The sequence below is a fragment of the Cololabis saira genome, chromosome 21 (assembly GCF_033807715.1).
Source record: "Cololabis saira isolate AMF1-May2022 chromosome 21, fColSai1.1, whole genome shotgun sequence".
In the NCBI taxonomy this organism is placed as follows: Eukaryota; Metazoa; Chordata; class Actinopteri; order Beloniformes; family Belonidae; genus Cololabis; species Cololabis saira.
This window is the reverse complement of record NC_084607.1, coordinates 19,709,122-19,853,300: the sequence shown is the minus strand read 5'-3', so window position 1 is coordinate 19,853,300 and position 144,179 is coordinate 19,709,122. Positions and strand designations below refer to the sequence as shown.

General features: G+C 40.6%; 5 protein-coding genes and 1 pseudogene across 13 annotated transcripts; 3 read left to right on the top strand and 3 right to left on the bottom strand.

Annotated features, from left to right (window-relative positions):
• Window positions 1–16,667: 16,667 nt before the first annotated feature.
• On the bottom strand, window positions 16,668–28,736 carry gpr139 (G protein-coupled receptor 139). Its single transcript, XM_061711083.1, has 2 exons — window positions 28,331–28,736; window positions 16,668–18,162 (listed from the first exon to the last, which is right to left on the bottom strand). The coding sequence occupies exons 1-2, from the start codon at window positions 28,467–28,469 to the stop codon at window positions 17,168–17,170; spliced, it is 1,134 nt and encodes a 377-aa protein (XP_061567067.1). The 5' UTR covers window positions 28,470–28,736; the 3' UTR covers window positions 16,668–17,167.
• A 39-nt stretch (window positions 28,737–28,775) lies between these two features.
• Window positions 28,776–36,380, top strand: LOC133421544 (putative methyltransferase C9orf114; annotated as a pseudogene).
• Window positions 36,381–52,904: 16,524 nt separating this feature from the next.
• proza (protein Z, vitamin K-dependent plasma glycoprotein a) lies at window positions 52,905–60,874 on the top strand. 2 transcript variants are annotated; one of them, XM_061712268.1, is made up of 9 exons: window positions 52,905–53,034; window positions 53,919–54,049; window positions 56,309–56,451; window positions 56,562–56,586; window positions 56,673–56,786; window positions 56,878–57,012; window positions 57,993–58,108; window positions 58,192–58,309; window positions 59,966–60,874. In XM_061712268.1, the coding sequence occupies exons 2-9, from the start codon at window positions 53,971–53,973 to the stop codon at window positions 60,496–60,498; spliced, it is 1,263 nt and encodes a 420-aa protein (XP_061568252.1). In that variant the 5' UTR covers window positions 52,905–53,034; window positions 53,919–53,970; the 3' UTR covers window positions 60,499–60,874. The 2 variants fall into 2 exon arrangements, with proteins under 2 accessions (XP_061568252.1, XP_061568253.1); XM_061712269.1 differs by having other exon boundaries at window positions 52,934–53,059.
• An 11,714-nt stretch (window positions 60,875–72,588) lies between these two features.
• gprc5ba (G protein-coupled receptor, class C, group 5, member Ba) lies at window positions 72,589–89,626 on the top strand. 2 transcript variants are annotated; one of them, XM_061711469.1, is made up of 5 exons: window positions 72,589–72,796; window positions 72,887–73,133; window positions 82,013–83,041; window positions 83,250–83,395; window positions 88,356–89,626. In XM_061711469.1, exons 3-5 carry the CDS (start codon window positions 82,015–82,017, stop codon window positions 88,398–88,400), a joined length of 1,218 nt encoding a protein of 405 aa, XP_061567453.1. In that variant the 5' UTR covers window positions 72,589–72,796; window positions 72,887–73,133; window positions 82,013–82,014; the 3' UTR covers window positions 88,401–89,626. The 2 variants fall into 2 exon arrangements, with proteins under 2 accessions (XP_061567453.1, XP_061567454.1); XM_061711470.1 differs by having other exon boundaries at window positions 72,595–73,133; window positions 83,250–83,371; window positions 88,356–89,621.
• Window positions 89,627–95,246: 5,620 nt separating this feature from the next.
• On the bottom strand, window positions 95,247–105,787 carry iqck (IQ motif containing K). The gene is made up of 7 exons (XM_061711199.1): window positions 105,586–105,787; window positions 105,376–105,473; window positions 104,684–104,736; window positions 104,475–104,552; window positions 104,061–104,145; window positions 98,609–98,720; window positions 95,247–95,446 (listed from the first exon to the last, which is right to left on the bottom strand). Exons 1-7 carry the CDS (start codon window positions 105,785–105,787, stop codon window positions 95,247–95,249), a joined length of 828 nt encoding a protein of 275 aa, XP_061567183.1.
• A 2,055-nt stretch (window positions 105,788–107,842) lies between these two features.
• On the bottom strand, window positions 107,843–141,034 carry sun1b (Sad1 and UNC84 domain containing 1b). 7 transcript variants are annotated; one of them, XM_061712739.1, is made up of 23 exons: window positions 135,522–135,789; window positions 131,939–132,036; window positions 123,089–123,277; window positions 120,797–121,050; window positions 119,549–119,794; window positions 119,286–119,420; window positions 118,741–118,869; window positions 117,780–117,863; window positions 116,930–117,040; window positions 116,689–116,808; window positions 116,500–116,593; window positions 115,779–115,837; window positions 115,177–115,361; window positions 114,746–115,021; window positions 113,404–113,496; window positions 112,869–112,960; window positions 112,612–112,756; window positions 112,169–112,483; window positions 111,984–112,068; window positions 111,172–111,287; window positions 109,815–109,982; window positions 109,630–109,722; window positions 107,843–109,538 (listed from the first exon to the last, which is right to left on the bottom strand). In XM_061712739.1, exons 2-23 carry the CDS (start codon window positions 132,019–132,021, stop codon window positions 109,425–109,427), a joined length of 3,186 nt encoding a protein of 1,061 aa, XP_061568723.1. In that variant the 5' UTR covers window positions 132,022–132,036; window positions 135,522–135,789; the 3' UTR covers window positions 107,843–109,424. The 7 variants fall into 7 exon arrangements, with proteins under 7 accessions (XP_061568723.1, XP_061568722.1, XP_061568726.1 ...); XM_061712738.1 differs by lacking the exon at window positions 135,522–135,789 and adding an exon at window positions 132,452–132,847; XM_061712742.1 differs by lacking the exons at window positions 131,939–132,036; window positions 135,522–135,789 and adding an exon at window positions 140,916–141,034.
• Window positions 141,035–144,179: the final 3,145 nt, after the last annotated feature.

Here is a 144,179-nt window from a genome sequence, read left to right as displayed (position 1 = left end):
CATTAATAAATTGTCATATTTTAAATTATGTCTCTTATCTTTATATTTAATTCAGCTGGGATGATTTTGGAATTGTCTTGTTTCGGAATTTTACCACATGAGACATTTGGAAAAACATAATGAATTTACATCTATCTTTCTCTCTTTTTTACTTTGTAATAAATATTGATCCAGTGTGACCTTAGGCTTGAACTACATTTTTAATTTCAGTAGATTGATTTAGTTACTATTGACCGAGCGTGTTTGTATACTTCCCTCTGGTGACCGTACTCAAGAACTACAAGTCCAACATCCATCCATCCATCCATCCATCCATCCATCCATCCATCCATCCATCCATCCATCCATCCATCCATCCATCCATCCATCCATCCATCACAGGGCCACGTATATGGAAGAACAGGCACATATGACACGTGCTCACACTCACTGTAATGAGTGCTGCATTCATGTTTTTGGATCATGGGAGGAAACGTAAGGCTGATGTCACCATGGAGACTCCTCAGCATTTGTCTAATTGTGCGATTAAGTATCATGTTTAAAAAAAAAAAAAAACATTTTATAGGTTGGGTGATAAATTCAGAAATTATTTCTTTATGTGGCTCACAATACTTACCGGTACTCTGTCTTTTGTTAAATCTAATTCTACTGATAAAGAAAAGAGAAAAGCTCCATTTCATTTTATTTTATTTTATTCTGGAAAAAAAAGCAGGTCCTGCACACATGGCTGAAATACAGTTGCTGCCGGTGGCATGGGAGGCACTTCTAACCATGCTGGCTAATAAATGATACCTGGGATACCCTTTAGAGCATTCGCAGTTTAATATTGATTGCAAAACATTTTCTGTGGTGGGCTTTCCGTCAGGGAAATCACAACGTTCCCCATAGATTGAGTTGAGGAGCTCCTACTTTGCCTCACAGCAGTCGGCTTGAAATGGCTCTGAAGAAGTGATGACCACAATTTCTAACTTTCTTCTTTATAGCTACATTTAGACGATAAAGGCAACATTTCTCTGTGGAGATGGAGAAGGATTTTAATATTGAAGGGCTGCGCTTTGCTAGCACGACTGATAACTCTTTCAGTCACAGACAGGACTTGCTGGTATTGCCACTCACAAAGGAGTTATAGCCCCCTGAGTTTCAGATAACATTAAATACTGTATATGTACGCTCATAAGTGCAACGTCTAACCGAGTGAACTTGCAGTATGATTGTTTTTTGTATTACACCAGGGAAAAACACCATTGGGGCCTGTGATGACAACTTATTTGGATCCTATATTGCTCTTGGCCACTCTAATTAATCACACTCTTTTGTATTGAGTACTGGAGAAGGATTTGGTGAGAGAGAAAGTCTGCATCCACCCCTCTAGACTGCTAAACACTATGAACTCAATGAACCGATCTGCAGGAGTTACAGAGGAGTTGCAGAAGAGTGAGTTGTAAAACTGTGTGGCTTTCCCAGAAATTATTGTACATTGTACAATCTTTTGGTGTTCCAGGTGTTGTTGTTTATTGTTAGCACCCAGCCACTCATGCCTGACCGCCTTCTTGCTGCACACTGGAGGTCGGAGCAGCCTTGGCACTGCACTGCTTAACCACATCCTGTAAAGAATGAATACTTATCTATTTATCTATTTTTTTGGAAATTATTAAAGCTTTTCATCCCACTGTTGGGTTCATTTCCCCCTTCAAAACAAAGCACCCATGATCATTGGCATTTCCATCATTTTTAATCTAATCTAATTAAATAATAGTTAGACTATGTTTTCCTCAGCCAAATACAAATTTTGAGTCTTATTTTGTGTTTCCATATAGAAATATCTTATGCTAATGTGATGTGCAGATATATTTGGATGCCTGAAAGCAAATTGGGAGTATGATATGTCTACTTCCACGTGACGGACTGCTGAACAGATTGCAGCCAAAATGTGATGGATGGGCTGTCAGCAAAGTCCAATTTGCATCGAGTGATTGTAAAAAATAATCAGTATGAAAGGAGGGTTGATGAACAGTCGGAAACCTCTTGTGTATTCCTGTCAACTGTTGCATGTCCACCTCTTGTGTGGTTTTCACAAACATATCACGTGTGATGAAACTGACATCTGTCCCTCACTGACACTCTGCAGCCAACACCTCCTGTGCTTTATGAGAAAATGAGAGTGACCCGGTGCCCTTTTTCTCCTTTTCGCTTGTCACACTCAATACCCACACCCCTCTGTCACACTCTCTGCCCCTACCCATCCACCTGCCCGTCAGTCCTCACTTCGTTCACCTCTCTTTGAGGTTGCACAGGAGAACTCGGCCAACAGCTGGCCACAAGAGAACAAAATCTCATGTGGTGTCTGCCCTGTGTCAAATAGGACAGCCTTCACTGCCAGTGGTTGTTATTTAGCCAGATGAAGGAGGCATTTTGTGTCTCTGTTCTCCGACTGTGGAGAGGGAGAGGCTCAAAGGGAGCTCCCTGGAGGTAAGTAAAGGGCGTTGCGGAGGATGGAGCCAAAGCCCTCACCAGCCTCTCAAAGCTGGCCAACATCAACAGCTGCATCGCTTCATTCAGTGCATACAGGAGATGGTTTAGTGCAGTTTAATATGATACACAAGTTGCAGTGTATTAAAAAAAGATACTCTTGAAAAGAGATCAATCATATACGGTACATGATTCCTCTCACTGAAGGTGAGGAGAGGAAGAAAGTTGGCTCAACAAATCCACTTACAGGCATCTTCAATGCTTAGCCAGTACAAGTCTGAATCTGATTTGTGGCATATATGCCAAAACTCATTTTATTTCCTATGTATAATACACAAGGAATTAAATTAACATGAGCTCTCGGAGTGTATTTGGGTGTCTTCTTTATTTCACACAGACAGAAAAGTCCTTGTTTAGGTCTGAGTTGAGTCTGCAGTTAATCCTAACAGTAAGAAAATCAACTTGGAACAATGACAGCTAGATGATCAGAAAAAAGGATTTCATTCCCAGTGGAAATTATGTCGTGACATACCTGTGTTATCAATCTCTTCATAGTCCCTTCCAGCTAAACGCGCTCCTGTACTAATGTGCCAAGAATCATGGTTGCCTTTTACGCTCTAACAGCACACCATGCATTTCTTTTTCATAAATCTCGACATCAGGCTTTCTGTTTATCATCTACTTAATCATAGATGGTGACTGAATTTGAATTTAATCAATGTCTTCCCACACATTCAATTATAACGAGTCAATGCTGTTGCTGCAGTCAATCACAAGGCGAACCATCAACAGGTAGTGTGTTATTGAAATGCAAAGCAGTGTGGAAACATTCAAAAGTTGGGTCATTGGGTTCACACTGCTAAAAAGCAAGAAAAAAAGAAGCTGATCAGCAAAATGTTGTTGTGCAGATTGCATCAACACATCGAGTTTCTCGCCGAGCTCCTGTGTTTTGATGGATCGCTGCTGTGGCCATATGTTCTTGCATTTTGATTCAGTGCTTGAATTATGATTAAAGAGGGAGTCGGTTGAAAGCTTCTGCAGGATTAGCGACCACTCTTGAGAAAGGAGAGAAAAAATAATGAAGAGGTGGGGTTGGAAAGGTCAATGTTTAAGTAAGGGAATGGTTGGGTTATACGCCCTCATTCGTTATGTGCTGCACTGATGTGCCAGACTGACCTGGGCGAATGGTCTATTGAATACATAGGAAGGTGGAGAAGGGGTACAGTGAAGAGACGGGATGAATGGGGTGACAACATGGGGCCACAGGAAAAGCTTCTCCCTCTCATTAAACTTGTAGTCATCCTTTTGTACTTCCCAAGGCTTCACAATGCGTCCCTCGGGAGGGCAGCGATGCTCCTCCGGCCATGAATCAGAGGTTTAATGTCAGCTGCTCGACTCACTCATTAAATCTTCCTTGATTGTTTTTCAACCAATAATAGTGGTTGATGAGTGCTAAAATGTTGTTTTTGAGCAGAAATAAACAGATTTTATTGTCATATTTCATATGGTTTCAGCAGTGGTGGACAGTAACGGAGTAAATTTACTTGAGTACTGTACTTAAGTACATATCCAGAGGATTTGTACTTTACTTGAGTATTAGATTTCTTTGGTACTTATTACTCTTACTTGAATACATTTCCAAGACAAATATTTTTACTTTTACTTGAGTAAATTTCTAGGAAGGCTGAAAAGTACTCGTTACTTTCAGGTCTGCTCTTTTCTCTTCTTCTTCCCTAAAATCCTATTGGACACAAGCTGTTTTTGTCAAAGGAGGAGACCTATCACAGTGCACGCTCTCCACTGGGATGTACGTAAAGCAGAAATACGTCAAGCCTCCTCAAAACGATACCGCCAAAGTAGCCTGCGTTTGTCAAGACAGAGCCGCAACAAGTCAAGACAGAGCTGCAACAATGGCTACGCCTGCGTCAGGAGAAGAAAGACAATCCACTGAGTCGTCTGAGTCTGATAATGAGCCGGACTCGGAGCAGGGACTTTCACAAAAGCAGTGGTCTTTGAGGGGGATCCAGACTTAGTTGGATGGTGCAGGTTCATTAGGTTTCAGTTCATGATTGTTAATAAACTCTGCATCATCTGATCCTCTTATGATCCCATTCATTTGATTTGTTTTTGGTGTTTCTGCAGGTTTTATATAACATTGTGGTTCTAAAAGCAGCACATCAGTGCAGCTGGTTTCAAAGAGTTAATTCTCAGAAACAAGAGTTAAAAGATCCTTAAATTAATTTAGAAAAAAATATTATAATTTACTGATGTGGAAAATAAGAAATTTACTCTTACTCTTACTTTTACTTAAAGTAAATTTAAAAGCATTTACTTTTGGATACTTAAGTACCTTTAAAAGCAAGTACTTTTCTACTCTTACTCGAGTAATAGTTTGACTGAGCTACTTTTACTTGTAACGGAGTAAATTTAACCAGTAGTATTTGTACTCTTACTCAAGTACTGGGGTCGAGTACTCTGTCCACCTCTGGGTTTCAGAGGGTCATCTCAGCGCACATGACAGAAAATCATCTGTGGGAACTGCTGTGATCTGTGGTCTGTCAGTGTTTAAACAGATCTTTTATGATGCAAACAGGCTTGTCAGATGCGCAATATTACACAGGGTCGCACATGCTGCACGTATGCTGTGCATGTCATCCTCACAAGTGATTTTATTGTTTTTGCGTTTGATGCACTAACCACTCTGAAATGAAGCATCCTACAACATCAAGGTGGTGTGGTGGGCTAGATGAAAGGAGAGCGGGCTCTGTGACTGTAATGCATTAAACAGACAGGTAGTCATGGCCAAGAGGGAGGCAGCTGGGGAGATGAGCTGGGTGGGATAAAGAGGGGGATTAACATGGATTCATCATTCTCTATCACAGAAAAAGCATGAATCTTGCATGTGATTGAGAGAGGGCTCAGCAGGTTTGTTGGTTAACATAATACACAAGTAGCCTATAAGTGGCTTTTGGCTGCTTTTAGATTTGATGAGCGGCATATTAAGCTTCAGGGGAAAAACTCATGTCATAAATATATTTTTATTCGTAGAAACTTCCAAGTTTTTAACACTATGCAATGAATTCAAGTGAAGCACAAACTCCCAACATCTACTTTGCTTACTATTGAGTACATGACGTTGATGGAGTTATGTTAAAATGTAATGACATTAACAGCAGCTGTTGTATCTTTTGGAAAGTAAAGCTTCCTCAAAAACACACATCTGTGAATGCTTAATGTACTCAGTTATTATGGATCAGTGCTTGTCAGCGAGTTCCTGGCACGTCTGTATCGTTCACAAACATCATGGAACTTCTGCACGAGTAGTTTATGATGCTACATGAACCCCGTGACTCTGACGACTCTCAGGTGCACACTTTGAGATACACTACAGGTCATGATTCTCCCATCTTCTGCTTTAGGCTTTGCTTTGCATTTGCTCTCTGTAATTTCATCAAAAATAAAATCCAGGCTGCTCAAAGAGGAAATTAATCATTAGATGGAGTTTTCATCTGTGACAAAATGGACTTTCATTCTAAAAATTATCTCTTCAAAATACAAATGTGAGTTTGTTTGTATTCCTTGGACATCTTCAAGAAAAACACCAAGAGCTGTTTTTTCTGACTTGATTTTCTTGAAGAAACTCTAAAAGGTGACCTACCTACAAAACAATCCTGTGATACAGTCAGTGGGAGAATGAAAATACAGCTTTGAGCCAAAACAGACATGCAGCATATCCTTAACACAAATTTATTTGAAAAAATAAAACTCGAAATGAGGTAGAATAATAGATGGATTGAGTTTTTCTTCTAGAAATCAGGCCATATTTTACTTTTTTTAACCACAAGGACTCTTACATTTTCAGCCCACTGCAGGTTTTACGGCCCTTTAGTCTGTAAAAATGACCTCATTTACCAGTCTTTGACATCATCACTGATTAGTTTAAGACACTACCTGAGACTAAGCAGCCAGTTAGAATGAGTCACTTTTTGTCCCTGAACACAGTATAAGCCTCAAGTGAGGAAAAAAAAAAAAATCTTCATCACAGAGTGTCATTTTGTCACCAACGAGGCGTAATTTCCCACCCGCTGCAGTTCCAGTCAGAGAGAAGCACAGGTGTGAGAGAACTGCCACAGTAATTTTGCAGATAACTGATGTCAGCGATGTGTGCAGACCTGCCTGGAAATCAATTGTAAAATTTCTGTTCTTTTTTGTGCACAGAACTTGAATCCCATTAGTTGAGTCATAACCCAGAGCGCTGCCATCTCCTCTGTTTTTGCATTTTATTTAATTTGTTGTTTTGTACATTTCAAACACTCAGCTTCCAAATGCTTGAAAAAAAGTAAAGAGACTATTAAAAGGTAATGCAACAGTACAACAGCTCTACAACACCTGCAGCATTTGAGATTGAAATACCAAAATCACATGAAAACTCTGGCACAACAAGTTGTTCATATCACCAGCTCCTCAATATTATGTCTGTCCAGTTATAGTATCTGCAGAATCACTGTGATATTTTCCTACTGTTATCCACCACTTTGTAAATACTCTTAATATTACAGCAGCATGTTGTGATTCAGATGCTAAAATCTGCTTGAAATGCTTGTTTTCAAGGTTAATGGGCAGGTTTATGCAATTAATAAACACTGCAAGTGCACAAGGTGTTTTATCTCCAGATAATGGTTCTGATGATCCAGTACAGGGCTGCAAGAGAAAATTGCTTGGCTTGGCAAGTAAATATTAATCATATCAATTTTATTTTAGGCAATACATTATGTTAGAAATCTCCACCATGAGACCCTGATTTCTGTAAAAGTTCATTGTTAAAAGCGTCATTAAGCACATTTCTCTGCGTAACGTGGGGAGGTTACAAATGTTGCAATACCTTTTTGGGCCTTTGCTTCTCCAACTACATCATATTCTCGGCATTAACCATTATCCAAATTACCTTTCCTGTCAGGACACCTGAGGGGTATAAAAGCGGGATTAATAGCTTACTGAGGTGTACTGAACCTAAAGTTTTCAATATCACAAAAGTTAATTCTCATTCAACCTTCCTGGGTCACCATGGTGACCGTACTTACCTAACCTGTTTGAGAGCAGTTTATGTCAGACTTCTGGGAGAAAGAGCCATAATTTAATAGATTATTTTTCTGACAATATTCCAGACATAAAGATTGACACAAGACTGACACAACATATAAATGTCATGAGGAAGACAAAACAACTCAACACTGATGTCTGACACTGGAACCAAACAGAAAACACTTCCTATGAGGGGCATTTAATAATCGTAAAATTGTCTAATAACTGAGAGAAAATCAATAATAATTCAGCTGTCGGTCTGGGCTATCACATTTGAACTTTGATCAAATTTTGGCATTTTGAATGTCAAATTTAATCACATTTCAAAGCTGATCTAGTTTTCGCAATATCATATCATCATTTAATTTATGAAAAGGTCGAACAGCAAGGATTTTAACCTCAAATAAAAATCCACCCTTTTGATCAGAACTAAGTGTTGGATGAACACTTCGCATGATTCTTAGCTGATGGGATAAGTTGCATTGAAACCTGTTGACTTATACAATATTCCACCAAGGAAGCTTCCCACCCTCTAATCAAACAACTGACTCTTCTTATGAATTGAGATTCAGTGTATTTTGTGCAAAAGAAGCATAAAATGATGCATTATGCATGCGTGGGTGTACAAAGCCCTGGTTAACAGAAAAAGATTATAACTTGTGTTACACTAGCATGTCTCAGTCAAGCTGGACATCTTCATGTCCGGAGATGTGGGAGCTCGGTTGTATTTCATGTCCTTAAAATAAGAATCAGTTGTTTTATTCTTGTCAGAAGTACAGTAAGAACTGACCGGGGTCCTTGGACTTTGTGAATCACAAGCTTATCCACAGGGCTAAAGGAAATCGTGGAGTAAAGCAAGAAGTAAGTAAAGTACTACAACACCTGTCTGAACACCAAAGAATACATAAAAAAAAATATATTCCATCTGGCTTTCAGTCAAACTCTTGCAGCTGCTGCATCAGAACTGCTCTATTCACTATTTCACAAACAATATAAAATAGCAAAAGCAGAGTGCTCCTTGTACAGTCAAAGTAAAGTTACATTAATGGATCCAGACTATTATTCACACTGTTATATTTGTGAAACATGAGACAAGCCCCATGGCACAGCCGTTACATTAACAATGGCTGAATCCAGGTGTCCCGGTGGGCTTTGATGGTGTGACAAGACCAACATGGACAACACAGGAGGCTGAAACTGAAGCAGCTAAATAGAAGTCCATCATTTATCATTTAAAGCCAGTCAAGGAAGGATTGCAGCTTTAGCCAAGTTATATCTAGTCATTTGTCATTGTTAACAGTATTAATGGGAATATAAACACACACAAATCCTAACAGGTTGTGATTGTTCAATGATTTTTCTCAATTTGTCTTTACTGAGATTGGACACATTTTATCAGTATGTGATGCTTGTATCTGACATGATCTCAGGAGCCGCTCTCGTGTAAAAATCTACCCTCCCTCCCATTCACTTGGAGATTTATTGTGCCTACTTTGGATACTGACAAGCTAGTAAAATAAAGAGTTTCTGCTTACATTTAAAATTTGTCTTTTACACCATTCTGAGGAGCAAATAAATGAATGAATAAAAATAATATCTGCACATGGATAGATGCACGTGTGTTCTCACACTCCCCATCATCAGCAAGCCCATCACATCAGCATCAGGCAGCACCCCCCATCCGTCTTTATTACTGCAGCAACACACTGCCAAGTCGGGGCAATAAACACCCCCACAAATGTGAAGACATGCACGTTTTAATCCCCGTCCTTCCTTCTCCCTCTTTCCCTTCTCCTCCATAGCACTCTCTTCCTCCCAGAGAAGCATTAGCTTCACATTGGTTCAGGGCTGACAGGACATTTATCAGATGAACCCATTTTATATTACTGTGAGATGAAACTTACAGTGACCTCAGCTCATATAATCTAGAGTGATGTGGGTTTATTGAAAAAGGCCAGGGGCAGGTTGTCTTGCTTAAACTTTCTGCATCTGCTGGTGTCTTGAGCGTCATGGGAAATAGGATAAAGTTGGATTTTGCAGAAGTTTGTTTTCCAGTTAGGGAAGTGTTAACAGGCGTGAGGTCTGTGCATTGAGGTTTGGTAGACCGTGAATCTAAGTGTGACGGAGACTGGCTGGGTGTGCTGGTGAACGTTACCAAGGAGAGCTTGAAAGACGCTCTTTTAGCCTCAACCAGAGGCGATTATTCCAGAGCAGAGGCGCCTGTGTGTTTTTGTCTCATGAACATTGCGATGTCTCTTTCTCACTTATTCTGACAAAGACAGAGTGGTGGTTGAGTCAGCCGCACTGTCAAAAGACTTAAATTTAGAGCAGACACTCACACCAAGAGTTGTGTTTGCATTACTTCAGAGAACATTATGTTGACTTACATTCATTTCCTTCTATCTGACCTCACCATGACCTTAAACCAAGTCTGAACTCGATCGTCCAGTGATTTACATCTGGAGGACTTTTTTGACCCTGAGCAAGTACAACACACACACACACACACATACACACACGCACACACACAAACGCACACAGAAACAGTCATGGCTGGATCTGTCCTCTCTAGTGATTATCACCTGGACTGTCACGCTTGACCAGGTGTTGTGGAACATCATTGCCCTGTGTGCCGGCTCTGTAGTGTGTCCTTTATTATAACAAGCTGCCACCAGTCTAACATCCATCAAGCATCATCGTAAGTTCTTCAAGGGCAGGTCACACTGAAATTGCTGATCTATCTGCATTCATCTTTTGATACAGCGTGTGTGTGTGTGTGAGTGCGTGCGTGCGTGCGTGCGTGCGTGCGTGCGTGCGTGCGTGCGTGCGTGCGTGCGTGCGTGCGTGCGTGCGTGCGTGCGTGCGTGCGTGCGTGCGTGCGTGCGTGCGTGCGTGCGTGCGTGTGTGTGTGTGTTAAAAATGTGCAACTTTAATACTGTACCAACAGCTGGACTTGAATCAATACACTTAAAAGCCTTAATGAGCATAATATGTCCAGCATGGCTACAATTTAAGTTAATACCCCCTCTTTTTTTCTTTTGCTTTCTATTCAAAATATTTTAATTATAATCATCTGATAATAGAAGGTATTAGCCTTAGGAAATTATTGTCTCACATAAACAATAATATTTAGTTTTTTTCCATCCATCGATCCATCGATCCATCGATCCATCCATCCATCCATCCATCCGTCCATCCACCCATCCATCCATCCATCCATTTTCTATACTTGTTTATTTCAATCCACGGTGACGGGGTGTGCTATTATTACTTTAACAGAAAGAAAAAGAAGGTAACATTAAAAAGAAAAAAACACATGTGGTTAATATGAAATACCCTCATTAGTCAATAGCCTGTAGATCCATATTTAGCAGCCATAAGCGGAGGTATTTATCTCCTGCATGACTTTATTGGGCCCCACATGATTAAGGAGGAATTTTGGCCAATTATTCTTTAAAACAGCTTCATTACATTGAGGTGTTTGATATTTAGTATACACAGCTCTATACTATGGAACCTGGCAAGTGCCAGCAGGTAAAAAAAATAAAAATAAAGCAGATAAAATTTGTGTGCAAGGTTTACTAAATTGTGCTCTCAGTTTTTGCAATCCGTGTGCTTTCGTTTGATCTCTCCATAGGAGATTGTTGTCAAAATCTTGTGATTTGTTCAGAAGAAGTGTTGCAAACCTCAGTCTTGCTCCCTGTTCTCTTAAGACAGAAGAGGCAACTTTTCTAAACAAAATACACCTGTTCAGTATTCTTTTAGCATTTAGCAAAAGCAGCACTTTTCAGCATTGCACAGTCTGACCTTTGGGTAAATTTGTTGGGAAGATTGGCAACAATCTTAAATACTTTCCGCATTCAGTTCAAGTTTGAACTTCAAGTGTTAAGCAGCACCTGGTGGCAACTTACCATCTTAAATCCTATGGAAGCGGATACTTAGTATTGTCCAAATTATTTTAGTTCTCTTTATGGCTTTATTGTTCTTTTCTTAAAAGTATAAACAGTTATATGTGGTTTACACGTGGTTGTGTTTACCTGCTGATACTAAGATCCACTATGATCAGATGATTGTTTTATGTTTTACACACAGAAAAACATGGGATTAATACAGACTTTGTGCATGATGGCGTACACAGTTCAGAAGTTGGCTTTTCCGTGAGAGCTATAGATACATGGGCAGTGGCCATTAATACAGATATTTTTGAAAAAAGTATTTTTAATGAGTGACTGAACATTTAATGTTTTCATAACATTTTTTTTTTTAATTAAAAGTAATATTTAATTATTAACTTTTTTTCCCCCTGTACAAGGTGTAACCTGCTCCTTGACAGGTTGGATGGTCGGGATAGGGTCTAGTCCCCCATGACACTGAACAGGATGAAGCAGATATAAAAACCAATGCATGAACTGTACGTTTATTTGAAGCAGTGAAACGCAGTAACTGTGCAGAAACACATACTGTGTGAAATATGAATGGGTTTCCTTGAATCTAAGTTTTAAGGAAAAGAAAATGAAACCAATTTGAACATTATGAGATCTTGTTTTTGTGTAAAAAACAAAAAGATTTATGTAAAAAATTTTAAAGAAAAGAAAAGAAGAAACTCTGTCTTGATATATATAATATAATATACATAATTTGTTTTACAACTCTAAGTCTATGGAGTAATATATTTAGTGTTGATAACAGAAGTGTGGAAAAATGTGATGATTTTATGTGGAGATAAGGAAAGAAGACTCAAGAAAGCAGCAACTCTGTATTTCAACCTTTAAACAATCTGCTTTTTTATTTCTTTAATCAAAAATATTAGCCAATACTTTTCTTAATACTTTCTCACAGCACAGTAAAGCATTTCATTTACAGTCAATACATTCATTAGGACATAAAATGTATTACGCAAGCCTGTAATTACCTGTGTGCAATAAAAAAAACAGTTTTTAAGCTTTGCCGTGAAGAGATAAAAGACTGCAGAAAAAAAGTCATTTTGTACAAAATCACAATCAGATAAAATACCAACCAAATGCTAGAAGCTTAACTTGTACATTCATAGATATATCATTACAATACTGTGCTGTATGTAATATATTCACCATGACTGGTTATAAATTAATATTTGACTTTATACATTACAGGTTCTATGGCACAAAACACTGTTTAAAGCTGTTGTCTAAGACCAACTTTATTTGCACAATCCCGCTTGTGCACAAACATACACACTTGCAAACACACACTCACGCACACACACGCAAACATACACAGTAGAGCTGAGTCGAGAGAGACGGAGAGGGAACAGGATCTGTATGGGAGAAAATATAGTTTTTCTCTCTGATTGATTTATGTATGTTTATCTTTTAATATCAGGCTGAAGGAAGCGATGGATCCCCGTTTGCTTCTGCATAATAGGAAAGATTTCTTGGCAAAGACTCTCCTCACACACTCGCTTCCATGCTCTCCTGATGTCCTGGGGGAAGAAGGGACGGTCACATGTGACACTTTTCACCACTTTGGTTTATCTCTGGTGGCAATGAGGCGCTGGTTCCCACAGAAATGTCACATTAACATGTGCAAAACACTGGGTGGGTTAATAAGTGAAGTGAATGTCAGGGCAGCAATGATCTGGCACAATCTCCTCAGGCCAAAGTAGAGACTATTTTTTTGCAATTGTACTCTGCTAATGATCACAACCTCATGGTCATTATGAAATATTGATTGGAATTAAAGCACATATTTTATCTGCCATAGAAATGGAGCAGCAGAGCATGACTTTGATGGAACGAGAGGTGAGAAGCTCACTGAGTGATTATTGGTTGTCAACCCTTTGGCTATTTATCTCCATTAAATAATGCACCACGTCCACCAGCTTCCCCTCGAAGTCCTCAATTGCATTTATCCATTTTATGATGCAATATTTTCAGTGTGGACTTTGCATAAAACACTGCGAGGTAATTAGTTTAAAAGTAAAGCGAAGCATTGGGAAATTAACTTTGATCAAGTGCTTTTGACCTAATGTACGGGCAAGGAGGACAAGCTAGAGGAGGTAAGGAACAGATGGCAACCGCATCTCCCTCATTCTCTTTGCAATTCTGGAGAATAAAGTACAATGAACTGAGAAGCAAAAGGTGGGAAGTTGGAGTATTAGGTTATTCATGCTAAAGAGATCTTTGAAGGTAAAATAAATGATCACGCCCACTCCCACAAGGGAACAGTTGGAATGTGTGGAATCGGAAAAAATGTTCCATGTCAGTTTTTAATCCGTGTGCAGCAGGGCCCAAAGTTCACCTTTCACCTGTTTCTACTTGCTTTAATGCAATTGAAGTTTTTTCCTATGGGAATTAGCATAATTTCTAACGTTGCTAAGAAAACCATGCTTATGAATTTTGGAGCATCAATTGCTTTGTTTAACTGGAATAGTGTATTTTGGAGAGAACATACACATTGTACTAGCACCAGTGTTACCTTGTGCCGTGCAAACAACTAGAAGACTTTTGTTTATTAAACCTGTTTCAGTTGTTGCTGTGTGGGCTGTTTTTAAGAATCGTTTCTCTCCTGTTGCACCAAATAAGCATTAGTGACTTTAGCAGCATTAGCATTAAACCAACACATTCATAAACAACTATACTTCCTGACACTGAACACTCGGGGTATCTACTACATTTTATGGGGATTGTCAGACGGCAATTGGAAATGCGGCGTAACTGTAACTGATGTGCATGCTTGACAGATAGACACTGCTGTCGTCTGTTTGAAAACTTTCATCATGTATATTTAAGACAATTGAATATATATTTACCTGCACAGTTAAAACTATCTATGGTTTGGTTTGACTAGAGGACTTAATTGTGATACTGTCCTTCCCAGTACAGAAGATCAGGACAGAGACTGATTTGTACACAAAGTATATATAACTATATCTAACTCCTCAACATTAATAAGGGATTTGCTTCCTTTTGGCTTGGCAACATTAGGCTCTTCCCAGATTACCTATTGCATCACAGACCAGAATCATTTCTAATCAATTTAGCTGGTAAAAAAACCAGTGTTGAAGATTTTAGCGCTGAGTAAGTTCAGTACATGTTCCTGTTTTCACGAACGAGACGGATCGCTCTCTGTTGTTACCAGATTCTTATCCTGTTAACCAACTTTTCTGCTACATTTGCAGCAAGCACATAGTATCTCATTTATTTTAAGTCCAGTCGAATGTATAGGAGTAATTTTGACTCCCAAACATGCTCAACTCAAACTTTGAGACACTGGACTACTTTGTTTAAGTACATTTTGAGTTGGGATAAAAGTCGGATGTAAAAGTCCAGTTAATTGTGTTGCTACTGTATAATTGAAACATCCTGGCTATATTCTACATTTTGTGGGCACACTTAAACATAAACTACTACATACACTGTACGCTTAACATGTGCAATGTGCAAATGAGTGCCATCCCGATGAAGATGATCATTGTGCTCAGTGGCAATCAATGTTCTTCTTTTGCTGCTTTTTCCAAGTTACTAAGAGTCACATTTTGTCCAGAAATATGGACCCAATTTGTCTTGTTATGTGTACAGTTTCTCCCCTTTGTTATGAGAGTCATTGGTGTAGATAATGGACCGCCATTTTTAACCAAAAAACATGCAGTTGACTTTTCTCACCATTTCCGCTACATCAACATAACGGTGGCTCCCTTGAGCTTGTGAAGTGTGCTCCGGTCTGCACATCTCTATGTCATACTTTTGCAGTGTACTTCAGCATGACAGAACTGTTAACGTGAACACATTTATGCACTCAAAGTAGTAAGTGTAAGTGTGCAAGTACATGATTTGAAACCTAGTCCCTGAAAGTAGCACCATGTTTATTAGATATTTTTCACCACAGGGGAGAGTCTTCTTTTAGCTAGTTTGATTTCCAACAACCACTGCATATTCATAAATACATTCATAAATTCACAAACCTAATGGGATGTTTTTTGAAAGTCAAAACAAATCTTTTTTGCTTTAAATTACAAAATGTTTTTGATTACTGCAGTAATTTACAAGCTGATTGGCCAGTAGGTGCTTCTCCCTAAAGGGCTCAGTTTAGTTTCATTTTCATAATTTTCAGCTGTTTTCCTTTTTTTTCTAATCAGTGCTATGCTTCAAGAAAGAAGTCAACACCCTTTAAGGTCTTTTGGGCGTTTAATTATCAAAAAAAGTATTTGGAAGCAGTGACCTTGTCAGCTATGACAGCCATTCCTCACATGCATAAAATTCAAAGTCTCACATTGATCCCTTCGGGCAAGTTTTAGCAAAAATATGCTCTCTGGCAGAGCTCCATTCTCATTGGATGGATAAAGCACACTAATGTCCCATGGTCTCCACAGAAGGAATGTGTGTTTATCACAATGTGCTCTATTTGTGGTTCATATAGCACAAGGTACTTGTGTGTTTCTGCGTGTGTTCTCATTTATGGTTTGTTACCGGGAGGCACTGACTCAGAACTGATGTATGTGAATGCATTTTGGTGAAAAATGTTACCGAAGGCCAGTAGCAGCATTTGCAAAGCCTAAATGTGTTGCTGTGGCCCTGAAACCAAATTCATTGCTGCATAATGACACAGAAAACTTTGTATGGGAGGAAAAAAACTGAGGCAGGAGGAGAAGGCAGATTATTCTGTTCTCTCTAACTCTCTCTGTTTCTCAGTCTCTTAGAAAGCTACATTACATTACATTCATAATATTCATCTGGATAATGGCTAACAGTAAGTCATCATGGACCATTAATAGTTAATAGAGGACTATCTACCAGTAGCAGAAATTTCCTCATTCTAATAATGGAAATGTGATCCTAGATTAATGACACTTTGGAGCTATATCCTCTCCATGTCATACTTCTTTTTTATCTTGGATTTTTTGCAAAGCTACAATAACAGTCAAGTCTACGATGGATAAATACTTCACCAACATTAAGCAGAGGACTTGTCCGAGTCCTGTGACAGTCTGTGATGTTGGACATGGTCTTCCTTTGTGAACGCCAACTTGTGGGTGTTCGTACAAAATGAAAATGAAAACGACAGAGCTGTTTTGTATTTCTTCAGAGACAGTCATGACTGTGGGCAGTGGAAACACTATCAGATGCTCTGCCTGAGAGAGGTGAGACGTCCAGTGGCCAGAGTGGATCCCTGCTTCCTGGACACGTCTCCCACCAGTACAAAGACACAACGTTCCTCATCTCTGGCTACGCGGTGAAACTGGAAGCTGAACCAAGGAGTCATTCTACTTTTGCTAGTTCCTGTGTGATCAGTGATACGTGGTGATCTTGCTTCATTTGTCTGTACGTTGCAGTAACAGAGTGAAAATGATTTATTTTTTGCAAGAAGAAAACAATCAGCATCTATTTGATGCTCTTGGCTACTTTGTGAATACGATGTTGAACACGAGAGGCTTTCCCTTTTCCTATCATAAATCAACTTTCTCATTGACCAGTGCATTATCGATCAAAGCAACCTCAACTATCACTTTGTGTTCTCTTGGCATGTTGACATCTTTTTAGCCTTAAAGAGACTTCCCATCTGGGGGAAGCTATCTGCCACAGGAACAAATATGCTCCCCAACAGTTGAGGGCTGGGGAGGCTGCTGGTGGCTGTGGACTCAGGAGGAGATACAGATGGGCTTCCCGTTTTTGTCGTACTGGTACACCAACATCTTTATGCAGTGGGAGTTGGCTGGCGAGATCCACGGACTGCTTGTGATGGAGAAATTGTGGCTGGCATAGAATGTCGGCGCCTGCTTCCGGCAGTGGACCAGGGCTCGCAGCACGTTAGCCGCCATGCCCCGAAAGCGCTTGCTGATGAAGCAGTATAGGAAGAAGTTGACACCAGTGTTGAGCAAGGCCAGCATGTTTGCCATATCAGTGAGCATGTGGAGCAGACGGCTGGCACTATCCGAGGCTGGCGGAGGCGAGTAGAAGTGGTAGAGGATCATGAAGGTGCGTGGTGCCCATAAAACAGCAAAAATAGAGGTAATGGCAAGGAGAATGGCGGTGGTCTTGCCGGTGGAATATCCACGCAGTCTGAAGCAGCTGCGGCGTCTCCGCAGCTTGCGCACAATGACAGCGTTAAGGGTGAAGAAGACAGAGCAGGGAAGGAGGTAGACGGTGGCACAGTGCGCCCACACCAGGACATGCTGGACCACTGTTCTTCTGCTACTCTCTCCTCCTCCTCCTCCTTCATCATCGCCACTGCCAACCTCAGGCAGGCTGTGCCACAGCTCAGGCCACCAATAATAAGGAGCTGCTGAGAGTAAGCATCCAAGGTAGACGGCGAATATCACCCTGCGTGTGCGAGCTGGGTAGGAGACCGTGTGGTAACGGAGCGGGTGGCAAACGGCAATGTAGCGGTCAATGGTGAGAGGCACGGTGATCCAGATGGAGGTGTGGATGGAGGAGAACTCCAGAACCTGCACTGCGCTGTTTAATGATGGTGGCAGTGGTGTAGCCAATATGAAATCCTCCAATATGAAATCAACAAAAACAATGAGGAGCAGAACTAGGATGTCTGCAGCTGCCAGAGCCAGAAGATAGTTGTAGGACGACTTCTGACGACGCAGCACCAGCTGGGACAGGATAACCACTGTTAGGAGGTTCGCTAGAAGAAAGAAGGATGAAGGGAGGTGATTGAAAGTACGTGGAAAGAGGGAATGGGAAAATGATGGGGGAGGAAAAAATATGGTGTAGTAGGAAAATAAATGTGCACAGGTGTGTGCAGGGAGGACAAACAAAGAAATGTGATTGTTAGTGGGCTGGTAACTGAAATAGACAGTTGGCAGGTACAGAGATGCTGCTCACAAGACACGAGGTGCAAGTGCTGACACGAGCTCAACACAATAAAAGCACACACACATTATGACAAGTTCCACTAAGAGCATGCAATGTGAACAAAAGGGATGCCTTTTCTTTTTATTGATTACTTCTCGATACGTCTTCATCGACACCTGCTACCTAATTCCAGCTGCACCTGCCTCTCAATATGAGCAAATTGTTCTCTCTAATAAAGATTGAAACAGGAGGACAACATGCAGCATCACAGTCTTGCCAATCTGCTGAGTTCACTACTGTCTGCCATCCTGCCGCAAGCAATTTAGCTTCTGGAATAAAGCACAAGGACAGCCCATCGCTCCCTGTCTGCCGCACTTTGTCAGTCTTTACTCCAGTGTTTACCACAATGCCTCGTTATTTATGTTGCCATGTTTCTGTCTCCATTTATTTATTCCGGCTTTCTTTCACAGGACAGATGTATATATGCCTGGACGGGACCTCATTTCTTTCTCTAAAAAAAAAAACAAAAAAAAAGAGGTTGACACAAAGGCTTGAATATAATTCATTACACTGCTGCTTCTACCAAAACATAACCTCTGCAACAGGGGATTATAGATTTCTGGCTCACACGTGGAACTGCATGGCTTGTCTTCCACACCTTCGATAAATTGTCTATTATCTCTAAATTATCATCTCATTTTTTTTAGACAATTCACTCAAGTCTCTTCTAACCCGTGGGAGACGTAGGGCAAGATAAGACATGTCTCTTCTTTTTTTTGGTGACATTGTAATGCTAGTAGGAGATGAAAGAAGAACACAGTTTTCAAAATATGACCTTCAATTATACCCATGCCCCCCCAGTATTTCTCAGGCTTTCTGAAAATACCTTCACATGAAATGTCCCACTAATGTTTCCCATTTGCTTCGTATTACATTTAACATTGTCTTTACAACATGAGTACTAAATGGAGGATGCTTGTTCTCATCTTGCTGTAAGGTATTAGCTTGCAGTGGTCTAGACTCTACGTGAACACAAGCCCCGAAAAGCAGGAAAGTGAAAATGCAACTAATACAATTCGGATTTCAACATCTTCTGCTTTGAGATGCCAGGGCCTTGTTTGCCAAAGTGAATGAAATGAACCACACTCGCCAGACAAACAGAAATGAGTTCCTTTTTAACTGAGCCAATCTGCTTAGATGCAAATCATGGTGCACCATATTGACACAAAAACTTTGCAGTTCCTCAGGGCACACTGCCTTGTGTGTTTTAGACGTTTCCCTGCTCAAACACTCCGGATTGGATCTCTGTCAGCTTGTCATCAAGTTCTACACAAGTCTGTCCATGCCCCACTGATTTGCATGGGCCCTGGAAACACTGAACTAGGCAAACAAGGCAACTTACTGATCTGTATTCATGAAATCTTCATAAATCTGTGATCACATTTGCACACAAATCACTTCCTTACTGAAAACCTACTGCTCACTGACAAATGTGTAAAACTTGGATTTGACTGTAAGAACATGCCTACGTTCATGCCAGCCAATTGCAGATTGTCTCTCGCTGCTCACTGATCAGATCTGTTAAAACAGTGTCCTGACAGGGACGGGCAAAGTGCAGGCCCTGGGAATAGGAGGCTGATGCAGGTCATGCCTTGTCTTCTGTCAAAGAAGTATTCAACAGATAAATCAGTTTGATGTGAAGTTGCATGTGATCATCAACAAAGCATTAGTGCACCTGTATGGAAAATAGCTCTGAACACCTGTCACACTTCCAGTGCGATTAAATTTGTTGAAAAATCCTTACATCCAAGGGAAACATGTGTGTGCAGGTAAAGCAGCTCAGTTAGCTCAAGTCTCTCTCTTTTTAGATACACATTGCTTTCCATTAACCTGCTGGCAGGTGAGTGCATCACTGCCATATCTGAATGGTTTAATTTAGTTTCCAATAAGAAACCAGTATGTCATGTTAAACCCTTTTTTTTATTTAGTCAAATACACAAACTTATGGTGGTTTGCTGTGGGTAACCTGAAGTTTAAACCAGGATCAGTGTGTTTCTGCAGACATGAACTCTGATTACACAACCTGTTGGAGATGGGACTTGAGCACCGTTCATGAATTACCAAAGAGAAAAGCTACATCTTCGTAAAGTGCTGCATGAAAAGAGCCGAAGACGCGTTCAGCATTGCAATGCAGCTTCACAGACATTAATGCACTTAGCAATCATCCTTTTACATGTAGCATGCATGATCATGTCCCTTTCTACAGTAATAGTTCTGGGATTTGATTAAATATGGCTGCTTGGAGACTGGGACATCACACTTAACAGCCTCAGCCGCTATCAAGTGATTACACATGACAAAGTGGCTCCAGATAATGACTTAAGGTCTGCTTGCAAGGCATGAGGAATGTGAACACACACACTCATGCACACGCACACAAGGATACATGCTTAACTCCGAACATGTACACAGAAACGATCATTAGGGATGCGCTAATTCAATGATGTTCCATCTATCAATAAGCATAAATGAGATTCCATTCCAGTTTAGAAGATTTAACAAGCCAATACATGTAGGGCTGCTGGGCTGCACTTTTCCCAAATGACTATTACAATAATATTCCCTTGTACATGACACTAACCTCTAACACAAATGATCGGATAACTCGGATTATTTACAATTTTGCATGATTGTGGTGTTGCTTTCAGTTACTTTAGCTATAAATTGCTTCTTCTTCTGATTTTCAGTTTATTAGAATCATCAAATATACGGATTAATGTTATACTCCAAAATGTTAAAGGAACAAAAGAATCACATTTTGAGGGTGACTTCAGACGGTTCAATAGTGGACATCACAGCAGAGGAGACTGTAGCCCCCTTTACATTGGTGGTTACCCTTTGCTTAACACCTGAATCGTGCGATTCTTTTGTCCATTTTATATTAACTGACACAGAGTCGCATGTCAAACTTGCCTCCGAGGGTACACTTAATCAAGGTTCAGGACTGATGAACTGACGTGGGGTGGCGGATCGAAGGTGGGATTTGTTGATGACAAGACAATGGTGTCCACAAGTTCCTCATCCTCAGAGCCGTGGACGGCAAATTACAGAACCATTAAGGGCCTTAAGAAACTCAAGAAAATAATGACGGCAGATAAAATGAGAGAGTAACCAAGCAAAATCTTGAACGAGAAAGCAACTTAGCCTCCACACCACATAGGGACTTTTATAAATAAAGATCACTAATGTTCTTTTGTTCCATTTTAAGGGTGCTTTCCATTACCGCAGAAGTTTTTTAAGACTCAAATCGACGTTACATGGTTAACTTAACATGGTTAAGTTAACCATGTTTTTGTTTTTGATTTTGATTTGTTTATTTGCACAACATAAAAACGGTACAAAAGTTGAAATGAACATAAAAGCATGAAAATATGTGCAGGTGAGAAAGGAAGCCCTAAATGGGCTTATTCAAAGTTCTCACCAAGAAAATACATTATACTGTAATAATAGCAAGAACAAAAGACAAAAAAAACATGTTCCACTTGGAAAGTTGGAAAACTGCCCTTCCCAGAAGTTGAAGTTGACATTGCTGTTGCTACGAGTGTTTAGCAGTGCTGGTTCGTGACATCTTCGTAGGACATGCAACTCTTCCTCTGATAAAAATGATCAAACTCACAGCCACATTGGATTCTGAGGTCAGTGTAGGTGAGTTTTCTTTGACTTTCCCAATAAGAATTAAGACTTCACGGAGCATTCAAATTGAAATTCTGATTTTAAAAGGAACACAGTGTTGAATTATAAAGTTAATTTTGACCTTGCTAATCTTATTATTTGTTTCTTTTAAATAATGATTTGGATTTAATTGATAATGATTTAACTAAGTTGAACTGAAAATACATTGCACTTTATTTTCTCTATGAAGTGTCACAAGATTACTTTATGTTATGTTATGAACTGATCATATGTGATAGCAATGTGGATATTTTTGAGGTTTTGGTCATTCATCTACATAAAAATAATTAAATAAGATAGCATATTGAGCGCAGGACTCTGCGTCTCTTTGCTTATTGCTGATCAAACAACTCAGCACGTGTCATTTTCCCAGAAATCCACATCACATCTGCCAGTGTGTCACAGCAGCATCTCGCCTGGTTAATCCCACATGAGTGGTTTTATCAGTGCCTGTCTCTATGGGGGAAAGTTTTCTGCTAATTACATTGCATTACAAATCCCCCACAATGGGCACCACCTGTAATCCGCTTTTCCTCATTGTACCTCTGCCCATCAGCGCTCCCGCTGCGGTGCATAAACTGCTGAACACAGAAGGGTGAAATCAAATGGAAACAGTGAGATGTTTGCCATCACTGGCTGGGTATTATTCTGTTTGGGCAGAAGCAGGGCCTTTGCTGCAGATGAACAAAAGGGATCTGTTGCAGGCTTGACATTTCCATTTAGCTGCAGCCACCCTGCTACGGGTTGCCTCGTCAGTTCAATTGATTCCTGCTCTTTTCATTGTCTTTGCAGCGGGATAGACCCCCTTCGCTTTCAGCAGGTATGAGGTGACAAGGATCCTTTTAGCAGGGGATAGGGAGAGCCGAGCTGAAATATAAGGCCCACATAGAGAGAACACACACAGCTGCACACACATATGTGAAGCAAAGTTTAGCAGCTTTTTTATTTTTGCAAGAGAAGAAAAACAGCCCCAGCTGAGAGTGTTAGAATAACAAAAGAAAAAAAATCAGTACTCCCCGTCTGTCTATATTCCCGTGCAACTGTGTGTGTGTGTCTGCTTGGGTGACCCATTTGTCTATTTGTGTTGGAGTGCTTTTGTGTCTCCTCTACCCCTGCTGCTCCTCTAATATAAGAGGGGACAGAGCCATTGACGTTGTTTAGCGGGAAAAGAGAAGGCACAGTGTGCTCCCTGAGGTGTGTAACGAGGCTGACTCATCCCACCATTAAAGACACGTGTTCAGACGGGCTGTCGACAAAAGACATCGCACAGTTTAACCCCTCAAAAGCAGAGGTAAAACATGAGAGCCCACCACTTGCTTGTGCAGCGCTCATCATGCTTCCGTGGTGGGTCCTACATTAAATAGTGGCGAAATAAAGCTTGGTTTTATTCTTTTTTTAAGGGAATGAAAGCAAGCAGTATAGTTATTTGAAGGAATTTGAGGAAGAACAAGGGGTATGAGGAGGATGAAGCAAAGTGTGGTCTGAGGAAGGTCTGAGGAAGGTCAGAGAGAGTTAAAAAGAGAGCAGGTGTTGGGAAAGGGAGGGAAGGGAAGGATTAGAGCGAAAGACTGACCGAGGCAGACAGGGAGGTGCAGAGGGGAGGCAGCAGGAGGAAGGGAACAGAAGCGAGAAACAGAGGAGGTGAATATCAAAGCTTGCTTCAAAGGTCACAGGTACTTCGTCCCTGATTACAACCATCTCCCTTTCGTCTTTTCTTAAGTGTCAGACGGGACATAAAGCAGGGGGATCCCTTAAGTCCCCAGAGCAAAAAAAACCCCAACAAATCCACAAAAAGATGTATTACTATTTATTAGGATTCATTTTATTCAGTGTGACATGCAAATGCACCATTATCAGTAAAGCAGATTTTATTGTTAGTAAAATGGATATGTGGGCTGAGGTAACGGGAAATTGTAATAAAAAAAAAAAAAAAAAAAGCTGAAAAGAGAGAAAAAAATACATATATCGATGTGACTGCGGCGCTCTGCTGCCTGCTCACCCCAACAGCCATTCGTTTTACGGACAGGCCAGAGTGAGTGAAGGTTTGGAGATGGCGGTCGTCGCAATGTGCACGACAACCCCAGCTTACCCTGTTTAACAGTTTCTAAAACAACCCCAATAATTATAATACACCCTTGGATTTTCTTCCATAACAGTGAACAAATGTTCAGATTTGAAAGGGAAATTAGAAGAGAAAGAAAGTTAGAGCAGTGATGTGAAGTGAAATAGATCTGAGAAGGAAAGAACTGTAAATAGATGGAAGATGAAGAAAAAGAAGCCTTTAAATAATGGCCAAGTTTACAGCTTTATAATTATTCCCATATTGAAGCTATTGGCTAACAAATACAGGGATTTAGTTTGTTGTGTTTTCAGATGCAGTGACATCGTTTTGTTGTCAGCTGATCAAACAAAGTGAGCTCTGTCACAGCGCATCTCTTATTTATCGCTTCAAACAACACACCCCTCCTCCTTTTGCTTCCTCTCTGACTCACCAGGCTGACATGCTCTTGCCTATTCTGCTTTTGTTTTTTTTTTAGATTGTGGACTAGGGACGAACAAGCACTCGCAGTTTTAACCTTCATCACTACGATTTACAGCGTGTATTGACAAACCCTTCCCCTCGGTTTATACTCTCCCTTTTGTCCAGTCTACTCCGCCTAATCTCAAAGTCAGTTTTGAGAGTGATAGCATCTATTAACAAGCCACCATCCTACCACATATGTCGTGTCGCGGGCGCAGATTGAGAGATCGATAGTTCAAACTGAAAATCAATAGAGCCCATCTCTTCATTAAGTACCAGCTGACACTTGGTCTACACAGCGTCGTTGAAGAGGGGATTGTAAATGCCGAGCATTCCCAACCTTCTCCCCTTGAACAGGTGGATAAGTGGACATGGGAGGAGATGTTCTCCAACTTAAGGACATACTGCTTTAATCACCGGCTGTGACAAACCTCAAGGAAAAGGTGTTGTGTATCAATTACACAGGTCGCCTTTTACAGTCTTTATTGCGATATCAGTGTAATTTATGCTGTGGACAAATAACAATTTCACAACCTGACACTGACCCCTGCCCTTACTCTGTTACTACCTCAAGATGGACCAGAGGCTAAACATCACTGGAATTACTTGTGTTTCAACATTCTGCCTTTCGTGTGTTTCACACAACATGCCGTTGCAGAATAAACGACCGAGCTGTGTTTTTATTGACTTCATAAGAGTGTGTTCACTGCAAAAACTCCAGAAATAAGCCTAATATTCCTAAATTTAAATTCTAAGAAAGAAAAATAAGAAACATTTTCTTGAGTAGAAGTCATAAAACTAGCAAAATAATGTAAAATAGTCTGCTAATTTTCTTGAAACAAGATTTTTTTACTTTCTTAAAAATTGGTTTTTGCAGTGTAGTTTTGACCCACTGGGTGAACTGTTATAAATGCTTCATTGTAAAGTAATACAACCATAATACTTTAGTCATCAAGGTGAGGGGCATAATGTAATCTGTTTCTCATAGACCTTTATTATTGTTACACTCTTTTGTATTTTTTCATTAAAAGAAATCAATCATAATTCGCTTAACTGCTTTGTGCTTGGCGATGGTGTAGACTTCTGTCATCAAGGTCATATTAACTATTCAACTCAACGTCCTTTTCTTTTGTTCTTGAAGACGTGTCACCTTCCATCCAGACAATATCCTCAGTTTGAATAGATGGTGTGGAGTTTTGATCTTATTAACTGTTGAATTCATATGCAAATCCACCATTCTCCCTTCACTTCTGTGGGTCGTCAGACTGAAATCTGACTCAGACTTATTTAACATCGACAATGCAGCTTTGAATCTTCTACCCGGGGCGGTTTCACAACCATTCGCTCTCTGGTTCTTGTGACCGAAACCAGGTAAACATCGAACAGCGAACACAAGCCTTTGAGAGTTAGCTTTGTGCACTGCTCTTAATTCAGAGATGATTTAAATGCAGATATCTGTGGACAAATCTTAATCACGACAGCCGTCTGGCTTCTGTGTGAAGTGTGTGAACAGGCTGGAAATGTTTGCTCTGCATCAGACATCCAGCACACCGTCACAATCAGTGTCGCTGCTCGTCTGAAAGGCTTCCCACTGTTTAGTGTGTCCTTAAGTGTTGAGCTCCTTGGGAAATGTCGTGATATACAAGGAGCAGGCTTCCCCTCTGTAATCCCATGTTGCTAAAGACTGAGCCAGGGAAGGACTTCTTCATCACCCTGCTTGCTGAGCCTGTGCACGTCTCTACTGGTGTGGTGAGTAGAAACAGAAACAGTGAGAGCGAGTTAGCAATTAATTAAAAATGTGGCAATTCGTTTCAGCTCTGTCGTCTGTAACACACCCACTTGGGGCCTGGAGGTGCTGCTTCACTGGCTCTGCTGTTATTAATCGCTCCCTCCCTATTAGTGCTCTGATCTTCCTCTCCTAATGCTACTTTTCTTCTTCTTCTAGGTGCCCTTGTTCTCTTTTATTATAGTCTGATCATCTGCTTTTTGAGCAGTCCCAGTCCATCACGTCCTCCGGTAGTAATGTAATCTTTTTTCCCCACTGCTTCACTTCACTGTAATCCCGTCTCTTCATCATCTTCCCTCGCCTCACTGGTTCTCTCCGTGACCCCTCTCTGACCGCAGCACGCAGGTCAAAAGAGTCGTGTCAACTGGTGAATCATAGACTAAAAATCAAAATAGCAGCTACCTATCCATCCTGAGTGTGTAAAACGCTTGGGTCCGCAGGTCACACTCTTATTTTCACACATGCTGCATACATTAAACATTCATGATTCAGCATCCGAGTGGAACGAGCTGTGTCACAATGACTGAACAAGTCACGCCTGCAAGATTCAGTTCACTGCACTCAAGTGTGCCATCAGTTCAGGCGACGATTGTAAGATTGACTTGCACTCTCAGGGTGTTCTTACTCAGTGATTAAACAAACCTCAATCCCATTTGTAAAGACGACTCAGCAGCAGAACTGAAGAAACAACAGCAGGGCGAATTGCTCGTCAAAGACTTGCTCTGGCATCCGTATGCAAATCTCCGGAGTCGATGCAGTCTTGGCACACAAAAGCTTTTCACTTTGCATTGCAGATTTGCTTTGAACCAGAAGAGCTTGGGTTGTCGATAACACCTCACTTTCAATCTTTATTGAGGGAAAGAGATCAGATCTTAAGGAGATTTGTTCATTTTATAGATAAGAGCAGATAAGACATTAAGGGTTAGAAGGTGTAAACAGTAAAGGCATAAATTATAGCTCTCTCAGTAGATCACATATTGAAAATCGGTGGCTTCTCCTTAGTGTTTTTGTGATGGATTAAAGAGCGCTGGATGTGTATGAGATTGTCCCACGTGCTTCAGCATCTGAACCTCAATTTCTGATTAGACATTAGCACATTCACTCTTTCGTTTGACCTCCAAGTTTTCTGTCTATGTCTCCCCCTGTCTTTGTCACACACACACACACACACACACACACACACACACACACACACACACACACACACACACACACACACACACACACACACACACACACACACACACACACACACACACACACACACACACACACACACACACACACCATTTTGCTTCCCGGTGTGAGACTAGGTCAGCACTCATAGATCACCCAGTGGGACATTGGCAGCAAACGGGTCCGACAATAACAGTGAATGGACTGATCATTCAATGGTAAAGACAAGGTTTAAATCAAGTCAGAGAAAGAAGCTACGCAACACACACCCATCCAAGAGGTCAAGACATGATCATTACTCGCTCAGTTTCTCATGCAGCTGTACCTGACCTATACCAAATCCAGATTCATAAAAAAATTAGGCTATTCCTTAGAACGAGGCCAAAGCTCTGCACAAGAAGGGATCCTAATTTAATGATGTTCTGCACATTCAACTGCCATATTTCTTCTTTATTGGAAACAAAAGCATGAGAAACTCTGGAGTGTATAACCATAGACAAATAAAAAGTATGTGTCCTTAAACAGGTGACAGCCACAAGGTCAAACCAACAACAGTATGTGTGCATGATGCTCAGCAGCAGCAGCAGCAGCGGCAGCAGCAGCAGCAGCAGCAGCAGCACACAACACACTCAGTCCTGCAAACAAGTGCACAACAAATCAAGATGCAAAGCGTAACTCTTGCAAGCCACCAAAGCGGCAGTTAATACAAAACGGCACCAAACCAAAAACAGAATGACACATGCTTGCGTACACAAAATACACACACTCATGCACCTGTCCTACCTGGCAGCCCGAGGCACAGCAGGATACTGTAGTAGATGACAGGCAGAGGTCCAAGAGGGCATCCCTTGGTGGGATTCTGCCCCGTGCTCCAGGTGCTCCCATTCTGGGAAAGAACTGGGAAGATGTGGCTGTACTCCATTGCTTGTTCCTTATCCTCTTCCTCAGCTGTGCTCTGTGTCAAGAAGTCTGGTCACGCAATAAAACTACCCGGCTGCCAGTTTGGAAAAGAGGATGCTCTGTCCTCGCGTGCCAATCAACATTGGTATCTGCACATGGGTATTTGTGAAAGGAGGCAAGGCTGAGTGAGTGAAGAGTGAGAAATAGATGGAGGAGGGACAGACAACACACAAGGAGAAGCGAGGAATGATGTGTGTTAGTAGGTGATGGAGAGGAAGGCGGTTAGGAGGAGGTGAGTTTGAAGGTAGTGGTGAGGAGAGGATGCTGCATGAGTGTGAGAGCAGGGGGGAATGGGAGCGAGTCGAGAGTGCAGCGGGGGGAGGAGGAAAGAGGAGGAGAGATAGAGAGCAAGGACACCGTGGAGAAAAGACAGAGGGAGGGATGGAAGCTGAGAGTAAAGTCTGCAGGTGAGAGGCTGTCAGTGGAGGAGGAAGAGGTGTTTGAGGACATAAAGACATAAAGGGATAAATATAAATGATGGAGACAGATGTGGCAGATGAGAGAGGATAAAAGGAGGGTTACGGTTGCTGTCAGAGAGGACAGGGTTCATGTAGTTTGATTTTGATACTAACTTGTATCTTTCTACAGCTGATTGACTTATTGTTTATATGTCTAGTTGCATATCATGAACATATAGTTTAAGTGCATGTGACTGGACTCGTGTGCAGCTGGAAATGGGGGTTGGGTTTGGTTGCCGAGTCTAATTTGCCATGTGGTGTGAACGGACTGGATCTGCAGCTAGAATGTGCTAATGAACTCTGCTGACACTCGAAAACACAATCTGAAGACGCATTCAGATCTCTGGTGTTGTTGCTGGCTTGGGTGAGAGGCATCATTTATTTGTTCAGTGTGTGAATAGTTCAGATATGTTTATTTCATTTTAACTAAAATACTTTTCTTCCACAACTATTATGAATGTTAGGGAGCAGGAAACACATTGCATATACAGATAAAATATCGGAGAGGAGGATAGGAACTGTTTCTCATTTGTTCTGGATTGTCAGGAAATGAAAAAAAATGTTTTATTTGAACTGAGCAGAGACCAAAGCAATGTCTATTTCTTTTCATCATAAACAGAATTGGACAATTTCTACAAATTTGAAAGCATCTCTTTCCTTTGATATTAATTGAATTGAAGGGAATTGAATTCAATTGTATGCCAAGTTGGCCTTATTTCTGTTATCTTTTTTTACACATCTCATATGATACAGGCGGTTTGATGCCTTTGTCACGAAAACAAAACATTAAAAAACCCTGTCCATACTACAGAATATATCAAAAGTACTGGACAAACCTCCATGACATCACCCACATATTTTCTGAAGAGTGCTTCGGAAGCTTCTTTTTCAACCCCCTGCAACGCACCGTGTTAGCATGAAGTGACTCCATCTGAACCTGGTTGATCCAATAATGAGTAAATCAGCTAAATAAACAGGTCTGGAAGTTGGAACACGCCTACCTTAGTCCAGTTACTAGATTTTAGCTATTTCCGCTTGGCCTTCGCTCATGCTAAATTGTGATACTAAGTATCTGATATTCATTCTGTCTTTCCATCCTCATTTTCATGGTTGACTACTGGTCGCTAACATCAGTGCACAAGGACAACTACATGTGATTTGATTACAATTAAAACAGATGTGCAGAAAAAGGAATGATCATTAACAAAATCTGAAAATTGTATTAATTTTCCCCTAGACTGCAGACTATCTCGTGCAGGATATGCACACCAAACTTTATACAGTCACTTCAAATCAGTAGAGATCAAGTTAAGATCACATAAAATCGAAAGCAACTTAAATACCTCATTTAGTTCGTATACTTTCACTGAAAATAGGACGATTAAGAGATAAAAGAAAAGAAATCAGAATATTACACAAGAACAGAAATGTGACAATGTGATTGAATTCTCGGCAGCATCGACAGTACTGTCGAGTCATCCCAAATAATTAAACTTTATATTATTCCATCAAATCACAACACATTTTCCCAGAACTGTAGATTTGATTCTAAACGTTTTAATACATAACTAATGAATTCAATAACCTTTTCTGAAAGCAGTTGCTCATGTGTTATCAATTTAAGCTAAGATTAGATCAGGTTTTATGGTAAATTATGGAAAACCAGTTCATTTACATACTTCTTCTTGCCACTATAAGTGCCAGTGAAAAATTCTGAATTTGTGTTTCATGCATTGCTTCATCAGAAGCTGAGAAATGATGGGTTCAGAGGACAGCGAAGACCCTAATGGTTTAGGTGCTTTTCAATAAAACAAAATAAAAAAGAACAAAAGAAAGAAAGGCAACTTGAGTGTTAGACAGCTGATTTATAGCTGCAGCTCACACTCTGCAAAGGTGTCCCCCCCCCCCCCCTTTTTTTCACAAGGCTCAATTCCTTCCCCCATTAGTAATTTATGTGCCATATAACTAATTTATTATTGTGGATGTAAAACACTCATTATTTATTATAACGGGATTTACAGTACAGACTGCTTTAGGCTTTTGGGAGCTTCTACATTTGCAGAAAGGAGACATTTCACCTTCCTTGGCATGGGCACAAACAGCATCATGCCCATTTAGAGACCTGTCAACTGTGTTTCTGTTATCTTGTGCCTCTTCAGCACAATCAGGGCACAGCCACCTCTCCAGAGGTCTGCAGAAACAGAGCCACACTTCGATTCTCTCTACTGGCTAAGCGAGGTACAGAATATCATTTAAAAGGTAGCGCATACGGCTGCAATAGGGACCTGAGGGAAGATGGGATCAGAGAGATTTGCACAAAGAAAGAGGGGGAAAATTATGTTTTTGTGAAAAAAATGAATGATTTTGCCCATGGAGGGTAGCCCAAAACAGGAAAAGCTTCATCTTTATACCTGCTTGAAGCCTAATCTATGCTCTTTTGAATCTCTTCTACTGAGATGCCGGGTACTGTATGAAATGAAGAATTGATCAGAGAAACTGTGCAATAAAGGCTGACCTGTTTCTGCCACTTGAATCAGATGTGTGGAAGAGTGAGGGGAGGAAGGAAAGCGTGGAAAGGAGCAATCATCTGCTCTTAATTCTTTTCTCCCACATGTGAACAAATGATTTGCAGGGGGATGCAGGGAGGGGGCTATACAATTATGTGTTAAATAAAATATGGCCAAGTGATGTGAATTGGTCACAGAGAAATGTGGGATAGAGGGAGCTGATTCTTCACTAGCAGCTGGTTCAGCTTTAAAAGACTCCAGGGGGGATGGTGCTTGTGCAGTTTTCAATTGCATGTCAGGTTTAAGAAAATATCAAAATAACTACGCATAACTGTTACAATAACTTTAGTATCCCAAAAATTGTTTACAGTCCAAACTGGTTGAGATACTGTGTTAAAGTCCCATATGATGCAGGTTCTGTGTTAACCTTCAGTCTTTTTTGTCGTCCATCTTTTAAAGATTTAAATCCAGACGTAGAGGGTTGATGTTTCAACACAACTATTGTCCTTATACACTGTAAGCTTTTATTTGAGTGAAAACATAAGGAAATAATAAATATCATGTTAACGTACACATATGTGCACTGATCATCATCTTTAGTGAAACATAAAAAAAAAGATAACACTTTCATCTTCACAAACTGAAATCAAATGATTTGGCATTTGTAATGTACAGTTGTAAAGTTATGCAGAGTCGAAACAACTCTGCATAACTTAAACACCTTCAATAATTCTACTCTGTCCATTTTTGTTTAATTTATGCTGCAATATTTTTCTGAGTTAGAAGTGTTGGAGAGTCTAGGGAATATTAAAGAGGGCAGTAATTCTTTTAGCAAGGAATAAATGACCTCTATAACTGCCTTAATCTGATATTTCTACAGCACAATGCTGAGGCGAAGCCTCTGTACATTTACATAAATGAGTAAAAAATATAGCCATAAATGGTCATCATTAGCAACTGAGAACATTATCCGGCAAGACCAACCCATGCTTGAATGACTCAAAATTTACTAGTATGTCGTATTGAGATTTCCATGTGTCTTCCTAAACTTCAACATCAGAAAATAATGACCAAAAACCTTTAGAGGCCAGTCCTTTAATAGTATTTGGCCCACAACCTTGGAAAAGTTAAACAAGAAACAAAACCTTTGACTTTTATTTTAATAACTGAAGAAAGACCTTGAAGGAGTTTGTTTCCTGACTATTTTCTAGAGATTTGCAACTGTAAAAAAAAAGGGAACTCACATTGTGAATATAACATTATTTGATTTAATGTAAATTGGTGGCATACTCAGTCACACACACTAAAAATGGGCCCTCATAATCATTATTTCTTTCTGTCATTGTGGTGAGTGCACGCATCACAATAAAACAACAATTGAACATTTACTGTACAACATCACCTACAGTCATATATATTCCAAGAAAACAGTCACAGTTTAGGAAAGTCAGGTTTTTTGTATTCATACTCATCCTTTTTATTGTTTACTGAAGTATACTAACTGCTGTCTCTCTCCTCCACAGTCACTGAGTGAACCAGAGCTGCACAGGTGTGCTGATAGTGGGGCATACCATGTGTGGCTGGGCTATTATTCTATTAAGTAGTGTTGTGGTATAATTTGAGGATTTATTTGATAGGAGGTAGTGGTATTGTTTGTGGCGCCATTGTAGAGAGCCTCTAATGTTTTTGATGTTTGCCGGTTGCCTTTGGTTAGTTACTTTTACTCGATTTCCAATTAATTATGGTTTGGTCCAGAGGAAGGGGCTTGGCAGTTAAAGGCTTCTGGCCACAAAGGTTGTTTTTTTTTGGTTGTTCAACTTGTCGCGTGTTGTGGTTTGTAGAAATGTCGGCCGACGATTCAGTACAAGACTCAAACTCTGCCAGTCCTCAGGCGGAGGAAAAGGTTGACTGGAGGAAAAGGAAAGAAGAATTAAAGGAGAACAAGAAGCAATGGAAAAAGGCCAAAATCATCAAGAAGTTGGAAAAGCAGAAGCAGAAAGAGGCTTCAGAAAGTGCAAAACCTGAAGAAAGCCAGACCGAAAGAGGTCGTGCTTACACAGTAAGTGTAGCGCTTCCCGGCTCCCGACAACGCTCAGTCGCCTGAACTCCGTACTTAATTAGCCAGACCGGTCGCTCGAGCTTGTGTAGTTTTTTCTGTTGATGAGATCGTTGTGTTCGATGAGCAAGGCGAGGACGCCAAGAGCATTGAAGGAGAATTCACAGGCGTCGGGACGAAGGGCCGAGCATGTATTCAGCTTGCCAAAGTACTACAGTACATGGAATGTCCACAGTACCGCAAGTGGTTTTTCCCAATGCACAAGGACCTACAGTACGCAGGTTTGCTCAACCCTCTCGACAGCCCTCACCACATGAGGATAGACGAAGAGTCTGAGTATCGGGAGGGAATCATCCTCAACAAACCTCCGAAACAAGAAAAAGGCTCACTGGTCACTGGATGAGGAAGGAAGTGAGAATTGATAAACAACTTGAACTTACACATGTTCTTATATTACGAATAAACGTAATACAATCAACTATCTGACTCATACATTATTAGTGTTACCCAGTTTTAATTCAGACTTTTTCTAAATTGATCCATGAATTGTACATACAGTATTTAAACAGATGCACATACTTGTGCCAACTTTCTGTCTTCTTTAACCACATAAATAGTTTGTTGGGTTTTTTTTCTTTTATTAAATTGTACTGAATGTTTAATGAAAAGCAGTTAGTATACTTCAGTAAAAAATAAAAAGGATGAGTATGAATAAAAAAACCCTGACTTGACTAAACTGTGACGGTTTCTTGGAATATATATATGACTGTAGGTGATGTTGTCAATTGTTGTTTTATTGTGATGCGTGCACTCACCACAATGACAAATAAACAATGAATATGAGGGACCATTTTTAATGTGTGTTACTGGGTATGCCATGTGCTGCCTGTCCTCAGTGACGGGCCTTCGTCACATTGAGACTCAGAGGAAATTCGTTTTTCCATCATCTTTAACAACCAAGACATTAGTAAAAACCTACATACCGTTACTACAGCGCTCTCTACTGGCCAACTGTTATTACATTAGGCACTTTTTTGCTTACAGAGAAAAGTGACATCTATTAATTAAACTATATATATATATATATATATATATATATATATATATATATATATATATATATATATATATTCCTCCATTTAATAATTGAAATGGAGGAAATATTAAAAAAAATAGTGTGGAATTAATGACATACTATATTGAACAATATGTACATAGTTTAGTTTATTTGCAGGCTTTTGTCTACCAATGCGATGTTCTCCTTCTCTCCTACAGCAAAGAAAACCTCTCTGTATATATTGTTTCCCTTGCAGTTTTCTCTCTGATTTGATGATTGTAAGGGGATGCTAAAGAGGTATTTCATTGTTTTTGTCATAAAAAATGAGTGACCTCCACAACAACCTGAAACAAGCTTTTCTACAACACAATTAGGTTTTACTCAACCGACACAAATAAATAGAAAATGCATCTAAACATGGTATCATTGGAATCCAAGAATAATACCTACTTAAACGACTTCAACAACATGGCCATCAATGACATTTGACCAGTTTTGACAAATATCAAAAGTGTGACAATTTGGTTGATTGAGATAGGTTTCCTGAACTTTCACATGTTCTTATGTGAGATGAGACATAATACTTCCGATGACTTCATTTCATGACAGCTTGACCTTGAAGTGCTTTTTCTCTATCCCTTTAATAATTATAACTTAATTATGAATGTTTAAAAAAGAAAATAAGAAAAAAGAAAGAAATCATATGGTTTAAAATACGTGGATCCAGAGCTTTAACTTCTGCATTAGGTCCCCACCCCATGCCTCCATATATTAATGGTTAATCGCAAGTTTGGTAAAACCCAAAGCCACATATATATGCATTAATATGGTCATCTTAGCACATTAACACATTATTCTCAAATCTGTATAACTGTGTTTCATGATTTCTTATGGGTTAATCTTCTGTGTTTCTCCATTTCTATTTCTGCTAAGCTCCTTGAATTTCGACATTTATTAAAAAGTGTCCAGCTGGCAATGTTTACATGTGATTGTACACGTGAGGCTTTTTATTGTTTGTATCAGTTTTGTTGTCAACCAGAATGTTTTCAAATCAATCTGAAAGATCACCACTTGTCAAAACCTAAACTTGGGAATCACGCTGAACCCTATGTTGCCTCCGAACAGATTCATCAGCGTTTGAGTGTAGGAACAAAAGTATCACATAAAGTATAAAGAGTTTGTATATACAACAAGAGGCCAGTGTGGAGGTTTGTGAGTTACAAACATTGTAAAGTGCTTTGTGAAGCCTTGTCAAAGACAAAGAAAGAAAGAAAGAAAGAAAGAAAGAAAGAAAGAAAGAAAGAAAGAAAGAAAGAAAGAAAGAAAGAAAGAAAGAAAGAAAGAAAGAAAGAAAGAAAGAAAGAAAGAAAGAAAGAAAGAAAGAAAGAAAGACCTCACCCCTCATTGCAAAACATAAATGACCAATTCTAACTCTAATAATTATGTCTGGCATTATCATGATATATTGTTATGAAATCTCTTGGGATGTTAAACTATAGTATTATATTGTAATATATAATAGTATGGTGATATAATTTGGTTATATGTTATAATATTTTATACAAATTATGTTATATTATCAATATTCTCAATTTATGTACCTATTTACATCACCTTATTTACACTCAAACACGGCACGCACACACACACACACACACACACACACACACACACACACACACACACACACACACACACACACATACTGATGCTGTCTTTTGTCATCGTTTGCACTGTTTGTTAATAAATACATTTTGATGTATAACACACCTGGGTGCACGTTACGGTTCGGGTGAAGAAACGGCCAAAGAAATGGCATAAATTGCGTCAAAATTACACAATTAATTCAAAATGGCCGACTTCCTGTTCTGTTTCGGCCATGGCGCCAAGAAACTTTTCTTTAAGTTGCAACATGATACAGTTGTGTACCGATTTTCGTGCATGTACGTCAAACCATATTGTGGGGCTTGAGGCACGAAGTTTTCTAGGGGGTGCTGTTGAGCAATTAGGCCACGCCCATTAATGCAAACCATGAAATATCACATTTATCGCCAGGCCTGGCTTGCGTGCAAAAGATGACTTTTGGGGAACTATCAAATATGAACCAATCAGATGAATGGGGGGCGCGCTTTTTGGCGTCTATCGTCGCCATGGTAAAGCTTTTGATTGAGAAAAGTAATGCGCATCGTCGCAGGATCGAGATGCACATTTTGATGTATAACACACCTGGGTGCATGTTACGGTTCGGGCCAGGCCTGGCTTGCGTGCAAAATTTGGTACTTTTGGGGCACGTTTAGGGGGGCAAAAGGCCCTCATTTCGTCGGAAGAAGGAGGGAAAAAAAACGTGGAAAAAAAATAAAAAATAAATTCCTACAGATAAAAAAGGGCCTTCGCAATGTAAGTGCTCGGACCCTAATAATACATTTAATTTGTTTGGCCCCTTTTATGGCACTCAAGGTCGCCGTACAACAATCAAAATACAAAAACACAATTTAAGTAGTCTCTGAAATGCTCAGTAACAGCCCACTTTAATGCTAAGAATTCAAGTTTCCCTGAAAAGTTGATAGTTATTTTCTGCTTTAGTCAAAGTGCGTGATGCATAGGCTATGACATGTAGCTTGCTGTCTTGTTCTTGGTATAACACAGCACCCAAACCTTGGTGTGTCGTGTCTGTGTGTAAGATGAATGATTTGTTGAAGTCTGGGAATCCAAGGATTGGCTCAACCAGGCAATCAATCAGTCTCTCCAGTATCAGTTGATGTTGATCAGTCCATGTGATCGGCTTGTGTGAAGGTGTCCCTTTAAACTTTCCTTTTACTTTTCTTGTCCTTGTGTCTCTGTCTTATTTGGGGTCTAATTCTGTCAGAGCATAAAGAGGGCCGGCGATGCGGGAGAAGTCTCTCATGTACTGCCGGTAGTAGCTCAGGAGTCCCATGACTGCTCTCAGTTCTCCCACAGTCTGTGGCCTCTTCTCCTTTAAAGCTCTCATTGCTGCAGTGTCGGTCGGGTCCATTTTACTGTCCTCCACAGACACGATGCGCCCCATGTAGCAGACCTCACGTCTGAACACTTCACATTTCCGCAGTTTTAACTTTATACCATGTTGAAGTAGCCGCTGTAGCACTGTCCTCACATGTTCGACGTGATCCTCAAAGCTTCTGCTGAATACCAAGTTATCATCTAAATAAGGGATACAAATGTCATCTCTCAGCCCTTCCAAACAATCCTCCATGCAGCGTTGAAAGGCAGCTGGAGCATTCATAAGACCAAAAGGAATCCTAATCCACTCATAGAGACCCCATGGTGTCACAAACGCGGCCAGTGGTCTGCTCTCTCTTGCCATAAATCCCTGATGGCACGGAAAGTTGTAATTTGTCTATGCTGCCAATATCATCATCTGTTCTTGAAAAGGAGGCAGACTCCTCTCTTAACATCTGGCGAACTACTTCCTGCTCTGGCTCGCTGAGGTGACTCGGATTTACAGGTGCGTCCAAAACATTACTCTTAATTTGATCCTCTTCAGCCATGAGGTGATTTGTTGTGGCTTATGGCCCTCTGTCCCTCCGTCCAGCGTGGATTCACATCAGGCTCAAAGATTAGTGTTGCATCCTCCTGTGGGGAGTCCCTGTGGACGCAACACTCAACTTGAACTGACTGGTGTTTGGGGATGTTGACTCGCTCCCCTTTTGTTTGGACCACATACTCATTTGCTTGTCTAACACAGACTTGCTCAACAACAGCAGTTACTTGTTTTACGAAAGTGTCTGTGTGGCCTGGGAATGCTGCTCTCACTGTTTTGTTTAGCTGTTCCCTGTGAGGAGAGCCTGATTGTTTCATTTCACTGTCAATAATGATTTTAATTACATTCGAGCCAATGATTGGTTGAGCAAGTTTACCACCCTTCATTACAAGGGTGGGAACAATGACTTCTGTCTTAGCTGCAGCCCCGGAAGCTAACCTAAAACTTATCTCAACCCAACCTGTATATGGCATGCTCTCCCCATTTTCTGCTTTTATGTCTAGGGCCAGCGTCACATCCAAAATGTCACTTCTTTTCATAAATCGTCAATTATTGTCAATTGGGAACCTGACTCCCACAAAGCTTGAACCCTTTCACCCTGAATGAAGCAGTCAACCATGTGTTTCTATCCAACTAATGGGGCTCTGTTAGCTCGTTTTTCTCTTTTTGAGGTCACGTTAGCAGTCATACATGAGAAAGGTTTACAGTGTTTTTTGTGTGCAGCCCAATTATCAACTTGACATGTTCTAGAACAATAAAATACATTTTTACAGGTCGTGCACTGTTTCAGAATTACCCCTTCTCCATTCTGTCCAGAGTGTACGCACTGCTGGGACCTCGCTGCGTGATTGGTCAGTCCCTGTCCCGTACGAATGACCTCCCTCCCTTTAAAGGCTCACCCCCAAATTGTCTCTGTCCTCTTGCTCGACATCCAGCAAGGAAATGGTCGCTGCTGCTGCCACACCTGTAACAGTGTGTGCAATAATCCTCAGCTCGACTCTGTTGACAGCCGAAACATGTCCTCATCCGTCCGCAATTTGATGGAGGGAAGCTGCGTTGTAGGGCAAATCTTTGCTGGTACTGGACAGTTCCACCTCGATGCCTCAGGTCTGCATTGAATAGAGATGCACCGATTGATTGGCCGCTGATCGGTATCGGGCCGATAATGGCCTATCGGTTTTGATCAGAGATCGGAAAATAATAGTTCAGACAAGGCCGATCTGATGACGTTTACAACAACAAACGCCTCCCGTGCAGCTGGTAGTGCAGCCGTCTCACAGCAAGAAGGTCCTGGGTTCGATTCCCGCCGGGGACACTGTGGGCGCTGAAGTGCGTGTTAGTTCCCCCATGACTTCAGCGCCCACACCCTGGGTGGGGTTGGCGAAAGGGCCTTTCTGTGTTTAGTTTGCATGTTCCCTTGGTAGCTAATGTTAGCTACCCTCACAAAAACATGCAACAGTCCTGGGCATGCATACATGCCCCCTCTGGCCAGCCGGGGCGCCAGATGGGGTGGGGAGGATCTGGCCGGAATAACATGATCCTTCCACGCGCTACGTCCGGCCAGAGAAGCCCCACCCTGTCTGGTGAAAAGAAGCCTGCTCACTACTCAAGTAAGGAGGAGACCTGAGCTCAGTGCAGCTACAGTCCTGGGGCCTCATTTATAAAGCTTGCTTGCGCACAAAACAGGGCTGAAAGATGCGCAAGCCACCTTCTACGCAAAGGTTGGGATTTAAAAAGCCGATCCGTTGTGCGAAGCCGTTCTCGCATCGCCTTCGCACAGTGTCTTGATGATTTGTAATTACAGGCTGAGCCTACCGCTAGTTTTTAAACTGTAAAAAGTGGGGGGGACAAAAACATGATTTTGAAAAGACGGGGGGACATGTCCCCCCTGTTGTGCCAGGGCACTCATGGCGTTTAGCGCAGCAACGCCGTGCTGCCACTCACTCGCTTTATTTTATACTATTTATATACTTTTTCTACTTTTACTGTGACCACCAAATAATGTCATTTTCCTGTCCTCCACCTCATCAACATCTCGTTCTCAGTCTCCGTGAAATTTAGTGGCACGGTGGCTCGACACGTTCATTCATCCTGACGCACAAACAGGCTGCAGGAAGCCGCTGCGCATGCTCAGCTGGCTCATTTATATGCAAATACTACTTTGCGTTGCCCATATATATGGTAAAAAGTGGGCGTGTAGAGGGCGGGGTATGAGGCGAATTCAGCTGCGCAACCTTCCAGCTGGACTGTGATTTATAAAGCGAACATTGCGTGCAAGTGTGCGTGCACGCGGTTTTATAAATCCGGATTTTTTTTTTGCGCCCGCCATTTTCGGCTTTTGGCTTTACGTGCACTTTTAGTGTGGATCCTACGCACTCTTTTATAAATGAGGCCCCTGGGCATTGCTCAGGGGAGCTCAGGGGAACAATGCCCAGGATTGTTAGGTAGAGCACAGGACTGTTAGGACTGTTACAGTAGGTAGAGAACTGGGTGATGAAAAATGGGAAAAAAATCGGGGATAAAAATATTTAAAAAAAATAAATTAAAAAAAAGAGTAATTTGACAAAAAAACATGTACAAAGTGTTTTTATTTGGAATGTATAATGCATAATTTTATACAAATTAGACATTCAACACAACCACCTGACAAAAAATGCGCGACCGGGCCGCGGAGCCCCAACAATATGTCTTATATGTCTTCTAAGTTTACAGTTTGTAGCACGGCAGGTCAAAATGTTCTCACCATTATAAATTCAGTATTACTGGTACAAGTTCTCATGGATCCTTTTAATTGTGATTGTCAGGTTGAGCACTTATTCCCCAAATTTAAATAAAAAAAAGTAAAACAAAGCAGAAAACTCACAGCCCTCCTTTACATATGTCATTTCAAAGTCATACAGAGCACCAATCTTCTTGCAAATTTGGATCATCAACATCACTGTGTTAGGGTTTGGCACACCCTTCCTCCTCCAGAGGGCGCAAAAGCCTGGTGTGGCTTGGCCGGAGCACCCGCAGCTGATCCTGAACACTCTCTACACACCTGACAACCATTCAGCCTCATCACCCAGCCTGCTCTTAAGCCTGCTGTGATGTAAGTTATGTGTAATTATATGCCAGGACAGTAGGGGGCTGTCTAACCGGGGATTCCCTATACTGTATGTTGCAAGGCATAGTGGGAAAGGCAGTGTTTTATGTGCATGAGTAAAGTGAAGCAATGAAAACCCGGTCTTGTTGTCTATTGATGTTTTATAAAGAACCCAACATGACATGGTGTCAGAAGTGGCTCGTCAGTGAAGGGTATGAAAGGAGTGTGTTTGTACGAGAAAAAGAAGAAAGTTTAGTCAGTCAGAAAGCATGTCGCAAGAGGAGCAGGAACCAGTGGCAGCGCACGTGCAGCAGGCCATTCCACAGGCTCAAGCACGTGCTACGGCTTCAGCTACTTTCTCGATAAACCCTCCCGAATCCTTCGACTTTTCGAAGCCACAGGACTGGGAAAAGTGGATTAGGCACTTTGAACGCTTCCGAGTGGCCAGCGACTTGCACAAGACTTCCCAAGCAAATCAGGTGAATACGCTGATATATTGCATGAGAGATGAGGCAGACGACGTGTTGAGAGGGCTACGCTTAAGGGATGAACAAATACTGGAATATAACTCCGTGAAGGAAGGCTTTATAAACTTTTTCGTGCCTAAAAAGAATGTGATATATCAGCGAGCCAAATTCAACATGCGAGCGCAAGGACCGACAGAATCTGCAGACTCGTTCATCACCGCTCTGTATGCACTCGCTGAAGACTGCGGATATGGTGCACTTCGCGAGGAACTGCTGCGTGACTGGATTGTGGTGGGCATTAGAGACAGTGCACTCTCGCAGAGAATGCAGATGGAGAATAGACTGGACTTAGCGAAAGCCATCAACATGGTCAGGCAAGCAGAGGGCATTAAAAGGCAACAAACAGACATTCGAGGAGAAAAGATGCACGCAAGCAAAGCAACAAAGAGAAAAAAATGCCAGCCTGGAAAAGCAAACAGCCGGCTAAGCAGGCCAAGGACAGGCGCCACACACAGGCGGCAGGACAGTCATGCCAGAGATGTGGTAACACACCAGTTCATGCGAGTTTCAACTGCCCCGCAAAGAATGCAGATTGTCATAAATGCGGGAAATGCGGACATTACAGTAAAGTGTGTAGGTCTAATAAGTGTGTGAGTGCAGTGTCAGAAGACACAGAGGAGAACATTTTCCTTGGCATAGTAGACGCAGGCAAACAGGCATGGACAGCAGACGTGACGATCAGAGACACTAAAGTGCATTTCAAAATAGACACTGGGGCTGACGTCACTGTCATACCCGAGCGGGTATACAGACAGATATGTGGGGGTGCATCTAGCAGCCTAGCACCGGGCAACAAAGCACTGTTTGGGCCCGGGCATAAGCCATTGTCTGTACTTGGGGTGGCCAGAGAAGTGCTGCACTGCGGAGACAAGCACACCACAGAGGACATGTACGTAATTAGAAACCTGACCACAGCTCTGCTGAGCCGTCCTGCATCAGTCAACCTCAGGCTGGTAGCAAGGATAGACAGTATTGACATGGACTCAGTAAAGCAGACTTACCCGGAGCTGTGTGATGGGCTAGGACTAGTAAAACAGCCATACACCATTAAGCTCAAACCTGACGCCAAGCCTGTGTCTCTGAAAGTGCCACGATGTGTCCCACTGCCTCTGATGGGAAAAGTAAAGCAGGAGCTCCAACGCATGGAGCAGCTCGGAGTCACCAGCCGGATAAAGGAACCAACCGTGTGGTGCTCCGGCATGGTGGTGGCACTGGCACCAAAGAAGGCTAAAGATGAGGTCAGGATCTGCGTCGACCTCTCTCCACTGAATGAAGCTGTATGCTGGGAAAAGTTCATCCTCCCGTCAGTGGATCAGACTCTAGGCATGCTCTCAGGGGCAAAGTTCTTAATTTATCTTCCCCATTCGGATGCTACTTCTACAACCGCCTACCATTTGGCATCTCGTCAGTGCCGGAACACTTCCAGAACCGGATGGTGAAGGTGACAGAGGGGCTAGAAGGAGTCGTCTGCCACATGGACGATGTACTCATATGGGGGTCCACGCAGACTGAGCATGATGCCCGCATGCATGCAGTTCTGAAAAAGGCACAGGAGGCAGGCATCACTCTGAACACGGCCAAGTGTGTATTCAACCAGACAACGGTGAAACATCATATCGCCAGAGGGAGTCCAGCCGGACCTGGAAAAGACATGCGCTGTGCGAGAGATGGATCTGCCACAGAACATCAGCGAGCTTAGGAGCTTCCTGGGCATGGTGAACCAGCTAGGCAAATTCTTGCCAAACCTAGCTGAAAAAGACAAAGCTCTAAGGGACTTGCTATCAAAAAAGAACCAGTGGTACTGGGGCTCAGAGCAAAGAAAAGCATTCAACGGTCTCAAAAAAGAGCTGTCGTCCACCCCGGTGCCGCAGCTGTACGACCCGAACAAAAACTTGAAAATCTCAGCCGACGCCTCATCATACGGTCTAGGTGGGGTTCTTCTTCAGGAGTATCAGGGCACCTGGGCGGTGGCATTCACATCCAGAGCATTCATGAGCACAGAGCAGAGGTACGCTCAGGTGGAGAAGGAAGCGCTGGCCCTGACCTGGGCATGTGAAAGGTTTGGCGACTTCATCATTGGCATTCACTTTCAGCTGGAGACTGACCACAAACCCCTCGTGAGCCTGCTAAGTGGACAGGCACTGGACACACTCTCTCCTAGAATACAGAGATTCAGGATGAGACTCATGCGATACAGTTACACCGTCACACACGTTCCAGGGAAGAGCCTCACGACTGCAGGCACACTCTTACGTGCTCCGCTGAAATCAGATGGAGTCACAGACAGCGATGGCCTGATGGAAGAGACAAACATTTATAGGGACTACATGCTGTCAAACTTGCCAGCAAGCAAGGCCTACCTGTCAGAGCTGCGCAAACAGCAGAGCGCAGACAGCATCTGTTCCGAGGTGATGAGACAGTGCGCGGAGGGCTGGCCAGATCGCAGCAGACTGGACACTCTGGTGAGGCCCTACTGGGCTGAAAGAGCCGTACTCAGCACACACAATGGACTGTTATTGCGGGGGACTAGACTAGTTAGCCCCTCAGTGATGAGGAATAATGTGCTAGAGAAGTTACACAAGGGGCACTAGGGGATAGTCAAGTGTCGTGGGTGGGCCAAACAATCAGTGTGGTGGCCAGGCCTCAGTAGCCAGATCGGAGAGCTGGTGCTGAAATGTGCTGCGTGTGTCAAGGAACGAAGCAACGTGGCCGAGCCTCTCATGCCTACCAGGCTGCCGGACAGGCCATGGCAGAAGGTAGGGGCCGACCTGTTTACACTAAATAACACTAATTACTTACTGGTTGTGGACTACTTCTCTAGGTACATAGAGATTGCACAGCTGAGCCCGACTAGTTGTGCTTATGTCATCGTGCACCTCAAGTCCATGTTTGCCAGGCATGGCATACCAGAGACTTTCATCACAGACAATGGGCCACAGTTTTCAGGTGCCCAGATGTCAGCATTTGCAGCAGAGTACGAGTTTGAGCATGTGACGAGCAGCCCGAGATAACCTCAAGGCAACGGTGAGGCCGAGCGCACCGTCCAAAGCATCAAAAACCTGCTGAAGAAAGCATGCACTGCTAGCCTACAGAAGCACTCCCCTGAGTAACGGCTTCAGTCCAGCCCAGCTGCTTATGGGCCGGAGGCTGCGCACCATGGTACCTTCGTTTCCTGCAGTGCTCGAGCCAGCCATCCCAGACCTCCGAGCAGTACAGAGGAGGGAGAGGGAGAGGAGGCTGATGGACGTGAACAATTACAATCACAGACACAGGGCTAGAAATCTCCCTCACCTGTCCCCGGGAGATCGCGTGTGGGATTCCCTATACTGTATGTTGCAAGGCATCATGGGAAAGGCAGTGTCTTATGTGCATGAGTAAAGTGAAGAAACAAAAACCCGGTCTTGCCTATTGATGTTTTATAAAGAACCCAACAAGACACTTGCCTCCCACAAGCTGCGGTGTCAGATTATTCTCCTGCTCAGAGCCCCGCACTCTGCCCGTTTTCCTGGACTTGCCTTGCTGTTACCTAGCTTCCCGTTTGTGGACCTTGCCTTCCTGGGTCCTTTTGGATTTCACCCCGCTCTGTCGGGACAGCTTTGGGATTACTTTTTCCAGCCGTGAGTTTCCCTCCGGTCTGCGCCTTTTGTTGAACTTTCCAGCCATGGGTTTTCCGGATTGCGCCCTGGTTTCTTGTAGTTTTCTCCAGCCACGTTTTTTCGGTCTGTGATTTTGTGTTGGTCTTCCTTCCCTCCTGTGGAGCGCATTTTGTTAATAAACTTGTTAATTCTGAACCTTGCTCGTGTCGTCCTGCATTTGGGTCCACCCTCCTTCCCCCGAGCCTAACACACTGATTCTCATGAGATAAGAGCTGTTACGTATCGGTTTGGTGTTTGGAACCCCAGAATGCAGAAACAGAGACAACGTCAGTTTTAACGTGTTTATTGGTAAACACAGCGTTTCCAAAAGCGAGAGAACTAGGCAGGTGAACGAAGACAGGGCTGAGCACGGGTAGACGCTGAAGCACACGCAGAGTGATCAGGTACGAGCAGAGAGACACCCCGGTATCTGTACAAAATCCCAGGAATGATTAAGAGTGAAGACTGTACACAAAAGTCACTAGTAACTGAAGCTACTACCTTACCAGTTGCAACAGAATAATCTGGCACAGGTGTGGTGTCTTCGCCAGGCTTTATAGATTGTCTGGGATGAGAACCAGGTGTGCCTCGTTGAGCATGCCAGCCTGACCACGCCCTCCGCTGCACATGCTGCCAAAGAGAGAGAAAGGGGTGGAGGGAAAAAGGAAAACAGAGCCTTCCAAAAACAAACCAAACACCAACAAAATGTAGCCATGACAGAGAGCTTTTATTTCAGAAATTTTTATTAGATTTTTCAGAAGCAACACAGACATTAACAAAGCATAAACTTTAGAAAAAAATTCAAAATATACATTCTGATCTTTTAAACTTTAGACTCATAAAATACATCAAGCTACTTCTGATCCTGATTCTGATCATTGTTGTACATTTTCAAAACTGTACAATACATTTAGTGAGTGTTACATACTTTTTTGAAATAGCCAAATTTCTAAACTAAAACAAAGTGACACATCAAATGAGGCGGGATCGATATCATTGGAAAATCCTGCTCTTCAAGAAAATTTATCAAAATCTTATTTTTTTGCTTTCATGGCATCAAATTTTAAACCTAAAAATTTTAAATGGAGCTGAACAAAAAGCGAGTGATACAAAAGATGGAGTAACCTACAAGAGGCCTTTGTAGGTTACCGTTCAGCTTGCTGTTCCTTAAGGACACAGATTAGATTCTTCGTTTCCATCATTTTCTTTTCAGTGTCATGTATTCTTAAACCCAAATCTTTGCCGCTTTGGTCAACATAAGCCTGGGTTTTCTGCAACAAAGCATTATTCACTTTTTAACACAGTGTCTAATTTGTAAGTACTTCCAAAAGTGGCCTCTACCCCCTAGATTAAATTTTTCTTTAAATCTAAGGCCACGTTTACACATAGCCGGGTATTTACAAAAACTGATATTTCCCCCTCTACGTTTTCAAAAACATCCTCGTTTACACGAACCCGCATGAAAACGCTGTTAAGGTGCTATGAGCAGCCAAACCTGCAGGGGGCAGTGTAACGAGAAGCATAAAGTCAATGCTAGCCAATCGGAATCCTGGAAAAAAACATCAACAAATGACCAGTGTTGTGCTAGTTACTGAAAAATAGTAAATAGTTACCGTTACTAGTTACTTCATTAAAAAAGTAACTCAGTTAGTAACTCAGTTACTTAGACCAAAAAGTAATGCGTTACTATGAAAAGTAACTATTGAGTTACTTTAAATAAAAACATTTTTTAAATGCTCCCATTAATGCCCCTCTAGCCTTCATTTCAGCAGGTACTGTATGGATTTGCATTGTGCCTTGTGTTCTGCATTCTGATTGGCTAAAGACAGTCTCCCCGCTTCTTCACTTCCTGTGTCTATAACGTTGGTTGCTTAGCAACAAGCTAAGAACGGCCAATGAGCTTCAGCGGCAGCTCAGGAACGGGACTCTTCGATGAATCAGTCATTACAGTCTCAAATATAACCAGTGGTGGCATGTCGGTTTATAAGAATCTTTTTGCCTAGAAGAAAAAAAAGCGACAAAACAACCTATAACTACTTTCTTCTCTCGAAAAAACACAGCTGCTCCGCAGGCTTTAGGAGAAAAAGATGCTACAGGGTCGGGATGCAGCGGCACAGTCAGAAGAGCAGTGGAATACGTGCGAGGCGGTGCTGATCTCCGCAATTTGAAGCCTTTTTAATTGTAAAAAGAGTTTCACTTACCACAGGTTCTTTTTGGAACGTAACCGCTGCGAAAAACGAGGGATTACTGTAATGACAATATCTCCACGTTGTTTACTCCAAGAAGTAAACAACGCCCGCACAATAATTAGAACCACCGCAGTTTTCAAGGCATTCATGCTTCTGTAGTTCTGCAGTAAACAAAGGTCGCACGTGTGACGTCAGAGCAGATTTGTTGTTGTTTTGGCGCATAATGTGACGTTTGAAAACGCGAAACTCCGGTTGTCTCTGTCTACACGCATCTACATAAACGGAGTTTTCAAAAATCTTCACTTTGCCCGGAGTTTTTTTAAACCTTCGTTTATTTGCGTTTTCGTGTAGATGACAGGTCCAAACGTAGGAAAATATCTTCGGTTTTGCAGATACTTCTCATGAACTAGTTCAAATTCAGTTAATGTTTTAAATGTTTCCCTGCTTTAGCACCCTGATAAAAATGACTGTCATTAACAGACTGATGACGACCATTAATTAGAATCAGGTGTGATGATGCTAGGAAACATCTAAAACATGCAGGACAGGGGTCCCGAGGACCAGGGTCAGAGACCTCTGCTGTATCCAATCATGTATTGTCCTAGTGGCTTTTCAACTTTACTTAGAGGCTGTAAATCTCCAACAATGTAGTCCATTATCAGTTTGTCTCCCTGTTGCAGGTAAATCAAACCCCTGAAGGTGCAGCAGTGGGACTGGGGTCATTTGCGGCTGTTGGAGGTCTTCTTCGCCTTTCCTGAGCTGAACGTTTTTTGTTTCTCAAGGACTCGCAGATATTTTCTCACACTTTATGACGTTTCAAATTTGAAGTTGGCGAGGCAGATGCTCGGACTTGTTTTCTCAGTGCAGGTGGAGATAATTTACACAGAAAGGTTCGATTTTTACCGTCTGACTCTTTGGGAGACGATTTGTAAAATGAATGATAAGCAGAGGCATCATCAGCTGACGCTGCATCCGCGGCGTCTCTCTCTCCACCTTTCATTCGTAAAGACTGCAGCGGGCTCGGGCCACCGTTGTCATAGAGATGGTGCCCGTTGTTATGCTGGTGTGTGCACTGCATTGTGGGTAATGTAGTGTGAAGTCGTCTTCTCGTCGAGTATTTTAAATGTTGCTGGTAAAATGAGAAGGATTATTCCGTAATAATTGGACTTAAACAGTGAAGCCAAAACTCACATAATCTGAACAGTTCAAATTCCAGTTTGTGATCTGCAAAATGAACAAGTTCACGTTCAACGTGTTCAATGCATGCACAACACTGCTATGATGAATGCATGGACTCAATTTTGCAGGTCCTGCTGAGATGTGAGCTGTATAGATTGATGCTGTTTGTGGTTACTTGTACCGTATTTGTTTTGTGTTACCTAACGGGAGCTCTATTAGTAATACATTTTTTTTCTGTTTATGGTTTCAGATCTTCCAAGCACCTGAAGTTGTTTATGTACGACACCTTCAGAAGATGCACGGTCTTTCCTTGAGCCAGCAATAGTGCATAAATGTTTTTGTTTTTTTTTTTTAACAATAAAGTTTCCATTTGTGATTGTTGTGATTTGTTTACAGTTAACATGATTCATTTGTCTTGTAACATAACAAATGAAATGATGAGGAATCGGAGTAAAGAACGGTGGTGTACCTGCTTAGAATTCAATTAAATCTTCCTGTGTGAATTAGTGTGAAGACGAGGTGACCCGGATCCCTCTTCAGGTAACTAAAGGCTGATTTATGGTTCTGCGTTTCACCAACACAGAGCCTACGGCGTAGGGTACGCGTCGATTTAACGCAGAACCGTAATTCAGGCATTAAGATCCCTGGGAGTTGTTTACAACGTGTCATAACTGCATGCGAGCGTCCGACTAACGCGTCGAGATACGTGACATCGGACGCTCTCTGTCCACACTGAAACCGTTAAACTCACGGCCAGTTAGGACAGTCTAATAGAAAATAGAGAAATGGAATTGATTTTGTCGCTGACACTCGCTCGCATGGGAAACGCTTTAATAGTGTACGCAGCCGGCTGCTCTTAACCCAGAGCGAGGCTTTGTGCCTCCCCTGCTACACGTCATTCAGGCAGCCAATCAGCACAGTGCCTCATTATCATAGCCTCCCCTCCCCTCAGAATCATGCATACAGAATGAGGTTAGAAGCGGCAAAAATAAAGACATGGCCCAGAGGCTGAATTTCTAATTTATGTAGAAAAAACAAGCTTTTGATTGTTTTAAAGACATTCAAGGCCTGTTTAAAATATACATTAAATGCCATAATAGGTACCCTTTAATTTAACTTTGTTTTGAAACCAAAAGAAGACCAAACTGAACAGCTGGATGCAGATGTGTACTAACATGCAAACATGGATGTAATGTGCTCGTATTACATCGAGGTTTAATATTCATATTTATGAGGAAAAGAAGATTTCTTAACACTATGAATATCTTAGGAATATGGTTGAGATACTATACTCCTGATCAGAGGTGGGTGACATGAACATGAAGTTTGAATGAGCTGAAAGTAGCTGAAGTAAAGAAACATTTGATGAAAATTTAAGCTTGAAAGATGCTGAGAGATAATTTGGAGGCTCCAAACATCTAGAGTCTCAGTGATTTCATCCTCTTCCTCATAATTTCATTGAAAAGTTGTCATGCATCGGCTGACATTAATTATGGATGCTTTCTGTGATGCCTGAGGTGTCGGTTTTGTGTGCCTGCAAAATTGGAACTCTTGGAAAATTTGAAGACGAGCGGGTCAGCGGGGTCGCACGTGAGCGCCGAGCCACTCTTTGTTTTCCTGTACGCCCCAATTTAGAACTGGCAGTTAAAGAATAATGAGAGGACTGGGAGGAAACAGGAGCAAGAATGAAACAGTGAGAGACAATATGAGAGGGGGTGTTGAATAAAAGATATCAGAGGGAAAAAGACGAATGGATGATCGGGTGTGAGCCGGCACATACAATAACATGTTCATGTGGGTGTATTATGCATGGCTCGGACCAGAATCACCAGGGAAATTATCATAATCTTTATCATTTACACATCTAGCCGGAGCTTTTCATGCCCGGGCAGGCTCTCTGTCCACTCACATCCGTCCTAGCTGGGTCTCCCTGGGCTTGGCACTCCAGCTCCTGTCCTTGTCCAGCACAAGGGACCAGCTGGTCTGAGCAAGCTCTTGTAATACCCCTGTTATTAGACTTGGGAAATGGAGACATTTAGCATGGCTGCAGCTGAGACTGAAGCCCCCACGGCCCTGTGTGTAAATTACATTGCTCTTGCAAGCAATTCTATTAAAATATGACCACTGAGAAGAGACTTTGGTTCTGTGAAATGCAGCTTTAATGTCGTAGACCTACGTGTATATGTTTACTCAATGATACCAAGAACTGCCAATCAAAGTGTTATATCAAATATGCTCTAACTCAAAAAAGTGCCACAAAACTCCCAATTCTGCTGTGATTTCCCATCATCTGGTTTCGCTGATTTTTGAAAAGAGTCTCAGTCTGATGTTTGGATGTTTGTTCCTGTCTTGTGTGTTTGTCTTTAGTGAGGTTTTTCTTATCGATCACAGCAGATTGCATCCAGTTTTGTTTGATCAAGTCTGTACACATTTGGAAGAGATTGTCATTCTGGTCACGCTGCTTGAGAGGAATAACAGCAAAGCTTTCAAGTCTTCAATGTTTTTGTTTGTGTATTCTGTGACACTCCCTGTCCTCTAGCTTGTTTCAGAAACTGAGGGTCAGAAAGCCAGATCCCAAGCCTTTGGCTGCCACCAAGGGATGGACCCACGGTAGATGCTTATTTTAATTTGAAAAAAACAAAACAAAACTTGAAGTAGTCTCCCTGCACACTGAACAGAGCCCATTGAGGTGGTTTAAGCATCCGGTTGTTATGCCTCCTAAACACCTGAGGAGTTTGTGGCTTGTCTAATTGGGAGGAGACCCAGGAAACTGGAGACGTACCTCTCAACAGGCTTGGGAGCGCCAGAGGAGTCCACTGGGAGAGGAGATGCCGAGGAGGCCTTTCTGCTTAAGATGCTGCCCCCGTGAGGAAACGCAAATGTGTAGTTGATGCCTTCCGACCCCCCTCATAAGAGAGTTTCTCACCAATCTTGCATGTTACAATAAGCAGTAGAGTAAATCTTACTATTTTAGTATATTTAGAGGTGTAGGAAATGTCAAAGTAAATAATCCAATCAATTCAAAAACATAATTTACTTCATTCTTTAGCTATGAAATGTACTCTATATTTTTGTGTACATAAATAGTTTTGCAGCAAATAAAATAAAGAAAGCTAAACAGTTTAATTTTAGTTCAGACTGGTGTTCTGCCAATTTCTGCTACCTGCCGAGAAATGCTACTTTGTGGTTCTGCGCATGCACACAGTCGATTTTCAAAGTTTGATTGCCACGCTAAATGGATAATATGGGATGTTGAGTATTTGATCCTTTAAAATACACGACCCATGACATGAATTGCATTACACTTTGTGAACATTATACGATAAAGAGAGAAAAAAAACAATTCTATCGCTTTATTTGATATTCATTCAGTCATTCGCCTTTATTTAACCAGGCAGGTCATTAAGAACACATTCTTATTTACAATGACGGCCTGGCAAGCGACAAGGACCACTTGAGGGAAACGGAAGTGGGCTAGGGAGTAAAACACAGTAAAATTGTAGCTCTACAAAGGTAGAAAACCATTAGTTGCATTTTTTGGCAAAGCAGCAGAAATTGGCAGAACACTGGTGTCTGCCAATCCTTGCTACCTGCCGAGAAAAGCTACTTTGAAGTTCTGCGCATGCGCACAGTGGATTTTCAAAGTTTGATTGGCACGTCCATCATTTCTTGCATGATGTAACATGGATAATATGAGATGTTGAGTATTTGATCCTTCAAAATACACTAGCCATGACATGAATTGCATTACACTTTGTGAACATAAAACAATTATATCACTTTATTTGATATTCATTCAGTCATTCGCCTTTATTTAACCAGGCAGGTCATTAAGAACACATTCTTATTTACAATGACGGCCTGGCAAGCGACAAGGACCACTTAGGGGCAAAGGAAGTGGTTCAGGGAGTAAAACACAGTAAGATTATAGCTCTACAATGGTTATGATTAGGTATCAATTTTTGGCAAAGCAGCAGAAATTGGCAGAACACCGGTCCTACAGCGACACTGTGGTTTCAGCGCCCTCTGCTGGCTGGGTTTTGTCATTACAACATAAACATAAAAGCTGATTTATGGTTCCGCGTTACACCAACGCAGAGCCTACAGCGTAGGGTGTGCGGCGACGCGCAGGTACGCCGTACCTACGGCGTAAGGTCTGCGTCGATTTAACGCGGAACCATAATTTAGGCTTTATAACGGATGTGAACAACATCCGTCATTGTGGATCCACAGGCCGGACCGTGCAGGAGAGGACAGATCTAGGACCAGCGGGGATCGGCAGCACCTCGGACCGTCTCAGAGCTGTTTCCTGCGGTGGGTGTCGGGCATCAGCGCCGACGTGGTTGTTGTTGTTTCTCTGCTGCTGCAGAGACGCGCCCCGCTGACAGATGCGTAAATATTTCAGTGTTTGTGCAAAGGCCCAGGAGATGTTGCAAATCTGACCTGGTTTTGTGGGTCTAAGAGCGAAAGCTGCGATGCTACAAAACCGTTCGGACAAGAAATAGCCTATCTTGGAGGTGCAAGAAATAGAGCTGATTTTTTTTTTTTATTGTGTCTGAAAAATAACCCCCCACTCTGACACTGGAAGATATTTATCCATTTGAACTGGTGCAGTAATAATCATATCTTTAATCTCTACAAGTTGCGTTAGAATTTGATATCAAATGCAAGTGTCGGGCCTTTTTGCAGCTGATATTGTGGGATGTCACGACAGTGAAGGAGGAGCCAGTCAGTGTGTTTATGTTTACAAACCTGCTCTCATTTCATTTTAAATTTGATGATAAACGAAGTTAGGATGAACTTAATGGAACCACCACCCTGTATACTGTATAAAGATGAACTCTTACAAAGTTACAAGCAGCATCTGCTTCATTAATGTATAAAAGGGATACTTAAATTGATCTGAGAATAAGATAACATTTTATACAAATTGTTATGCTTGAGAGAGCTCAGATTTATAGATATTTCTGCCATAATGTTGAGATCCCAGCTCGGCTTTAGCAGCATGGTCGTATTGATTTGTTCTCTCTTCAGTCATTTTCTTAATTGAAGCATTGATCTCACACACAAGTGCTCCAGACTAAAAGGCGTGGTTCTTCATAACAAGTAGCAGGGTTTGTCCTTCTCTGTTCACAACACATCCTTTACCTCCTCATTTTCTCCCCATCATCCCTTCAATTTGCCTGTTTTATTTCTAGGAGAACAGTTTCATCTCTGCAGCACTGACGTCTCAGACGCTTCGTTGACACCATGCACGGATCAACAGGACTTGCTGCTCTTGTGTGTCTGGTGGTTGGGGCTGCAGCCGCTGTCCAGCCCCTGCACACAGGTGAGACACCCAGCATGGATGTTTTCATGAAATAGTGCGCTGAACCAATAGTAAAGGTATAGACACTGCAGCTCATCAGTGGAGAGAGATCTGTCACATAAATTGTCAGAGGAAATGCACCAGTACCTACATGGCAAAAGAAAAAAAGAAAAAACTATCATTACTGTCTGAAGTAATTCGTTAACCATTAGCTGCTCTAAAAGAAAATCATAGTTTGGTAATGTTCACGTACTCTTCTGGCATTTTTTGGGAAACATCTGGACTGAACGGAGCCATTCTGTTTCACAGGAGACATGGCTCCTGTGAAACGTCATAACGTCAGCTTGAAGCACATTTCTGTCTGAATGAACGATTGTTCAATGGGTTCATAATGGGCCTTTGTGGCGGATGCCTTAAAGAGACAAAACCTGGGAGTTTGTTTTTTTTCTTAGCATGTGTTTCCAGCAGAACCCTTAAATCAAATAATTAGTCTTTTTAGAGGCATTATTAAGGCGTATGAGCATAACATGGGCCCTGTACAGCTAACAGTAATATCCTAAAATGATCTGATTTGTCTTTTCAACTGTCCCAAAGCAAAGCTATTCTGTGTAAATTCCATTAAAAATGATTAAAAACAGCAAGTACTTTTATCAAAAGTGGAAATTCTATGACTTTTAGTTTCAAACTGACAATTACTAATGCATGCACAATATTAAAATGCCAGCAGGTGCTGATTATTTTATAAGCTTTATATAAAGCCTTCATCATGTCTAAGAGATTAAAAAAAAGGCTACGTTGTCAATTTAGTATTATTATCATTGTCATTTACAGTTTTAGCCATGACCAAAACAATGCTGGTTACAGCAAAATATCCATAATGTAATTAGTAAAGCTAATATTTAAGATAATGTTAATAACATTCATAGACCCACCAGTCATAAATAAATGAGTCATAAATTACTAAGTGGCATTGATCAGACCTAGGATACGGGAAAAGGGGCTCAGCATACCAGAAGGTGAAATAAACCCCCATTTACAACACAATTCATATTTAAAGCTCTCACAACAAGTTGACAAAACATAAAGGGATAGCCAACAGGTAAACTGCATTTTCAGATCACTCGGTAAAAAAATCACTAACTTATTCCTAACCAACACATAAAGGCTTTGTTTTCTGGTTTGTAGCTTTATGGAGGTTTGCTACCAATATCTCAAAAGACGTGATGAGTCAGATCAGTGCCATTCCCATGCTCTGATCTGGCAGGACTTTTCCAAGTATGAAGGATAGTTCTAGCTGAAATTAAACCCATTTGTAGTTGCCATGCTTCAGCTATGTCCCTTGCACCACAGCTGTAGAAGCTGCAGACACACGTGTAGCAAACCTCACAGGGACGTGGACCAGGGACCTGCTGACTGTGAGGCGGCTACCAGGCAGCCAGAGTAGCAGAACAAACCTGTTTGGGTCGGGGCTGTTTAGAGATCTTGGGTTTAATTCCCCAAAAGACAAAGCTGAATTGATTCAGGAGTGGTAATGTTGAGCATTCTTGTTTAGTTTGAATTATTTCCCTTCTAAAGGCCAGGCTCACACGGCAAGGAAAAAGGTCCCCCTCGTGTCTTTTACATCTCCAGCACAGATTATTCTCAAGCAAGTCCACTCTGTACAGACGTACTGCTGTAAAGTGATATCCATGTAAAATCTTCTAGTGCGTCAATTTTCACCGAGTCATTCCTGTAAACAAGCCTTAGCTTAAAATGAGCCTTTTCCATCAGTCCTGATCAATGTTCTTGTGTAAATCTCTGCTAAATGAGCCTAAGATTGTCAGTTATTCTGTATAACGTGTTGAGTGAGCATTTTTAGACAACTTGAAATAAGACTGCACCAAATATTCTTCCCACAACTGTAGTTTAACTACAAAATCTAAACTGCTTCTGATGCGTAGATATCTAAAAAAAAATTCTCCCTTTTCTTAAATTGACCCATGTTTTGACTTCCTGATAAGATTCAACCATGTTGCCAGAAGTTTAATCAGCCAAAGTTCAAATACCTCTTGTCAACAAGGAGTACCAAAAACCACTTTTTCCCCTGTATCTAAGATGAACTCTTCATTAACTGTATGAAGTCTAGTCTGTCTTTGTCCCACTGATACAGAGGTGCACTCAGCTGCAGCGTCTTTCCAGTTCTGACAGGTTTTCTGTTTTTATTTGGTTATTTACATGCAACAGAGCTCCATGAACAGGTTTATAATGCTGAAGTAACTGAGACAGTTCCTGTTCCTTCAGTGTTTTTGGAAAAGCAGCAGGCAACCTCCCTGATCTCCCGTCAGAAGAGGAACACTCAAGCCTCCACCTTGGAGCAGGCCTGCATGGAGAAGGTGTGCAGCTATGAGGAGGCCAGGAGGTTCTTCCAGGACTCGTACCGTACGGTAAGCTCTCGGCCAATTCACACCCCCAAAAATGTCTGCATGCCTCCTTGTGACGAATGACTGAAACCGTAGCTGCTCACTCATCTTACTCATCTTACTCACTCTTCCAGGACATCTTCTGGTCGGTCTATATCGGTAAGTGCTGTATTAACAGGACTACCCATCACTGCACAGTCATTAGTAGTTCATTGCATCATCTCATAGACGTGGTCTTCGTGTAGATGGAGACCAGTGTGCAGACAACCCCTGCAAGAATGGAGCCATGTGTTCAGACAGCGTAGGAGGCTACGACTGCGTCTGCAAGTCAGGTTTCACTGGAGTCCACTGCGAAGACGGTCAGAGGGAACGTCAGCATGCAGACATCATTATTTTGCTTGCTTTATGTTTCATGTACATGTTGTGCTACCTTCCTGTATCCACATGCAGACCGGACTCTTTGCACCCTGGAAAAGGACAAGGGTTGCTCACAGTTCTGTAAACCGGGATACACAGCGTATGAGTGTTCCTGCGCCCGCGGTTGGAAGCTCAGCAGTACAGACAAGCAAAAGTGTGAACCTGCAGGTACTTTAGTTATGTTTGCATGTGATAATCATCCAACTGGAGAGGGTATGTGTGAATTTTAGGAAATATATCACTGAGTTGTAAATGTTTACGCTGTTAGTTAGTTAATATTTATTTCGGTCAATCACAAGCATAAAAATCAATAAACAAAATAACAAACATCCACAGGTTTTTCCCTGGTCAACAATGTGATTATTTTGACCGAAAAGGTCTGGGCCTGAAGCATAAAGCTTATCTTGCCCACCTTTTAACATAATAGAATATGCAAAAAGAACAAATGAAGTATGAGGTTACACAAAATAATAATAATAATAATAATAATAATAATAATAATAATAATAATAATAATAATAATAATAATAATAATAATAATAATAATAATAATAATGGCTGTAATAACTGTAATAATAGTAATAATAATGATAATAATAATAATAATAATAATAATAATGATAGCTCTGAAAACAGAAAGTGAAAAGATGCTAAAGAAACCAACAAAACCAATCTAGGTTGTCATTTCATCTCATGCATGTGTACATTCTTCTTTGTTTGCTTATTTGCTTACTTCTATATATGTGTCCATTACCTTTGCTTTGAATAATAGCTTATATGCTTTTATTGGGTTTGCTAATTTAAGGTTGTTGCCTAATGAGTTCCACAGTTTTACTCCTAAAACGGATATACACCTTTGTATTTGTTCTTACTGCTGTTGTCTCACACATTGCTGTTCCCCCGAGGTCGTGTTTGCCCTCTCTTGGCTTGAACAGTTCCTGCATGCAGCCCGGAAGTAAATTATTATAAGCCTTATATATTATTACAGTGGTGTTCAGATTAACTATATCTTGCAATTTAAGTGTATTGTTTTGAATGAAAAGCGCTGTTGGTCTGTGTTCACTTTTCAATCTATGTTTCCTGTGTATTTATGACTCAATATACATCTGTGGAAATAAGTAATGGTGTCCGTGTGCCGTGTGTGTCAGTTCCATCCCCCTGTGGCAAGTTGAGCAGTTTGAGTCAATGGGACACCAGGCAGTCCAGCAACGCTAACAGCAACTTTGAAGGGATCAGCTGTACTTCCTCAGAGTGTCCCTGGCAGGTAGAAGACGCGCACTTGGATTCACCTGTTGACCACGAGGTGTCTGTTCTACGTTTTCTACAACATGTTCCTCTTGTTTGCAGGCTCTGCTGAAGAGCGTAGAGTCTGCAGGTTACTGCAGCGGAGTCATCCTGAAGGAGAACCTGGTCTTGACTTCAGCTCAGTGTGCCAACAAATACGGCACCTTCCAGGTGGTGGTTGGTGAGTGAACCACACGATCGGTCCTTTGTAACTCGCACTGCAAGTCCCAGTTTAGAGTGTGTTTCAGTACAGGGACATGAACGATTCCTGCACATCGTTACCTCGGCTTTGACTTTGGGAAAGTGATGAGAGAACCCGGCTTCTGATATCATGCGTGTTTCGGTTCACATGGAAGTATTTTGGAGAAGCAAAATTTCATTTTGTTTAAGCAGCTAAACGGATCATGAACCATTTTCAGATGATAGATTCTCCAAACAAAGACAAAACAGTACATTTTTAAGGAATGTTAAGGAATTCAAATGTACCTTTTTAGATGGCAAAGACCGTTAACTTTTGTTAGGGACCAAAGCAAGTTGAATTGAAGCGGTTTTGAGTGAGAGCAGAATCTATTTTGGCACTTGACCTACGTCTATGAATGACTATTTTAAACCCCTGACAAGACTCAAACATGTTTTGCCACTTCAGTGACAGCGTGGATAGGGTCCCTACAGTCAAACCAAAGTCATTTTAACTTTTTAAACATACAGAGAGTACATAAACGGACTGTTTGAATCAGCATTTCCTTCTGGTCGCTACCATCTTGTAAGTCCGTCCGACTTGGACACTGAATGCCATAAAAATTCCTGTCAATAGATGGAAAAGGAGGATGCTTCACGTCCTCAGTTTCTATCACTTGCATATTTTGTCGTAAAACTCCAGATCTTTTGAAGCAGAGGTCATGACCTCTCCAAGTGCTAACCCCAATTGACATTTTTCTAACATATTTGATTCTCACTCAAATCGTCTCCAATGAAAGTTTACACTCCGTCCTATCTAATATTAGACCAGCAATTCAGAATATTCTTTTAAAGTGCAGAGAACTAATGATTCACATTTTTAAGAATGAATATACTCGTCATCTAAACACTTTACAGTCGACCACAAAATTTTGTCACTTTTAAGGACAATCAGGAACACCTGGATGATCAATGAATCATGATAATTCAGAGAAAATGTTGCAGATGTTTGCAGCTTCATCGCAAACTGCTTATGAAATTTCAGAACTGCAGAGCATGTGAGTAAAGTAGACTGATCGTATGGAATTGATGCTAATTAGTACAAATAAACTCTAAAGAGAATAATAAAATGTAATTTCTAATAGTTGTACATAAATGAGTTGGTGATCCCCCCCCCTTACTGAGGAGTTGTAATTCAATGCAAATATTAAAGTTAGCAACAGCCGTGTTCTCTCTGCTTTTTCTACAGAGATTAAAAGCAAAGTTTTGCAAAAATATTCCGTTTTTAGATCATGAAACAATGCCCTGCGATGGACTGGCAACCTGTCCAGATTTACCGTTGCCTCTCGCTTGTAATGAGCTGGGATCTGCTCCAGCAGACCCCTGTGACCCTGCACAGGATAAAGCGGGTATAGATAATGGATGGATGGATCATGAAACAATACCATGTCATGGATTTTAAAGACAAATCACTAGTTTGCATCGGACCCATGTTAAGTAACAGTACAGCAGAGTAAAAATAATAAAAACAGGCTGCACATCTGGATTCTTGCTCTGTTTTACACAAACCAGGTTTGATGCACATCTGTTATGCGTAACTCAAAGCACAAGTTCAAAACGGAAGTGTACACTAACGCACTCATCTGCTCCTCCTTCTCAGGCAGGCGCAACACCAACGACGATGAAGGACAGACGCTGTATTCATCAGTGGTTCATGTCCATCCTCGTTATGTAGCAGGCCGTCCTGAGAATGACCTGGCTGTGATCGAGCTCAGGGATCGCATCGTCTTTAAGAGAAACGTCGTTGCCGCCTGTCTGCCAGAACGAGACTTTGCAGAGAGCCTCCTGATGTCCGGAAATCCGCCAGCGCTAATCACCGGCTGGAAACAAGTCCAGCAGGGGTCTGCTTTCCCGGGGCCGCTCACCCTCAACCAGCTGGAGTACAGGAATCTGACTCAGTGTATGGAAACGCATCCCAACCTGATCAACAATAAAATGGGCTGCACCGCCCCGCGGGCCAAAGCCGACTGCACCATGAGCTCCGGCAGCCCCCTGCTCACCATGCACAGGCAGGTGGTCTTCCTCACCGGGGTGCTGACCCAGCCAGAGGGGGCGGACTGCAGCAAAGGTTACATCTTCCAGAAGGTTTCCCGCCACCTGGGCTGGCTGCGGCCGCTCATGGGTACGCGTTAGACGGGGAAGTCAGTGAACATGTGGAAGTTAGTGATTATGGAGGAAAAAAGCACTGAAGTAGGGAAACATTTAGTCCCTTTTAGCTCAAACGTGTCTAGCTTTTTCTGTGTGTCTTTCAAGAATATCTATAACAGCAAATACACTCTGGACCTCTCCGTGGAGGTCCTCATTTATCCACAAGGTGTCGCTCTGCTAACATCAACATCAGAGACATTTACTGCACGTGTTTAACAAAGGCAGTAGACCTGCGAATTATTCAGCATGTGTTTATGTGACCGTATCATAAATTATGTTATTCTAGCAACAGCTGTACATGCACCTTGTAACACTCCCTGGAAATACTGTTCATTGAATGTAATAAACCATAATACCACAACTTCTGTCCTTTTTTTTATAGTTATATCATGTCTATTGTCTATGTCTATTGGTTTTGGTTATTTCAGTCTGAACAGTAGAGAGAAGAATCAATATGGAGCTCTATATATGTAGATGGATCAAGGTTTATATTTCAAAATAAGCTTTAGATGTGACATTATTTTTTCTAATGGGATCAACATCAAAAACCTGGGTATTGTTACACAATAATAAGTAAACACCACAAACTTTACCATAAAACTACTGACTCTCTCAAATTTGATAGTAAAGTAAAATAAAAAGTTGGCAATGAGAACGGTGAAATACTTTGTGTGAAAAATCATTACTGAAATGATTTTTGCCTGAGTAAAATGACGCACAATTTGAAAATAAGTAAGTAGGTCTGCCCCATTATGGTTAAGCGTGTTTTGAACCAGATGTCAGACTGAATCTGTCAGATTTCAAAAAAAGAAAGTGAGTTTTAACTTCCCATCAAAGAAACAGAATACGAGAGGGTTATTTATTTGGAATAAGTTCATTTATATAAGTAATAATCTATGACCATGGTTCTAAAATATTAGATTTATTAAACAAAAAAAGTATGTAGGAAAGCTATAAATGAAAGTGACAATAGCAACAAACAGGAGTTAAAAGGTAAAAGTGAGACAAGAACAAAATCTTTAAAGTTTAGAAACAATAGTGAGTTAGACAAATGGACCTATACTTTATATTTGACCAAGTGAGTAAAGCAACTCAAAATAAGTCACAAAAAGTCTATCTTTAGTATCCCTAGAGTTCCTTTCTGCATCACAGTTTAGTTTGTAGCTTGCTCTCACTGTCACATGCCTCTGTGTTGTCTGGCAACATTTTCCCACGGACACTGGCCCTCAGCAGTCTTCTCACAACCTCCCCAGTGAACGAGGCCAGGACCATGTCATGCAGGCACAGAAGAATGGGCAAGGAGAGAGTGCAAGAGACGCCACCTAACAAAAAAAAAGAAAACCTGGCCTGCCGCTTTAGATAGGGAGCTTGAAAAGAACAGCTCAGAAAGCTGGGGCCCGTGTTGGCTGTTGCTATGGCACTCACCAAGGAGATGGCTCCTTTCTACCAAAAATGGCAGTGCTCCTTTACTGGGCCGTCCAGCGGAGATTAATTTGTGCAGAGCTCCTTCCTTCCTGGGTCTGGTTCTGCTCTCCGGTCCTGCCAGTTGCATTTATATCATCAACCAAACACACAGGCACAGAAAAACACTGAGCAAGATGTAGTAAAAACTTGATCTGCTTCATTCAGCCACTTATATGTGACATATTCTCTTTTTTTTTATGAACCAACTCAAAAATTGAGAAAATATGGAGAAGCACAAATCGATCCGATGAAGAACCAGTCTGATACGTGGTTGTTGGGCTGGCAGTATATTTGACATGAATTAAATGGCTCAGAGGGAACCATTTACAAAGCTGGAGGGTAGTGATGACACCTGCTGTTGACTCTTCATGAATGCTTCCATTAATGGACAAAATAGGTACATAATGTTCAACTCAAAACAGAACAGTGCATGAGTGTTGTGTGGTCACATCTAACCCTTGTCCTACTAAATTAATAATCCTTAACTCTTCCTAAAGTCGTAAAAATAGTTGCATGCTGTGACGCTAAATCCTCCCCAGCCTGTGTGTGTTTGCAAGTGCATACATGTACATATGCATTAAAAATAAATGTGGGGGGGTAACATCAAACGGCAGACTTTGAGGCAGATTATCTGTCTGTGTGGTGTCTGATGCCACCGCAGGGGGGATAGCAGCCTGTCTGATTGTTGATGCAGACTGAGTTAGAAATCTAGCACCGCTATCTGTGAAGGCACACTTGTGATCTTGTTCAGTAATCCCTGTTCCCAAAATCCATGTCCCCAATCCTTTCCCACCTCAGGACTCCACTGACCCGGGGCTCTCCAGTGGGAGTGGGTAGCAAGCCCCCCCCCCCACCCCCACCCCACTGGAAACTCTGGCCCATGCCAGACAGAGCAGCTTCTACTTCGCTGAGTAATTGTTCAGAAGGGTGGAGGTAACACAAGACCTCAAGAGGTTACTGCTTTAGCTGGAGGAAGTGCTTGAAAGAGAAAGAATGAGACAGGCTGTAGAATTTTATATAACTCGGCTGTAGTGTAGTATCACCCACATGTGTACGGCAGCATTAGTTTACAGTGGGCCCACTTTTTATATTCTGTTTCAAATTGAATTATTTGTGCAGTGATATAGTATAAAAAATCTTATTCTGCACTGATTCTCGAATTTACACCCATTTAATGTTTCATTTCAAGTTTGAGAATCGCTACTAGTGCCCCAGGTCAAACCTGACATGGCAGAGAAAAGGAGCGCAGATGGTTCTCTGGTTGAAACTTTGGATCGTGAGTGATATTCCCCATCGTATGCATGACAACATTTGACGTCCACCTCGACGCTGGACCCTGGATACTGTGACTCAGTGACTCGTTAGGCTGTTTTTAGCTCCGGTTTTTAGCTAATCGTGTCAGCAAGGCAACACTCCCAACAAATATTTCATCATGCCATTGTTTAGCACCCATACAGGAATGTTTTTGTTCAGCACCTGAGTGCAGCACACCGAAATATACTTTACATCACAGTATGAAAGGGGAACTCGCAGAAATGAGACAGAGTCCAAAGCCGATCCTTTCCTTCTTTCGACCCCAGTTCCATCAGAAAACATCAAATGTTGAAAGTCAGTAAATGTGCCATCTTAATAAAAAAAGTTTGGATGGGATGTGGTCTACTTACAGTATGTGGTGCGTCCTGTTTCAGCAACCTTTCCAGATGACGCAGGTTGCCATTTCCACGGACACTAATGCACTCCCACTCACAGATAAAGGCTTTCGACCGAGTGCTGATGTCAAGTCGGATGGTCCCTTTCCTCTCAAGTTTGGAGGATGCGGTATCCATGGTTACCAAAATGAATATCATTTTTTTTTTTTTTGTTTGTTTGGCGACTATGACAGTTTTCCTCTCTGACTCAACCCATTTGGCCTAAGACGGCAGAGTTTCTGGATGATGTTCACGTAGGGCTTTTTCTTTGCATGATCTGGCTTTTGTAGAAGCATTTGTAGGTGGCATGACAAACCGTGGTCTTAGAAGAAGATTTCTAGAAGTGTTCCTGAGCCCATGCAGTCATTTCCACTACAGAATCCACTGTATGTGCTTTTGATTCAGTTCTACTTGAAGCCCTAAAGATCAGGGGGATCCAGTATAGATTGCTCTCTGAATCTTTTGCAGATGTTATGCACTTTTTTTTTTTTACTTTTCATAATTCAATGCTATATTACTTTGAAATCTTTTGTCAATTTATATATAGGGTTTATTTCAGATAACTGAACCGCTGCCCATCTTTACTTCTGTCCAAGTTGAGTGCAGACGTTACACAAACTGCTGTCAATAGATGCAAAAGGAGGATCATTTTTACAGCTTTTACAGAAAGCTCCATAAAAACAAAATAAAACTGAATAAAACGGTGTGCATTAAACTGTATGATAATGATAATTATTGTAACCCAACTGACTAATACTACCACTCCTGCAGTCCAGCCCTTGAAAAACAAACATTTTCAAGACATCGGACATTTCAGATGGCATTTTACAATACAATAAAAATGTTTTCCATTTATCTTCTCCTGAATGACATTCCTGTTTCCACATTTTTTCCCCTATCGTATGTGGCATTTCAGTTCTGCTGAACAGAAGAGCATCCTTTACCAAAACCAGAACCTGCTGATCAGACAGACTTAAAAGACAACGTGTCACTTCCATCAGGTGGAGCTGATGGCTGGATAATAGAGGAGGAAGGTAAATCCTGCTGCCTTTATTCCACTGACCTCGGCCTGACCTTCTGTGGGTTAAATCCTGTTTGGGAAACCTGAGGAGCTGACAGCAAGGCACTCCAAGCTCACATGAAGAAAGAAATGAAAACAAAAGCAAGTGGTCAACTATACTGTGGTCTTTGAAGATGTTAGATGAGACCAGGTCTGTATGTGTGAGTCAGAAAAGACTGTGTTAGTGCTTTGTATGTTTATTAAAACACACAAATCTACTGCAGGTTATTTTAGGTTGACTGTGTCGTGTTCAGATGGCCTTTAGCATCAGTGCACCTTTCTGGGGCGCTGTGCTGCTTGTGAGGGTCTGGACCTCTCCAAGTTTTCAGGATTTGGAGCTGCAGGGTTTAAAAGCACCCTTGTGCACAGATTGGATTATCCTGCTCGACCTATATACCTTCAACACCTCTGTGACCAAGTCAGCACATTTTGCCTCATAAAACAACATGAACATAGGGTGCATCAATGAGTAATGGCACTTCCAGTATGTTTGAGCACACACAAAGGTATATTCTTATTTTTTTTTTTAAACTATTCTGGGACACACTATTCTGTCTCTAATAAATCATTTACTGAATGCCGGATGCATGACCTGAGACGTGTGAGTGCAGATGATAAGGTGTAAACTTTCATGGATGGATCCGCTCCAGACATATACAGCAATGAGAACAAAAAGGACAGAACAGACGAAACATAAGAGCTGGAGTTTCTGGTGAGTTTAGATATCAGATGGAGGCTGAGCTGCCTCACAAACACACACAGTAACACACAAGGTCAGTGCATCCATTTCTCGTCGACTTATAGCTAATTTTAACCGACTGCTGCTTACTAAATCAACAGCACTCAAATTAATACAGACAACATTATGTTGCTGTATTTCATCATACACCGTTCAGTGACTTCCACATTGTACTTGTACAAGAATGATTCCTCTTATTATTCGTATTCTTCTTCTTATTATCTTATTATTTCCTCACCAGACAGCGCAAATGTGACACTTGGCATCCTCTGTCCCTGCTGGATCCATTACAGTCTGTTTAAAGACGGACGTGCCTCTGGAAACAAAGTCACTCTTTTAAAATTAGACTCTCTTCCTGCTAATTTTGGACACCTGCATCCTCTCATAGTTAATACATCCTGTGAGATCACGAGCTCTCACTCTGATACTCGTCACTGGAAACAGATGTAGCATGTAAGCCTGCATGTTGGCCGGCCTGCTGTCACTGGGAGGTTTGTTGTGTGGAGTCAAGCAAGACCTTGACAATACAAGGCAACCTCCGGACAGCATGCGATGTGGGACGGATGAGAGAGAGGAAATAAAATGGATGTAAACAGAGATGGAAATATGCTGAAAGGCTGCAATTTGATTTGATGAAATAATGGAAGGAGATAAAGAATTAAAAACTACAACATATGTAGCAGGTGAGGCAAAAGGAAGTGGGGCAGACAGCACCTGTGTTGCTCTGGCTCCCGTACACAAAACACTTTAGAGAGCATGTGTTCCCCTCATGAAAAGACAATAACTCACCAGGCTGAATCTAAGCCAGCCTAGACGGTAACGATATATTTAGTCATTGACGGAGCCTCACACATGATCACTCTGATCCACAGTTACCTTGTCACCCTCTATAAATACTCCACCAGGTGCCCTCGTGTGATTCTGGAGCTGATGATGGCCCTCAAAGCTCAAAAACATACCGGTACAAATACTTTATGACTGTCTGAGCTTGATTTACTCAGGAAGTCTCACATCAGATCTCCAATAACAGTTCCTGATCTGATGACAGATGATCTGGTGTCACTCAACACCAAACAGGCAGCAATTCCTCCTGGTCTTAGCTGTCCATTAGCTAACACTAGCACCGGCATCCCAGCAAGGGCAAAACAATAACAGCTACAGCTGCTCAAAACAAACCAGCACACTGACGGGACCTCAGTCTTTTTGTTACATGTAGGCGACTTTCACCGCAGCTCTGCATAACTATTTGCAAGAGCAGCAAAGCAGTTCACCGTCCTTCATTATGGTTTGTTTATGGTTCTATGCATGTAGGTTAGCAAAGCACCCCTGTTTAGGGAACATCCTCAAGGACTCACAGATCACTTAATATGAATAAGCAGTTGTTAATGTAAATGGTCAGACAGAAAGGATGCTCGGATATTATACAAATGAAAGTTGGGTTGGTAATGCAGTGTTTGCTGTGTCACGAAGAGACAAATATACTTGAGATTTAGACACTTTTTTTTAATTTCTTTTATTACACCCCATTACAGAAGTTTCAGAAACTCATCTGCATCACTCTTGATTATAAATCTCAGCTTCTCCTTCAGGACAAAACAAGCAACTGTCATCGTCTTTAAAAAAATGGCTGGACTATGACTGACAGGGACGGGGTTCAGTGAACATGCCAGCAGGGACAAATGTCCACCTGCTCGCTCCGGCTGCGCTGAGTTCCATGTGGGCGGAACATTTTACAGACTGTTACAGAAAAAACCTTTCCAATAAATCAAATCATGTCAAACTGAACAGAATTGTTTTGTTTGAAAAAATATACCGTCCTTTAGTTGTTTCATTGTTTTATACCCCACATATAAACATAAAATCACATTACAAAGGAGAGGAAAACACCTCTGGCCACTACCAAACCTAATACTAAAACATTTCAATATCTATTTAATCTTCTCTTAGTGAGGACTTCTAACTCTCTGGATGCATGGTATCCTCAACATTACAACAATTTGTTAAAATATTTGTCAAACACAAGAAAAAACACATTTTATACAGACTAAACCTTATAATTGTTGAGGTTTAGCTGTGTTGGCAGATATACATGAGAAGTGTGCAGGCTGGTTAAAAGTCTGCCATGATATGAGTTTTAATTCATGTTTACAATTATCAGAGTCATTTGTTTCAATAATGACATGTTTGTGCAAAGTTGACAATGAGATGTTTCACTTTGGAAAATTGGACATTAAAGATGAAGTATGTAGAAAATGGTCTCAGAAAATGTGCTGCTGTTTTGTTTCGGTTAAATATCTCTGATTTAAATTCACATTTTTTCCCCCAATCCAAACATTTATTTAATATATAGTCAAATCGGAGGGCAATTAACTCAATACAGAAGAGACCACCAGACATCACTACGGCATGTTGTTCAAATGTACAAGCTATTCCATCTTTGTCCTCTCTGTTGCCTGAAGTTGGTCGGGGAAACGTTTAGGTGTGTGAAGAGACAGAGCAGTGGCAAGAGAGCAGTAAATCAGTGTGATAATACCCAATGAACCTTTACCAGCCAACAAGTCTTTGTTGAGCTCCAACGGCTTATAGAGAATAAGAAAAAAATCAATCTTTGGGAAACACCATTTAATCTTCCTCTCAGGTTAGACTGAGGCCAGACTAGATGCTTCGCTAACTTATTATCACTACACACGTGTATTTTACCTGTTCACCTCATTAGTTAAGTCTGCAATGCTTTTATTCTGATACTGCAGATCATTTCAGAACGCTTAAGTGTTTACTGAACAGTTTCCCAAACTGCACAATTCAGCGCTTTATTGTTTAGTACAACAGGTCCCGCTGTAAATGAGGACATGGATAATATTCATAACACAATCAACATGACCCGATAAGACAAGCTAATATCAAAGCCATGTACTGTTAAGACAGTAATTGGTTTTCTAGTAAGTTACTGTTGTTTACATGTCAGTTAACGTAAATGGCTCCAAATGTTACTTCACCTCTTAATTTACTGCTCACATACCGTACTTCTTATTCATGTTTGTCACAATTTGGTATCCAATAACTTTACACCATTTCTATCTGTTGACACCTCAGCTGCACTAAAAATACAATTAAATAAAACCTATGCCTCCCTGACATGTGCACTGAATACCCTCAACCTTGCATAAACTACAGTTGGCTTGTGCCGTGGAAAACCCTAAAAAGGTTCAGTTTAGTTCATAGATTGTATAAATAGGACTGAATAAACCCTCAGTGATGTCACCCGCAGGTTTTCTGTTGGCAAGAGCTGACTTTGCCCAACAAATAGGCGGAGCAAACAACACACACACTGCTTTGACAACACCCGCCTGACCTCAGTCACAACAAGATAGCTATTGTAGCTCGGCTTAGCTCATGCTTATTGTTAAGATCCTAACTAGTACCACCTCTCCCTCTGATAAAATCTATCCACCCCTCTTCATTTCTGATGTAACTACTGAAATGACGTCTCATGATGCTCTGCTAACTAAGAATGGCCTGCGGCTCCCAGGAACGCCATAAGAAGTCGGCCCTGGTGAAGCCGGTCATTCGCTGGCTAGTGGTCTTGTTAGAAGGAAAAGACACTGATAAAACACTGCAATCCTTGGGGATTATCCCAATTTACACTAGCCCAGGACTGAAGCTAGATATCAGTTGTGTTAAATCACAATTGAAGACATGAATTTAATCAAGTAGAGTCTTTTTTTAACGTTTGAAGCACTTTGTTAAAACTGTGAATTTATTTTTTCGACAGCATATTCATAAAATTAGACTTTTAGCTAACTTAATTCAGTTTATAAAATGTACTTGTGCAGGATAACAACATTATTTTTAAAACGAGGGATTTCTAAAAAGACTCATCTGTATTTCTGCATCTGTTTTAGCTTCACTGTTGTATGAGAGGCATTTCCATGGGCAGACACTTCACCTACAACAGCCGTGACACAAACACCTGTGCTCTCTCATGTCCACTCACTGAAGGTCTGTCATTCCTCGTGCTTAAACTGACAAGTAAGTCTTACAAAACAATCTCTGGCACCTACTGGTTGTAGGTGCCCGGTGGACTGCTGCAGAAACAGCATCCTACTGATTTAAATGACACATGTTTCTTAAGTGTAAAATATGGGACAATTCTGTACTTCATAGGACGGATTGCAACATTGCAGGATGGCTGTTCTGGCTCCTGCCAGAGATGGCAGCCATGAAATACATTTATTTGCTCTGTAAGGTTGAACCTTTTAACATGGGGTCAGTGCACATTGATTGACTCGGATGTAGCCAGTTGATTTAGAGCAGGTATTTGGTTTTTATACTGTTTTAACATGGCAGTACAACAAGGAAGAAGGAAAAAGAGATCAAACTGCGTCATATGGGCAATAACATGCTATTTTTTTAATTTGAAAACACGTTTATTACTTTCACTGCTTTAACACTTTCAATATTTTCACATGAATCTAATCCACATTCTTTCAAATTAAGTATTCCTCAGGATTTCATTATTTTAAAGAAAAGCAATTGCTCCGCGTCCATCCATTCTTTGCTTATGACTGAGGTACGTGGATGTAACCTGAGTAGCTGCCTTCACTCATTCATTTTCTATACCTGCTTCATTCTATTTAGGGTTGGGAGAGCTTGACCTTATCCCAGCTGTCAGTGCACCACACGGCCCACACAGAGACGGGCAACCATGCATGCTCACACTCACTCCCACGGTCAATGTAATATCACCAGTCAACCAAACATGCATGTTTTTGGACTAGTGGAAGAAGCTGGAGAACCAAAGGAAAAGTTCAGACCACTGTTTTGCAATACAGAATTGATCTTATTGCCCCTCTGGACACCACACTCAGTAATTACATGGTAATAAACGTCTTAATTACTCCATTACGCTAACCTGATGAAGTATTCATGGGGATGTTCTCTCAAATCCATTTAGTGTGATTACATTTATATGCTTGTACATTTCTATTTCCCTTCCTGTTCACAATCTTCCATGGCTCGTATAAAGACGATGTGAATAACAATTGTTTGATCATATGCCGCAAGTATCTGTCTGCTGATAAATGAGAAGACCATTAATCTCTCTCAATCCTCCTGTTCTGAGCAGTGATCCCTCCTCCTCGTCTTTTTCCACCCCCTCTTCCCATGCTGTCACTCTCTCAGTCCGCACCTGTCAGATTAGTCTCACATCTTCAGCTGCCAGCCCATATGATACGCCTCCTTACTACCCAGAGCCTGCATGTCATCCCACTTTGCATGTATTTATGAGTTTGTGTGCAAGTGAAAAGAAAAGGAGGGAGAGACAGCGAGAGGGGGATTTAATGCATACCTAAAATGTGAGTTTGTATATGTCTCACTCATGTTGCTCTACATTTGGGTTTCTGCCATCAAAGAGGTGTCATGGCTGCTCCTGCTTGTGTAAGACTGCAGAGGGAATAGTTTTGGAGAGCCACAGCAAAATGGTGACAACATTGCTGCTAATCACTTCCACTGACTTGCACCAGAATAAAGGCAGGATGAGTGTCCGAGAGGAGGGGGTGGTGGAGGGAGTAAAGGGGGTACCACCACTGAAAGCCTCCCGGGTGGATGGACTGGAGCAGCTGAGGCTACAACCATGTGATGAGACCGAAAAATAATAAGCACCACAGTACTTTGTTGCTGTGTCAAGACCTCTGTGATAATCAAATGAAGACCGGAAAAGAGACTTTGTTACTTTCAAAATAAGATAGCCACTTGTAACTGAGAGCAAACAAATGTAGGGGGGTTGAAAGGTAAGTTAGAACAAAATTAGAGGATATGGTGAAATAAAATCCCTGATGCTGATTTTTGTTGAATTTTTCACAATGCACAAATGTAAGAACGCAGTCTTTTGTATTTAGCTCCTGTAGTAGTTAAAGCTGGTCAGAAACTACCTTCAAAAGAACATAAAGGACACGCATTCATGGCTGCTGCTTCAATCACGTGTTTATTCGATCAAAAATATATGAGTACTGATCCAGTTCTATGGCAAAAGTGACCATGAGCGAGTCCTCTTTTTGCCTTTATTGACAGTTATGACTGACTCACAACAAGGTTACAAACAGTCCTTTTTATACACCTTTTGTACATATACATTGTTAAAATTAGTTGTGTTTGTCTGTCTGTCTATCTTCTTCAAGTCATGTAATTTATCACTTCAGAAATTTTACACTTATTGTAAATCTAATAATAGTCATAAACCTCTATATTTAACTCCACCTTTCTCTACCGCTGGATGCAGATCTTTTAAAATCATTCTTTGACCACACACCTCGGAGGATCAGTTAATGCTTCGTTTTGTGAACTTGGGTGAAGAAAAAGATGCAGAAGGTAAATTATTTTCAGCTGATCAAATCTTATCACATTTTCAGAATAAAGAAATGTGGACAAAAAAGTCGAAATGTCGAGATTAATGTTGAAGTACAATTTCGAGAAAAAAGTCGAAATGTGGAGAAAAAAGTCGAAATGTCGAGATAAATGTTGAGGTACAATTTCGAGAAAAAAGTCGAAATTTCGTGAATAAAGTTGAAATGTTGAGAAAAAGGGCGAAATTTCCACTTTTTTCTTGAAATTGTATTTCAATCTCGACATTTCGACTTTTTTCTCCACATTTCGACTCTTTCTCGAAGTGCACAATAAAAAAAATCTTCACCTCTCAAATATTTTTTCTCCTGCATGGCCCTAATACTCTTCCGTACTCCTACCCAGGAAAAAAAAATAATTATTTAATGTATTTATACGTTTCACAAGTGGACCATATTGAGTTTAAAACCTTTATTTTGAAAAATCAAACTGGAAACTGAACCACAACGACTCAAGGCGAGATGCACTGGCAGGATTTCTGCGATTTGAGAAAAGAAAGTAAATATCGCACCTGGATTTAGGAGCCGTGTTTGTGGACGCGCTCCTTCTGCGTCTAGCGAGGAGGTGTAAGATTTCCACATGTCAGTAAAAACATAAAAATGTGCTTGATTAAAGGCTGTTGAGGAGAGGGAGGACGCAGAGGAGCCGCGTGGGGACCGGAGCTGTCACTTTCTGTGCGTCTGTGTGCGTGCGGGGATTATCGTTACGCACTGGTGCCGGACTCGGTGGACACTGAACAGAGAGCAGAGGTGCAGGGATCATTTATTATTAGTAGTAGTATTATTATTACTGAGGCTCAGCGCGGACACCGAGCGGCTGGACGGTGCGGTACCCGGGCAGCGGGACGGGGACGGCGTGCATCCTTTGTGCGCATCACAGGATTTGAGCCGTTTTTCCGTTTCATCAATTTTAATGAACGCTCCATCGATGCTGGTAATTGAAAGCCAAAGATGCGCATCGCCGAACAAAGGATTTAGGGGGGAAACGATCAACAATCTTCCTTATATCTGAATTTTTCCCCAGCCTAACACGTTTGGTGTCCGCGGAGGGCAGACGGGGCTGAATCCTGCTCTGGTTTAAACCTGGAGCAGGAGGAATCATCTGGGCTGATCGCGGACAGGTCCATGTGGATGGAAAGAGGACACGCAAACACGATCGGAGCTTATTCCGAAATGTGACTTTTTTTATTTTATTTGATTGTGTCTCCCATCAAACCTTACCACTGTGCATCAGTCTCCATCCTAGATCCCAACTGTTTACATCGATCAAGGTACGTGCGGCTCACCATGTAGAATACTGATTGATCTGATTGAATATGTTGAAATGGGGAGGGGGGGTTGTATCCTTGTGGAGATTTGTGCGCATTATATTTTTTTGGAAGCCAAATTATCTGACGATCCTGCTGAGGTTTGGGTTTTATTTGACGCTTCTTGTGTTTCAATGAGTCGGGTTTTGGGGGGGTTTAAGCCTGAATTATGGTTCTGCGTTAAATCGACGCAGAGCCTACGCCGTAGTACGGCGCGCGTCGCCGCGTAACTTACGCCGTAGGCTCTGCGTTGGTGTAACGCGGAACCATAAATCAGCCTTAACGAATGACAGCGCTGCGAGAAAAGGCGATGTCGATGCACCAAGCGCAGAGGTGTGATGCAAAGAGGGCACGCAGTATTTCAGATATGCAGATGCATTCATTCATACGCTTTTGACCTCCACGGTTATTTCACTATATCCCGTGCAACCTAACTGGATCTAAAATCTGCGGAGGCCTTCGACCCCTGTGAAATTTAAAGACTGATTGGCTTTGGCACATTTTTCTCACGAGGATAAAAAACGCTGGTTTCTAGTAGCTGCGCCTCCTTTTTCACCACACACATACACACAATACACTGGGATATGTTGGGGGTGTCAGTCACTGCTCCGTTCTTTAGTTAGAGGTTAGATGTCGTTCTTTATTTTTGGATGCACACTCTCATGCGCCTCAGTAACAATAGTCTTACTGCTGTTCCCTCAAACAAACACACTCTTCTGGAACCCCCAGGGACCCTCCCATGTGGCCTGTATTGTTAAGAGAGGGGGCTGTGCAGAGAGAGGGGGGTAGAAAGAAAATAAAGCTCTGTCTAAATGCATGTTGAGTTTGGAAGAGGGTTCCTCTCACCATCATAAACAGCAAGCAAGGCCCTGGCCTGGATCTTTACTTGCAGAGAAATTGCACATAAATGCCTGCTGAGGTCCTGTTTAACAGGGGAGTTCTGAAATGGAGGTGTGTGTGTGTGGGGGGGGGGGCTGATTTTGGTGTAGGTTAAGAGATTGATGAATTATAAGTCTCTTGTCAGTGCAACCTTTGTGTACTCAGAAAGCTCCTGGGTCTGTTTCAGAATGTTCTGTTTTCCATCATTAATCGATATCCAGCCATGTGGGGCTGTTTGTTCTCACACTGTGCATGCACGAGTTAGTTAGCCTCCTCTTGGGAAAAGATGAAGCCACAGTTTCTCCTCCAGGCTGATGCCATATGCACCATGTTTGGATTATTGTACAAGTGTGTGTATGTGTGTGTGTGTGTGTGTGTGTGTGTGGATGTGTATGTGGAGGTGTGGCTTTTCTACGTGTCCGTGACACAGCTGTATTGTTATATAGATGGGAACTTCCCTGCTACCCCTTTCCTATGTGCATTTGTGTTCATGTTACCACCCCCTCCTCCTTACACATGGACACACACACGCATGCACGCACGCACGCACGCACGCACGCACGCACGCACGCACGCACGCACGCACGCACGCACGCTCCAGGCACAAGCCTCGCTCCAATTCATCTTACGTGCATCCGGCTGTTCCTCGCTTCTCTTGCCCGTCTGATCACCATCTCTATCCAGATCTGGTCTCCGCGGGACCCTGTCACCAACCCCCCTCTTTCGTCATACCCCTGATCTTTATCTGTAATAGAAGATGCTTCATCATATCCCCAGGAACCACAACTCATAACATCAGAGACGTGTGTGTCTCTGGTTTTATGGTACAGTTTGAAGTTTGGATGCCATCACATATCTCATCTGTGCTGTTTTATGTTGGAGGAAGAAGAGGGGGAGAGCAGTGGGGAGGGGGTGAATGTGAAATTACACATTGGCACTGTTAATTGCCAAGTCAATTAGCATATGGTCTTGCTGTTAGCCCCATCACATGATAATGAGGCCTAATTAGGGTGGCCAGGGATGTCTGAAGAGGCTGGGGAAAATTACTTCCACTGTCACTTTCTTCTCGATGACACCCGGAGGCTGGTGCACTGAACGCACCTCCCCTTACTCCTCTTTTTCCATTTTATCATTTCCTCTCGGCTTTATCGTATTATCTTTTAACCTAATTTTCCTAAAACCTATCCTCCTTATTTCTTCTGAATATTTTAATATTTTAGCGCACATCATGCTCTGACACCTAAACCCCCCACCACCCCCCAATAGCCTCTTCTTTATCCCCTTTTATCCCTGTCTTTTGTATCTGTCACTCTAAGCTTTGTAGGAAAAGGGACGTCAGCCTGGAGATTCATGAAGCAGAGAGTTCTGTGTTATACAGATTAGATGATGAAAGACACTCTTAGGTTAGAAGACGGTCTGATTGTGACCTAACATAAATACCTTTGCATCTCTGCAAGAAATGAAATGCAAATGATCCCTTGAATGAACAAGACTATTCCTTTCAGAACAAATAACTGCTTGTATGTATTGTATTGAAAGCATGTTTTTTCTGTGATTCCAGCTTTATTTATTTCAGCAACCTTGAACAAGTAACAGAATACCTGGGGATATTGTGCAAGTGGACTGAGTCCTTGCAGACTCAGTTGTCGCATTGTTCTTGAGGGTCTCTGGTTCTAGCTGAATGCACTGCTGGAGAGGACAGCGCCAGAACGTTCAAAGTTCAGGGATTAAAACAACCATGTCTCTTGTCAAAGTGTCTCTAACAGAGAGCAAAAGATCCATTTTACTGCAAATGCAAGCTTCTCCTCATTATTTAAAATATATTTTCTTCTTGCAGCTTCGTATCTCAAAAATCGGGAACTGCATTTTTCTAAAACATAAATCAGTTTTTAGAAATAACAGCGTTGCGAAGTCACATATACTCTCACCGCATGAGCATATATACGCAACTTATATTTGGTGAGTATAAATTTGGCTGGAAAAGTTTCCACCCAACTTGCTTGAAAATCTGCGATGGATTCCTGTTTAGACCTTGCATTAAATAATTAAATATAACATTAATATACTGTAGAGCTGCATCTAGCCACTATTTATATTGTCAATTAATCAAACAGTTACTATTAATTGACTAATCGGATAATAAATTGAATCTTTAAGATTGAAAATGATTTCTTCAGTCAAAAAACTATGTGATTTTTTGAACTTGTGTGATGAACAAGCTTTGCATCTCATGACACTATGAAAAGATAAACAAAGTTGGGCCAAGTCCTCTTAACCATAATTCTTAGACCTTCTACCAAATATAGAAAACTCAAAAACTACCAGAAGTGAAAGAGGATACAAGGTTAGTTGGTGTGAAATATGGGGGCAGATGATTCGCTGGGGTGATCCCTGAAAGGACTAGCTGAAAGGAGAAGACCGGCAAAGAAGAGAAATAGAGTTTTGCACATATACGAGTCTTTACGGCACCCCAGGACTTAAGAAGTACGGCCACAGACATCACAGACAAGCGTCACGCACGTATTTACAGTCTATGGTCACACATTTTTAATGTTAGCTTTTCAGTATCATTAATCCCAAATGGTTAAATCAAAAATGTCAACTGTTTCTGATCGTTAAAAACGACAGCTTCCTGATGGGGTTCTATATGATACAGGAGACATTCCTTTAATATTCATTGGTCCACTTCTTTGCCCCTTCTTTTCTTGTTGTTTACATAAATATTTTTTCTTTAACAGTTAAGGTTGGTGCTGAATTCATATGTCCAAGCAGTCCGATTACATCTGGACAAACCACTGTACAGTTAGGTCAGCGATGGTTTCCCGCATGATGTTTGTTAACTACTCAAACAGTGGAACCATGGAAACGTTATTTTTCTCTGAATGCATCATCTACTTTTACATCACTGTGTTTATTCTTTGAAAAAAACACTGAAGTAGTATGAAAACTGGGGAGCTCTTAGATAAATTGTTTATCATATAGCCGAATGCAGAAGCTGAAGCTGACAGAAATCAAAAGAAAGTGAATAAACTGAGTTGGGTAAATCTGCCATTTCCATAACAGAAGATGTGAGCTTTACTGGGCTTGTCTACTTGCAGCCTCCATGGCTTTTTTTCAAAGACAAAACTAGTGTCCAAAGAGTTGTCAAAATGCAATAACCTCGCCAAGTATCATCACAGTAATTAGACAGCATCTGCTTCTGTATTACATCTGATAATTATTGGAGGCTCCAAGTGTCCCAAATGGCTTGCTACAAATCCTCCATCAATCCATCTCTGCCTGTCCGGCCAGGAGTGCAAATTAATGACTGCAGTGCTCCACGTTGGCCCCTTCATGCCCCTGTAGTGTTTTAGCAGCAGAGCTGTAAGGAATTCATGTAGCATATCTCCACAGTGAGCTTCGTGTCAGACTCTATTGCCCTCACCGACATGCTTCCGAGCTTGATTTTATATGTGCATGAACGGAAGACGAGTTACGTATGCAGCATGAACGCATGCAATCCCCAACACGGGCAGAATACAGACCCTTGGAGTGCCAGCCGGCCGGCTGCTTGGCACTGGAGAAGATGGTGCCTAAGAAATGGCAGTCATGCAGTAGAACTGGCAGAAGCTGGTTCCTTCCTCCAGTTACATAAGAAACACAGCAAAAATAAAGGCAAGGAGAAAGAAGGGAAGGAGGAGGAAGGGCCACACAAGGAGCTGAATTGCAAAAAGTGGGATGTGGATGCGGGGTGTGTGTGTGTGTGTGTGTGTGTTGTAGAAGATGTGGGGAGTGAAGGTGTTCAGAGGTACCTTCACGTGTAGCAGAGGGTTGAGGTGGGTGCTGTGGAGGAGGGGTGGCAGTGATATCTAGCATAAAAGAGGACTTTAAATGGAGAACAGAAATGGTTGCTTGGAGGACGAGTGACACAAAGAAAAACACGTCTGGGAAGATAAAAAGAGGAGTGGAGGATGAGATGGTGGTAGCATCCTCTCTGCTGTACAGAGCAGGACAGAGGCTTGTTCCTCCTCTTTTCTCATGACTCGTGTCAGAATGAAATAAAAAAGGATGCATGAATGCTGTGGGTGTGAGTGCATGAGATTTTGCACATGCATGTGTGGCTGATTGCGTTCCTGTGACCGCGCCTGTGGCCTATGGCAGTGTTCAGCCCACCTGACTGCCAAGTCACACTCAAAAAGCAGCCAGTGCAGCCATCTGTGCAAGAGGGACTGATGGGGTTGAGTGGCGGATGAGCGAGTGAAAAAGTCACCAGTGTGCAGGACACAAGCTCCAACCTCTTGTGAGGGTGCACTTGTCTCTGTCATCGGTCTGTGGAACGAGAGCGTGATGAAGAAAAAAACTAAACAACATGCTTGGCTTGCTGAGCAAGGGTGAGGGATATTTTACGCTTTGTCTCATTTGCCCCTTTGTTTTGCTGCTGTAATTTAGAGATGGGGGGCGTAACCATGGTTATCATGGGCTCAACAGAATAGCAGTACAACGTCGGGAGAAATCACGGGTTTGTCAAAGGCGTTTGTGTGCCAACTGTTCAGGTAGCCATGTGAGCATTCTCCTGTGTAAGCCCAGACCAGAGACGGGCATCTTCGGTCCTCGAGGGAGGTGTCCTGCATGTTTTAGTTGTTCCCATGCTTCGACACACCTGATTCAAAATAATGTTCATTACCAACTTGTCGTCAAGGTTTGCACAACTCTGTTAATGACACAGCCACTTGTATCAGGGTGTGATTAAATAGGAAAACATCTAAAACATGCAGGACAGTGGCCCTTGAGGACTGGAGTTGCCCATCCCTGATCTAGGCCAACAATAACCGGCAGCTATGAGCTGCTGCAACAAGGACGGTAGGAGTCAACAGAAAACAACGGCAGAGGAGGAGAGAGGGAAGAATTTTAGTAATGAGGAGGTAAGAAAAAGAAATGTGGAGAATGTAAATCTCTGAAGGATACACGAAAGAGCTCTAAATGATGAATATGCAGCCAACACACATGAATGGATGTTTAACGTTCATGTCCACTGGAGATCCCAGCGGGCATAACAATAAATAAGGATATTGCACAACATTGTTAATATGTGCTGACTTTGAAATATTTTTAAAATGGATATGAGGGCATGCACATCAAAAGCTTGTATATAAATGGATGGACCAGCTATAGTTACAGCTTCTAGAGATGTGGGGAGAAAACTACCGCTGGGATTAAAGAAAGACATTAAAACGTTACCACTTTCAGAATACTTACATAGATTGTTTTCCACATTTTTATGACACTGATCATACAATGTCATGAAAATGAACTTGAGCCTGGACAAGGGGACGTGTTTAAACATGCAGAAATCGTGCACACATATGGCGTATTTTCACTTTGTACCTGGCACAAAACCAGTTCAGGCATTAAAAAGTTAGCATTGGTATTTACTGCACTAAGCAGGTGCAGTGCTAAATTAGCGCCTGAAATGTGTGGACACAGAAGTTTCCCTTCCATGGCACAGAATTTGTGTAGGAGAGTAATTAAATGAATCATACACAGTTATTCATTTTTGGGCTACAGGGGTAAATGCAGATCAAGGCAGCATATATATATATATATATATATATATATATATATATATATATATATATATATATATATATATAGTTCCTCCTCTGGCGGTTGTTCACTCAAGACACTAACACTTGCGGCCAAGATGAGAAAAGGAAAGAGTGTGAAGGAAGAAATGTTCCCGGGTGTGTAAACTTATTTGAAACGACAGAAGACTCACTCGTGTGCGCTCTCAGATCCTGCACCATAAAAATATAATCAACCTGAATGCATTTAAATAGAGGTATAATGTCTTGTGTCACTCATGAAGGAGTTTATTTGCGTGATAAACAGGCTTTTTCTTGTTATTGTAATAAAGTGGTTGCAGCTGTGTTTGTAGATCAGCACAATATTGAAACCTCAGCCGCAGAACTGGGCAGTCCTTTCAGCAGTATTTATGATTTATGACATGCGGATTAACGCCGTTTAGCAAATCTGAGCAACAGAGTTGCTTATTGCTTTAGTTAATAGAGCAAACGTGTTTCAGAAGAAGACTTTTTAAATAGCCTGTAATTATAGAGTAACTATAAAGTGGATAACAGTCTTCAGTTGCAAAATGCTCCAAACATAAATTGCATATAAAGCATAAATGTAGCTGTCATATGGCAACTCACTGGTTTGTAGGCATCTGTTTACTAACATTGTCAACCATCACATTTTGGAAATTGGCCACTGAGGTCAAAATGTTACTTGCTAGAAGCTGCAGACATACTATTAGGTTTGTCCTTTTTTGGAAACAGCATAATGCGTAAATGCACGTTTGAAGGACTGCAGTTTTGGCCACTTCCTCATTCAGTAGATTTTACAGTCTTGTCGCATAGGTGAACTAGACCACTATAGTCGCGGCCAGGCAACCCAGGTATTTGCTGAAAGACACTATAAAGCCCATTAAAACAGTAGGGAGCTCTGTATTTAGGTTTTATTTCTCTCCAGGTTCATCAACTTGAGTGAATTCTCCTCATAGTTGCCTCAATTTTACATTTTAGGCAGTTTGTACTACTGTGGGATAATCAGAAGTCCTTTATAGCAGTCGGTCACTTCAATTCAATAAGCTACATGCTGGAATGACTGCGAGACCAGACTGGAGTTTATCTGATCCAGTACTCTCCCCTGATGGCCCGACCATGTAATTCACTCAGACCTGCCAGTATGGAGACAGAATATGAAGCTGGGAATATCCGGTGTCCTTTTGGTGGAATACTCATTTAGTGGTTAGGTCTATTTTTGGAGCTGTTTGGTTGTTGTTTTTTTATATTGAGATCATGGCAAGGCTAAAGATCCCCAGTATAAACAATCCAATGTTGAGCTATAAGCATGGGGAGGACAGGAAAGCGCCCGGAGAAAGCCAATTGTTAAACAAACTTGTTTATGAGCCATCTTGGAAAGAATGTCGCAACCTGGAAAGAAAATGTGTTCGTGTGTGGTGTTGTGGCACTTTTATACATACATCAGCCTCTCATAAAGCACACAGCCTGTCAGGTGAGACAACTTGTCATCCCTGCAAAGTCCTCAATGAAATGAAAGCTGCATTTCTGTGTGTGTGTGTAAATGTGTGTATGCGTGTGTGTGTGTATGCGTGTGTGTGTGTGGCTCACTCACAGCTGTGATGAATAATTGTAAAAGATGAGAAAAACCAGACAGAGACAGCACTGATTTTGTAATGTAGTGATTTTTTTTCTTCTTCCTGGGACACTTCTAAAAGTACACAGATGTGTTTGTTCCAGGGTTGTGTTCTTGTGTGTAGTGCATTATGCATCGTCTCGCACCTTGCTATTTGCTCCAAAATGCCCGATAGTTGAACAGCTTGTACCCACTAGTACTTTTCCTCTATATCTCACTTTCTAAATAAAAAATATGCATGATGCAGCAGCTTTCCTGCCAGCGCTCCAGTGGCCAGCTCACTGAATGAGACTGGACAAGTCAAATGTAGGGAAGTCTCTCTGGAAATACTGTACCATGCCTGCTTGGACTCCAGTGTTACCCTGTGAGTAAACTGAAGGAAGCTGGCCTGAGCTCTTCGGAGTTGTTGTTTTCATTTGAAGCTGTAAAGAGGTTTTAGAAAAGGGATAGCTATGGGCTGCTATTGGTGAAACAGGATGTGTGTTTGGTTTGGGCATTCAGAGAGCCTTCAGTCATTCACCCTGCATGAACTACTGTCCTTTGTTTCCACTGTAAAACACAGCAGTGGCCAATTGTCTGTTTTGTTTCACAAATGGATGATTGCAGCGGGAATGACTGACTGCTCGGCTTTATGGCTTTAAAAACATTTACGACCAGAATGACTCACTCTTTTTCACCCTCTTTTCTCCACTCCTCTGTCTCCTTTCTCCCTCATCGCCCCCTGTCCCCTCATCCCCCTCTATCTGTCTTCACTTCTTTTGATCTCTTAGACATGGCGGTTCCACCCGTGCTCCTTTTGCTGCTGACCGTCGCTCACTGTGCCATTGGACAGAATCCGGCCGACCCCGAGACTCTCCCAAGTGGCTGTGGCTGGGGCCTCGGGCGTCCATATACCCTCCTCTGCGATCTGGACTCCGTTTGGGGTGTGGCGGTTGAATCTGTGGCTGATGGCGGGGGGCTTGCTGCCATGTTACTCGCCCTAGTACTGGTGTGCCGTTTCCGCTACATCAGCGAGGCAGAGAAGCGCAGTGGTGTCGGACCCATCCTCCTGCTGCTCCTGGGCATTCTTGGCTTGTTCGGCTTGAGCTTTGCCTACCTGATCGAGCAGGATGAGTCTCTTTGTCTGATCCGCAGGGCCCTGTGGGGCCTCCTTTTCGCAGTGTGCTTCTCCTGCTTGCTGGTTCAAGGTGTCCGTCTGCGCAGGCTGGGCCGGGAGCGTCGAAGCCCTGGTAGCTGTGCGCTAACAGGCCTTGCGCTGGGTCTGAGCGCTGTGCAGGCCATAATCGCTGCTGAGTGGCTACTTCTGACCGTGCTGAGAGAAGGAAGAGCCGCCTGTCAGTACATGCCACTGGACTTCTCACTAGCCTGCAGCTACGTGCTAGCCCTGCTCCTTGCCGCGCTGACTGCCGCCTCCTTGGCTCTGTGCGGAAAGACCCGTCAGTGGCGCTGCAGTGCTATCTGGCTGCTGGTGACCTGCCTGCTATCTGTGCTGCTGTGGGTGGCCTGGGTGGGCTTCTACCTGTATGGCAATGCTTGGTTTGGCAAGTCCCCGGAGTGGAATGACCCAACCCTTGCAATAGCACTGGTGACTCAGGGCTGGCTGCTGCTGATTTTCCATGCCATTCCCGAGTCCCACATCTGCCTGAGTTCCCCACCGCAACCCACTGCCCCGGACTATTTCGACACATCCCAGAACTCAACGCGCATGAGGGAGACAAGCTTTGATGAAGACATCCCTCTATCTCACCGGCAGTTTGTGGAGAACCAGGGCTACGGATACAATGACGAGAACGCTGCAGGTACAGTACTGTCCAGTGTTCTGGAGCAGGCAGCCAAAATGTATGTTGAAAGAATTTAGGCCAAAGTGAATATTAGAAAACCAGCAAATATTCACATTAGAGGCTGGAAATATGTAGTGCAGGGAAGGCTTTCTGTTATTCCTCAAATGGTGAAATGATGAATCAAAATGACTAATCTCTGCTCACCTCTCCGGCCTTTCAACGCCAGGCTTGAGAAGCAGCAGCGCTGCCGGGCAGCACAACAGTAACACCGGCGCCAGGCCCAGCGCTCCTTTCCGAAGCAACGTTTACCAGCCCACCGAGATGACCATGATCCTGAATGGGGGAGCGGTGAGTACATCCGCCCAGTCACAGGTACACGCCGCTTACATGCCGCTCTCTCATTCGACCACACCGACAAGACTGCATGCACACTCATGCATTCATGTGTCACTGCACAAGAATGAGGGAGAGGTGTGTGTGTGTGCGTGCATTCTCAGTTGTTGTTTCTGCACCCTCATGTGTCTATTGTATTTTGTGTGCACATGCATGGAGGGGTTGGTTGCATGTGGTCACTCATATGACACCTATTTGTGTGACTGATTGTGAGGGATCCTTCATGGGAGTCTCTGTGTGTGAATGACCTGCAGATGGTATCTGTAAGAGGCACATATGCCGATGCAGCAGTCGACTGATTGAAACTAACTATTCTTAGCAATTGTAGCTGAAGTGCTGATTTAGCCAGTAAAGGGAGAGTAGATGCTTTTTAAGCTGCTTTGCATAAAGCATAATTAGATTGTGGTTACAGCATTTTTGTGGCTTTGTCAGAGAGGCAAGAAGAATTATGAATGTATCACATGCTAAGCATACTCACATGAAGGTGCTTTACATGAAGCATGACAAGTAGTAAAGAAGACATTCAGCTTTTAAAGGGGATGTTTTTAGTTTGAAGTACGGTTATTGGTACTGTCTGGTAAGGCACTCAGTTTGTAGCATCAGGGAGGAATTCTGATGAGGAGCTAGCAACTCAAATCTTGTACATTTCATAAAAGTCTGAGCAAATGTTATATGAGATTTATTTACTGCGTCAATTTTGCACCAGATATTTATATACTTTGTTAACTTTTACTACATGCAGAGCATCTTTGTTTGCAATTCATTCAGTGGTGCATGTAAAGCTTAGAATATACAGTACTTGTAGTTTACGACAGCTACGTAAACGTGGATGCCACGCATATTCTAGTTATTTTGGCATGTCCTTGAAAAAATAAGAGACGCGTGTATGGGCTGCAGTGTTCATTTGAATGCTAGAGGTGCTAGTGAAGGCCCATGCAGCAGTAGAAATGCCTTGTTTCCACTTATTTCTGAGATATGTTCATTTAGTCCATTAATTACCATGCGAACCGTCATAATCCCTGATGTAATCGGGATACTCCTCCTTCCGGTGTTTGCCGGAGGGTGATATGCGTTATTATACCATTTGAACTCATATGGGGTATTTCGAATGGAACCATTATACTTTTTATATTTTGGTAAGTAATGGTCTCTCCATGGTCGTCACACTGATTAGCAGTTCGCTTAGCTCCTTGTCAGGCTCCCTGTCTAAATCTACGAAGTGACACTGCTGTGATGTCTGTCTGCTGTAGGTAATGCTGATTTTAAGGTTGCAGAAAAATTTCCACAGGGTAAAGAAACTCAAAGAGTTGTGCTTGAATTAGGACATTTGCCTATCGATGATATTCATCGTTAGGTGTGACAAACAAATAGTCTTTTATGCATCCTAGTGTTAGCTTATTATCAGAAATGTTTGATAATACTGCTGCAAGTCGTGAGTCTTGTCTTATGCAAATTCTCTTGCCCAAAGCCATAAGCCCCTTTTACATCAGTGAATACCCCGCATTTAACACGTGGATCTAGCATTTCGCGGGCCCCTTTTAAATTGACCGACCGCGGGGTGGCGCGTTGAGCTGCCCCGTGAATAACTCATCTCCAAGGATCCTCTTAACCGCGGGTCAGATCTAATGTAAACAGAACTAACGGGGTGGCAGGTAGTGGGAGGGGCTTCTTTATCACGCAACCTCAGTACAGCCTATCAGGGGAGTTGTTTTTGTTTTTTTCTTAATTCATTATAATTATTTTATAAAATAAGGAGACATCTGATGAGAGTAACAGCAGCAGCAGGACATAACAAGTAGAATCTACATTTGCAAGATGAGTAACTGGGGAGACGGAGACCCGCGAGCTACTCAGCCTTGGAGACGCGGACGTCATAAACCGGCGTACGTCCAGAACCACAAACGATGGTCCTTTGTTTGAACAAGTGGCCACAAAAATGACAATCCGGGGCTTTGCAAGAAGAAAATTCTGGCCAAAAAACGCTAATCCCAATGCTCATCCATCCTCGTTTTGAAAAGTACACCTGTCTGACGGCGTATAAATCTGGCTGATGTAGGGACAATGCGTATTTCTACACGTGCACACAGGTTACATTTTGTTTCGCAGATAACGCCTTCAGGCCCGAGGTGATAAATAACACGCTTTGCGTGTATATTACCCAACACGCGTTAAACACGCATTCATCATCCAGCGATTATAGCGGGATCCAATCTAAAAAAGCCTATAATTAGTGTCAACAACAACCACTTTTGCCCTTTGATTGGCAAAGGAAGGTGGTTGTAATTATGTAAATGGTGACCCTGCCAGAGCCCCAGTTTTAAATCCGCTACCCAATACTTTTTAAGCAATGTGTTATGTGTCATATATTAGTCCTTAAATCTTTTTTTAGTTTTTTCATTTGTGTTTGATCATCATTGGATCCTAACCTCTCTAATGAAGAGTAAGTTTGATACTGGTTTGAGACTAAAATATTTAATGGATGTTTTTTTACATTTTGGCATGCTGGCACATTCAGTCTTGAGTTCAGTTTGATGAGAAAATAAACAACTCCTTCCAAAATGCAACATGAATAGAACTATGGCATCATATAGTTTAGCTGAGCAGAAAGTGGAAAGGGAAAACAGTGTGAACCTTTAATTAATGAATTGCATTTGTATGTTAAAATCAACCAATCAGGTATTGGCTCGAGGTATGTACTCACTATTTTAGTTTACAGACATAAACTGATCTTCTTAACTAACTTGATTGCATTTTCCATAATGCTAAAGTATTTCTCTAAACGTAATATGCAGAGATGAAACGAGACGTCATTCTTCCAGTGGCTGTTCCTTTATCATGATGCTATAAAAGTAAATACTGCTTTGCCATAATTTTTTGTCAAATTACGGAACCTTGTTTGTAAAAACGGCTAAGATTATACCCAAACCCAGTCTTAAATCAATAGTTTAACAATGTGTTCATATACAGCTAAAAAACATATTAAACATAAAGAACTTACTCTATTGGTTTTTAAAAAGGCCTTACATCGTACATTGTATAAAATGTAGTTTTCAAAGACTTAAATCAACCAAAATTAATGGCAACTGCTTTGTGATTTCCCTTCACATAATTTCCGCCCAAACGAGGATTTACAGAGGGAATATAAAAGCTTACTTTGTTGCAGTTGAGATCACAACAATAGTCAAAGAGACTGAAGCCAGGCAACATGGACTGAATGTGAATGAGGTTGGATGGAAACGCAGGACTGTGTCTGATACTGAATAGGAATAGATGGCTTTTAATTTGGACAGATAACAGCTATAAATCAATTAAAAAACCTCACTGAAAGTGTGGTTTTAGGTCTGTATTGTTATTGTTTATGTTTGTATTGTTACTGTTTAGGTAACATATTTTCAGGGGATATGAAAAGTCTACACACTCTTATGAAATTATAGTTTTTTTTTCTAATATAAAGACGGAAATAACAGTATCAGAATTGTCTGATGTTTTTACATACGTAATGTGATTTTCTAACAAGCAAATAATAGGCTACATTGGGACTATTTTAAATTCAATTCCAATTGTCCTCAGAGGTAACTAAACACATTCAAAACTACAGCTGAAAGTTAGTGGTATACACCTTCTGTCAACAGGAGTAAAATCTGATAAAAACCAGATAAAAGTGAGCTGTTGCCATAATATTTGAAAAGAAAATAAATCAAAGAATATTGTAGGCACCGACAATACATTGATGATGATCACAGTCAAATCATCATCAATAAGTGTAGAAAATGTGGCACCACACGGACATTGAGGTCAGAACAACACATATACACATATATATATATATATATATATATATATATATATATATATATATATATATATATATATATATATACACATACATACATACATACATACATACATACATACATACATACATACATACATACATACATACATACATACATACATACATACATACATACATACATACATACATACATACATATATATATATATACATACATACATACATACATACATATATATATACATACATACATACATATATACACATACACAGACATATATACATATTCTTTTTCTTGTTCTTGTGTACGTTCTATCCTTGCATTTTTTTTTTTTCAAAAATCAGTAATTTCCTAATTGGTGTATTGACTTTTTAGAGATGCTGAAAGTGTTGACTTTAAAATAAAAGGCATTCAGGCATAAAGAAAGCTTTGGTTTTAGTAGGAGCAAAATGATGTAATTAGCTGAGCATATTTTTGTTTTTTTATCTATGTGACTGTACCCCTGCCCATACAAAAATAGGGATGGGGGAAAGCCATGCCAAATTAATAGTAAGATTTTTTGAAAAGGGACATTTAATACATTTAAGTTTCCATTAATAGAGACCTGATAACGATGAACAAATAGAGTAATTTCTTTACTGTGTTGCCGTTGGCAGATGTGGTCCAGCATATTCTATGGAAAGTGAATGAGAAAAATTCTGATAATTTTACCCTCTGTGAACCCGAGTAATGCCCTCTGCTCTTCCTGCCAGGCTGCGGAGACACAGCAATCCAACAAAGCATGGGGCATTAGCTGCTACATATGTACACAGAGGGGCAATAAAATGAGCTAAAACTGTCCGCTAATCTCACACTGCTGCCTCTAAAACCAAATTACTGTGAATGCCTCATTATCAGTTAACGTGATTTGGGAGAGAATCAACATTTGTATCTGTCTTCCCTACATTTGGATACTTGACAGACTTGAAACGCTTGTGTAAAGCAATTTAAGTGAGTAAATAGTGAAGTGACAAAAATAGAACTTTGAAATTACAGCAGAGTCAGAGAAACTCATGAAAATAAGCGTGTGTGTTTAAATGCGTGTGTCCTTTGCTGCTTTCCATACTATTTGTTACTTACAAACATACTTTTTCCATTCACAGGTGCCCTCTGCCCCTCCCACCTACACCGGGAGGCAGCTGTGGTGAGCGAGGCGTTTGGAAAGAGGATGTACGAATGAAAATGAAGAGAGGAAGAATATGGAGAGGATGAGGAGGAAGGTGTCCAGAGGCAATCTAGTTGGACTGGATTTAAGACATTGATGCCTTCAGGCCCCTTTCACTCTGTACAAACTTCAACACTGACTTTGTGCCAATCAATTATTGTGTGACTGTGTGTATGTGAGACTGAAAGAAAGCAGGGTATGGAGGACAGAGCTAAACTTTTTCTAGTACACAAGTCTCCATAAAAGGTTTTTAAAAATTTGAATAATCTCCAGCAAGTAGCAAAACAAAACAGATATGGACTAGGATCTAAAAATACAGACATGTAGTATTCCTTCTTTTTGGGGATTTGCTCCTCTGACAATACCACTACGGTATGGTTGAAAACTGTGAAACCTGTTACTTCTCTCTGCTCCAACTCTCATCCTGTCAAGGCAGGATGTCTTGTCTGCTGGTCCTCACAATGCTGGTGCTCAAATGGAAACATTTGGCTCTGTCCTCCATCCATCCACTCTGACCGAGTGAAGACCGAGCAAACTGGCAACTGTACAGCTCGAGCACCACTCTCTTAAATATAATCCAGCCTGTGTGTCTGTGTACAGTAAACGAGAAGAAGCCGTCTGTATGTGTGTCCTTGCAACTCCCCGACTCCAATGTAACCACCTCCTCGAGACTGTTGACCCCCTGCCCCTTTTTCTTGCATCTCCCTCTCTGTTTCCATCATGCATTGTCTCTGCATATAACCCATAACTCTTCTCACCTCCTGTCACCTCTCACCTGCATGGACACTGCAAATACAAACAGTAAATCCTGGACTGCAAGAGAAGTTCCCAGTGAGTGTAGAGACACAGCAAAAGCAGCATGGAGCACCTGAAAAGAGGGGAACGCACGCCTGCAGATGAACTGCTGTTAGTATATGACAGAGCAAAGCGGATAACGATTGGACAATGAAGGCGACAGTCATCACTGGGGAGGTGCCGTCTGTGAATCTAGGTCAGACTGCTGCGCTCTCCCACATCTCCAGTGGCCACTGGCGGACTGAAGAAGCCAGGAGAGACTGTCACTTTGTCAGCAGGAAACAGAGCGAGGAAATGAAATGATCTCCCTCTCTTAGTTCCTCTATCTGTGTTTTTTGTGTGTGCGTGCGTGCGTGCGTGCGTGCGTGCGTGCGTGCGTGCGTGCGTGCGTGCGTGCGTGCGTGCGTGCGTGCGTGCGTGTGCGTGCGTGCGTATGTGTGTGTGTGGTGTGATTTATTGAGTGTTGGTGGGGAAATTTCAAAGTCCGGGTTGCTTTCTGGTGCTAAATAATCCTCTACACAACTATCAAGTGAGGCACAGAATCAACACTTGTGAGGATGCAGTAGTCAAACTGTGACTATACAGTATGTATATATATATATATATATATATATATATATATATATATATATATATATATATATATATATATATATATACATACATATATATATATAGAGAGAGGGCTGTGGCTGCTGTGGGGAGATATTTAAAGCCTTAGAAAGATCAGATTTACACTGCAAGGTAGGAAGACGAGCATCAAATGTAAGAGGAGATGAAGGAGGGTGAAGGGTGAGGAGGAAGGAGATAGCAAGAGCTGGCCCAAGAGGAGTCTAAGTGACAGAGGAATCTCTGATTTCGCTCGGTCTATGTGAGAGTATGGCTGTGAGAAGTCTCGTCTCCTCGTCCTCACCTTCCTCCTGTCTCTCTGTGGTCAGCCACAGCTCAAATCCCCGTGCCAAGGACTCTCATTTCACTGGAGTCTCCGTTTCACACGCTTTCCCATCATTGTGGCACCAGCCCTCTTTCACCTGAGGAGCTGTGTACATAGTAGTGCTGTAAAGCTTTCTTGCCTGTTTCCTTTTTTCCTTTATACTTAACTGTAGGCTGAGTTTAGACGCCAGCGATGCACTGGAGAACTGACCACATCAAAGTGATTTTATCTTATTTTTTAACTGGATGCTTTGTGTTCATACTTTGCTTCTTTTCTTTCACATGCTCTTATTTTTTTTAAATTTTTTTTAACTAGCATTTTGGAAATGTTTTACCAACACTAGATATGTTTTTATTTTGTTTGTTTGATTAATTTTCATGGAAATTATGTGAGATGTCATCTAAAAGGAATTATACTGGTTGTACCTCCTATTCCGAGGATGCAAGCACGGTTATTTTGAAACTCTCACAACAAAATAACAATGGCTGTGAATAATTTTGGCACTTCATGCAGCGAACAAAGACTTATTAAGATATTTTAAGGGTAACAAAAGTATAAATATCCGAGCAGGGAGGGCAGCCTACAGTGACTTCAAGCCCACCAATAGTTAGCCGAGTGACCCCCTCATCTTACATCAGCCCTCGACTAAGAAAAGATTAGGGTTTAACTGCTGCTGTATGTTTATATCTTACACACCGGCTTTTCTAAAATAGCACTGCTAATTACAGGCCGGCTTCATGCCCAAACACAGCTTGGCCTGCTACGTCGAGATGTGTTTGGGCTGACCCTTGTCAGAACCAGATCAATGCAAGAAGAACTGTCCTCAGGGTTTTGGATGGTAAGCACGAAGTCTCCACTCTCAGACCGTAGGAGGGAAGTTTCCATTTTTTGATGTTTTCACTCAATGTGGAGTAATTTGAAGGAAATTAAAAAAAAAAAAAAGAATAACAACATGATGTGACTTCGTAGATTTTGCACTTGTCAACTACCTATCTGTGCATGCCTATCACCATTTCTACATACAAAACCTTTCTCAGATGTACTTTTGAATACTAACTCTATTTATGTAAAGGTCACGTGACAGCAATCATTATTTCAGTGTATATCAGATCAAACACTTAATGTCTGTGCTTTCTTAAACACAAAAGAGAGCTGGTTCTTATGGAGCAAAGAGATTAAATTCAGGGGAAATGGTCCAAAATAGTATGATTACCCATAAAAGGAACAACATGACATCATCAATGGACCTAATAATAAGTTCCTCTGTTAGGCTTGAAGACTAAAGGGAGAAAAAAAATCTTTGGACTGATATTGTCTCTGTGTTAAAATCATGTAGACTGTGGTGAAATTTGCACAAAACTTCTATGTTAAGTTTGTCGTCCACAGGCAGCCCATCTGAACATTCACCCTCCTCGGGCTCCAAATGTCCTTGCCTGTTCTCTCCTGATTTGTCTTGCCTTCAGACTGTTCCAGCGGGGCAGCTGACAGGGGTAATATTGGTTTTCACAGCTATGACTGTGCAGCGACGCAGCATGCCTATGTATAGAAATATGATTCCCCTGATAAGAAAATTAAAAAAAAAAAAAAAAAAAAAACAAGGAAAAAAAACACTGAAAAAATACTCTGTTGTTTCTGTAACCAATCCAGAAAAAAGTTCAATAAAGGTGTCATGTTTGTAGTTAACCTTTGCTTTGATGTGTTTTTTTATTCTAGTTTTGAATGGTTAATCTGAGGGTCAACATCGAAGCCAGACGGATGCTGAAACTATGAGAAGAAAATATAATATAACTGACTTTTGCTACAGCTCTCATTCTTACATTTTGTTTGATAAAAACGTACATGTTCTGGAGGTTTGAACAACGTTTGGACTACTATTTCTTAATGCGGAATATCCACAAAAACCTGAAATTTTAAGACACTAATTTACTAGTTTTAAACCCTGTTTTGCCGTAAAATGTGCAGTTGTCTTCACTAAGGAAGTGGGGTGACAATTTAGTAACACCACACTCACTGGTCACTTTATAATGGGTGTACCTAATAAAGTGTGCACGGCATATGGGTAAGGTATATTTTAATGTTTCCCAAAGACTTCACTGGTTTTGCCTTTTTACTTGAAATATAACACATACTGGTAGTTCCAAATTTACATTCACTTTGTTTCTGGTGCAGCTTTAGAAACTTGTTTTGATTGTACCAAACTGGTGTGGTGCAAGGTTAGTGGATGACTTAGTGAACACAATGACTTTTACATATGCTCCTGCCAAAAGAAAGAAAAGGAGAAAAAAAGCATGTTTTAACCATAGTCCACAATGGACGAAGCATTTGGTCACGTGACCCATTGGTTTCTGAAAACTGGTTTTGAAGCCTCTTTTTCTTCTTGTGCCCACCACATGTCAATCAAAGTTAGCTTTTCTCCCAGCTCTTTCAGCCAAACCCTCACGAGATATCTGCAGAGCTGCCATCAAGTATTTACGGCAGAATATATTGTTTAACATGTTGAGTTAATACAAACTGCTGGGTGGTTCGTCGAGCACGGTGGCATGATGATTATGGATGAGGAAGTGATAAAGGCTAGCCATTGGCTGAGCCATCTGTCAATTAATCATATAAGAAATACATTTACTGCTTGATATGAACTCTCCCAAAAAGAAAATTCACTCCCCGTGAGAGTTGTCATGGGCTGTAAATATGTTTATTTCTGCTGTAAAGTTGTACATTTTAACATGGGAGTCTCACTGTTGCAGCCAGCTTCTATCGGTCAGTCGAGGAACTCCAATAAATCTTACCTACGCATGACCCTTAACCTGGAAATTGGATGGTTGACTCTTGGCTTTAACTTTTACGCTTTGCATTCCTTTTATATTGTTGTAAGGAAAATGCACACCAGTGGTATTATATTAATGTAATTAATTGGGTTTAATTGTTTGTGACTGAATTCTAATTTAATCTGCTCTTGATATACTGGTTTGGACATTATTGAAATAGGTTAGTTATGCCGGTTTTTATGGATCAGATGTAATTTCAACATCAGCCAGAGAACTCACTCACACACTCACTCCAATTAGCACTATTTGTGGTTTATGACAATGTGCTTATTTTCCAGGCTTAATAAATTTAGATCTTTTTCTCCAAACCCAGAATCTCTGTGTGTAAATACTGTTGTAATCTATATATTTATGTCCAGTTTAGAACCCAGAACCACTTGCTATCTGGCTGTGCTACGGCAGTCTGGTGCCACCTCCCTTCTGCGGCCGTGTGATCCAGTTTCAGTAGAGGCCAGTTTTGCCAGACTCTGCGGAGCTAACTTCACTATCAGATGTCTATAGAATGAAAAAAGATTTTTTATCACCCTAGTTTGTGGCAGCTGTCTACCAGGCATCCACTTACCGGCAAAGGAAGCAACATGTAGACCCTCTTCATAGCTCACTTTGAAAACAGTGAAGCACAGACTGGGAGAATGAAGTAAGCCGTCCATCATGAGGCCGCAGACTTCCCTCACAGGTATGCTTGGTTTGTGAAAATATGCCAGGAGTGCACTTTACTTACCAAGTTTCATTAAAAAGCAATCAGGATTGGATATTGGCATTAAGTACAGAAAAAGGAGCAGGCTGAGCAGCATCTTCATTTTTAAAAATCACATTGATTAACTTAACACAATAAAAAGCTGTAAAAGCAAAACATATACCAACAGATGCACATAATGCAAAACAGTTTTAACTTTAGTATTAACTCATTTGCATATATAATGTAATGTTATATTGTTATGTGCAAAACCACAAACCAATCCATAACTATAAATATGGTGGAGACACAATTGTACTAGTGTGTGCTCAAAACTTTCAGTTTTTCATGATCCTCTTCCTGAGAGACTTAAGCTAAAGAAAGCATTAATTTTTGACCCTCAGTTACATGCATTCAGTACGTTTACATGCACTAACAGAAAGTCGAAATGTTGCCTTAATCCGACCGATATCAAAGGTTTAATAGCCATGTCCACCTTAGTCGGTCTGTAGTCGATCGAACTGAAGCTCTTGAGATCGAGCTTTTAGTGCCAGATAACGCGTCCTAATCCGAGTTATTCCGGCATGTATACCAACCCACGCGTAGCCGAGCTAGTGACTGCCCCGGGACCCCCCCTGCTGGAAGTGACGAGCCGCGGGAGCTGGAATAATAACAACCACGGCATCACAACAACACGATAACAGAAGAAGAAGAGCGAGACCATGCATCCATCTTACCTGCACCATGATCAGGCTTAGTATGTACGAACTTTACAGAGCTGCTGCAACGTTAGCGTCCATATTTTTCCAAATTGTTGTTGTCCTCCTTCGGACTTGTTTACTAATTGTACCGGAAGAACGCGAAAGTACGTGTGGTGCCACCTAGCATCGCGGAGTCGAATGCACCTCACTCAATAATCGATTGTTTTCACGCACATGTATACTTTGATTTCTCTGAACCTCCAGTTTAATCCTTAGCTAGATTGTTGCCAATAGCTTAATTTAGATGTGCATGTAACTGTGACACTTCAAAAATGCTCTTATTCTTCATTTCCCTGACAGCGTAATTTCGCTTCCTGATAAGCAAGACAACAAGCACTGCTGTGGGTACCAAGTTTCCTTTCTCTCTGGCCTCAATTCCTGGCTTGAATGGAAATGTTCTGACCTCCTTTGTGGAGCAATATGCATTGCTGATGAAAACGGAAAAGACAGATCAAGGAAATATGATTCCAGTGGGGTATGGAGGTGCTGAGAGAAAATACCAAGTCCGTCACAGGAGGTTTCCCCCCCTGACAGCATTATGGGAACCTAGGTCTATTGCATTAATTTGTTGGGTAAGAATAATGAAGGGAAGTGATCCATCAAAGAGGGAATGGGAGCAATAAAATGATTAGACACAGATCTCTGATCATAAATCACTGGTTGCCTATAGCCAGCTGGTTACAGGCCTTTTCAATGTTGTGTTTGACTGATTGCTTTGGTCAATTTCATATCAAGCGAACAAACTTTAATTGCCTTTAAACACCAGATACAGAGATAATGACCCCAGTGAACAGAACCATCATCATCTTATTTGAGATGGAGTCAGGGATTTTTTTTCTTAACTGTTTAACATAGAATTTGTACTGAGGAAGCCGCTCGCTAACAGACCAGGAGTCGGGCAGTCACCAGGCCCTGCAGTTATCTCGGTGGCCGGGGCGTCGATCTCGCTGCTCTGAGGGGCGGGGGAAACCACAGGGACGGACACATCAGAGTTGCCTGGCTGGGGACTTTTTGGAAGATCCATCATAGCCACACTCACTGAAATCAAATAAGAAAAGCATCAGTCTTTGTTCTCTATAATAAAACCTTAAGAAATGTGCACGCACGCCTCAACAACAAGCTTTGTTTTTGAGAATCGTTCCATTCTGAAGCACTTAAAAAAAATGTAAAGTCAGACAAGTCTTTAAATGGTTTTCTATAATAAAGACTTTCCACATTATGTTTGTGAATGGCAACTTGTTAAATCTATAATTAACGGTTTGGGAAGGAAAAAATAGATGATTAAATATATGCAGCGGATACATTTTGTTGTTTTGAAAACAGATTGTGATTAACATATTTCCATCAGGCTTTCCTTTGAGGATTTACTACAAGATAAAGTAAAAGAAGCCGCTTGATAAGAACTTTGTTGAACCAGGGCTGAACTGAAGGTAAACAAGAAGCAATAGTCAAGGACAGCCATGAGGTGATTCATGGGCTGTTGATAGCAGCATCTGCCTAGTGAGTTGTCACCTTTTGACTTGATGACATATCAGTTTGCTTCTGCTATTTTTCTTACCGTTTTTTTTCCTCCAACTATCTGACTAATTCCAGTTTTAAACTATTAAATGGCAGAAGGGGTATTGCACACTCTGCTCAAATAAGATGAGCGCAGCTGTTACAGGATCAACTTGAACAGCGTGCATACAGAAGGGAGGGGGGGGCTTCTCTAAATAATTTCTGTTACTACTTCTATCCCTGTGACAAACATGTTTTATTCATCCATCAGGGCTTGCTTAATTTCACGCAAAAACAAGATCAGGCGAAACCAGCGAGGGAACTAAAACTTGCTCTTCCCCTCTCTCCCTGCCTGGTTTTCTGGTTGCCTCCCATTATTTTCTATTTCAGACTTGGTTGACGAGGTCAGAAAATGGCTTCTGCTCGGGATGACAGTCTGGACAGACTTGTATATTCACATCACCCCCAGGCCCCATGCCATTATGTCAGGTCAGCGGCAGCAACAGCAGTGCAGTGTGGCGGTGGAAGAATGTTCGTTGTCCTGCAATGGCGGCAGGAGCGCCTTTGTTGTGTGGAATGTGTCACTGTGAGAACGGCCAGAACGACCTGCGCCTGTGCTAATTCATTGTTCATCAGCAACACAAACAGAGAAACTACCATGCTAGCATTTGTTGCACATGTCAGAGTGTGTGTGTGTGTTTGCAGTGAACACTATTATGGCCAAATCATATGAGCTAAGGAGTAACTCAAAAAGAGAAAAGAGGGGGCATTTATCATTACTATTATTATCATTATTCTCATGCTGAAACATTTCAAAAAGCAAGGTTATAAAGATTTAGGCATGGAATTTTTGGCTGCAAAAATGCATAAAACATTAAAAATCTGAGAAGTTCAGTATTGTAGCATCATTTTGACTTTCCTGTTTACTCTCAACTTCGTACAGGGTGATACAGTGTTACACCAGTCTGGTGAGTGGTAAAAGAATACAATTGTTTCCTTATGAGAGTCACAAGTATCAAGTCCATTGGTCCGAAGGTTACAACAATTCGCATAGTCAAATGCTGACGGGTTGAAAGGCTCCTTAAACTGGGATGGAAACAACAACAGCAAACTTCTCCATTAAGAGGATCAACATGTGTTCGTGACATGTTTTGAGGCTTTGCTTGTGGCCGCTGATCCAGCAAGTAATGATATTCTATACAAAATGTCTTTGTTATGCTCTGTTACTCCACTTCAAAGATGCCTACTGTGCCTACTTTGCCTACTGTGATGTTAATTTTTGCTTTCATTTTTTGTCTTTGCATCCCAACTCTCAGCTTCCCATATTCTACAAATTGTATGGGTGCCTTTAGTCCTGTTTGATTTCAAGGTGCAGAGTAGTGTCGACATTACAAAAAAGTAATAAATAAAGTGTGGATGGATTGCTCTGCAGTTTGCAGTTTGGTAAAGAATAATTTGTAATGAAAAATCTGGGATAAAAAAGATATATATATATATTTTATATATTTAAAAAAATACATAATTTGTAGGCTTGTTAATAATAATTTTAAGTCTTATTTGATTACTTTATGGAAGCGTTGTTTATCCCTTGCAGCCTTCCATCCTGTTTATTGACAAAAAACAGTCAAAGTAGCTTTGGACTCATGTCCTAGTCATTTCTTGCAACAACTGCATCTTGCTTTACAGCACGTTAAATATCACGCATTTTCTTTTGCATCACATTTCTCTATCGTTTTCTGGATTTTCTGGTTGGTTTTCATGGCAATGAATCCTGTCACAGTGACATTAAAAGAAGATTTGACTACAGTGGAACGACTGAAGTACACAGGAATATGGAGCGTATTGAGAAATTATGTTAAAAGGATCAACGTGGACTGATCAAACATCACTATATGGTGAACTTGGACTCAAAACGGTTAATCACGAAACAAAATGGGCCCTTTTTTGGGGAAATGCACCAGAAATCCACAAAACAAGCTGAACATAACATTCATCCCACTGAGGCTCCATCATTTTTTTATCTGTAGTTTTCATCATTCTTTTATTTGGTTAGTTTTAGTCTAGGAGGGAATTGTTCGGAATGACTCGTTCCACTTTGTGCTTGTGTGTAATTACAAGGACAGAGTTTAGCCATGAGCCTTGAGCTCTGATGTCAGTCAGTCACATTGGACACGGGTGTGCATTCCCAGCTGCTGTGATCTGTCCTTCATGTGTTCACGCAGGACACAAACACACACACACACACACACACACATCATCTACAATTTCTTAGCGTCTTAGCATCTCTCTGTAACGCCCCTCTTTCTTCACATGTATCCCCAGCCCCCACACTCCATCTTTTTCAAAGACACCCTCAGTCCAGCAGACTCGCTTTTTCTTTTGCATTTACAAATTTTCTCCTGTGTGCCATCCCTGCCAGGATCTTCATCTCTCAACTTTAACATAAAAAGCAACGCTGGGATAAATACTGAATCTCAGCAGCAGGTTAGCAGTGAAAGGCTGTACTCGGTTTGGGTGAGCATAGTATTATGAAAGTATTTTTGTATAAACATGAACAGGTTGATATCAATGCGAGTATAAATCTTATTATATAAATATTTCTGTTGGACAGATAAATCTAATAAAGAAGCATTAAGTTGCTGCCCAGCTTAAGTTCTTGTATACAGTGCTACCATGTGAGTGTGGATGTGTGCGCGTTCTTACACCGCTTCTCTTGTTTCACCCAGAACTCCTCGACGGTTTTGCGAATGTCACGGTTTTCTCTCAGCTTCCTCTGCCATTGGCGCAGCTCTTGCACATCTGGCCGTGCCCTGACCTGCAACAACCCCAGCACACGTGCAAAGGGAGCACATGGATAAGTTTGCATAGGCAAGCATTATCAATAACTTAATTACAATGCAAGCTAATTAGTAATAGGAAGCCTCCAGTGTTTCCCATGTTGGTTATTGGCATTAGTTGATATACAGCGCTTGAACTGTGACTTAGATGTGCCAACAACCTACTTGCATGCAGTCTGCTGTCTTTGTCAGGTCACCTATATTCATTTGTCAATACATACACCCTCTAACTTCATCCCCTCAGTAAAGTAAAATGTTTGCAGTCAATATGTGATATCTGCTCTGCATGCTAGCACCAACTACAGGGTCAAACAGCTTTACAACCAGGCCACCATATCCTGCATTATCATTACTTGTGCTCATCGCTTTCAAAAGGCTCCTATTTTACCAGTTCTAACTCATAGTTGTTTATATTACATTTGTTTACGATTATGACCATACTAACTTTGATCTTAGTAGAATATATGTACCTAGTGTGTTGCATGTGTGGCATATAAAGGCGTAAGTGGGTCATTTAACCCTCCGCTGTAGAGTTGCTGACTTTATCTGTGTCTGCCTCACACAGACAGTTCACAAGGTGACGTTTTGCTATGGATTCATGCATTCTAATGGTTAATGAGCAGTCTTGATCCATTTCCTTGTTTGTGTTGTGCTTGGTATGATTCATGCGTCTTTTCTTGGAGGAACCCCTTACAGTTGCTGTGTTTGAGTTGCAACGATTAAGAAACAGATTTGCTGTTTAAGATAAAAAGATAAAACCCCTGAACACCTCACTCTCCTGCTCCTCTCACACTAAGTACGGTTGTTTCCTTTCCCTTTTCCTGTCCTCTATCCTCATTTTCCCATTTCTCTCTGGGGGGGCTCCTGTCTTTCCCTTTTCTCCTTCGGTTCCCAGGCGTCTTACACCAACATCTCACTCCGTCCCGAGATTCTCCACCACATCAATGTTTCATCTCGCTCTCTCTCCATCCACCTCTCTGTTCTCTACTCTGCATTCTCTCCCACGTCTCCTCTCGCCAGTTGTGCCTCCCACTGCTCCATTCGACCCCAACATTCTCCCAAGTCCCTGGTTGTGAGGCAACAATAGTGTCGCTATTCGTGGGTATGAAAGTGGGCCTGTTATATAAGGTTGGCCATGGATTGAGGAATGGGCAAGACCAATGAGCTCCAACAGTTAATTCACTGGGTGTCATGGCGCCGCAGCAGCCCCCAATGCTGATGGGAGCAAACCATAGAAATGGAAATGAGGGGTGAGGGTCAGGACTGGTTGGGGGTTGGATTCTGTTGTGTTTGCTTACCATCGCTTGTGTGCCGTGTTTGAGTTCTGCACCATTCCTCCTCAGTCTGTTTTCATTGGTTTCCTCCAGAAGTCTTATATCTATTATTCTGCTTTTGCTGCTGTCAGCTGCTCCCACATGACAGAAATATTTGATGGTCATGTCACTCACAACTGCACCACATCATGTCACATGCAAACAAAATCAGACCCAGGCATTCAAAAGCTGACTTTTAATATGAAAGCTTCATGCAGGATGTTGAAAATTCGCTGACAGCGATAAGGAGCTGAGCCAAGTGAGTAAGTATCTTCTGAAGCCTGCTTGTTCACATCAGCACTGCTGATTAGTTGAGCTAAGTTACTCTTTTGACCCAGTGTATTAAGAAGATGTTGGAACTGAGCATAGAGTTAATTTGCAGTCTCATGAAACCAAATACACATTTCTTTTTCCCATCTTGCACTCTTCATTTACATGTTGTTATATCCGCTCATGCCGTTGTACCACATGGCAGTGGCTGGTTTAGTGCATGTGAGTCACTCCTCTCATGTTGTGTACGATGCATGGATTAGAGTGATTAGAAAATTGCCAAGAGACTAGAAAGCCAAATGCATTCACATGCGTAACTAAATATTCAAAAACCCTTAAGTACAAATACACGTGTGCCAAGAAAACAAACAGTGGAATAAAACCCTAGAAAATAATAGTAATAATAACAATTTGAGACACCATCTCTTGTCCTGGTCGCATATTATCGCAAGCTTAAACCCTACACAAACCACACAGCCACAAACCGCATCATTTCTGCGGCACAAATTTCACACACCGTTTCTCACACACACACACACACATGCTCCTCTGCACATCCTTTCAAGCTGCTCTCCTTTTTTGTGCAAAGCTGCTTGTGAGATTTAGTGTCACATTCTGCAGCAGCACAGAGGCCTGTGTTTGCCTGCTCTATTAACACCAACACCGACAAGTCACATAAAGACACAACCCCATTCTGCTCTATCTTCCCTTCACACTCCATCCACCCACCCATCAGTCATCTTTTTGTTGACCCATGCTTCCATCAAGGCTTAACCAGCCCAGCGAGCATTGATGTGATGCACGCCTCTGCAGAGTCAAGCACAGTAAACGGCTATTGTCCCTTTAAAAAACACTTCCAGGTAAAAATAGCTTCTGCAACATTGTATCCTTATAAGCGTAACTGCATGTGGTCGGTCAGCTGACTTAACACTGAATTCAAACCATTCATCTATCACTGACCTCAGATCATTCAGCTGGAATCATAGACCTACTTCTGCTTTTGACTGTGCAGCCTCTGGGTGTGATTGTGTGTGAGCGTGTTCGGGTTTGTGGGATTCTGTCAATCAGCTCTATTAGATGATGTCAAGTGTAGTCAGAACTAGCAGTGCTCCACTTCTTAAAGACAACTGTGGCCTTCTCAAACAACAGAACTTCGCTGGGCACTGTAACTGGGCAGAAAATTAAAAATGGACATTCCTTAATCTTAAAGATGGTTGAAAACAAATGATCAAATGAAAACAAATTAAGCATTAAAAGTTAAATCCTTGCATTATAATAAAAAATAAGCTAAGATAATCAATGTCTGACTGTTCAGATTTCCTTACTACAATAAATAGACACCATTGGTGCATAATTACTGCACAAATCTGAGGGTGAATTGGATTATTTCCCAAAATACTGAACAAAATAACTAGTAACAATCATTTTACTGACATGAGTTCGATTGGTTTTAGTTTCTCAAAATGTCAAAGATTTTGTTGCTTAGCCATATTGTGCACATGCTGAACAACTGTCAAATGAAGAAATAAATGTGATAATGTGATACAAACAGAACCTCCACCTGAGTACAACCTTCTTACATTAACAACCTAATTGTAGTTCATTACTCAACATTCACTTTACTCAAACTCAGCTGAGCAGACTTGAGTAATCCAGATAAATCTTAATGAATGTGCGTGTGAGTGTGTATGTCCGCATGCATACATTTGTGCATTACAGCAGCAGGCATGGATGAATGGATTAGAGGTGGGCTAAGGCACACAGTGTAAAGCAGATTATGCAACATGTTTAGACCTAGCAGCTCTTCGTAATTGTACGCGAGTGAAACAAGAGACAGTCGCATTGTCTGGGTCATAGTTGTGAGTTAGAAAGTGTGTGTATGTGTGTGTATTTTGTGTGCAATCTTCTTTGCTGCTCTTCTTTGGTTCTCAGTGTTGTGACGAAAGAGATTAAAAATGGAAGGATAAAATTCCACTCTCCATCATAAAAATACTCTCCATCTCTGCTTCCCGGGCTTCGTTCTGTCTGTCTTTCTTACTGCAACACACTTACTCACAGAAAAAACACACACACAAACACACACACACACACACACAGATTGCAGTCAGGGAGTCAGCGCTGCGTCAGGCAGGTTATATAACAGCTGAGTGTGAGAATGAGGGGAAAAGAGTGGGTGCATATTGGGGGGATGGGGGCGAGGAGAATGGCATGCACTGATCCTATACTGTAGACCCAAATCCCATTATCCCATCAGATTCTAATATCCTTGAAAACACTGCATCATCCTCTTCTCTACCCTGATGCGCTTGTGCTGTTAACTGCTGTCTTTTTCCAAAAGAAGGTAATGGAACAACCAAAAAAATATCTCTACCCCATGCATCATGAATAAGTCAGGACCTTCTGTGTTTCTCAGAGGCCGGTCTCCAACTTCAGAGCTGATTGTGCTGCATTTTTGAGTCTCCATCTTTCTGTCTGTTCATCCAAGCTGCAAATGTTTACAAAGCCTCATTTCCCTCCATCTTGCCCTTTTCTTAATCTGACACTACTCTGCAACATCAGCTTGCCTATTTCCTCCCTTTTGTCATCCAACCGAGAATGTTCCAAACATAGCTTTATCCCTCCACATAATCCTCCCGCTCTCTCTCCAATGACTACTGTATATGCCTCTGTCTTTCTGTGTCCCTTTTCCTCCAGATCCCTTGGGGTGCCCATCTGCAACGCTATCAGTGGGCCCTCTGAACCTTCCCTAAGACTATGTAAACAGAGTGAGGAGTGATGATCAGCTGGCTCACTGCTGCCCCCACGTGTGAGCAGAGGCAGATTGGATTGTGTGATTTCAAAGGCAAATAAAGGAGGAACTGCTGCCCTCTCCTGGTGCATAAACTGCCTGCATGTGCAAAGCAATCAATACATCCAGAGAGCCACAGTCAGCTATGCATTTGAGGATATTTTCTTATCATTAGGGTGTAATCTAATTATATTTTACATACAAACTGGAACTGTTTGTCTAAATAGTTTCTGATGGAAAACAGAGGCTGAGCAAACAAGTGTTTCCAGTGGGACTGACAAATCATGACCCCCCTCCGCTTGTCCTTACACAATATCTGGTTGTGTTTTTGTGAGTGTGGCAGGGAGTGAGTGTGGCAAAATTACTGCCGTGTGCCTCTGGCCATGTCTGTGTTTGACTATTTATATCGGAGGACCACACGGCCCACACAGGAAGGAATTAAAGCCTCGCATCACCAATGACATAATCAAGCTGCTGAATGAAATCGCAGCCCCTGTGGAAGGAGGGCTTTTTGGCAAGATGGGATTATACAACAAGGACATGCCGTGGGCTAACACACACACGCACACGCACACACACACACACACGGTGTGTATGGTATCCTGTCATGACCACACACTGGAAGACAATCTCATTGGGGTCTTGTCAATTGACTGAATTATTCCCTTCACATCTTTTTTTCTTCTTCGCAATGCTGCTTTGCTTCACATTGTACGTTTTTCAGTCAGTTGTGCACATGGCTGAAGCTACAGATATATGACATGAACTCTCTAATGAACTTAAACTCTTTTGTATTCATGTTCCACACTTTGAAGCTTTTCAGCCATTAGACATGGGGACACGACCTGTGATTAAATTTTCACTAACGCTATCTGTCTGCACTCTCTGCCATAGTGCTTTTATAAGCAGCTGCACAGAAAACCTGTAAACAGCATAGTGCAGCGTACCTTATATCCCCTCCAGAAAGCCTGGATGAGCAGAGCAGGCTGTTCCCCGCTGAGCTGCAGAGACAGAGGGATGGGAGGCCTGGGGCTGGAGGAAATAAATAAAGCATTATGAGATGTGACAGAAGCGCCTATGCACTTCTATTATTTTTTCCATCACAAATGAAGCATGTAACTGGGAGTGAGCATGTTTGTGTTTTGTTATGGCCTTTTGATTCTCTTTTTAGTTGGAGACACTGTACACACACATCTGGTAATATTTGAATGCTGGCATAATGTTTGTCATTTTATTTAGTGACCTAAACATATTCAAATAATAATTATTACATTAATATGGGCTTAAAGTGCAGACATTCATATTATGACGTCCACTGTCCACGTATTTTCAGCTGTGTGAATGTTTGAGGAGACACTCACTGCATGTTGAGCCAGTCTTTGACAAAGGGAATCTCATGAAACTTCACCGGGGCTTGTCCCTGCCTGCGGGGGTTATGACTGAAGAGAGGACAAACATGACACACATTTTCTTTTCTTTTTCAAAAAATACACTAGCAAGATCCCATTTGGCAGAAATTATGTGGTGGGAAGAATGGTGGAGATTGATGAGTGTGTGGGAGAGCTCTTACTTGTAGAGCCACTCAGTTAAGAAGTCTAAAGGTTCAAATGTTGTGAATTTCCTCTGAAACACAAAAGAGAGTTGGCAAGGTAGAGTTCAGCATTGTCTTTGCTTAAAGGCACTAAATGATCAAAATATATAAGTTTTACTACACACTAAAAGCACCGAAGTGCTCATTTTTGGCCTTTGTCAGCGGGATATTGTTATAGGTTAAGGGACTCTGTTGTAACTGATGGATATATAAGATGAAAGCACTTTCTAGTAATAGCCGTTTATGGTGAAGAAAATCAAAATAACCCCAAATACCACTGGGGAAATAAGTACAACATCCTGTAAAACATGATGTTTTTATTTTATTCATCTAATTTTTTTAAGATGTATGCTTAATTTGAATTTCAAGTTACACTGAAATAACACCTAGAGGAACAGACAATTTGCAAAATTAGGTAAGGTTTACCGAGCTGTGATATGTTGCCTTTTCTTCATTTGCAAAGTAATGAATATCTGTACATATGAAAAAACAAAAAACAAAGAATGGACTTTGTTTGTGAAGTGTACCCAGGGATATGATTTTGTATTATATATTTTAGCAATCCATGCAAAACTGCGCTGAGCAATGCTAATTCCTGCGATTTAAGGTTTTCAATTAATTTAAAGTGATTATAATATTCTTTGTTTTTAAATCAGAAGAACCTTTTAGACCTCAAAACAGCCGTGTGTCTTGGATTCTGCCAGCAAAGCCTCAAGTCCTGGCAACAACACTGGATACAGTGTCTTCTCCAAGTAACCTTTAACGGGACCTAACACATGGACATAAACATAACTGTGTTCATTATGCAGTTTATGGATGAAGTGGCAGGGATGTTTACTTCCAGTGCATATTATGATCATAAATGGGTAAAGATACTGTACTGTCTGGCATCTGTTTGGAAGCCTGAGCTTTTCCTGGATCAGATAGAGCAACAAGAGCAGGGTGGCAATGAAGAGGAGATGCATCTCTCGGAGGATCTTCATCCTTAAAAAAACGAATAAAAGCCACGGTTATTTCCACGTCGATGCTGGTGGCAGGACCGGGTTGGTTTGACAGCTCACCTTTGTGTTGGAGAGACAACATTTGGTAGAGGTGTGTGTACTGGTGCTGTCTGTCCACACTGAAAAAAATAAATTTAAACGCATGTAAATATAACATATTTAAATCTGTGATATCAACAATTAAAAATGAAGTTTGTTGCTTTACATGAATACATCTAGTTTTGAATTTAATCTGCATTTGTTCAAAAAACAATTTTTCCTTAACAAGCAGTATTTATGTAATCCCAGGCAATCTTTTCATTTACACACAAACAACAAGCAATGATCTTGTTGTAATTACTTTTCCTTTAACAAATTTTGGGCAGATTGACCATCGTTTAGATGAATCATGCTTTATTTGTTTGAGTAGAACACCACAGTAAAAAATATCTTGCTTGATCTACTTTAAAAAAAATTAAGGCAACTTTTTGATGAGATTTTTATGTAGATCAAGAAAGACTAGTCTTTGTATATAAACAAATTCATTTTTAGTATATACAACATTCATTTGCAAGTAAAGTCAACTTAATTTTTGCAAGTAAATTCAACTTAATTTTGATAAAGTAAACTTAATTTGACTGTACTTGCAAAATGTACATACAAAAAATTAAGTAGTTTATACATAGTAGTTAATAGATCAAGCACAATATTTGTATCAGTGCACATTGCACCGGGAGCTTCCTGCTGCTCAGCTCTAAACTCTTCAAAAACACACCAAACACAATAACTTTGATTTTATGTCCTCTAAGCTGAAACGAAGTTATTTTCCACAACCATACCTTCGCACACTTGTTGACCAAGTGATTTATTTTCAGTTGTTTCCATGGTTCATTTGTGTCCTCCAGCGGTCGCTAAGGAGTCTCCGGTTGCTAAGGAAGTGCGTCACTAGCAACAACTGGCAGACAGACGGCAGACTGCAGCAGCAAACAGTTGATTTATGGTACCGCGTTACACCAACGCGTAGGCTACGCGTCGCCGCGTAACCTACGCCGTAGGCTACGCCGTACACTACGGGGTCGATTTAACGCGGAACCATAGTTAGAATAGTTACTTACTGAAGCTGCCCACGTGTGGCTTTAGAGTAATCAATATTCATACCTAACACTGCCAATAAAGCATACTCTGGCCAGAGATTAGCTTATTATAATAATTTAAATGTTCACTGGAGTAATCGAGGGGATGTAAGTAATGCAAACCACACAGCAACAGCACTAATAAAAGTGGGGATTTCCTTGATAAAGATGAACAAAAAGACTCTGATCTATCTAGCTTAACATCTACAACTCTGGTGTGCTACAGTGAATGCCTTGTAATCAACTGAGCTGTTATTACAAGTCAGTCAAACTAATATTTCAACTATCTTCTTATGAATAGCCATCCATATTACTGTAATGGAATAACCGGAGGTGAACATCTCTGTTGTCAGGTCAGGTCCTTATGGAGCCCTAGAACAACACTTTATAGGAGTTTGATTTCATTGCTTGTCTACTTTGATTGTGATTAAGTGACAAATGTATGCCAACTTTTCTTTTTGGTGCCTCAATGGCTCAAAAATCCAGCAAAGTCTCGATACTCACCACCAGAGGACAGCAGACTACTTAGCATAGAAACAATTGTGAATTATGCATGTTTGGATTTATGCTAAAAGGGATTCTTATTGTTGATAAGAGTAAACTGATAAAAGCATTTACTATAGTTTTATATTTAAGGTTGCACTGGATTAAAGTTTTGCTTTCATAACATTTTTCACACTGCATATTACTTTTTGCGTCTAAACACAATTTCAAAGTTACAAAGTTTAAACCTTAGTTATCCTAAATATATTATTGTGACATGTAGTTATAAATGTCCTGCTGTTTTTTAGTGTGTATATATTAAGTGTCTTTTCAATGATATTGTTTCAAATATATGCATAAACTAATTATTTTAGTTCAATTGATTGTTTCATTAAGCAATAAAAATATAACAAAATGTGTTTATATTGCTTTAAATAAAAAAAACAACAAAATGCAGTTATCCCTAGAAATAAATAAAATAAAAAGAGCAAAAGCTAAACCGTAGCAAAGTAATACTGATCTTAAACCAGGATATGAAAGAATTTCTTCAAAATTAAAATCTTTATTGGAATATATTCCAAAGCAGTTAAGTCATCTCATGACTGAACAAAAATAGCCATTTATCTTAAAAAAAAAGTCCTTAGATTCCAAAATGCACTGAACAGCTTTTGACAAAATATACATTGCAGTTACTCATTCATCGCAGCCACTAATCGACTTGTTAATAAATAAAATTGTGAACAAAACATTTGTACAAGTAACATTTTAGACTTACCCATAATTGCAACCAAAATTGCTTACACAACCCCATTTTTTAACAAACTCTGCAGACCCATGCCACAAACCTATCAAGTTGTTACAGTGCATCCTCTTATATCAACCCCCCCCCAAAAAAACAAAAAAAAACAAAAAGAAAACGCAAAACACAATGAGTAACAATAGAAATAATAGCAAAACAATAATCTTTTTTTTTTGTTTGTTTTTTTATGAAGCAACACTGATAAATGTACATAATGTAAAGGACCAATTAACAATAAAATGTACAGATTACATTCTGTCAGGGTGTTAGAGTAATGAGAGCCCATGTGAGGAGGACGTTTAACTCAGCTAGAGCAGGAGAAAAAAAATCCAAAATAAAAGCACACTCTTGTCTGCAGAAGAAGTTGCATGTTTCATCCTTCAACATTGGTTAAAGATCTTTTTTCCAGGCATGGGACCGCCCCTTTACATCCATGATGCAAATAAAAGAGCAAGGTTCAAGAGGAGTCACATGCTGGTATGATTCCTTGAGTTGACTCATAATCGAAATAAATATTTTACTTAATGTACATAGTAAAGAGCATCATAGTGTTTGATTCACTTAGTGCTCCGCTCGGTGGGTTTTTTCGTGTTGCCATGATTGATGGAAACTTACATCAAGCCTCCACTTCAGCAAACATTCAGAACTCCATATGCAGCATTTTCAGTTCTTAAAAAAAAATATTTATGGCTATGTGAAAGCATGTGGCCAAACCCACGTAGTAGTGAACCCAACTTATCCATGGTGAGTGCAGACTTGCAAAAGTTCAACTGCAGTTACTGAAGAGGCTGCCTAGATAGCATCTTAGGCAAAGGTGCAGTGGTCTTTATCCTAAAAATAAAATGGCAGATGCTAAGAACAAAGTTTTTAAAGAACAGGAGAAAAAAAATGTGTCCGAGTTGTAGTGTGAAGAAATGAAGATGAGTCTGTAAACCCCCCATTCCACCTTCCTGTAGAAGTGGGAGGTGCGTGAAGGAGGGATGGATTAGTCTGCTCAGGGCTATTCTGCACCCTCAACAGCTGATTCAGTGCAATGAAAAGGGGAATGGGTCTTCTAGCTTCTTCTGTGGTTCCTTTTCTCTCTGTATTCCTTGACAGTCCAGATACAAACATTCCTCTGATTCTTTCTATAATACAAAAACACATCCATGATTCCATCTTCGCACATCGCTTTAACAATCCACAACCTCTGTGTGTTCACAGTTTTTATGAAAAAAAAGGGAAAAAAAATCCAAACTCTTGATTCCCCACAGTTTTGAAGAAGTCGGTGAGAGCTATGTACAGATAGGGTGTGATGATGTATGTTTGTGGTGGTGGCTGGTTTGCTAAGGGCGGGGTTGTCCATGGACTCTGAAGCGGTATAGGCAGGTGTACTCTGGGTGACCCCAGTTAGACAACACGCGCACCTCAATAATTTGGAAGGTTTTATCGTTCTTCTCCTGAAAGATAAGACAAGAAGTATTCAAAAAAATGCTGCCAGACACTGAAGTGCATTTGGTCTCTGATGGCATACAAAGATCCGAAAGTTACCTGAACAGGAAAAGTCTGTAGTGACTCCCCATCCTCCTCGTAGGTGTAGTGCCCCAGCAGCCTCCCCTCTTCTTGGTACTCATCATCTAGACCCTAAATATAAAACATTAAGAACAGCATTATACAATGATACTTAAAGTTTGATTAATAAGAAAGACATACGGTTTTATATTAGAATTTCTTACATAGACGGTGAAGTTGCGCGGGGCGCTTGTGATGTTTCCAGTCGGGGACAAGGCCCTGGGGATGTGCTCCACACAGAAGGATGTCGGCAGGATCCTGAGGGACAGCCTGATCACCAGATAACCCTGAGAGCCTTTGAACGCCCAGCAGTTACCAGGATATACATCCGGCTGATGGAGAGGAAGTGATGGAGATTAGTTTAGACTTTAAGACTCATTGTTTACTAGGGGTGTAACAATATATCGTGCCACAAAATTTCGCGATACAAAAACGTCACGAAACGTGTCGTGGAGGTGACAAAGTGTATCGCGATATTGGATTATTAATATTAATCTATTGTGTTGACTAGTAACGCGCATCCGACCGCGGCCGCGACCGCGCGGACCAAAATCTTACTCCGCTCAGAAAGAAAGTAATACCTTTTTGTGGGCCCGATCACGGGACTCTAGCGGGGTTTTGAGCTCTGAACTTTTAATTCTGGTGTAGAGTTAAGCCTTACCTTATTAAATGAAACCTTTTTCGGGTCGTGAGTAGGATAAACAGACGACAACTTCTGCTGAGTTTGAGAGTACTTTACTGTCCGCTCAACAGTGTAGGATTTTAGAGTATCAACACAGCAACTAGTGCTGTATCACTCCGCCCAATCTAAAACATATTAACACCTACAGATAAACTGACTAGTGTAATTATAGTCCCTGATTTACAGAATATAAAGAATGTATTTATAAAATAATGAACCCTGAATTACCAAAATAACCTTCTTAACAAAAATAAATCTCCTCTTACACTTATAAGGTGAGCATGAATCAATCTTTTTTATGATGCAAAATTGTATGTATTTATTTACTTTTATTTATTTATTTAATTTTAGTTGTTAAATTTCTGGAAAAGAAAAAAGTCAAATCATACATGAGAGAAACTATTCATTTGTGGCAAAATATTTTTATTGTATGAAACTGAAGATGCATAATGCAAACCTGACATTTACTTTTAGTTCAGTTTGTGGGAAATGGTTGGCCTGGCTTTCTCTTTAAAACTTAAACAGTTATAAAGCATTACAAACTGTAACAATAGGGCAAATGCACAGCATTGTTTTGTATTTTGTCTTTCAAATAAAAGACATTTTTTTACAGTCATATGTTCCTCATTCAAGGTTGTTAAAAAAATACTGCTATAATATCGTATCGTATCGTTATCGTGACCTCAGTATCGTGTATCGTACCGTATCGTGAGATTAGTGTATCGTTACACCCCTATTGTTTAAGTATGTACACCAAAAATGATTCAACGAGTGCTCAATTCATTAACCCTCTAGCAGTAAACGTTCTCTCTCTCTGGATATTTAATGGTGTGGCTCACCTGGATTACGACGCGTGGAGACTGGGAGAAATACCAGAGTGGAAGACCAAACAGACTCATGAGGGCCGTCTTGGTCTCGTACGTCTCAGAGCAACGGGTGCTGAGGATGCTGCCACCTGCATGTACACAAGCATTATGAAACACGGCATCAAACAACATCAAATAATATAGTTCACAGTGATATATGTGAACACCTGACTGTTTCAAAGGAGGCAGAGGTGTCGGGTTTATTATACTGAACACAGGTGCCGTGTGAGTGTGGGTACTGAGTTTTAAGATTCTGTGCAAGCTGTTGAAGTTTGCTCTGATAAAATTAGGAAAATGAATCCTCTTCACTTGCGATGCTAGACATCAACGTTATCCACATACAACTCTCGCTGTTCGGTCAAAGTTGTTGAACTTGTAATTGCCGATGTAGCCTTGAGCTATTAGTTTAAACAGCCAGCTGCAGAAGTGATGACAGAAATGTTGTTTAAACTGAAACTCATACTTGGAATCTGGAAACCGTATCATTATTCACTCAAGAAACCAGTTAAATGCAGGAATCTTAAACCTTTAAAAAAAACATTTTCACCGCTGTGAAAGTCATATCACGTTTAGCCGAAGAGACAACAGGTAACACTCTTCACAATGGAGCTTGAGCTTTTCCCGTTAATACCCCGTTGTCCTCAAGCCCGCTAATGCCTTCACCCTTTTGCGTAGGACATATATTACATTGTTATGGAACAGCTATCTTGTTAATCCTTATGAACCTCTACACGGTTCACTACTGACCCACATAAAGGATCAGGATGGACAGGCTTCAATCTTACCTCCAGACTCCAGGGCGTAGTCCACCAGGCCTGTTCGGTCCTGGGAGTACAGCTTTAGGGCATTCTGGACAAGCAGCTTCACTTGCTGGGTTTTAGATTAATAAACAAGATCAAGATCACTTTAGAGCAACACTTTCAGTGACTCATCATATACTGTGTTGTTGATTATGCCGATTGTCAATTACCTCTTCTGTCAGCCCCTCAGAAGCAGAAGCGTGCTGGACAGTCCCGGTTATCGTCTGAACAATGTTCTGGGTTTGGGACTGAGCCTCTCCCAGGGTCTGGGCCCGGCTAAGCTCCAGCTGTAGCGATATGTTTCTCAGGATGCTCATTTCCAGTGAAGCCAGTGCGGCCTGCATGTCAGGTGTGCTCACGTAACGCTGGGACAGCCAGAGCAGGAGAGACTCAGGCACCTCACCCTGCTGCTGCTCTGACCCACCACCGCCAAAGAAAAGAGCATTCAACTCCCTCCGCATCTCCGAGGACACCTGAGCCGATATCTGAGCGGGATAAGATAAAATAGTGAATTTAGGATTAGTGAAACCGGGTGTCAACATAATTTGTTTAATGTGTGAAAGTGCAGAAGAGTAAGTGCAGTCAATAGTTGGGAAAAAAATGTGTTGCCTACCGTTTCCTGCAGTGTGTCCAGCTGCTCACACTTTCCTTTGCATCCAACAACTCCGTGCAGGTCCTCTCTAATTTTACCCAACTCTAGCTCAAGCCTCTGCACCTCAGCCAGCAGAGCATCATGGTCCTCTTGCTTCACACCCACACTATAGGAAAGACAGAAACTACATGTGAGCTGCCATAATGTTGAAGAACCTGCCCACGAAATACAATAAAAGTCGGATGTGAAGGTTTACTCATTTCATTCAGCTTCTGTACCTGACAGGGGGTGTATCTGCTGCCGACACGACCACCTCTTTCTCTCTTTCCTTCTTCTCGTGTTCATACTGCTGCTGTTTCTGCTGCAACTCCTATTACACATACATGAGCAAACATCACTGCAGTTAGAAAAGAAAACTCTCAAAAAGTATTTTCATAATTCATAAACATGACTACTGAGAAACATATACTAAATGTAATTTTAACTGGGTTGTCTTTGCAATTAAAAAAAAGTCTCTAACAGAGATATCCCATTAGAATAGCGCTTTGCCAGCTAAGGCTTGTGGTTAATGTCAAATATGTGCCCTTTACTTTTTCACTATGAACGTTTTCTCATAATAACTTGCTTGTTTATATATATATTTTTAAATGTGTGCTTTAACATAAAACTGTTTTATATGGAAATAGATGATGAAGCAACTCAGGAACATTTCATTTTATATTGGTTCATGCATGTTTATCCTGTAGAATAACAAAGGGGTTCAACAATTAAAATTTCTCGTCAGTGAAAATGCAGCAAATCTTCCATACACACCTCAGTTTTGGTTCCCAAAGCTTTGAGCAGTATCTCTAGATCAGCCAGACGTACCGTCTGACCCTCCTGATGCTGTTTCTGTTGCTCTTCAGTCTGCAAAACAGAAATTACATTTATATTTCCAATAAAATTATTATTATTCCTTTAAGTGAACACATAAAGCAGGAACATGTGTTTATCCTCCTCCGCCTCATAGGGGAGAAAGGTTAAGACGATTCCAAGTTAATATAAAATCATTAAACCATCATCACAAAGAATTTTTTTAAAGAAATAAAAATAAGGTTCTCCTTGATTTTACTTGTTTTTGGCAGTGATAGTTAAATATCTCCATTGACCTAAATAAATATTTCAGAAAAAGAAGAAGAGAAAGAAGAGAGAGGAGAGAGGGTGCCAATATGTGACCCAGTTTTTCTCCAAAAAAGGTAGGTAGCCTATACCGTGTGAGGGGAAGAGATTAACTTTAGCCTGATGTCTATAGTGAAATAAGTGAACTACAGACTAGTGTTGGAGTGCATTTCACTCATTTTTAACATAAAAAGCAAAATATTTGTGGTAAATTAGTTGCCCTCGCCCCTTTTTCCAGACTCAAGAACAGAGGCTTCAGCCCCATGTCCTCTTTCCCTCCGCGTCCCAATGAAGAGCAACACATGCCAGTTAACATCATTGCAGGGGGAATCCCTCTCTCTGTCCTTCTTTTTACCATTACAAAAAATGGAACAAAATATAATCAATGACAGGAATTCAAACAGATTACTTTTCCACATAAGGATCATTATGAAACAAAAATTGCCTCCCCGTCTGTACTTGATGATGAACAGTGAGAAACATTAAGTAGCCTAACTCAGCCCGTATTAAAGTTACAGGCAATATTAAAATAATCCATTTAGATGCTTTCATTTAGATTGAATTATGGCTGTTATAGGACATCTACACAGACTTCATTATTCCCATCATTCTGTTGAGATGATGATAATAATGTATTTTGACTGAAAAGTTCATGTATATTTATACAAGTCTTTCATTAATGTTAATTTTGGTACTTCACAATAAAAATTACATTCCAACTGTAAAAGATGGCCTTTAGCATATTTTTTATGGTGCATGCAATAGTGAATGGTATTACTGTAAGCAGACTGCTGCATGTTCAACTTCCCTAGCAGTAAATATTGTACTGTAGTATAGAACAAGCTCAAGACAGTTGCAAGTCTTCAAGGTTCGAGTTAGGTAAAAGCTTTATTAGGTCCTAAAGACGTGGTGACAGAAACTACGCAGGGGGGCCCAATGTGATTATTTTTAATGGGGCCCAAAATTCCTGGCGGCACCCCTGTCCTCATCTACCTACTTGTGCTCTCTGTGTGTTCTCCTGCTCCAGCTGTCCCTGTAGCACGCCGAGTCGCTGCTCCAACAGGGAGGACACCCACAATCCCAGGGTCTCCCTGTCAGTCTGAGTGTGAAGCTGCTCCCTCAGAGTGCTGTAGAGACCCAAAATATCCCCATGACGCTGCTCCGTCTTCTGGTCACCCTTCTCAACCCGATTCCACAACAGCGCTAGCTGGCGCTCTACTTGTTCGAGACGCTCCAAGTCCACACTAGAGACAGCCACAGGGGGTAGGATCGGCTGAAGAGGAAAAGGTAGAATTAAAATAAGGTGTTACACTCTAAAATCTAACTCGCAGTCAGCAACATATTTCACCTGACACGTTTAACTATTGTAATTGTTTTTTGTTTACTTAATCATTCAGGGCTTTCCTTTGCAGCTTCAGCAGGACTTACCGTTGCCTGGGAAACTGGTGTGGCTGGGGCTTTCTCCAGTGGAGTCTCTGGTGAGGGAACAGAAGCTGGTACTGCTCCCAAGTTAGAAATGTAGGTGAAGGGAGATGCAGGATACCACTCGGTTAAATTTATGGCTGGAAGGAAGGCAAACAGGGAAGAACTGGACGGACCCCATAACCATAAAGCTGCAAAGATGACAGAGCAAAGAGTTAAACCTTAACCAAGTAATGGATGTTCAAGAAGTAGTAGTAGTAAAAAAACAAAAACAAAGAAAAAACACTAATACTGATACATGTCTTGGATTCAAATATTTTCTTTAACTTACAGTATCATATACAAATCAAAAACGTTTTCTACCTTTGAAACTGACCAGTACCAATATTTATAGTGTTTGTGTTTTATTTGAGCAGGTTTAAGCTACGGCGAAGCCTTGGAGAGGCTGACCTAAATCTGCTGCTGGATTTGCAGCATACGCTGAGGAAGTGTGCTAGTTATAACATTCACTGCTTCTTTACAGGGAGATGTTTCTCTATACGTGTTCACTCAACTAAATGGGTTGCATCCGTGTGAAAAAGTAACACTGTAAGTTCTTATAAACTCACCCAGGAGGAGTAAAAGGGGCAAGAGGAGCAAGAGAAGCTTCAAAAGTTTGGGAAGGCATCTGAAACACAGAAACGCTCATCAGTTAAATAATCACACAGCTGGCAGGACCATATGGTTATTATTTTTGGAAACTGGCAGTAAACATAGCTAACCCGCTTACAAAGTGTGACTAACATTCATACGGCCCCAATCAGCTCCTGAATAAAATGAATTGTCATTTAACAGCTTTTGTGATGCAGACACCGTCTCTACCTCTAAGACTGTTCTTTCTTGATAAAGCTTAATGTTAGGGCTGGCTCAGGTGCCCTGAACAATATTCAGGGTGTTGGATTAAATCAATTATGGGATTGGATTTGGCTTGTATGGTAAGTGATTTGTGATTACTTTTGTTGTGAATTGGTGTGAAACAGATTAAGGTGAATTGAAGTGAACTGAATGATTTATACTGAACTAATCTGATGGGCCAATAAATTGCAGTCAAAGTGGCTGAAAGCAACGCTATCAGTACAATTGAAACAAAACAATAACTGGATAACAGAACAAGGACCTGAAACTCTGCAAAACTCCATGAGGGTCATGAGATAATTGTCTGTAAAAGCCACAAGCTTTACAACTTCACAACTGTTTTCTTGTACTTGATGATAATTTAGCCATTTAAATACCAAATGTATTCCTCTAGATACTGCAAGGATTTGAAGTTAAAAAGGTGAGGGCTCTTACTGTGTCAAGAAGAAGACATTGAGAAGAGACATAAGAGACACCAGCATATACCATCCTCTTGCAAGAAACCACAAGAGCCCTTTGCCTGCTTTCACTGGAACAACAAAGGAAATATAGATGTATAAAGACAATAAAAAAATAAATCACACATGATGGTTTTTAAGTAGGTCAGAAAGAATTGTTGCTCACCTGGAGCTCCCAGAAGCCACCAGAGGAATGAGACCAGCCTCTGTGCTACTGTGCTAACACCTGAAGCCAACGCTTTGCCCGCTCTCACCACACAATAACCCGGCTGCAGTAGGCAGTGACCTGAAAAATCAAGGTGACAAGGTAAAATTTACAAATAAATGTTTATCACATGCAGTCACAGCCTCTGCTGGCCGAGTTATCCATACACAAACCTAAACTTTAAAGTAGTGATATAGTTAACCTGCATAAGCTAGGATGGTCCACAGTGCCCCCACCAGGCGTTGTGACCTGGATGAGTGTGTGATGAGGACGGTGTGTGTCTCAGAGTACTGCTTCCCTTTGCAGTCATCACCTATGTAAGTCAAAATGATGAATCAGGAAGCAGGCAAAATGAAGGGGGAAAAAAAAAGAAGTGAGTGATTAAAGCAATGCATAATGTTATGATAAAATTAATTCTCCAAATCAAAGCATAAAAATCAAAAGGAGGTATTAAATGTTGAAATAAAAAAGGCAAAACTTAATGAAAACAGAAAAAAATAGTAAAAAAAAAAAAAAACCTTCCCACCTGTCACCAACGCCTTAAATTATATAATTTTAGTTCACTCTCTTTACCCAAATATTTCATGATTTAAATGTAGCACCACTTCTGCACAACTTGATTTCACCAGTGGGGAGGGGGTGGTGGGGGGCACTTTACTCACCAGGCCAAATGTATGCATTGTGTGTGATTGTCAATTTAGTTTTCTTTTAAGCTGATTTTATTTCATTCATTTTTCCATTGTACTTCATTTAAAAGATCGACAATCAGACCTCTTCTGTAACTTTTGTTTAATTTCCGATATACAATTTATAAAACAGGGCTGAAAACAAACTTTCTAGAGTGTTGAACTAGAAGGTTTGGGGGTGCACACTTCACTGAAAGAAGCATCTCCAGGTCATAACGGTCAACAGGCTGCCGACTAGATAAAGCGGTTCACACAACCTCTCTGACACGGGTCATGCATGTCATTGACTCTGCCAATCATCATTACAAATAAAATAAATTGTATTTAGAAAAAGGAGAGCATGTGTTGTGGTTTCAGGGTGCTTACACAGGGAACCATTGAGATTAAGATGTGATGCATCTTCAGTCGCCAGATCCTTCACATTCATGCTCCCACAGAAACTTGAGTGAGCTGCAACACAGAAACGAAAGGTTCATTTGCATAACAACAGCACTGCATGAGAACACTACTAAATATAAAAAAGGTCAGGTTGATGAAGATAAGAAAATGCACATGCCACCATTGGGACAGCAGAGGAAATCTGAGTCTTCATGAAGAAAATGAGAAAAGAGATGTGTTAAAGCAGTGAAGAGAATGCATTGTAGCACCTACTGGATCCAAGAATAATAATCTAAAAAGAAAAAGGAATAGTGAAACTCCTGCATCAGAGAAGATACACTTCTGCAGCTGTGGAAAGAACCTGCTTGGTTTAGCAGTATACCAGAAAGAAAACTGAACGATAAATTCAAATTACTAGAGGGTCACAGGATGGAGCTGAACATGTGACTTTTCAAATTCTAAACTAATGTTAATTGATTGGCGTAACTTTTAATTTACTGTCTGGAAATTTGAGGACCTTGAAAAAAATGCGAAATAATTGAGATGTTAGAGTCAGGGAGTCATTTATGGGCAAATATGCTCTCACAACCTAATTTAACAAAATCATTAAATCAAACTTGTATAATGGTGTGTGTCTGAAGTCACAAGATGATGGTTTGACCTTTCAATTTTGCTTTTGGTAAACTTCCTCCCTCAGAAATAGAGAAAACTCAATGAGAAGGAAAGCTGAGTGGACTGAGTAGGAAAAGGGAAACATGACTAACACCCTTCAAAGCACTTTCACAAAGTTTCTATTTGCAAACAGCACAAGTCTGCATCTTTCATGTGAAGAATATTTCTCATTCAACAAAACAACAGAGTTCATTAACAGAAGAGCAGCAGCAGGTGTCCAGAGCTGTGGTCTTTACCCATTTCCCTCTGTGCAAAGGGGGAAATAAACATTAAATACCTTGTCCTTCATAGCCATTATCCCTGTGGCCCATCATCCTGTGCAAAGTCGTCTGCTTAAACAGCCACAATGTGGAAAAACTGGATGAAGCCGCTTGTCTCAATGAGTCCCAAAACGATACAAGGATACCTGGTGGCACAGTGGTCCATACATTCAGTGTTAGTCAAAATGTACACTTGGTTATTGAAACACAAAAAGTTACAAACAGATATTAGTAACAGAAAGATGAGGAGGAAGTACGCTGATAATGGAGAAATTACCTAAACCTGTTATGAAAGGAGAAAAAGAGGAAGCTGTGGGAAGTGATAAATCAGGAAAACATTAGATTTGACACACAGTGACAAGGAAGAGGCAGGTATGATGAAAATCAAGGAGGAAATGAGGTTTCAGATTAGCAACAACATTTCTGAAGGCTCCTGGAGTCAGTTTCCCTTCAAAAGACCACTGAGAATATCACTCCTAGATTATGTACAAAGAAAATCAAAAGTAAAAGAAGAGGTAATGACATATAGAGGTTGAACAAAGAGAGTCTTCTGATTGTGTACCTTTTCTTTTTGGACTCTTGGCCCCTGAACCCAGCTGCATCACACTGCTGAAGACAACAGTGACTAAGGACACTATGGGGGCCAGGGCTTGTTTACTGTAGCGCATGCACGTGTTAGACATTGACATCAGGACACCTGAGGAGAGAGACCACTGACGATTAGATTCTTATTAACAGGTACACAGGCCTCTGACCTTCAAGCTCAACTTTTAACATTTAGCTGGGCAAAAACCTACATTTTACACAAACTTGACTATTTCTCACCTGTCTTGTTTCTCCGACTCCTGTCTCTGGTGTATATGCCGGTGAATGACGAAGATGAGGAATTGAGGGCGTCTGTGGACAGTTCTGTGGCTTGAGATAATGAAGATGACCGTATGATACCAGAATCCATCTTCTGAGAGTGTAACGAGCAGTCGTTGCAGATGTATCCATTAGCGAGTGAGGCATGTGACTTTGATGTGCTGGCATCGCCATTTACACCTGATGAACTGTGGCCGGAGCACTGCCCTAAGGGAGGACAGCACAAGCACACATTTATTCACAAAAACAAATTTAATTAATCAATTATTAACAGAGAAACCTTGATAATCATTGATCAAGTATGCAGTTCCTTAGCCTCGGAGGAATAGTTTCAGAATAACATAGTATCAATTAATACATACAATGGCAAAATAAGGATCGAGATCTTTCACTTTGGAAAAAGGTTTAAAAAAACTAAACACGTAAATGTCAACTCTATTCTAAAGAGGATATCTGCCTTATTGGAAAAATAATAATATAATAAAATAACTGCAAAAGTATGAAGTGACCGTAAAACTATACTACTCAATTATTATTAATTCTGCAGTAATATAAACCAGCACAGCTAATTTTAAATATAGTATGTGCTATTAGTGTTACTTTAAGGAACTTCATAGGTTTAAAAATCTTTTTCAGTAGTGTAACTAGATAAAACACCTTCTTAAAGACTACAACGTTTTACATTCTACTCTAAAATGCGCTAGAATAAGAATCATACCAAACTGCATAAATTATATTTCTGCTAAATTCGATCCAGCATTATTTTTTGTTTTGCTTTCTTCTTTTATCCTTAAAAAAAAAAAAAGGTATAATGACAAGTTCCTTCTCAAATGAGTATTATTTTAGTAAAGTGATGCTGAAAATTTACCATGCTGATCAACAGTTTCATTTCATTTCAGTTTCTTATTACTCCACAGTTGATGAAAGACTTCAGAGAAACGAACACATGACCTGGATTTGAAACTCAACTATAAATGTTGCTTCAATAAGTTCAATAACTCAGAGAGCAAGAATTCGGTGCAATTTGCATAGTGATCGAGATTTGGGGAATAACTGAAACTCAAGTCTCTCTTATTAAATTCACTACAAACTCATGTTCAAATGCCCTCTAAAATCAACTCTTTCAGCCACAGATAAGATCCTGTATACAGGAGAAGAAATCAAATGTCTACATGTCAAATATTTGGTGCTGGCTGTTTTTCAACTGACCCCAGTGCCCATCCACAGCAGTCGTCGTAGTGTTGGTTGTCATGGTGACTGTACGTTGTCTCAGTTGGGACTGGTCATGAGCGGAAGAGAACTGAGACACATCGGACGTTGTGTTGCTGTCGTGAAATGTGCTGCTGTTGTCAATCGGTGTACTTGCAGCTGAGAAAGCCAGAGTTTTTCTTGGTGTTGCGACTTGGCTCAGGGATAAAGACAGGGAGCTGGAAGTGGACTGCTGCTTTCTGCTGCGTAACGTCCTGGAACAGCAAAGATAGGAGATGAATAGTTTGGTTGTGTACACAAGTATTAGAAAGGCATATTGAAAACATAAGTCCCATCAAAGCTACTTCACAGCTCCAGTGCACAAGAGTATGTGACGATGTGAGGAGTATTAACCCCTGTGGATATTAAATCCACCTTTAGTTCAGAGCACTTTAGATATTTGAAGTAATAGTTAAAGTTACTGTAAGTTTAACTATGATTCATTGTGGTCTACTGAATCACAAATCAAAAACTACACATTATTTCTAGCTGGGTATGGGTCCAATAATATTACAGTAAACCGTAGCAAGTTAATATGTTGGATTCTGCCTTAATATTAAACTCAAACAAGACAAGTTGACCTCAAATCTTTTACAATACAAGCGCATTTAACATCTTAAGGACAGGATAGGAACAGCATTTTAAAGGTGACGTCAATCTGAGTATTGGCCGTTACATCTTTTTAAGAAATTATTTACAAAAATAAAAAAAATAAAAAATCACATTTGTTCTGGGGCTTCACAAGATTGAGTTGGAGCACGTGCACACTACAGTTGGAACATTTGTCAAATCACATGATATATAATTTAAAGTAAATCAAATTAATTCAAACAAGTCATATTACAATCAATTTAGGAGACAATTCAGATATTCAGACTGAAGAAATCCAGTATACAAAAGTCTTTCCCTCATTTAATACAGTTTGTTTATGAGTGAGATGCAGAGTCTATATAAATTAAATCAAATAATAATTGTTCGAAAAAGTAAGAGGATATTCAGAATTATTTGTCTACAGATAACGGACATAGCCTGGATTCATAGATCAATACTGAATGAATATTCAGGGTTTAAATTGATAAATGCAAGTTGGCCACCTAGGCCACATTTCATGCCACTTCGGCACATCGCTTTTTTTTCTTTCATGCATGGAAATGGTATTTCCAAACCTGTATGAACTTTATTTTGAAGATTGAAACTCCAACTGCCACTATTCGCCACCACAACAAAATAGTGACCCTATGCTGCATTTCACTCATTAGGCAAAGCCAACCAAAAAAGACAAATGCAGGGTTCACAATTATACAGTCTATGGGTTCACCAAGCTGATAATAGTGTGTGACGATCCCCTGACTTTGTGGCTCTTCACTTTCAGAACCAGGTAAATATGGCCTAATACAGGTTTCAGGCACCCACATACAGTATGGCTTCACAATGTTTACCTGAATTATCAAGTGATCCTGTCAGTGTTCTTTCTACACACATCAAAAAGATTTCCTTTATAAAGTACCCAAGGAAGAGAATTTTGACAAATGAAGTCCGTGTGCAGAGAGCACAAATAATAAGATAATTTAAAATTGTTTTAAATTGTATTAAATTGTATTACTTAAAAATGTATTAATTTATCAGGAATGCTGGTGTGTAACAGTCACCAGATGCCTTTGAAGAAGAAACTTGGATAACAACTGAAGATCACAGGAAGTAATCTGATGAATATTAGTGTGTTAAAGATAAAGTTTAAGTTACATGATTCAGATAGCTCATACACAATGAGGAGGGCATGATGTGTAACACATAGCATGCCAAAAGTATGGTCCCCCATGCTGCAAGCAAAAACATTGTTTTGTTAGACAGCTGTCCATCAATTACAGGCTTTATAATATAAAAATGGTATGAAACGACTGAGGTGGAGGAAAAAAAAAGATAAAAGGGTAGTGTATTGACAAATATTTACATATATTTTTGTTAAATAAAAAATAGTAGTGACAACTACTAGCTTGACAAATGAACTTCCAGTGTTAATGCTTTTTTATGCATTTTAGTTGACTGTGTAAAGATTTAACATTACAAGAATATATGTAACAAAGTCATGAGCTTATACTTGCGGAGCTTTGACGTGAAGCTTTGATTAAACTCGTCAGCACAGTGGCAACCACTGGACATGAATAACAGAGTTGTGGGAACGGTGAAAGTCGGTACTCTTTGGTAAGACACCTTTTCAGAGTCAGAGAGAATGGCTTTCATGGCTAAACTCACCTCGTTTCTCTCTTAGTGCTGGTGAAGCTGCTGCTGTGGTTCTGGGAGTAATCCGCTAGGTTGTCGTTGCCATAGTGACTGGCACTGCCCTGTAGACGCAGACTCCTTCGAGACATCCTGGGTGACTCGTAGACAGGATCAATCTTGTGCTCTATCTCAAACTCTAATGCTGCAGTGGAGTAGCTGGAACTGGGACACAAGGGAGAAATGAAGGAAGAATGGAAAGAGAATGAAGTTTAGACATTTTGTGAGAAAATAAAGTACAGTGACTGATTACTCAAGTGGAAGAGCATTGGGCCCCCGTTAAGACGTTAAATGTGAAGAAAACATGTCATGTCCACATATGTGTACGCCACGTCGTAGGAGGTTAATATCAAACACCTTTTGAGTTTATGCCGCAGATACATGCTGATGAATATCTCCTAGCACTTTGGATGAGTTTTGTGCCTCAAAAACACAAACAACAAAAACAAACAGTTCATTTGTAAAGCTGAGTCACACTTGTTCTCTGCAATGGGCAGTGTTCCTGGCGGGAAATGAGTCACTCACGAGGGGAAGATAAAATATGACAAAAGAGCAGGCATACAGCGTCTCTAAAAATAAAACTGGACAAGATTTGGGAATAAACATCTTTACATATACAAGCAGAGCCGAGAGGGACAAAAATCTGCTCAGTACAATCCAAAACCATTGATAATTGAAAACACACCATACATTTTCTTCCTCATGTTTTACTGACTCACAGGGCCACACCCACCTAACTGACATTCAAACTTCTACTTCAAGAGTAAAACAGTTACATATTTCACCGAGATATTTCACCAGCATTTCAATTTGAAATTGAAATGCTGTTTTTTTATTTTGTTTATTATTAATTCGTATCGAATATATAACACAGGTAACGTCAACAGTCTGCCTAGGTCTTTTGTGCAAGTTGAGAACTAAAGTAACCCGTCACCAGTGGACAGGGAATGCACTTCCTGTTACACAGATGAGAAAGCGCAAGCTTTAGTGTTTACACAAGAGCTATCAGGTTTATGCCATAGACACACAGCACTAGTCAGAGGTGTTCGACAGTGATGGCAAAGTCTTGCATGGATGCTCTGGTCCCAGGACAAAGTAGCCAAACCAACGAAGCATTATGTTCATGCATTTGTGCAAGTGCATGCAGTGAGTAGGTTCCTCCCCTCTGGCTCTAAAACCTGAGGATTACACAGCTCCCATCAGAGCCAATTATGTGCTTTCATCCTCAGTCTGCCTCCTGCCTGCTCAGTCAACTGCCTCCTCTCTGAAAACACAACTGGGGCAGTACCTTTCCCATTGTTTTGGTCTGAAACGGCTTTCTACTGCTAAGTATTGGCCAAGAACTAGTAGCATAAGTAAATGTACTAGTTACTGACATAACTATATAACTAATAAAAACGATCTGAGCTATCTTTCAGGTTCACAGGTATCCATAAATGTACTTGAATCAAAGCCAACCGGACTTCTTCATATTGCTTCTTAAAGACAGAGGTTTTCCTAAAAAGCCCTCTCGATAGAAGTCCAAATGTCTTCAACAACAAAGAAAAATAAGTCCAGTTGGCTTTGATGACATACCTACATGTATACAGTAGGAATTAAAACCCTGGACACACTCCATTTTAAAGTATAGTAGATTGTTCAAACTTTCACTGGTAGTGCATGTGCAAAAGCAACGGAGCATACCGTTACCACTGATGTTACCACCAGACACACATCTTCTTACTTCTCAATAACACTCGTGTCCCCTTATAAACACTTAGAGCTGTCACTTCAAATTTGTAAAAGAGTGGTATTAACAGGCCAACATGAAGGGATTGTTTACCTTTTTACAATTTTCATGATTCAATCTATCTGTAATGTATGTGAAATGAATTAAATGCATTTCTTTTACTCTAAATATGCTCCTTAACGGATTCCTGGTGCAATTTTGATTCAGTACTTCCCCCATTGTTAATTATAGACAAAGTTAAAGAAGCAAAGTATGAGAACATTTTATGGTTTGAGAAATGTGGGAGAGGCATAGAAAAACGAGAAAGACCTGGGCACACGTGAACACAAACAGACCAGATGACAACAGAACATTCAATTTTACACAACATCAATGTTGCTTCTCATCCTAATGAAATTTGAAATTCAAATATTGAAACAGAGCTCTTGGGGAGAGTAAAGTTTCCATTTGCAAATGTATTTTCAAGTTTTGACATATATGGATCCCAGAGGGTGAAATGGGCTTAAAATAATTTAATTAAATCATTTAATTCAAACAATTTGGTCTACAGTAAAAAATTATATCTGATGCATGACTCCAGGTTACCACCTAGGCTTAAAGCACCGTTTTCAAAGATCCATTTTTGGGTGATTTGAAGAAAAAAAAAAAAAAAAAGACACCCAAAACCAAGTCAAGATGATTCAAGATTCTTTGGAAATGTCACCAAGCAGCTGGGTGTGGAAGCAATGTTGAAGGGCAGGAAAGGGTGTGTCAAAATGAAACCTTCATTACCTCTATGTAGCCTGCCGGTTACGACTTTTTCATTACTTGGTAACTCAGGAGAAATAAACAGGTTGTACATAATAAACAAAAATTAGCCCGAGGCTTAGCTCATCTCATCAAATACTGTAAAAATATTTCATTAGTTTACAAAACCTTTCACTTAGCCTGAATTCTGAATTGATCTGTGTGTCAACACTGTCCCAGGCGATTCTCACGACCCACATCAGTGATATAAATAGAAATGGACACAGAGCCTATTCAAGAGCAAGTGAAAAAGGCACTGATGAAGAGGAGCACAGAGTATAGCGGAAAAATACACTTTCACACTGATGTTCAGCTTCCTGGAATCTCTTCTTACATAACACTAAAGCATGGATTGAAGGAGCCAAGTTAATGATCTTGTGCAGTGCCACAGAGGTTAGAGGGCTATTCAACTAGACTGAAAGCCCAACTTACAGGGGTTTGAGGCCCTGACAAATAAATGGAAATCACCACAAGAATGTTCATTCAGCTTGGCTCGTCAAGAGGGAAAAAACATTAACAAAAACAATGCAAAACTATTTTATCTAACAGGCAAACTTTGTAAAACATATCAATGTTTTCCCTGGGCCTGGGCTGAAAAAAGTGTCACAAATTAAAACAAATTATTTAAAGAAATATATACATTTTAGAAACCCAGGATGCTCGGCCATTAAATAAAGTTGTGTGTCATGTATTTAAATGGCTGCTCTGCCACAAAACAAAACCACTGAATGAACATCCTCCCAAGAGTGGTGAAGGGGATTTTTGTGTTATCAATAGGGCTGAAATGATTCCTCGAATAATTCGAGTAATTCGATTACAAAAAATGATCGAGGAATTTTCTCTGCCTCGAAAAATTGTTTAATTTTGCCAGCTCAAAGCAGGGTGTTTCGCCCTGACTATATTTGATGCGGTACAGCGCGCTGACGCCGCGCACGTAAAGAAAGAAGAATGGCCCAGATGGGAGACACATGTAGCTCAGTGCTTAACTTTTATTTTCAATCCACGCTATATTCTTCTGGTCCATTCTCCTATATGTTCCCCCTCTAACCCGGTACATACATAGGTTCCTCTAAACATCTGTTCCCGCTACAGTTTTAACTAAGAGAAAAGGCAGAAAATGTCAGAAAAATAAAAACGTAATAAAGCTAACTGGGTAGTTTTCATTTCATTTTATCTCTGTAGTCATTCATGGATAAAACAAGCAGCACTGGTGCCTAATGTGCTCCAATACAGCAGGTCTCATGATTTTATTTTGAACACTGCCAAAACTCAAAATCTTATACTTTAACTTAAAACTTAACTAGAACTTAAAATTAAATGAAAGTTCAATTGAAACACGTGGGAAAAACACCTAACCTTTTAAGTTATGTGTGTTATCAGGTTTAATGGCATTTTTAGGAATAAGAAAACGTCTGGTAAGATCCTTAGTTTTTTGAGTGAAGGAAGTGAATTTGGTCAACTGGTGTAAGTTCAGGGTTTTTAAATGCACAGCCATGAACCTACTGTATTATATAATTTAGTCTTAGTGATGTCAATTAACATCTAACATCTTATGTATATTTATAATTGCTCTTTAACTACGGTAACAAAAATATGTTTTATCCGATTACTCGATTAATCGATGGAATTTTCAGTAGAATACTCGATTACTAAAATATTCGATAGCTGCAGCCCTAGTTATCAATATGCACTTAATGTTATTTTGTTTTCTCCTTTCTTAAAAAGAGCTGTTTGTTGCTCTCTTCTTGTCTTCTAATCCACAGAAAGAGTACAGTTGAGTTTTATCTAATATTATCTACTTAACTTTGACCCATCTCTGCACCTGTCCAGACCTCTGGACAGGTGAAAAAGTTAAATTATGCTTTAAGTCATTGTATTCTAAATTAAGTTATTTTCTATTATCTTAAAGTTACCGTTATATCTCTGTGTTAATACATACTGTGTAGAAGGTTAAAGCCTTTAAAGAAAAGTGCTTGTGTATGTATGTGTCTGGGACTGGCAACAAGTAAGAATTTACCATTTTAACCAAATGTATTTAAAATATTGATTTGAAATGTGAAATCAGTATTTTTACCTAAAAAAAAAATTGGAATGGGAATTTTTGTCCATATTGACCAGCTGACCAGGCTCCGTTTTTATAATCAAGGGTTATTTTAGTAGGGATGGAAAATTAAATTGTAAAAATAATTAACCATCAATACCTTTTACATTTCCTTCTTTATATGACACTTAAAACTGAAAAAATGTCAACGATATTGAACAGAGGAATCAACAACAACGAAAAACATTTACCATCCATACACCCATCATCTACAGGCCTCTGAATATTCCTATAAAGGGTCAAGGGGATCCGCTCACTCTACAGCAATCAGCTCAGTTAGTAACACACCTGCCTTGCAGACTTTGGCTACCGTGACACACACACACACATATCTGAGATTATGGGAACCATGTGGGTTGTAAATCTCTGCCCCAAAACCACAGGAGTGATTAGCAGAACCTTGAGGAAAAAACGTGCCAGAATGCCTTCTGCTCCACACACACTCAAGTAATTACCGGTGTACAAATTTTAGTAACCCATAGGGTTAAGGATTTGTCCCAGACAGTGAAAAGAGAGATTAAGTTCTAACATGTTCAAAGAAACATTCACATCCAACAACTCTTACAAAAGTATATAGCTTGAAGACAGTAATTTAGCTTTTAATCCTTTTTGAGGCATCTTCTCTCAGCACAGAATGTATTATGCAGGAATTTCACAAGCTGTAGCTTTCACAAGTCACATCCGTGCCAAAGCAAAACATTTCAGAAAGTTGAGATGTTGTAATTTGGCCTAAGCGCTGCAACATAATGGATCCATCTTGCATCTGAAATGATCAGTCATCGGATAATCTGCATAAGAGCAAAATCACCAAGTTCATCCCTGGTTCCCTACACTGTTACGGATAGAAGATTGCACTTTCCTCTAAAGTACTGAGGCCTATATTTACCAAAGGCCAGGAACAGTGAATTTGGACCATGCAGAGTCCTCAGATTTCCATCCAGCTAGTGCGGTCGGGAAGGATTTGGCTCTCTGATATTAGGACAAGTCCTCTCAGCCTCATTTGACTGCCCACAGATAGAGCCTGGCTCTATCTGCTGTGTCCTTCAGTCACGCTAACACACTACAGTCGGCCGTTACATGTTGCTTTGGTTTTCATGGAAACCGCTCTAAACAGGATCCTGGCTTCAGAAAGACAGATCAGTAGGGGGACATGAGGCTGGACACTTCCACAACAGAAGCATAAAAAACACAAAAGGACACAAGCTTACAGCCAACGTATCAGAAATGAGCATTGCTGCTTGAAAGACAAGAGTTTAAAATTCTCTATCGAAGTCGTGAATAACAGCTTTTAAAGCTACAAAAGTGCATTTATTCTTGAAGTTAGCACACACACAAATAAGACAAAGGCCAACTCTTCATCATACAGCTGTTGTCATTCACTTGACCAGTGGTGCATGTACTGACACATGCTCAGAGCACATGTGAAAACAACTGTGACATCAGAGTGAACAACAGCTGTCCAGCTGGCACTCTGTTTATTCAGTTCAGCCCCAGTTTGGCTGCAACCCTGAACCCAGTCTTCAAGAAAGATATTTACCTTTCATATATTTTGAAATTGCCTGAAATAAAAAAAAATAAAAAACTGCCTGTCTTGTCTACATTTTGGTCATTCAGTTTTCTTATAATTAACTTAATTTATAGGTACCACCCATTAACCGTTATATTTAGTATTATATAGTTAAATCAAGACTGCAGATTAACACACAGTTCACAGTTTAACTATCACTCATTGGGTAATTAAAAAACAAACAAACATAGACAGAACAACAAAGATACAAACCAGAAGCCCCACTGACCCACTTCCACCATCATGAAATATGAAGGCTCTCTGTGAGTCAACACACACACATGCTTTCAGTGGTAAATGGGTGTAGTTAGTTAATTTTTCTGGAAGTGGTGTAACTACATCCTCATAGAACATATACAAATTTATTTATTTTTTCCTTCTTTTATTTAAAACCATAATACTTTAACAAAGCAGTGCTATATTAAATTCAAGACTAATTTTACAATGTATAAGGAGATCACAAAAGGCTCTGTGGGACAAATTATCATCTTCCAAATGAATTTATTCTGCAAGGTAATCCCCTTTGCAGGTCAAAGAAAGTGATAATCTGTTAAAGTAATCAAGTTAATGTTTAATTACACAAGTGTTTACTGTACTGCATTTTTTTTAAATTACAATTAAATTAATATATGGTTGGGGGTCCTTATTGAAGGGTTTTTTCCCTGACAGAAACTGAAAATGCTGCAAGGGCCTCTTCCTCTTTCAATATTCAGTGCTACTAAACTTGTCACTGGCTTTTTGAGTTTTGACAACAGATGGACCAACCGTTTCTGTCACCTGACCCCGTCTCTCTGCACTCTTATTGTAGGCCATGCAAACCCTCTTCACTAACATCCACAGCCTGAATACTTTCAACTGCAGCTTTGATCGAGCAGCTCCAACATACAACTAAGCTGTCTCTTGGAATTTAAACTAATGAAAGGAGATGTAACTACATTTAGTTTAGCTGATCTACATTATATTCAAGCATTGTTTGTTTTCTCAGCAAAGCAGATAATTATCAGCTTCTCAGTTTCAGTCAACACACAAATAAAAACCAAAGATCACTTAACTAACTAGTAAAGAAGCATACACTATTAGGCTAATCCTGGGATCAGGGCCACGGTTGTGGCGGTGTGGTTCATTAATAGCTTTTTAGCTGACTGCATTCACAGGAACGCGATTACAATTAGCTTGTTCCAGCCTCTCAGTCTACCAAACAGATTCCAGGTGTGTCAAACAACCTTTTGTACATTTATCTTACTTTGCCTGAGTGTACAGGATGACTCATATGATTTGTGAACAAGACTGGCTCTCCATTTGCAAGAATGGACCCTGGGTGCTATAAAAGTGACCTCAAAACATGAGAACGCTAGGTTGCCTTTTATATTTCGTTAAAGCAGCAGCTGCAGCTTTTCACACCTTTTATTCTAGAGCTAAACGCAAACACACCCAAAAGGTTTATTTTCACTTTGCAGCAAGGTCCTCCCACTTATTAAAAACTAACTGCAGCAAACTCATAAAAACAGGATTTCAAAAATAGGAAAAAGCTACAATGATCCCATATTGAGAAATAATTATTTAGAAAGTTTAGTTCAATGTTCCTCTCTTTAGTGGGAAAGAAAATCCTGGTGACTGCACTTCTCTACAACACAACAGTAAAAACTAATTAGGTTTTTGTTGAAACTCGACTTTTTACAAGACATCTTCATACTTTCCCTTAAGAGATGGGAGGTATCTGCAATCACTCTTCAGTGCACAAGGTAATAATTCCTTTCCTGACAAACCCCCAAATACCTTCCCCTCGCCTGAAAGCGGTTGACATCAAAGATGACAGCTCTGGGTACAACAGCATTCCTCCACATGCAGAAACATTACTGGAGGGGTGATGACCGCGCCTAGAGCACATACTGAGATGCAGAGCAAGAAAGACTAAATGAAAAGTATAATGGGAGATACTAGAGCTGCAAGGACAGTGTGCATATTCAAAACTAAATCCAAGCCTTGGCTGTATTTTATGCTTATAAATTGTAAAAAGGAAAAGAAAATACAGGGTCTGTAAAGCCAAAACTATGATATGAGCTGTATTTTTACCCTGCGCAAGGCTTCCCAGTTCCCAATAGAGCATACCAACTGACTCATGAGGCTGACTCATCAAAACCCCAAGATATTTACAGAGTTAAAAAAAAAAAACATAAAAAAACTGCACTACATTTTCTGTTTAAAAGCAAAGTCAATGATTAAACTTAAGATGAGCGGAAAGAAATAAGCTGTACAATGAAAAGTTATTTCTATACACACAAAACAAAAAGAAAAATCAACTCAAAAATGAGTCATGGATAAATAACAGCAAACATAATACAGCAACATAAAAATATTTAACATTAGGATCAGGACTGATCTCACTCTGATTTCAAAGGAACCCCCAGACAAAGGCAAACATAATATGAAGAACCGGGTGGAAACTGGTGGACTTTGCTAGTGCAGAGTCTTAAAATAGCTTGAAATGCAGCAGCAGTGTCTCAAAAACACCTTTGCTCCATGCTTAATTCATTCTGTGCATTGCCAGGAATCAGACATGATAAACATTGCATCACTAAAATACAATGACCTGGATGTTTGATATTGTAGCCAGTGTCCTGCAGCGGAGCACTAAGGTCTCACCTGAGAGAGTAAGTATAACCGGTGTTCTCTGGAGCACACTGTGGAGGAGTATATGTGTGTAGCTGAGAAAAATCCATGGTCATTCTTCTTTGTTTAGACTGAAAGAGTTAGGATGCAAGAAAGAGGACTCCTTTAGTCACAGCTGACATTTCAGGAGAAGAATAACAAGCAGGAACTTCTACATGCATTCATATAATGGCATTGTTCAGTCTGTCTCTTGCAGGTTCTGCAAGTGAGCTCAAATTCTGCCACATTTAAATGCTTTTTAAGAACACATTGCAGACTCCGTACCGATATTAAAAACAATACAGCACTAAGAAATTCCCTGCCTCTTCTCTAATCAATTCCTGCACCATTCACCGGGCAGGACTCCAGAAAAACACAAGCTCCAGTTAGTCCTACACTATACAACAATCTCAGAAAGCCCACTGCAGGCAGACGCTAATGAGAGTTACTGGACATTCCACTTCCTCGGAAAGACAACAATGCTACTGTGAGATAGAGTTGGCCAACCTCTTCCTGCATGATGGCTCTGGCTGACGGAGGCAAAGCTTTGATGAATGATGGGTCTCTTCTCCTCTTGTCAGAAAACAGGCTTCAGCTGAGAGAAGAGGCTGGTGGAGACAGCACAGTGACGTTCTTCTTTCTATTTGTATTAAGCAGACTACCCACCAGGACAGCTTTCCCTACAGTGACTGCTTGATTGAGCTTGGCATTATGAAAGCCAGTAAAACAGCAGAGGGGTGGGCGGGGCGGACTCTAAAGCAATGGGAGGGAACGGCCTGAGGGCGAAGCTTCTTGGGAGTGAAACCTGCTTTTTATGAACATGCTTTGAAAATGTCATGTTACCACAAAACACTCCCAGTTAGCAACTTCCCACCTTGCTCAATAAAACCTTATGTACTCATATGGCTGTTATCCAATGAATTACTTTTATTATAATCCCCCTAAAATGAAGGAGTAAATCTCCCTATGGGACAAATAAAATAAAAATAAATAATAAATAAATAAATAATTTTGAAAGATGTAGCTGCAGGAGTAGTATTGGCACAGGTTTCTAGTATTTTATACACCTTTTTATATCATTGCAAACGCTAAAAAAAAGTCAATATAATCAAAAACTAAACACTTAAGCCATTGAATATACAGTTAAAAGCTTAAAAGGAAAAGTTAGAGCACTTTTTTTAAGTCTTAATGGAATATCTGTGATACACTTTACATTACATTGATACAGTACAAAAGGGCTCTTTTCACCCATGTATCTTGACCTCTGTGCTTCTTTATAAAGTGGTGTTACAGCTTTGCAGGACCACTTGCAAGGTACAGCTTATACAGCATGAACTGACAAAGTTGAATAAATCCAATCTGTTAATGCTCTGTGATGTCAGTACTCTGCAAATCAAAACAGCTAATTAAATGAGAAATGTTAAGGCGTTGGCAGTCTCAGAGTAATATGTATCTTTTCACTAACTTTTTTTTTGTTTGTTTGTTTTATTAGACTGCACTTCAAGCGCCATGTAAGGACAAGCAGACCGAGGGTAATTCTTTCCAGTTTACAGAAAAAGGTTTAAGCCTTAGTCCATATGACATAGTCAATATAATAGTTTCTGATTCTTATGGCTGGCCAGATCAGGCATGTACGGACATACCACCACATGCATGTGACCAACAATATCATCAAAAGGGAGACTGCTGTCAAAACTTTCTCAGCAATTCAATCAAGCAGAAGGACAAAAAAGAGAATAAGAACCAGAAAAAAACTTTAAATTAATGACTTTTGGCAAAATCCTCCACTAAATTCTCAACACATAATCTCTGATCAAATCCTCATCCAAGTCTCCAAGCCGAAAAGAGGGATAAAAGGAAACAAATACCTAAAAGCCAAGGGAACTACTTAAAATCAGTCAGGATTATTATTTTTCTCCCACGTGTCAGCTGGGTGCAATGAATCTCAATGCAAGAATAGGATGTGGGCTTTCACAATAAACACCAAAACTTCCTGCAGAGCAATAACTGGACTATAACTTTGAGCTCACTTACCAAAGAGACAGGCTGAACAACAACAAAAAAACAGTAATCATTGCAAATACCATGCAGCACAACCAGGGGCGAAAATCCCGGGGGGGACAGGGGGGACAAGTCCCCCCCATTAGTAAAGCTGTCCCCCCCTAGAATAATTTGAGACAGAATTAATAATTTTGGAACAATGCAGTAGTATTTAGTAGTGATGCACCAAAATGAAAATTTGTGGCCGAAACCGAAATAAAAAAAAATAATAATAAACAGTAAAATCCCATTACACTTAAAACAAGTCATCACCAGAAAAATAACTTGTTATTTGACAATTTTCACCTGTTTCAAGTAAATTTTCACTTGAAATAAGTAGAAAAATCTGCCAGTGGAACAAGATTTATCTTATAAGCAAAACAATCTTGTTCCACTGGCAGATTTTTCTACTTATTTTAAGTGAAAATCTACTTGAAACAGGTGAAAAGTGATGTTTTCCAGTGATGAGTCTTTTAAACTAAGTTTTTTAACTAAAAATGAGACATTTTAACTAGAAATAAGACAAATATTCTTGTTAAGATTTTGGGTTTTTGCAGTGTATTATGTCAGATGTGCTGTATTATTGCCACCTTCCACCTAATACCATTGTTTTGTATTACTCTAAGAAAGGTCTTCTGCCTGTTTGCGAGATAGAGTTGAAAATGTCAAAATGCTGTATTAAAGGAAGGCTAAAACTTTTATTCCTTGTCCCCCCCTGGATGTATTCTCTAAAATGTTACTGTTTATTGTCCCCCCCAACTATGAAACGGGATTTTCGCCCCTGAGCACAACGACTAGTGCCGTAGTTTACCTCACAACCGCATCACATCACACGTTTGTTTTGCTGCCTCCTTTAGGGTGATTTATGGTTCCGCGTTACACCAACGCCGAAGGGCACGCGGCGACGCGCACCGTACGGCGCGCGTCGCCGCGTATCCTACGCCGTACCCCACGGCGTAGTCTCTGCGTAGATTTAACGCGGGACCATAATTCAGGCTTTACGCAAACCACCTGCGACAACCCGGCAAACAGCTGAGTCCTAGCTGAGACTGGGCCAGCTACTGTCAAAACACTGGTCCAGACTGACGCCGTCTTACAACCAGCAAGCATGGGGTTACTCTGGTTTAGAAACGCAGACTGTCCGGCTGAATAACATGCAGTCCAGTCACGTTCTCACGTTGCGCTGCTAAATTTAGTTACACGCATTTAGACGAAGACGTCAATCACACAGCGCTGACATGATCGACGCACCGAATCAATACGGCATCAGAAACGTTCATTCAAAACGCCTCAATCATGTTTCTCCAAAAACTATAAACGTATTATATATTTAATAACTGATAATCTAGCAGTTTAGCAAAAAAACAAAAACCTATTAATAAAATAAGGCCCGGGATTGCGTCGGCTGTCAAAACAGTTGTTTGGTAGAGGAGAACAGCAAGGACAAACTAAATCCACGTAAAATGCAAAATACACATTAACAGCAACAAAAATGCGGCAACATTAAGATGTCACTCGTAGTAGCATGTCAACTTGCCCGCGTGGTTTGAACCCATGAATGTTGTTATTCTTTAGAAACGTAGTCCCAAAGAAGCAGATGCGCGCATGTCCGGCACGTAGGAAGCGCAAAGCTGTGCCAGCATCCCGCCGCTCCGATCCCCTTAAATTATTATAATGCAGATCCGCACACCCGACGGTTATATGTTTTGTCCAGTGGAAATATCAGAAAGTTTGCAAGCAGCTCGTAACTGTTACTGCTACTGCACAACAGGAAGATTTCCAAAATGGCTTCCTAAGCGTAACAAAGCCAGAAGGATCTCTCCGGAGCTGATCCTCCCACTCCCGGGCCGCTGCTGGCGGCCAGCGCGCTCAGTTTGAATCTGTTGGAGGGAAGCGGCGCTGCAGGGATCAGTGTGGCGCTGCTGCCGCTTAGTGCTTAGTACACGACTAGGGGGACAACTCCCTGGGAAATAAATAAGGGAAACCTCATCGGCAGCCTACAAACTGAGACAAAAACAATGGAAATTACGAGAATAAAGTCATAATAATATGAAAATAAAGTCGTAAAATTACGAGAATAAAGTGTTAATATTACGAGAATAAAGTCGTAATATTTTGAGAATAAAGTCGTAATATTAAATATATTATAAATATATAAATATAAATTCACAAGATGCTCAATATTCCTCATTTTAACACAGGGAGAAGACTACGACGGAGTATTAGGGCCAAACTAAGACAAAAAAATTACGAGAATAAAGTCATAATATTACGAGAATAAAGTCGTAATATTTTGAGAATAAAGTCTTAATATTACGAGAATAAAGTCATAATATTAAGAGAATAAAGTCATAATATTACGAGAATAAAGTTGTAATATGATGAGAATAAAGTCGTAAAATTATGAGAATAAAGTCATAATATTACGAGAATAAAGTCGTAATATTTTGAGAATAAAGTCTTAATATTACGAGAATAAAGTCGTAATATTAAATATATTATATATATATAACTTCACAAGATGCTGCTCAATATTCCTAATTTTAACACAGGGAGAAGACTGCTCTTCCTGTTAGAATTCTCATAAATTACCACTTTATTTTCATAATATTACGACTTTATTAGCATAAATTACGACTTTATTCTCGTAATATTACGACTTTATTCTCGATAATATTACGACTTTATTCTCGTAATGTTACGACTTTATTCTCGTAATATTACGACTTTATTCTATTACGACTTTATTCTCGCAACATTACGACTTTATTCTGGTAAATTTACGACTTTATTATCATTATATTATGACTTTATTCTCGTAATTTCAATTTTTTTTTTTTGTCTTAGTTTGGCCCTAATACTCCGTCGTAGAAGACTGCTCTTCCTACGGAAGAGTATTAGGGCCATGCAAGAGAAAAAAAATTTGAGAGTGGAAGATTTTTTTTATTGTGCACTTCGAGAAAAAAGTCGTAATGTCGTGAATAAAGTCAAAATTTCGCTTTTTTTCCTCAGCATTTCAACTTGTATTTTTCTCCTGCCTGGCCCAATACTCTTCCGTAGTTCCTTCTTCGAAATAGACACAGTTGTTTGCACAATCGCTTTAAAGTCCTTATACTGATAATAATTCCATGCTGATGTGCCAAAAGGTGAAGTATTTCCTTATTTGTGAAACCGATACCAAAATATAACTTCACAAGATGCTCAATATTCCTCATTTTAACACAGGGAGAAGACTGCTCAGAGTTCTCATAAATTACGACTTTATTCTCGTAATATTACGACTTTATTCTCGTAATTTTACGACTTCATTCTCGTAATATTACGACTTTATTCTCGTAATATTACGACTTAATTCTCGTAACTTTACGACTTAATTCTCGTAATATTACGACTTTATTCTCTTAATTTTACGACTTTATTCTCTTAATTTTACGGCTTTATTCTCATAATTTTACGACTTTATTCTCGTAATGTTACGACTTTATTCTATTACGACTTTATTCTCGTAATATTGCGACTTTATTCTCATAATATTACGACTTTATTCTCATAATATTACGACTTTATTCTCGTAATATTACGACTTTATTCTCGTAATGTTACGACTTTATTCTCGTAATGTTACGACTTTATTCTCGTAATGTTACGACTTTATTCTATTACGACTTTATTCTCGTAATATTGCGACTTTATTCTCATAATATTACGACTTTATTCTCATAATATTACGACTTTATTCTCATAATATTACGACTTTATTCTATTACGACTTTATTCTCGCAATATTATGGCTTTATTCTCGTAATTTTACGACTTTATTCTCATTATATTATGACTTTATTTTCGTAATTTCCAAAAATGTTTTGTCTTAGTTTGGCCCTAATACTCCGTCGTAGCAACCTTCACCCTTCCTGGCTTGTTGAATTTTTTTAGCCCCTTTTTTTGTGAGTGAAACGATTTTTTTTTTACTATTTTACTCGAACCTGAATTGAATTACATGCATATTCTTGAATGCCATGCACACATGGAAAACAAATTATTATCCAGCAATTCACTTTAATACAAAATAACAAAATTAACTGAATAAAATAAGTATCTTTCTTAAACAGAAACCTGTCCTTCAAATTGTATAAATTAATATACAAACAATAGAAAGAAAGCAGAACATCCATTCTGTAATAGTGCACATTTTTAGTGCAATAACAAAAGTGCAAATAGAAAGTCTGTAGAAAACGTGTAAACATATTTGTGCCTCAGAGGCCATGACTATAGGCTACAGTTGTAGTAAAACTGAAGAAAAAAAAAAACTTATGAACTCAACAGCTAAATGCCATTTTCCATTGGCATTTTATGACTATTTTTTGACTCTCACAGTAATACGGGACAAAGTGTGTCCCTTTTCAGCTCAATACGGGACGCGTACTTTAGTTTATAAATACGGGACGATTCCATTTTTCAAGGGATGGTTGGCAACCCTAGACAGGACTCACATTTAACTGTTGAAGCCTGGAGGGAACCTTAATGCATCTCATTTGCGTCTGCCACAAAAATAATGTAATACAGGGCTTTAAAATAGCTTTACATCCTAGAACACACCGTTGACTCTTCTAATTCTTTGACTAGAGTGAAAAGAAAAGTTGGTATGTGGACATTTGCAATATTAGAATTACATTGTTATAGTTAAGCTTTGAAAGCAGCCAATAAACTATTACAAAATACTGCAAAAAAGTTAATCCAATGCTGTTTCTACACAATGGCCAATTTCAACACTAATCAAAAAAAAATTCTACCGAGGAAACAACATACACAGACATGCATTTCTGTTTCATACTTTGAAGATATGCCACTTGGACCAAGAATAATCAGACTCTGTTTGCTTTTGTGCTTATTATAAACCAATTACCATTTAGTTACAGAGACCAATGGATGTTCAACAAAGAGCAAAAATACATAACCATCTATCCCTTTACTGTACTCCATCCTATTAAGAGTCACAGGGGAGTGCTGAAGCCTAACTGTTATTGAGGGAGCGGCAGTATACACCTGCTACCCCAGAGACAGGTGTTCAGAGGGTTAAATACAAACCTTTTAGATCACTCACTTTGTAGAGGAAGCTGACTGAATACACTTTTTGGTTTGAAAGAAAAAAACTTTTTTTCTATACACAATGCTTCATTTCTGGCAAAAAGATAACAAGTCACATGACCATAACTAATGAGAAAAAATATTCCCAATACATGTAGAATAAAGAAGAAAGAAAAAAAATAAGATAAGATAAGATAGTCCTTTATTACTCCCTCAATGGGGAAACTCACGTGTTAGCAGCAGTACACTTAACACACACACACACACACACACACACACACACACACACACACACACACACACACACACACACACACACGCAAGGAAGGGGGTAAAAAGGTAAAAAAGTAAAAGATATATATAATTACAAAATATGGACAGTATATACATTCTAGTGGAGATAAAAATAAAAAATATAAGATAAAAAATAGTGCAAAGGAAAGAAAAACAGTGCAAAAAAGCAGGTAGAATGAGTGTGAGGTAGACAGGTATTGCATGGATATTGCACATGTGATTATTGCACATCTAGTTATTGCAACTTTATAATAACCAACCAACTACACTGATATACCAAACATTCTCATTTGTAGACAGATCCAGCTCAAAACAATCTCTTATAAGAATCTCATTAACATCTTAATTTGGCCTGTACGGTAACAAATATCCTTGAAAGAACATTTCAAGCAAGTACTTCACAGAAATAGAGAAGTGTCTTTGTGAGAAGAATAGGATCCCCACAAAGTCACAAATCTGTCTCACAAGGTTTGACAATCTCTACAAGATAAAACACACTACTCTTAATAAAAAAAATATGACCGACTAAAGTAGAAAGAACCAATTTGCAAGTGCATCAAGTAGCCTAAACACAGTGTATTTACATCAAAACAGCCAAAACCTGAGCTCAAAAGCAACTAAATATGCAATGTATGCTGCATTATTTATTCACATCACATTAGCACTACATTTGTATGCTATAATGACTAGTCAATTTCAGTTTTCTATCATTTGAAAAGTGTTGTAACGGAATCATCCGACCTACACAATGAAAACAGGTGTGTTTATCACAGAGGCATGTTCATATTGTGACATCACCTTTCACCGCTGGAAAAACTAGTTTCTGCAAAAAAGTAACAGTATTTGCAACTGTGACTTTGTCCTCTGCTCTGTGTATGATCCCTCTGAAGTGTTGAGTGGAGGTGTCAGTGTCAGTTATTATTGAGCCTGAATGCACCATGAGTGGGCAAGGGCGCCCCCTGCTGGACAGGCTTTAAACCGTCACCCACACTGTGAATCCAAACTCAATGAAACCTTTGGACTCAAAAAGACAATATGAGTTTCCGTCAAAGATTTAACAACTGCACTGTCGACACCCTTTTTTAACCGAGATTTTTTTTTTAAATTATTTAACCCCCACTTTTTTTGACCAAGCCAGTTATCGACCAACCTTAAACCAAGGACACATCATGCACACTCACGTTAATAATTACTGAATTAAGTACTGCATTGAAATGAAACAGCGCTAAAAACAGATCATGTATGTTTAGCTGTGAGAACTTTTAACTCCAGATAGAAGGTTAAACATCTTTTAATTTACAAGAAGAAAGGGAGAGGCATTTTGCAGAGAATTATTCGAAGAAACCCCCAAAAAAACTAGTTTTAACGTCTGTATACCCGAAACAAAGTGAGCTACAACACATCCATACGATATACTGAACTACACAACAAAACTAAAAAGACCAAGAAAAAAGTTGATATTACAAGTTAGCTTGAGCTTCTCGTCACCGCTCAAAAGGACGCGTGACACCATTTTACATGCACACTATTAAACAGGAGTGAGACTACTCACATATTGACGGTGTCTGCGGAGTGTGGGGAGGTATTTTATTGCGCTTGTTGTTTCACAAACAATTGTACAGTTACTTGAAAAGAGGACCTTGCTCCAACGCTAGTCTTATCCTTCATACTTTCCGGCGCTGATGCGCGCGGCACCGGGAGCGTCATGTGCTCGGCCCATAAATGGTCAAAATGACCATATATGGGATCTATTCAAATTCCTGAAACCACGCCCCGATCCTGATTTTAAAATAGCGTCATCAAGGGAACTACTTCATGAGAATGACAACTGAAATCACAGTTTACAGCATATTTCTCTGTCCATCAAGGAAATCCAAACTAAAATATGACCTTAATATGAACTTAAGTGTTGTTCTCTATAATCAAAGCCTTTGGTTGACCGTTAAAAGTAATAATCATGGTCTCTAAATTGGTCGTTGATATAATTATTAACGGAAAAAAGAGTTGTTAATGTAATTGGGATACTTATTTTTAATCTGTGCTTGGAAAGACACATACCAGAGTAATATATTTTTATATTTTACCCTGGGAATGTGGTTCTCCATTACTCACTATTTACATAGCCTTCTTTTGCTTTCCATTACATGTAGCTTTATTTTGCTTTTGTTAAATTAGTTGGGTCATCTACTGTTTGGCCTTCGGCAGGAGGGTCCCCCCTTATGAGCCTGGTCCTGCTCAAGGTTTCTTCCCTCCTAAAGGGGAGTTTTTCCTTGCCTCTGTTTGGCTCTTTAAGGCTTTTCTCCCACTAGGGGAGTTTTTACCTGCCATTGTTTATGTAATAATTGCTCAGGGGTTTATGTTTATGTTCATGTTCTGGATCTCTGCAAAGCGTCTAGACACAACATCTGTTGTATTAGACGCTATATAAATAAAATTGAATTGAATTGAATTGTTTGTCCAGTTTGCATTGTTCTGTTTCTTACTTGCTTTTTGTTTACCAGCTCAGTATAACATATTACCTTATGTAAGATGACCATGTGGGGGCTGGATCACCTGTTGAGGGCATACCCTAGTCTAAAAATCTAGAAGTACCACAAGCACATTTAAATCTGTTTTGTTGGTACCTACATCTTTAAAGATGTGGGCCTAATTCATCAGGCTAGACATACCCCACCTTTCACCTGATAACGGTTTGGCTCCAACAAACTGTGATCCTGACTAGGCAGGTATTGTAAATAGATGCATGTATGTATGTATGTATGTATGTATGTATGTATGTATGTATGTATGTATGTATGTATGTATGTATGTATGTATGTATGTATGTATGTATGTATGTATGTATGTATGTATGTATGTATGTATGTATGTATGTATGTATGTATGTATGTATGTATGTACGGTATGTATGTATGTATGCATGCATGCATGCATGCATGCATGCATGTATGTATGTATGTATGTATGTATGTATGTATGTATGTATGTATGTATGTATGTGCGTGCGTGCGTGCGTGCGTGCGTGCGTGCGTGCGTGCGTGCGTGCGTGCGTGCGTGCGTGCGTGCATGTGTGTTTGTGCGTTTATATATGTACTGTATGCTGTCTGATGTCTTTTAAATGTTGAGTTGATGGTTAAAATACATACCAGCATGCCCAAGAAAAAAAAACTCCTAATATTTCAGCAGTCTGTTCTATGTTTGTTTTCCATTACTGCTCCGATGCTAGTTTCAGTGACCCTTGTTTAAATATCCAAGACTCATTGGAGCCTGAACTATGTATTTTGACCTGAAGACAAAACCTGAAAAACTGGTTGATAATGGGAATGGCTAGTTTGCAACACCATTGTCCCTGAGATCACGTGATGAATTTATGTGAAAGGGAAGATTACTAAAAGCCTACACTTAGTAGAGCTCTGTGCTCCTGGTTCACAGTGTACATGTTTAGTCTCCAATCAAACACAATGAAAATCTTTATTTTTATACTGTGTTTATGCTATCTTCTTCCTGTGAAGGCTGAAGACATGGATCGCTGTAAGTACACTAAAGACAACATTTATCTTAATCTTCTTAGTTCTTGTTTGATTGAGTTCTGCTGGACAGGAGCTCTAGTCGGTTATCTGTTTTATTTTGATCAGATTCTCGTTGTGAGAGCTGTCTTGCAGCGGCACGAGGTACGCCTGATTCAACTTGCCTCAGAGCTTTTCATTTCTTACTTATATCTGAGCAGCACATTTTCCTTGCATGACTTTGTATTTCCGTTGAGAAACAGAGAGAAAATAACAATATAAGCATATTGCCTTCCAGAACTGGAGGAAGCCATAAAAGAAACTCCAGCTGACAGCAGACAGTCAGTGATAGAGAAGCTCCTCGGTGGGCAGCTGTGTGAGAAACTGTCTTACCATGAGCATGTCTCAAAGGACAATATGAAATCCAACTGCAGGCGCTTGTTAAGTAGGACATGTTTGAAATATACATTTTTGACAAAATTATGTATTTGCTACAGTTCAATACAGTGTTTAATCGCAAATCTTCCCTCAGATTCTCACCAGGAAAAGTTCCATGCGGCTTTGATGAATGAAAAACCAAAGAATCTGGGTATCCTCCTGTGTTATGAGCAGTCCTATGCATGTGTAGGAGTTAAACGCCAGCATTTTCAGGTAAGCTGTGGGTACATTGGCAGGTGTAAAACTCAAAGACATTGATTAACTAAATAGAATAAACAGTTTTTATAATTTCACTTCCATGACAGAATTCCAAAGGCATCTTCACAGAAACTGACATTGATGCTTTACTTCGGGACAACCAGGAAAATGTGCGTGTTGCTCAACCTATACATCCAGGATCATCAGTGCACCAAAGAGATGAGATGTGAAACTCTGCAATCATTTTGTGGAGGCACTAGTGGCTTTTTTGTTGTTATAAACTGGCAAAATTAACAGAAATGTTGTGTTCTTGAAGGTTATCTTGAATTGTGTGATTATGTAAGACTTTTGAGGAAAACAAATATATCCTAAAAAAAACAGTTCTGTTCACTCAAAGCTTGATAATATGTGACATTAGGAAACATCTGATGAGAAACATTCCTCCACATACCCTCATAATGGATGTATGCGAAGTCCACACATTAATTTTACAATACATTTTGAATTAATTATTATGACATTATAAGTCGAGAGCTTTTCTAGTCATTCTAACAAAAAAAATGGTTTTATAAGTTCAAGTTACCACAGTTAGGTAATACAATGTCAGAACAACAAAGATCTAACTTCTAGCACACTTAAGATCTTGTGGATCCATTTCAGTACCTCCAAATTAT

Coding starts and splice junctions, on each gene's coding strand:
- gpr139 (XM_061711083.1), bottom strand. CDS start 28,469: ATGGAGTACAGCCACATCTTCCCAGTTCTTTCCCAGAATGGGAGCACC. Junction 18,163..28,330: donor GCTGTGCCTCGGGCTGCCAG/GTAGGACAGGTG, acceptor TCTTTCTTCTAG/CGAACCTCCTAACAGTGGTT.
- proza (XM_061712268.1), top strand. CDS start 53,971: ATGCACGGATCAACAGGACTTGCTGCTCTTGTGTGTCTGGTGGTTGGG. Junction 54,050..56,308: donor TGTCCAGCCCCTGCACACAG/GTGAGACACCCA, acceptor CTGTTCCTTCAG/TGTTTTTGGAAAAGCAGCAG. Junction 56,787..56,877: donor TGGAGTCCACTGCGAAGACG/GTCAGAGGGAAC, acceptor ATCCACATGCAG/ACCGGACTCTTTGCACCCTG.
- gprc5ba (XM_061711469.1), top strand. CDS start 82,015: ATGGCGGTTCCACCCGTGCTCCTTTTGCTGCTGACCGTCGCTCACTGT. Junction 83,042..83,249: donor CAATGACGAGAACGCTGCAG/GTACAGTACTGT, acceptor TTTCAACGCCAG/GCTTGAGAAGCAGCAGCGCT. Junction 83,396..88,355: donor GTACATCCGCCCAGTCACAG/GTACACGCCGCT, acceptor TTCCATTCACAG/GTGCCCTCTGCCCCTCCCAC.
- iqck (XM_061711199.1), bottom strand. CDS start 105,787: ATGTTGTCTCTCCAACACAAAGGTGAGCTGTCAAACCAACCCGGTCCT. Junction 98,721..104,060: donor CTTTCTGGAGGGGATATAAG/GTACGCTGCACT, acceptor GGGTTGTTGCAG/GTCAGGGCACGGCCAGATGT. Junction 95,447..98,608: donor GGTGAAACAAGAGAAGCGGT/GTAAGAACGCGC, acceptor ATTTGATTTCAG/TGAGTGTGGCTATGATGGAT.
- sun1b (XM_061712738.1), bottom strand. Junction 113,497..114,745: donor AGAACACACAGAGAGCACAA/GTAGGTAGATGA, acceptor TCTGTTTTGCAG/ACTGAAGAGCAACAGAAACA. Junction 112,961..113,403: donor CTTTGGGAACCAAAACTGAG/GTGTGTATGGAA, acceptor TATGTGTAATAG/GAGTTGCAGCAGAAACAGCA.